The following is a 144,179-nucleotide window of genomic DNA, read 5'->3' as shown; positions in this document are numbered from 1 at the left end:
TCCTGGATGCACTTTAAGAATTCTGCTCCCTCCAAGCCTTTCACACTCTGACTATCCGAATTTATATTGGGGAAGTTGAAATCCCCCACTATTACTACCCTATTATTTTCACACTTTTCTGATATCTGCCTGCATATCTGTTCCTCTATCTCCCCCTGACTGTTTGGGGGCCTATAGTACACTCCCAGCAAGGTGCTTGACCCCTTTTTGTTTTTAAGTTCTACCCATATGGCCTCATTAGAGGAACCCGCTAATATATCATCCCTCCTTACAGCAGTAATAGACTCCTTAATTAATATTGCAACACCCCCTCCCCTTTTACAGCCCCCTCTGTCTCGCCTGAAGATTCTATACCCCAGAATATTTAGCTGCCAGTCCTGACCCTCCCTCAACCATGTCTCCGTGATAGCAACAATATCGTACTCCCATGTGTTCAACAACAACTTCAGTTCATCCACCTTATTTGCAAGACTCCTTGCATTAAAATAAATGCCTTCCAGCCCTGCCATATTCCCTTTTGCCTTCACATCTTTGCTCTGCCTTCCCTGCTGACTTGTTTTTTCCTCCTTATTTGGCTGTACATCACCCCCTACTATAGCTCCACTCTGTATCCCATCCCCCTGCCGAATTAGTTTAAACCCCCCCCAGCAGTGCTAGCAAACCTCCCCGCAAGGATATTGGTTCCCCTCTGGTTCAGGTGTAAACCGTCTGACTTGTACAAGTCCCACCTTTCCCAGAAGCAGACCCAGTGATCCAGGAAACTAAAGCCCTCCCTCCTGCACCATCCCTTTAGCCACGCATTCATCTGTTCTATCCTCCTATTCCTATACTCACTAGCACGTGGCACCGGGAGTAATCCAGAGATTACAACCTTTGAGGTCCTGCTCCTTAATCTTGCCCCTAGCTCCCTAAATTCTTGCTGCAGGACCTCATCCCTCTTTTTACCTATGTCGTTGGTACCAATGTGGACCACGACCTCTGGCTGTTCACCCTCCCCCTCCAGAATGCCCTGCAGCCGCTCAGTGACATCCTTGACCCTGGCACCAGGGAGGCAACAAACCATCCTGGATTCACGTCTACGGCCACAGAAATGCCTATCTGTTCCCCTTACTATAGAATCCCCTACGACTATTGCTCTCCCACTCTTTTTCCTCCCCTCCTGGGCAGCAGGAGCGCCCCCAGTGCCAGGAAGTTAGCTGCTGCTGCCTTCCCCTGGTGAGTCATTCCCCCCAACAGTATCCAAAACGGTATACTTGTTTGAGAGGGGAATGGTCACAGGGGTTTCCTGCACTACCTGCCTACTTCTATTGCTCCCAGAGAGTCCGGCGGAAACGAGTCTCTGTTGTGTCCGTGTGTTGATAGAGACACTGAAGACAGGAGTTGGTTTGATAGGTGTTTACTGAACAAAGTCTGGAGGGGAACTAACTGATACAACACAATATACAGGCTTATATAGCCGAGTGGCCATTACCGGCATTACAGTACGCATGGGGCTCTTAAAGGCACATACACTACAATTCCTCCCCTTTTAGCCAACAAGTACATAATATTTTAAGTAATCATTAATTACATGTTACAAGAAAAATAATCTACACATTGCGGCAGCTAATTAATTATAAGTCAGTCTCTCTGGAGGCTTCCTGACTCGGTCCGGATAACGCCTCGGTGGTGTAGTCATTTCTGGTGTTGAAGTAGGTTCTTTTGGCAAGGCTGATTCGGCTTGAATGCCAGTGTCGGGTTCATCGGGTTCCAGTATCACCGGATCAGAGGTAGATATGGGTATCTCTACTTCATCATTAGGCGTATAGAGTTGTGGTGTAGGTTGTCCCTTTTCGGATGACTCTATGATTTGGTCAGCATGGCACCTTATTATGCTTTCTCCGATGTCTATGGTATACATCAGCGGTTCTAGTCGTGTGCAGATAGTTCCAGGCTGCCATTTCTCGGTACGGTAGTCCCGGGCCAAAACTTGTTGACCTATCTGGAAGGTTCTAGTTGGCCTTTCATCCATGCCTTGAAATTGGCGGTTCTCCACGTCCCTTCTGATGTTTGGCTTGATCAAATCCAGCCGGCATCTTAGGTTTCTATTGAAGAACATCATGGCGGGAGTTTGGTTTGTAACCATATGTGTTGCATTCCTGTATGCAAACAAGAAGTTATCCACCTTGTGCTGAAGTTTTATGTCTTCATTACCCATGGCCTTTATGGCCTTCTTGAAGGTCTGGACAAACCTTTCAGCCAATCCATTGGTGGCGGGATGGTATGGGGCGGACGTGTAGTGCTTAACCCCATTGTTATTTTAAGAACTTCCTGAATTCTTCAGACACAAATTGCGGTCCATTATCAGAACAGATCTCTTCCGGCAGCCCATTCCTGGCAAATATGGTCCTTAATACTGTGATGGTTTTTTCTGTGGTGGTGGAGGACATCTTTATTACCTCCAGCCACTTGGAGTGTGCATCAACCGCGATTAAGAACATTGAGTCCATAAATGGACCAGCAAAGTCAATGTGTACCCTTTGCCAGGGGGATGGGGGCCACTCCCATGGATGTAGAGGGACTTGTGGTGGAGCGTTTTGGACCTTCTGGCATCCTAGGCAGCTCTTGGTCATTTCTTCGATGTCTCCATCGATACCTGGCCACCATACAAACGCCCTGGCTAGGTTCTTCATTTTCACTCCACCCATATGCCCCTCGTGAAGCTCCTTTAGAACTTTATCCTGGAGTTTGGGTGGAATCACCACTCTGGATCCACACATCAAGGTTCCTCGGCACACTGATAGCTGTTCTCTTCTTTGCGAGAATGCTGGCAACAGTGGTTTGCCATGTGCTGGCCATCCCTTCACTGTTAAATCGTAGACTCGTGAGAGAGTCGGGTCATTTCTAGTTTCCCTTTCAATGGCAGAATTTGTTACTGGTAGACATTCGAATATGGTAGAGTGGAAAATCTCCACTGGGTCTATGGTAGGTGCTTCTTCTACCGTTGGCAACGGTAGGCGCGATAACCCGTTAGTATTCTCATGCAGTTTTGATCCTTTGTATTCTATGTTGTATTGGTGTGCCCCTAGAAAAAGGGACCACCTCTGTAGGCTTTGCGCTGTCATAATGGGAACACCCTTTTTAGGGTTGAATATGGAGATGAGTGGTTGATGGTCAGTCAACAAGGTAAATTTTTGTCCGTGTAGGTAATGGTTGAATTTCTTCACTCCCCATACCAGGCTGAGTGCTTCCCTGTCGATTTGGGCATAGTTACGCTCAGCTGAGTTCAATGAACATGATGCAAAAGCTATCGGCCGTTCCGATCCATCAGGGAATTTATGCGATAATACTGCTCCTACGCCATAAGGGGATGCATCGCACGCCAGTCTGATTGGCAGTGATGGGTTGTAATGAGCCAAAACTTCTTTGGACGTGATTAAGTCTTTGCATTTATGGAAGGCACGTTTACAGTCTTTGCTCCATTTCCAAATTACTCCTGTTTGTAGCAGTTCATTAAGAGGGTGTAGAAGAGTTGATAAGTTCGGTAAAAATTTATGATAGTAATTTGTTAATCCCAGGAACGACCTTAATTGTGAAACATTTTCAGGTGCTGGGGCTTTTATGACCGCTTCAATTTTTTCAGGTGACTTATGCAACCCTTCCTTATTAATTATGTGGCCACAATATGATATTTGATTCTGGAAAAATTTGCACTTTGGGCGATTTTCTCGTAGGCCCCGTTCTCTCAGCCTAGTGAGCACCTGCTTCAAATTGGCAAAGTGCTCGTTGTCGTTTTCTCCTGTTACAAGGATGTCGTCTAGGTAGCACTGAGTCCCCGGAATCCCTTGGAGGACTTGCTCCATAGCTCTTTGCCAGATAGCTGGAGCGGATGCTACTCCGAAAACCAGTCGATTGTACTGGTACAGGCCTTTGTGTGTATTTATCGTGAGATAATTTTTAGAGGCCTCTTCAACCTCCATCTGTAGATATGCCTGTGCCAAGTCAACTTTGGTGAAACGTTTCCCTCCGGATAGTGAGGTGAAAGTATCTTCTATCCTCAGAAGAGGATACTGTACCGTGTGAAGGACTGGGTTTACAGTCACCTTGAAGTCTCCACAGATGCGAATTTTTCTCTATTCTTCAGATTTATCATTATTCAATGTTTTCTTCATGACCGGGGCGATGGGTGTTGCCCACTCGCTCCAATCTATTTTGGATAATACGCCTGCCTTTTCCAAATTCTCCAGCTCTGCCTCAACTGCTGGACGAATTGCGTATGGCACCGGTCTTGCTTTAAAAAACTTGGGAATTGCCACATCTTCCACTTTTATTGAGGCAGTGATGCCTTTCAAGGTTCCTAGCTTCTCTTGAAACACTTCCTTGGCGTTGGCCAAGATGTCTTTTAATCGTTCAGGTATGACGTCATCATCATTTTTTTCCTTACTGGTCACCGTCAGTGCCTGAATGGAGTGCCAGTCTAAACGTATTTTCCTGATCCATTCACGTCCCAACAGCGGTGGACCACCATCTTGTAGAATGTATAAATACAACTTCTGTATTTCCTTGCCGTTGTATACAACAGGCACCCTTATTTTTCCTTTGGGGTATACTTTCTGCCCCGTATATGTTTTCAAGATAATGGATGTGTCTTTTAAAGGTATATGCGGAAATAGCCACTCGTAATCCCGTTGATTTATGACTGTTAGAGCTGATCCTGTATCTAGCTCCATTTTAACTGGGGACCCTGCTATTGTGAGGGTAACCCAAATGGTCTGGTAATCTTCTTTGGCAACTACATTATGTAATTTGAGAGAGCTTAGTCTCTTGTTTTCGGAGTCGCTATCACTCTTCTGGTCTTCGGAGCTACTGTCCGTCATCATTTGTACCTTTCTGTGCTTTTCCTTATTGATTTTTTTTCTGTTGGTGGATTTTTTGTTTCCAGATCGGCATACACGTGTAATGTGTCCCATCTTTCCGCATTGCCTGTATGCTTTGTCCTTGAACCAGCAGTCCCTCTGGTCATGGGTGGATCTGCCGCAGCGATAACATCTCTCGAAACCCCGTGTCATTTCATGGGTGCCGAAGTCCTGTGGCTTTTGCTGTATCTCTGCAGCTGCTCTTGCATTGAAAGCCTTGTCCAGTGTCAAATCTTTCTCAGAAAGTAGCCTTTTTTGTGTTCCTCCACTTAGGAGACCGCAGACGAATTTGTCTCGTAGAGAATCTGCCAGTCCTGCCCCGAATTGGCAGTGTAGGGTATCAACAATCTCCTTAAAATTCTTGTCCATCGGTTCAGCTGAGTGATTAAGTTTCGTAATAGCTTGTATGTCTTTGCGCCCATTAGATTTAGAAGTACTGAAGCTTTTTTTTCATCTTCTATTCCATTTGCGGTGCAATATACCTCCACTCTTTCCACATATGTGGTCCAATCCTCTATCTTGTTATCAAAAGCATCAATATTGCCAGACTTAGGCATCCTAGAAATAAAATGGCGCTTCCCGCGCTTTTCTTTCTTTTCTGCAGAAAAGATATGGCGCTTCCCGCGCTTCCCCGCCGCTGCTGCCGATGACAACGCTGTTTCCCGCGGTTTCTGTTCTTTTTATTTATTTATTTACAGTTGGAGACTCGTTCCCGCCGGACTCTCTCTCTAGGTCTGAACGCCGACCTGCTTGCAGCGCCGGCCGTCTCCCGAGTGCTCCCTTCCCGTCTGTTACTGCTTGCCTCTGCTTTCGCTGCTTGGCCTAGCTGCAGAGCCAGCCGCTGGAGCCCCAGCCCGACGCCCAGGAAGGATTATTGCAGTACCTGCCACCAGCTTGGCTAGCTGGTGAAACCACAGCTTTTTCTTTTTCTTGATTTCTTTTCAACTTTGGACGCCAGAGGAATCGATGTCCTTGAGGTGCTGCCGAATTGCAGGTAAGTCCGTTTCCAATTCGTCGCCACTGTTGTGTCCGTGTGTTGATAGAGACACTGAAGACAGGAGTTGGTTTCACAGGTGTTTACTAAACAAAGTCTGGAGGGGAACTAACTGATACAACACAATATACAGGCTTATATAGCCCGAGTGGCCATTACCGGCATTACAGTACACATGAGGCTCTTAAAGGCACATACACTACAGTCTCCGCCTATTAAAAATACCTATGTAAATAAAAACTGTGGAGAACAGCGTTGTCAGAAGCGGCAGCGGTGGGAAAGCGCGGGAGGCACCATTTTTTTTCTGCGGGGAAGAAAGGAAAGCGCGGGAGGCGCCATTTTTTTTTCAGGATGCCTAAGACTGGCAATATTACTGATTTCGATAGCGATATAGAGGATTGGACCACATATGTGGAAAGAGTGGAGATATATTGCACAGCAAATGAAATAGAGGATGATAAAAAGGCATCAGTACTTCTAAATCTAATGGGCGCAAGGACATACGGGCTGTTACGAAACTTAATCACTCCAGCCAAACCGAAGGACAAGAATTTTAAGGAGATTGTTGATACCCTACAGGAGCACTTAAACCCAACACCGCTGCTGATAGCGGAACGATTCAAATTCTTCAGGAGGAATCAGCACAAGAATGAAAGTAACGCTAATTACCTCACCGAATTAAGGAAGCTGTCAAAGCCCTGCCAATTCGGGGCAGGACTGGCAGATTCTCTTTGAGACAAATTCGTCTGCGGTCTCCAAAGTGAAGGAACATAGAAAAGGCTACTTTCTGAGAAAGATTTGACACTGGACAAGGCTTTCAGTGTGGCTGTATCATACGAAGCAGCCGCAAGAGGAGCTGCAGAGATAGAGCAAAAGCCACAGGACTTCGGCACCCATGAAATGACACAGGGTTTTGAGAGATGTTATCACTGCGGCAGATCCACCCATGACCAGAGGGACTGCTGGTTCAAGGACAAAGCATGCAGGCAATGCGGAAAGTTTGGACACATTGCACGTGTATGCTGATCTGGAAACAAAAAATCCACGGACAGGAAAAAAATCAATAAGGAAAAGTACAGAAAGGTACAAATGATGACGGACAGTAGCTCCGAAGACCAGAAGAGCGATAGCAACTCTGGAAACAAGAGACTAAGCTGTCTCAAATTACATAATGTAATTGCCAAAGAAGATTACCAGACCATTTGGGTTACCCTCACGATAGCGGGGTCCCCAGTTAAAATGGAGCTAGATACAGGATCGGCTCTGACCATCATAAGTCGACGGGATTACGAGCGGCTATTTCCGCATATACCTTTGAAAGACACATCCATTATCTTGAAAACATATACGGGGCAGAAAGTATACCCCAAAGGGAAAACAAGGGTGCCTGTTGTATACAACGGCAAGGAAATACAGAAGTTGTATTTATACGTTCTGCAAGATGGTGGTCCACCGCTGTTGGGACGTGAATGGATCAGGAAGATACGTTTAGACTGGCACTCCATTCAGGCACTGACGGTGACCAGTAAGAAAACAAATGATGATGACGTCATACCTGAACGATTAAAAGACATCTTGGCCAACGCCAAGGAAGTGTTTCAACAGGAACTAGGAAACTTGAAAGGCGTCACCGCCTCAATAAAAGTGGAAGATGCGGCAATTCCCAAGTTTTTTAAGGCAAGGCCGGTGCCATATGCAATTCGTCCAGCAGTCGAGGCAGAGCTGGAGAATTTGGAAAAGGCAGGCGTATTATCCAAGATAGATTGGAGCGAGTGGGCTACACCCATCGTCCCGGTCATGAAGAAAACGTTGAATAATGATAAATCTGAAGAACAGAGAAAAATTTGCATCTGTGGGGACTTCAAGGTGACTGTAAACCCGGTCCTTCACACGGTACAGTATCCTCTTCCGAGGATAGAAGATATTTTCGCCTCACTATCCGGAGGGAAACGTTTCACCAAAATTGACTTGGCACAAGCATATCTACAGATGGAGGTTGAAGAGGCCTCTAAAAGGTATCTCACGATAAATACACACAAAGGCCTGTACCAGTACAATCGACTGGTTTTCGGAGTAGCATCCGCTCCAGCTATCTGGCAAAGAGCTATGGAGCAAGTCCTCCAAGGGATTCCGGGGACTCAGTGCTACCTAGACGACATCCTTGTAACAGGAGAAAACGACAACGAGCACCTTGCCAATTTGGAGCAGGTGCTCACTAGGCTGAAAGAACGGGGCCTACGAGCAAATCGCCCCAAGTGCAAATTTTTCCAGAAACAAATTTCATATTGTGGCCACATAATTAATGAGGAAGGGTTGCATAAGTCACCTGAAAAAATTGAAGCGGTCATAAAAGCCCCAGCAACTGAAAATGTCTCACAATTGAGGTCGTTCCTGGGAATGATATATTACTATCATACATTTTTACTGAACTTGTCAACTCTTCTGCACCCTCTTAACGAACTGCTACAAACGGGAATAATTTGGAAATGGAGCGAAGACTGTAAACGTGCTTTCCATAAATGCAAAGGCTTGATCACGTCCAAGGAAGTTTTGGCTCATTACAACCCATCACTGCCAATCAGACTGGCGTGCGATGCATCCCCTTACGGCATAGGAGCGGTATTATCGCATAGATTCCCTGATGGCTCGGAGCGGCCGATAGCTTTTGCGTCACGCTCATTGAACTCAGCTGAGCGTAACTATGCCCTCATCTCCATATTCAACCCTAAAAAGGGTGTTCCCATTATGACAGCGCAAAGGCTACAGAGGTGGTCCCTTTTCCTAGGGGCACACCAATATGACATAGAATACAAAGGATCAAAACAGCATGGGAATGCTAATGGTTTATCACGCCTACCATTGCCAACGGTAGAAGAGGCACCTACAGTGGACCCAGTGGAGATGTTCCACTCAACCATAGTGGAATGTCTACTAGTAACAAATTCTGCCATTGAAAAGGAAACGAGAAATGACCCGACTCTCTCACGAGTCTACGATTTAACGGTGAAGGAATGGCCAGCACATGGCGAACCACTGTTGCCAGCATTCTCGCAAAGAAGAGAACAGCTGTCAGTGTGCCGAGGAACCTTGATGTGTGGATCCAGAGTGGTGATTCCACCCAAACTCCAGGATAAAGTGCTAAAGGAGCTTCACGAGGTGCATCTGGGTGGAGTGAAAATGAAGAACCTAGCCAGAGCGTTTGTGTGGTGGCCAGGTATCGATGGAGACATCGAAAAAATGACCAAGAGCTGCCTAGGATGCCAGAAGGTCCAAAACGCCCCACCACAAGCCCCTCTACATCCATGGGAGTGGCCCTCATCTCCATGGCAAAGGGTACACATCGACTTTGCTGGTCCATTTATGGACTCAATGTTCTTAATCGCGGTTGATGCATAGTCCAAGTGGCCGGAGGTAATAAAGATGTCCTCCACCACCACAGAAAAAACCATCACAGTATTAAGGACCATATTTGCCAGGAATGGGCTGCCTGAACAGATCTGTTCTGATAATGGACCGCAATTTGTGTCCGAAGAATTCAGGAAGTTCTTAAAAAACAATGGGGTTAAGCACTACACGTCCGCCCCATACCATCCCGCCACCAATGGATTGGCTGAAAGGTTTGTCCAGACCTTCAAGAAGCCCATAAAGGCCATGGGTAATGAAGACATAAATCTACAGCATAAGGTAGATAACTTCTTGTTTGCATACAGGAATGCAACACATGTGGTTACAAACCAAACTCCCGCCATGATGTTCTTCAATAGAAGCCTAAGATGCCGGCTGGATTTGATCAAGCCAAACATCAGAAGGGACGTGGAGAACCGGCAATTTCAAGGCATGAATGAAAGGCCAACTAGGATCTTCCAGATAGGTCAACAAGTTTTGGCCCGGGACTACCATACCGAGAAATGGCAGCCTGGAACTATTTGCACATGACTAGGATCGCTGATGTATACCGTGGACATTGGAGAAAGCATATTAAGATGCCATGCTGACCAGATCATAGAGTCATCCAAAAAGGGACAAACTACACCACAACTCTATGGCCTAGACATTCAGTATACCCACGTTTGGGGCGCTACAGCCGGGCGGCCGCTAAAGTTTGCGCCCGGCGCACCTTAGTGCCACCTTCGCCGATATTCAGTTGCATCGCCCCAAGAGGTTGCTGCTGCGCTAAAACAGGCGATGCACGACTATTATTAGGCGCTAAGCCGGCGGTCTGGGGCGATACCCCCGAGGGCAGGTGCAGCGCAGGTGCGGCGAGTTGCTGATTGAAGGCAGACACTCTGGTGCCAGTCAGCTCTTAAAGGTGGAGGGTGGATTTGTTTGGCTGCCACGCCCTGCACACTGCAGCCCTGAAGCAAGGCCTGACCACTGCTGCTTGATCTGTTCAATGCCCAGGATAATGGAGAAGGCCAGGGAGAGAGCGCAGTGCTTCAGCGAGGGTGACCTGAGGGTGCTGGTTGGCGCAGTGGAGCGCAGGCGCCATGTTCTGTTCCCTGAAGGTGGCAGGAGGCCGCTGCCCAGCGCCTATCAGAAAGCCTGGAGGGAGGTGTCAAACAGGGTGACCTCCAACAGCGTGGTTGCCAGGACTCCTGTCCAATGCCGAAAAAAGTTCAACGACCTCACTCGGGTTGTCAGGGTGAGTACTCTTTCCAGTGTCCTCCTCATCCCTGCATGTGCACCTCAGTTTATGGGCAAAGGGACCTGAAAGCCCTAATGCCCAGCCCTCATCCAGCAGCTATGGGACTGTCATGAAAATCACTTGCACATTCAGCACTTTACACACTGTCAGGGCTATTCCACCATGGGAGGCAGTGCAGACAAGATCAGGGCTTCACACTGTCAGGGCTAGTCCACCATGGGAGGCAGTGCAGACAAGATCAGGGCTTCACACCATCAGCGCTGGTCCACCATGGGAGGCAGTGCAGACAAGATCAGGGCTTCACACTGTACTTAGAGGCCGTCCTTTCTCCGGCAGGGCAAGCTGGCACACAACCGAAGGCAGCAGCGTCAGACCGGGGGAGGCCATCCTGACCTCAAACAGCTCTGCGACCTGGAGCAGCATGTGGAGCGCATTATGTCAGGCCGGCTGATTGGCCCCGTCGCCAGTGGAGATGCCGACCCTGTTGTGGGCCCCAATGGTAAGGGCATCACCTTTTTGACCTCTCTCTTTCCACTTGCGCCTCAGAACAGCATCCTTTGCCACTGTCGGACCAATGCAGTGCATAGCAGCACTCATGCCTCCCTCGCTGCCGCCCTGTCCTCACTCTAAAGCAACTCTTGTGCCTCCCTGCTTTCAGATGGTGACTCGCCAGGTGAGGAGGCGGCCCCTCAAGCTGGCACTGTGTCCGAGTCAGACATGGAGGAGGAGGAAGAGGAAGCCAGACCATCAGGGACACCCTCAGCCGAGGCAGCCCATGGCCATGATGGTGACACGTCTTCCCTGGAGGGGAGCAGGGGGGAAGGTTCGGAGGATAGTGAAGCTCCGGGGACCAGCGGGCTGCAGCAACGCGGGAGGGGTGGGGAAGCTCGGCAGCCTTCTCCCCGGAGGGTGAGTGCGGTCTCCAGTCCTGCTATGGTGAGCGCAGAGGAGGTGCGGATCCTAGTGGAAATGGGCAACCAGGCTGAGCGCAGGCACACTGAGCTCATGGCTGCAGTGGCAAGGATGCCTGACTCCATAGAGTCACTGTCAAGGAGTCTGCAACAATTCAGTGCAGCACAGACCAGGAGTCTGCAACAATTCAGTGCAGCACAGGCCAGGAGTCTGCAGGACTTCGCAGCAGCACAGGCTAGGAGTCAGCAGGACTTTGCTGCATCACAGGCGGCTTCTAGCCAAGTGCTCAGTCGTGTCGTGCATTCACTGCCTGGTGTCATGCAGTCACAGACCAGGGCCACACGGGCACTAACTGCTGCCACCCTCGCTGGATCGGCCAGGCATCGCCAGGGCACTCGCCGCGCCGCAGCAGCCCAGCAGTCTGTGCTTCAGCAGATTGCTGCGCATGCTGCAGTTCTGGCCCATGCGAGTGCCAATGTATCAGCCGACCAGGGAGTACCTGTGATCTGTCAGGTTGGCAGCATTCCTGCAGCCAAAACTGTCACTCCTCCATTGCAGCTGCCACCAGACGCTGGACAGACTGCTGCCGGCCAAGCAGAGTTGGAGCAGTCAGCAGCCGGCCCCTCCAGGCCCAGAGCTGGTCCAGGCTGACCCCCAAGGGCATCTGCCATCTCACCATCTGACACTCAGCAGCCTTCCCCCAGCCTTGCTGCAGCCACTGGGGTCCCATTGAGGAGGAGCTGCAGGGCGGGTAGGGGCCAGTCACGGATGCGAAACGCATCACCCTCGCAGGGGAAAAAGTAGAAGGTGTGGCCAAATGTTTTGTTTTACTTGTAAAGGCCGATACTGGTGTATTTGTTTTACTTGTAAAGGCCGAGACTGGTCTATTTGTGTTTTTGGAAAGGCTGAGACTGGTCTTTTTGTTTTACTTGTAAAGGCCGAGACTGGTCTATTTGTTTTACTTGTAAAGGCCGAGACTGGTCTATTTGTTTTACTTGTAAAGGCCGAGACTGGTCTATTTGTGTTTTTGGAAAGGCCGAGACTGGTCTATTTGTGTTTTTGGAAAGGCTGAGACTGGTCTATTTGTGTTTTTGGAAAGGCCGAGACTGGTCTATTTGTTTTACTTGTAAAGGCCGAGACTGGTCTATTTGTGTTTTTGGAAAGGCCGAGACTGGTATATTTGTGTTTTTGGAAAGGCCGAGACTGGTCTATTTGTGTTTTTGGAAAGGCCGAGACTGGTCTATTTGTTTTACTTGTAAAGGCCGAGACTGGTCTATTTGTGTTTTTGGAAAGGCCGAGACTGGTCTATTTGTTTTACTTGTAAAGGCCGAGACTGGTCTATTTGTTTTACTTGTAAAGGCCGAGACTGGTCTATTTGTGTTTTCGGAAAGGCCGAGACTGGTCTATTTGTTTTACTTGTAAAGGCCGAGACTGGTCTATTTGTGTTTTTGGGGGGGGTTTCTCTCCATTAGTTTGTCATGTGGGAAGGGCACAGAGGTATCATAGTAATAAATTTTCTTAAATCGCACTGTCCATGCTTTCTTTTGGAAGTCCTGGTTGCCCTGCTCGGCTGAGGGCTTGTGGAGCGGCTACATTCATCTTCTGCCATTGGCACAAGCCATTCCCTGAGAGGGGGCCTAGAACCGATGTGCAATAAGCCACCGACGGGCAGCCCTTGCACTTTCTGCCTCCCTCCTGTGCTGGTCCTCCTCCTCCTCCTCCTCCTCCTCCTCCTCTGGTGGTCCTCCAATGTCTGCTGGCAGTGGCTGAGTCCTGCGGATAGCCAGGTTGTGAAGCATGCAGCACACGACAACGAAATGGCTCGCTCAGGCGAGTACTGTAGGGCTCCTCCGGAATGATCCAGACAGTGGAACCGTTGCTTCAGGACGCCGATTGTTTGCTCAATGATGTTCCTGGTTGCTTGATGGCTGTCATTGTATCCCTCTTCAGCAGGGGTGCTGGGCGCACGGAGCGGGGTCATCAGCCAGGTGCACAAAGGATAGCCTTTGTCCCCGAGAAGCCATCCTCGTCGGTGAGGCTGGGCCTCGAACATGTCTGCCACAGAAGTCTGGCGCAGGATGAAGGCATCGTGGCTGCTGCCTGGAAAGCGGGCATTGACAGCTAGGATGAGCTGCCTGTGGTCACACACCAACTGCACGTTGAGCGAATGGTAGCCCTTCCGGTTGCGGTAATCCTCGGCATTCTCTAGAGGTGCCCGCAAAGCCACATGCGTGCAGTCAATGGTGCCCTGCACCATGGGGAAGCCCGCTAATGCTGCAAAGCCCATTGCACACTGTTGCTGCTTGTCAACGGTCATGGAGAAGGAGATGAACTGACGTCTCCTTCTGAAAAGGGCATTGGTCACCTGGCGGATGCAGCAATGTACCGCAAACTGGGAGATGTTGGAAATGTCCCCAGTAGCGGATTGGAATGAGCCGGTGGCATAGAAGTTGAGAGACACCATCACCTTCGCTGCCACCGACAGAGACGTCCTGCTCCTCAGCTGTGGCTGCAGATCTCCGCAAAGCAGGTGGCAGATCTCAGTGACCACCACCCTTCTGAATCGCAGCCTCCGAACACACTGCTCCTCAGACATGTTCATATATGAGAACTGCTGGCGGTATACCCTGGGTGGGTAAGGCCTCCTTTGCCGACGCCTGTTGCCCCTTCTCCATCTGGCCATGACTGGCACTCTCTCACGGCATCTCTGAGCCCTTTGAATGCAATGGAGAAGCCCAACATTTCCACCCATTGCAGCCCCCATTATATGTTTCCAATCAATGCTGTGGCTCTGAAGTTAAAGACAAGTGCAAAGCTGTGGCCTGAAGCCACAAGTACCTGTGCGAGTGTTGAGCCAAACCAGAAACCTCTCTACCTTTGTCTCTCTCCAAAGATCCGTCTCTCACAAAGAAGGAGTGGTGCAAAATGGCTGCCATTTATACTGCAGGAGGAGTGCCCTTTAATTAGCACCCCCCCGCGCCCCGCAGTGACTGGGAACCGTTCCCCTCTACCAGTCGCTAGGGGCGACCGGCGCACAATAGGCCAGCACCACTGAATTTCCGGTTTGGGGCGCACAAAGGGTGTTGCACCATGAAATGACGTCAGGATATGCGCGCACAGCTGAGCACGCGCAAAGGCTTTGCGCCGCCGCTAAATCTTAACTGAAGTTCGCGAGAGGTGCAGATCGCGCTGCGCCCGGGCGCTAGCCGCTTAGCACCCCACATCTCCTCCTCCTAAGGCGCTAGCGGCTGGCGCAAACCACTGAATTTCCAGGCCTATGCGTCTAATGATGAAGCAGAGATACCCATAGTATCTACCTCCGATCCGGTGATACTGGAACCAGATGAACCCGACACTGGCATTTAAGCCGAATCGACCTTGCCAAAAGAACCTACTACACCACCAAAAACTACTACACCACCGAGGCGTTATCCAGACCGAGTCAGGAAACCTCCAGAGAGGCTGACTTATAATTGATTAACTGCAGCAAATTTGTAGATTATTGTTCTTGTAACATGTTAATTAATGATTACTTAAAATGTTAAGTACTGGTTGTCTAAAAGGGGAGGAATTGTGGTGTATGTGCCTTTAAGAGCCCCTGTGTACTGTAATGCCGGTAATGGCCACTCGGGCTATATAAGCCTGTATAGTGTCTTGTATCTGTTAGTTCACCTCCAGACTTTGTTCAGTAAACACCTGTGAAACCAACTCCTGCATTCCGTGTCTCCATTAACACACGGATACAACACTCTTGACCAGTTCTAAGTCCTCACAAGCTTTGTCACCCAGTAGTGAATCAAGTCCTTCAGCCACAACAGAAAACATGAGATGATGCACTTTGTCTTTGACTGTTACTTTAAGTTTGCATACACCTAAGCTATCTATTTTCTGTCCATTATAGTTCTTCAGTAGTACTGACTTTTTCAGTATTTTGAGCTTTTCTTTCGTGTTTTTAATGTCACTCATACTGATTAAGTTTGCTTTAGCCCCAGTGTCTAGTTTCAATGTAACTAATGCTCCATTTACCTGCAGTGGGATCATCCATTTGTCCTCTTTTACTGCATTAACGTTATGTTCAGCATTGTCCATTCCTGAGGGCTGCACATTTTCTGTATCCTTTTCTATATTGTCACATGACACCATTCCTACAAAAAATGTCTCACTTAAATCAGTGTTCTCAATCACATTAACTCGTTGCCCTTTCTTTGTTTTTACTTTTGAAAAGCATTGTTTGGCAAAGTGATTCTTTCCATGACATTTTGTGCACATTTTTCCAAACGCTGGGCATTGTTTTAACTGGTGTTTGTAACCACAGCGTTTACAATTAAAAATTTCATCCTCTGATTGCTTTTCATTTCTGTTCTGCCCATGTTTCTTCCCTTTGTAGGACACAGCACTGACAGCAGCACTTACTACAAATGCATCATTATTGATTTCACTGAAAGTCTTCGCATGCTGTCGAGCTAGCTCACTGGCTTGGCATATATTCACAGCATTTTCCAATGTTAGTTCGGTTTCTCTCAACAGACGTTCCCTGACTTTTTTTATCATGAATACCAAACACAATCTGGTCACGAATCATGGATGCTTTGAGCTCAGAGAAATTACACGTCTGTGCTTTCAGTTTCAGATCAGTCACAAAGCTATCAAAAGTCTCATTTTGTTGCTGTGTCCGAGAATGGAAGATGTATCTTTCATAGGTTTCATTCTTTTTGGGAGAACAATGTGTATCAAATTTCTTTAGCACATCGTCTACATTTTCTCTGTTCTCCTCTGGATTAAATAAAAATGTATTAAATACCTCTATCGCCTGTGGGCCTGCAACCGTGAGCAGCAACGCTATCTTCCTTGCGTCTGGCTTCGGACCGAACTCGATGGCTACAATGTAGAGTTCGAATTGTTATTTAAAAATCCGCCAATTGTAGTCGACATTTCCCATGAGATTCAAACCTCCTGGTGGCTTCAAAGACTCCAAGTCACGCTTCACAACGTTTAGCAGATTTTCACAACTCCTCGTACCATATTATGTTCATTAATAGCTAAACATTCTTATTATGAACACAGCTAGCTTCTAAGCTAGTCACTTTATTTAGTATATGAGAACTTCAGTATATCAAGACTTCTACAGCTGCTTTCTAGAGGCTTCCATCTTGACTACTGCCTTCTGGGTAGCCTAGTGCATCGTGGGTAATGTAGTCTTAAACACATACAGCTGGGTAGTGTAGTCTTATATACATACAGCTATATACAGCTCTACACAGCTCCTCAGCTCCACCTAGTGTCCAATATAGAATGACATGTTATTGATCATGACAACAGGGTCAAGTGTAATATAAACAGAGACAGGGTTCAGTGTAATATAAACAGAGACAGGGTCTAGTGTAATATAAACAGAGACATTGTCTAGTATAATATAAACAGAGACAGGGTCTAGTGTAATATAAACAGAGACAGGGTCTAGTGTAATATAAACAGAGACAAGGACTAGTGTAATAGAAACAGAGACAGGGGCTAGTGTAATATAAACAGAGACAGGGTCTAGTGTAATATAAACAGAGACAGAGTCTAGTGTAATTTAAAGAGAGACACGGTCCATTGTAATATAAACAGAGATAGGGTCCAGTTTAATATAAACAGAGACAGGGTCTAGTGTAATATAAACAGAGACAGGGTCCAGTGTAATATAAACAAAGACAGGGTCCAGTGCAATATAAACAGAGACAGGTTCTAGTGTAATATAAAGAGAAACAGGGTCCAGTGTAATATAAACAGGGACAGGTTCCAGTGAAATATAAACAGAGCCAGGGTCTAGTGAAATATAAACAGAGAGAGGGTCCAGTATAATATAAACAGAGCCAGGGTCCAGTGTTATATAAACAGAGCCAGCTTCTAGTGTAATTTAATCAGAGGCAGGGTCCAGTGTAATATAAACAGAGACAGGGCCTAATGTAATATATACAATTACAGGGTCTAGTGTAATATAAACAGGGACAGGTTCCAGTAAAATATAAACAGAGCCAGGGTCCAGTGTAATTTAAAGAGAAAAAGGGTCCAGTGTAATATAAACAGAGACAGGGTCCAGTGTAATTTAAAGAGAAAAAGGGTCTAGTGTAATATAAACAGAGACGGGGTCTATTGTTATATAAACAGAGACAGGGTCCAGTGTAATATAAACAGAGCCAGGGTCTAGTGTAATATAAACAGAGACAGGGTCAAGTGTAATATAAACAGAGACATTGTCTAGTATAATATAAACAGAGACAGGGTCTAGTGTAATATAAACAGAGACAGGGTCTAGTGTAATATAAACAGAGACAAGGACTAGTGTAATAGAAACAGAGACAGGGGCTAGTGTAATATAAACAGAGACAGGGTCTAGTGTAATATAAACAGAGACAGAGTCTAGTGTAATTTAAAGAGAGACACGGTCCATTGTAATATAAACAGAGATAGGGTCCAGTTTAATATAAACAGAGACAGGGTCTAGTGTAATATAAACAGAGACAGGGTCCAGTGTAATATAAACAAAGACAGGGTCCAGTGCAATATAAACAGAGACAGGTTCTAGTGTAATATAAAGAGAAACAGGGTCCAGTGTAATATAAACAGGGACAGGTTCCAGTGAAATATAAACAGAGCCAGGGTCTAGTGAAATATAAACAGAGAGAGGGTCCAGTATAATATAAACAGAGCCAGGGTCCAGTGTTATATAAACAGAGCCAGCTTCTAGTGTAATTTAATCAGAGGCAGGGTCCAGTGTAATATAAACAGAGACAGGGCCTAATGTAATATATACAATTACAGGGTCTAGTGTAATATAAACAGGGACAGGTTCCAGTAAAATATAAACAGAGCCAGGGTCCAGTGTAATTTAAAGAGAAAAAGGGTCCAGTGTAATATAAACAGAGACAGGGTCCAGTGTAATTTAAAGAGAAAAAGGGTCTAGTGTAATATAAACAGAGACGGGGTCTATTGTTATATAAACAGAGACAGGGTCCAGTGTAATATAAACAGAGCCAGGGTCTAGTGTAATATAAACAGAGACAGGGTCAAGTGTAATATAAACAGAGACAGGGTCTAGTGTAATATAAACAGAGGCAGGGTCTATTGTAATATAAACAGAGTCAGGGTCTAGTGTATTAGAAACAGAGACAGGGTCTAGTGTAATATAAACAGAGACAGGGTCTATTGTAATATAAACAGAGTCAGGGTCTAGTGTAATATAAACAGAGACAGGGTCTAGTGTAATATAAACAGAGACAGGGTCTAGTGTAATATAAACAGAGACAGGGTCTAGTGTAATATAAACAGAGACAGGGTCTAGTGTAATATAAACAAAGACAGGGTCTAGTGTAATGTAAACAGAGACAGGGTCTAGTGTAATATAAACAGAGACAGTGTCTAGTGTAATATAAACAGAGACAGGGTCTAGTGTAATATAAACAGTGACAGTGTCTAGTGTAATATAAACAGAGACAGTGTCTAGTGTAATATAAACAGAGACAGGGTCTAGTGTAATATAAACAGAGACAGGGTCTAGTGTAATATAAACAGAGACAGGGTCTAGTGTAATATAAACAGAGACAGGGTCTAGTGTAATATAAACAGAGACAGGGTCTAGTGTAATATAAACAGAGACAGTGTCTAGTGTAATATAAACAGAGACAGGGTCTAGTGTAATATAAACAGAGACAGGGTCTAGTGTAATGTAAACAGAGACAGGGTCTAGTGTAATATAAACAGAGACAGTGTCTAGTGTAATATAAACAGAGACAGGGTCTAGTGTAATATAAACAGAGACAGTGTCTAGTGTAATATAAACAGAGACAGGGTCTAGTGTAATATAAACAGAGACAGTGTCTAGTGTAATATAAACAGAGACAAGGTCTAGTGTAATATAAACAGAGACAGGGTCTAGTGTAATGTAAACAGAGACAGGGTCTAGTGTAATATAAACAGAGACAGGGTCTAGTGTAATATAAACAGAGACAGGGTCTATTGTAATATAAACAGAGACAGGGTCTAGTGTAATATAAACAAAGACAGGGTCTAGTGTAATGTAAACAGAGACAGGGTCTAGTGTAATATAAACAGAGACAGGGTCTAGTGTAATATAAACAGAGACAGGGTCTAGTGTAATATAAACAGAGACAGGGTCTAGTGTAATATAAACAGAGACAGTGTCTAGTGTAATATAAACAGAGACAAGGTCTAGTGTAATATAAACAGAGACAGGGTCTAGTGTAATGTAAACAGAGACAGGGTCTAGTGTAATATAAACAGAGACAGGGTCTAGTGTAATATAAACAGAGACAGTGTCTAGTGTAATATAAACAGAGACAAGGTCTAGTGTAATATAAACAGAGACAGGGTCTAGTGTAATGTAAACAGAGACAGGGTCTAGTGTAATATAAACAGAGACAGGGTCTAGTGTAATATAAACAGAGACAGGGTCTAGTGTAATATAAACAGAGACAGGGTCTAGTGTAATATAAACAAAGACAGGGTCTAGTGTAATGTAAACAGAGACAGGGTCTAGTGTAATATAAACAGAGACAGGGTCTAGTGTAATATAAACAGAGACAGGGTCTAGTGTAATATAAACAGAGACAGTGTCTAGTGTAATATAAACAGAGACAGGGTCTAGTGTAATATAAACAAAGACAGGGTCTAGTGTAATGTAAACAGAGACAGGGTCTAGTGTAATATAAACAGAGACAGGGTCTAGTGTAATATAAACAGAGACAGGGTCCAGTGTAATATAAACAGAGTCAGGGTCTAGTGTAATACAGACAGAGACAGGGTCTAGTGTAATATAAACAGAGACAGGGTCCAGTGTAATATAAACAGAGTCAGGGTCTAGTGTAATATAAACAGAGACAGGGTCTAGTGTAATATAAACAAAGACAGGGTCTAGTGTAATGTAAACAGAGACAGGGTCTAGTGTAATATAAACAGAGACAGGGTCTAGTGTAATATAAACAGAGACAGGGTCTAGTGTAATATAAACAGAGACAGGGTCTAGTGTAATATAAACAGAGTCAGGGTCTAATGTAATACAGACAGAGACAGGGTCTAGTGTAATATAAACAGAGACAGGGTCTAGTGTAATATAAACAGAGTCAGGGTCTAGTGTAATATAAACAGAGACAGGGTCTAGTGTAATACAGACAGAGACAGGGTCTAGTGTAATATAAACAGAGACAGGGTCTAGTGTAATATAAACAGAGACAGGGTCTAGTGTAATATAAACAGAGACAGGGTCTAGTGTAATATAAACAGAGTCAGGGTCTAGTGTAATATAAACAGAGACAGGGTCTAGTGTAATATAAACAAAGACAGGGTCTAGTGTAATATAAACAGAGACAGGGTCTAGTGTAATATAAACAGAGACAGGGTCCAGTGTAATATAAACAGAGTCAGGGTCTAGTGTAATATAAACAGAGACAGGGTCTAGTGTAATGTAAACAGAGACAGGGTCTAGTGTAATATAAACAGAGACAGGGTCTAGTGTAATATAAACAGAGACAGGGTCCAGTGTAATATAAACAGAGACAGGGTCTAGTGTAATATAAACAGAGACAGGGTCCAGTGTAATATAAACAGAGTCAGGGTCTAGTGTAATATAAACAGACACAGGGTCTAGTGCAATATAAACAGAGACAGGGTCTAGTGTAATATAAACAGAGACAGGGTCTAGTGTAATATAAACAGAGACAGGGTCTAGTGTAATGTAAACAGAGACAGGGTCTAGTGTAATATAAACAGAGACAGGGTCTAGTGTAATGTAAACAGAGACAGGGTCTAGTGTAATATAAACAGAGTCAGGGTCTAGTGTAATATAAACAGAGACAGGGTCTAGTGTAATGTAAACAGAGACAGGGTCTAGTGTAATATAAACAGAGACAGGGTCTAGTGTAATGTAAACAGAGACAGGGTCTAGTGTAATATAAACAGAGACAGGGTCTAGTGTAATATAAACAGAGTCAGGGTCTAGTGTAATGTAAACAGAGACAGGGTCTAGTGTAATATAAACAGAGACAGGGTCTAGTGTAATATAAACAGAGTCAGGGTCTAGTGTAATATAAACAGAGACAGGGTCCAGTGTAATATAAACAGAGTCAGGGTCTAGTGTAATATAAACAGAGACAGGGTCTAGTGTAATGTAAACAGAGACAGGGTCTTGTGTAATATAAACAGAGACAGGGTCCAGTGTAATATAAACAGAGACAGGGTCTAGTGTAATGTAAACAGAGACAGGATCTAGTGTAATATAAACAGAGACAGGGTCTAGTGTAATATAAACAGAGACAGGGTCCAGTGTAATATAAACAGAGACAGGGTCTAGTGTAATATAAACAGAGACAGGGTCCAGTGCAATATAAACAGAGTCAGGGTCTAGTGTAATATAAACAGACACAGGGTCTAGTGCAATATAAACAGAGACAGGGTCCAGTGTAATATAAACAGAGACAGGGTCTAGTGTAATGTAAACAGAGACAGGATCTAGTGTAATATAAACAGAGACAGGGTCTAGTGTAATATAAACAGAGACAGGGTCCAGTGTAATATAAACAGAGTCAGGGTCTAGTGTAATATAAACAGAGACAGGGTCTAGTGTAATATAAACAGAGACAGGGTCTCGTGTATTATAAACAGAGACAGGGTCTAGTGTAATATAAACAGAGACAGGGTCTAGTGTAATATAAACAGAGACAGGGTCTAGTGTAATATAAACAGAGACAGGGTCTAGTGTAATATAAACAGAGACAGGGTCTAGTGTAATATAAACAGAGACAGGGTCTAGTGTAATATAAACAGAGACAGGGTCTCGTGTAATATAAACAGAGACAGGGTCTAGTGTAATATAAACAGAGACAGGGTCTAGTGTAATATAAACAGAGACAGGGTCCAGTGTAATATAAACAGAGTCAGGGTCTCGTGTAATATAAACAGTGACAGGGTCTAGTGTAATATAAACAGAGACAGGGTCCAGTGTAATATAAACAGAGTCAGGGTCTAGTGTAATATAAACAGAGTCAGGGTCTAGTGTAATATAAACAGACACAGGGTCTAGTGCAATATAAACAGAGACAGGGTCTAGTGTAATATAAACAGAGACAGGGTCTAGTGTAATATAAACAGAGACAGGGTCTCGTGTATTATAAACAGAGACAGGGTCCAGTGTAATATAAACAGAGTCAGGGTCTAGTGTAATATAAACAGAGACAGGGTCCAGTGTAATATAAACAGAGTCAGGGTCTAGTGTAATATAAACAGAGACAGGGTCTCGTGTATTATAAACAGAGACAGGGTCCAGTGTAATATAAACAGAGTCAGGGTCTAGTGTAATATAAACAGAGACAGGGTCTAGTGTAATGTAAACAGAGACAGGGTCTAGTGTAATATAAACAGAGACAGGGTCTAGTGTAATATAAACAGAGACAGGGTCCAGTGTAATATAAACAGAGTCAGGGTCTAGTGTAATACAGACAGAGACAGGGTCTAGTGTAATATAAACAGAGACAGGGTCCAGTGTAATATAAACAGAGTCAGGGTCTAGTGTAATATAAACAGAGACAGGGTCTAGTGTAATATAAACAAAGACAGGGTCTAGTGTAATGTAAACAGAGACAGGGTCTAGTGTAATATAAACAGAGACAGGGTCTAGTGTAATATAAACAGAGACAGGGTCTAGTGTAATATAAACAGAGACAGGGTCTAGTGTAATATAAACAGAGTCAGGGTCTAATGTAATACAGACAGAGACAGGGTCTAGTGTAATATAAACAGAGACAGGGTCTAGTGTAATATAAACAGAGTCAGGGTCTAGTGTAATATAAACAGAGACAGGGTCTAGTGTAATACAGACAGAGACAGGGTCTAGTGTAATATAAACAGAGACAGGGTCTAGTGTAATATAAACAGAGACAGGGTCTAGTGTAATATAAACAGAGACAGGGTCTAGTGTAATATAAACAGAGTCAGGGTCTAGTGTAATATAAACAGAGACAGGGTCTAGTGTAATATAAACAAAGACAGGGTCTAGTGTAATATAAACAGAGACAGGGTCTAGTGTAATATAAACAGAGACAGGGTCCAGTGTAATATAAACAGAGTCAGGGTCTAGTGTAATATAAACAGAGACAGGGTCTAGTGTAATGTAAACAGAGACAGGGTCTAGTGTAATATAAACAGAGACAGGGTCTAGTGTAATATAAACAGAGACAGGGTCCAGTGTAATATAAACAGAGACAGGGTCTAGTGTAATATAAACAGAGACAGGGTCCAGTGTAATATAAACAGAGTCAGGGTCTAGTGTAATATAAACAGACACAGGGTCTAGTGCAATATAAACAGAGACAGGGTCTAGTGTAATATAAACAGAGACAGGGTCTAGTGTAATATAAACAGAGACAGGGTCTAGTGTAATGTAAACAGAGACAGGGTCTAGTGTAATATAAACAGAGACAGGGTCTAGTGTAATGTAAACAGAGACAGGGTCTAGTGTAATATAAACAGAGTCAGGGTCTAGTGTAATATAAACAGAGACAGGGTCTAGTGTAATGTAAACAGAGACAGGGTCTAGTGTAATATAAACAGAGACAGGGTCTAGTGTAATGTAAACAGAGACAGGGTCTAGTGTAATATAAACAGAGACAGGGTCTAGTGTAATATAAACAGAGTCAGGGTCTAGTGTAATGTAAACAGAGACAGGGTCTAGTGTAATATAAACAGAGACAGGGTCTAGTGTAATATAAACAGAGTCAGGGTCTAGTGTAATATAAACAGAGACAGGGTCCAGTGTAATATAAACAGAGTCAGGGTCTAGTGTAATATAAACAGAGACAGGGTCTAGTGTAATGTAAACAGAGACAGGGTCTTGTGTAATATAAACAGAGACAGGGTCCAGTGTAATATAAACAGAGACAGGGTCTAGTGTAATGTAAACAGAGACAGGATCTAGTGTAATATAAACAGAGACAGGGTCTAGTGTAATATAAACAGAGACAGGGTCCAGTGTAATATAAACAGAGACAGGGTCTAGTGTAATATAAACAGAGACAGGGTCCAGTGCAATATAAACAGAGTCAGGGTCTAGTGTAATATAAACAGACACAGGGTCTAGTGCAATATAAACAGAGACAGGGTCCAGTGTAATATAAACAGAGACAGGGTCTAGTGTAATGTAAACAGAGACAGGATCTAGTGTAATATAAACAGAGACAGGGTCTAGTGTAATATAAACAGAGACAGGGTCCAGTGTAATATAAACAGAGTCAGGGTCTAGTGTAATATAAACAGAGACAGGGTCTAGTGTAATATAAACAGAGACAGGGTCTCGTGTATTATAAACAGAGACAGGGTCTAGTGTAATATAAACAGAGACAGGGTCTAGTGTAATATAAACAGAGACAGGGTCTAGTGTAATATAAACAGAGACAGGGTCTAGTGTAATATAAACAGAGACAGGGTCTAGTGTAATATAAACAGAGACAGGGTCTAGTGTAATATAAACAGAGACAGGGTCTCGTGTAATATAAACAGAGACAGGGTCTAGTGTAATATAAACAGAGACAGGGTCTAGTGTAATATAAACAGAGACAGGGTCCAGTGTAATATAAACAGAGTCAGGGTCTCGTGTAATATAAACAGTGACAGGGTCTAGTGTAATATAAACAGAGACAGGGTCCAGTGTAATATAAACAGAGTCAGGGTCTAGTGTAATATAAACAGAGTCAGGGTCTAGTGTAATATAAACAGACACAGGGTCTAGTGCAATATAAACAGAGACAGGGTCTAGTGTAATATAAACAGAGACAGGGTCTAGTGTAATATAAACAGAGACAGGGTCTCGTGTATTATAAACAGAGACAGGGTCCAGTGTAATATAAACAGAGTCAGGGTCTAGTGTAATATAAACAGAGACAGGGTCCAGTGTAATATAAACAGAGTCAGGGTCTAGTGTAATATAAACAGAGACAGGGTCTCGTGTATTATAAACAGAGACAGGGTCCAGTGTAATATAAACAGAGTCAGGGTCTAGTGTAATATAAACAGAGACAGGGTCTAGTGTAATATAAACAGAGACAGGGTCCAGTGTAATATAAACAGAGTCAGGGTCTAGTGTAATATAAACAGACACAGGGTCTAGTGCAATATAAACAGAGACAGGGTCTAGTGTAATATAAACAGAGACAGGGTCTAGTGTAATATAAACAGAGACAGGGTCTAGTGTAATATAAACAGAGACTGGGTCTAGTGTAATATAAACAGAGTCAGGGTCTAGTGTAATATAAACAGAGACAGGGTCTAGTGTAATATAAACAGAGACAGGGTCTAGTGTAATATAAACAGAGACAGGGTCTAGTGTAATATAAACAGAGACAGGGTCTAGTGTAATATAAACAGGGACAGGGTCTAGTGTAATATAAACAGAGACAGGGTCTAGTGTAATATAAACAGAGACAGGGTCTAGTGTAATATAAACAGAGGCAGGGTCTAGTGTAATATAAACAGAGACAGGGTCTAGTGTAATATAAACAGAGGCAGGGTCTAGTGTAATATAAACAGAGACAGGGTCTAGTGTAATATAAACAGAGACAGGGTCTAGTGTAATATAAACAGAGACAGGGTCTAGTGTAATATAAACAGAGACAGGGTCTAGTGTAATATAAACAGAGACAGGGTCTAGTGTAATATAAACAGAGACATTGGCCTAGAAATTCAGTGGCCTGCACCACCAGTTTGCGCCCAAAGAGGGCTTTTGCGCCACTGTGCAAACCTACCGCGATATTTAGCGGGGCGCTAATGGCGGCGTTAGCCATTAGCGCTGCGCCGCCACCGGTGACGTCATCGGTGTGCGCAGCGCCCCGCTATCACCCCGCTGGCCACATTTGGTTGCTGCCGCCTCGCCCGCGCCGGCCGCAAACAGCGACCGGTACGCGGGGCCTACCTGTGCCGATACTGGGGCGAGTTAAGCTGGAGGTGCGGCCGGCCGCTTTTTCTGCGGCCGCCTGCCCGCACCTCCTTCCCCGGCCTCCTACACCCACACCCCCGCGGCATTGCCGGCTGTTTCCAGAGAGCCCGGCACTTCTCCTTGGTGCCGGGCTCATTTGCCGGCACTCGCGAGCGGGGATCGCGCTGTTGCAGGCACTTCCCCTTAAGACTGAGAGGAAGGCCTGCAGTACCGCAGGCTGCCATGCCGCAGCGGGTGGCGCTGCGGCACATTGCACGCCGATATTCACTTTCAGCGCCCCAAGCGGGGCGCCGAAACCCTTGTTTAGCGGCCGGCTTCCAATTGGGGCGCTGAAAGTGAATTTCGCAGCGGTAATTCCAGCACCCAGGCGAGCTGGGCGCCCCTAACTGAATTTCTAGGCCATTGTCTATTATAATATAAAGAGAAACAGGGTCCAGTGTAATATAAACAGAGACAGGGTCTAGTGTAATATAAACAGAGACAGGGTCTAGTGTAATATAAACAGAGGCAGGGTCTAGTGTAATATAAACAGAGACAGGGTCTAGTGTAATATAAACAGAGGCAGGGTCCACTATAACATAAACAGAGACAGGGTCTTGTGTATTATAAACAGAGACAGGTTCCAGTTAAATATAAACAGAGCCAGGGTCTAGTGTATTATAAACAGAGACACGGACTAGTGTAATGGAAACAGAGACAGGGGCTAGTGTAATATAAACATAGACTGGGTCTAGTTTAATATAAACAGAGACAGGGACTAGTGTAACACAAACAGAGACAGGGTCTAGTGTAATATAAACAGACACAGGGTCTAGTGCAATATAAACAGAGACATGTTCTAGTGTATTAGAAACAGAGACAGGGGCTAGTGTAATATAAACAGAGACAGGGTCTAGTGTAATATAAACAGAGACAGAGTCTAGTGTAATTTAAACAGAGACAGGGTCTAGTGTAATATAAACAGAGACAGAGTCTAGTGTAATATAAACAGAGACAGGGTCCAGTGTAATATAAACAGAGACAGGGTCCAGTGTAATATAAACAGAGACAGGGTCCAGTGTAATCTAAACATAGACAGGTTCTAGTGTAATTGTACTGGCCATGCTAGACGTGCTCCTATCTAGCTATCCAGCAAGTTAAACACTCATTCAAAATAATTCTTCGTGAAGCGGTTGCTGTTTGAAGCTTTTACTTGAACGAATTTGTGAAACTATAAACAAAGACAAAGTATGTTTTGTACATAAACTGAGTACTACACATTCGATATTACACAAGATATAAACATATTTACAACAGTAGAATAGACTAATTGTATAACTAACTAACATTTGAACTAACTTCTGTAACTATTAAATATTAACCTTTTATAAACATAGTATTATCAAAATATTACTCTGACAACGTTGCTATTATGCTAAGAACCAAAGATACTCACAGATATTGCGCTTGGCCTAACATATGAAGTCAGATTACACTGGATTGTAATGGAACCTCTCATAGCAAATTCTCCATTACTCAAGTCAGGTTCTTCCTGGCAAAACTGCTTCCTGGGGTCAACAGGAAGAAAGGTAAGAAGATCAAATGACCCCTCACAGGAAGAAAGGAACAAAGGTCAAATGACCTCACACAGGAAGAAAGGTCAGATGACCTTTCCAGCATACAAACTGTTAACACAATAACCGCCACCAGAGGGTGCTATATGCACACATAAAATGTTCAGAATGTCACATAATGTCCATCGGTCCAGAACACTCCCCGTCTGGGGTCATTAACGACTCCACATAGTTTGAACTCTACTTGTCACTGGAGTCCTCTGGCGACAAAAGAAGAACCACCTCAGAGGTGGGCCGAGAGAAGACCTTCGCTGTTCCTTCTTTGATGACTCTCAAGTCCACCTTTCTCACTCTCCCGTCCTGGCTGGGATGGGAGTTCACGATGATAGCCATAGGCCACTCATTCCTTTTTACCTGATTGTCCCTCATCAAGACAACATCTCCTTCTTTGAGATTCGGCCTCGTGTCCTGCCACTTGCGTCGGCTCTGTAGTGTGTTGAGGTACTCCCTTCGCCACCTGTTCCAAAACGTGTCTGCCAGACTCTGGACTCGTTTCCATTCTTCCTTGAAGAGTTCTCCTTCCCCAAACTCTCCTGGAGGACAAGGGGGAACACCTGTCTTCTGGGTCAAAAGCATGGCCGGAGTGAGGATGAGGGGCGATTCTGGGCCTGAAGATACAGGAATGAGGGGCCTTGCGTTCATCACGGCGGTGACCTCAGCCATCAGTGTGGTCAAGACCTCATGTGTGAGGCACGACGGCCTACCTTGGAGAAACATGCAGTCGAGGATACGGCGGGCAATGCCGATCATGCGCTCCCATGCGCCGCCCATGTGGGATGAGTGAGGTGGGTTGAATACCCAGGTGCATTTCTGCTCTTGGAGATACTTCTCCACACTCTGAGAGCTGGAACTTGATCCATCCATCTTCAGCTCTCTGCAGGCACCAAAAAAGTTTGTGCTGCAATCTGAGCGTATTTGCTTTGCCGGGCCTCTAATTGAGAAAAACCTTCTCAGAGCGTTTATGAAGCTGGAGGCGCTAATTGTTTCTATGACTTCGATGTGTACAGTTCTTGTGGACATACATGAGAACATCACCGCCCACCTCTTGCTATTGGCATGTCCTCCTCTGGTGCGACGTGAGACCACGTCCCATGGTCCGAAGACATCTCCGCCTACGTAGGTGAAAGGTGGTGCTACTTGTAGCCGCTCGGCTGGCAGTTCTGCCATCTGTTGGTGCTCCGTCTTCCCATGGAGTTTCTTGCAGGTGACACATTTCAAAAGCGTGCCGCTGATACATCTCTTAGCTCCAACCAACCAGAGGCCATCTGCTCTGATGGCACCTTCGGTAAAATGTCTGCCCTGGTGCTTCACGGCCTCATGATGGTAACGCACGAGCAGAATGGCCATATGATGACGACCTGGAATGAGGATGGGGTTGGTTGCATTCGTTCTTAGTTGAGACTGCGATATGCGTCCCCCAACTCTGAGAAGGCCGTCGGTGTCGACGATGGGATGTAGCTTCCGTAGACTGCTGTGAGGGGGTAGGTTGTGTTCTGCTGCTATGCACTTCAACTCTTCTGAATAATACTCGTGTTGGACACTCCTTATCACAAGGATTGTGGCTCTTTTGAGCTCCTCTTCAGAGGGACTCTTCCGACAGATGTGCCACTCATGGCAGTTACTCCCTTGCGGAGGCTGGGAGAAGGTATGAACTATATGGGTTAGGCGTGCTACCATCTTTAAGAGAGTGTTCCATTTGGAGAAACGCTCGAAGCATTTGGTGCTCATCAGGTTCTTACAGATTTGAGTAACGTTCGCTGTTACCTGTGGGCGTATCTCGCAGTCAGAAACAGGGTTGAGTAGGTCGAATGACTCGTTGATTTCGGAGAAGTGTGGGAATGGATCCTGAAGAAAAGCAGGTCCTGACAGCTAAGTTGTGCTACTGAGTAGGGACGCTGTTACAGATCTAGACCCATGGTCAGCTGGGTTCAGGTCTGTAGGGACGTACTTCCACTGGTCGAGGGACGTGGACTGTCGAATATGTTGGACCCTGTTGTTCACGTATACGTAAAACTGTCTACTTTGGTAATGGTTGTATCCTAGCACCACTTTGCTGTCTATATAATATGTGATGCTGTCGAACTTCAGATCAATCTCGTCTTCTATGAACTCTGCAATCTCAACTGCTAATACTGCCGCGCACAGTTCCAATCTGGGTATGGTGAGGTCTGGCTGGGGCGCCAACTTGGCCTTTCCAAAGACGAAGCCGATTTTGCTTTGTTCTTCTTGAGTGGTGACCTTCAGATAAGCCACACTTGCAATGGCCTTAGCGGATGCGTCTGCAAAGACACAAAGCTCTTTGAATTGGGCATTTAAGGGAGAGAAAGACGAATAGCAGCGAGGTATTTGGATCTCCTGTAAGTCTTGGAGTGAGTCTCTCCATTTGTCCCACTCTGCTTCCATCTCTTCAGGGAGAGGTGAATCCCACTCTTGAGTGCGTGTGGAGAGTTCCCTGAGGAGCAGCCTGCCTTGTATGGTGACAGGGGCTAAGAAGCCGAGAGGGTCGTATAGGCTGTTGACTGTAGAGAGCACTCCTCTACGTGTGAAGGGTTTCTTGGCGTCTAGGACTTGGAACGTGAACGTGTCTGTTGCTATGTTCCACGACACCCCTAGGCTACGCTGTAGAGGGAGGTCATCAGTGAAGAGGTCTAGGTCCTTGACGTCCTTAGCACGATCTTCAGGGGGGAATGCCTCCATCACTGCTGGTCTGTTAGAGGCTATCTTATGCAGCCTGAGGTTGGATAGTGCAAGTAGTTCCTGGGCTCATCCGAGGGTACTGATGGCCTCTGCTTCGGTCGGGAATGACTTCAGTGCGTCGTCGACATAGAACTCTCGTTCGATGAACCCTCTCACATCACTGCCAAAGTCATCGTCTTCTTCCTTGGCAGCCCTCCTTAGTCCGTATATGGCGACAGCAGGGGATGGGCTATTCCCAAAGACATGGACACGCATTCTGTAGTCCACAATGTCTCTATTAGGGTCATTGTCCCGATACCACAGGAAGCGGAGGAAGTCTCTGTGGTCTTCTCTCACCACGAAGCAATGAAACATGTGCTGGATATCGGCAGTGATGGCGACGGGCTCTTTCCTGAATCTCATGAGCACTCCCAAGAGGCTGTTGTTAAGATCGAGCCCTGTGAGGAGTACGTCATTGAGAGAGATGCCCTGATATGGTGCACTGGAGTCAAACACCACGCGGATCTGTCTACTGCATGGGGTAAGGTAGCTTGGACGACCATTCTCCAAGATGGAAGTCTTGAGTGTGCTCACCTGAGATGGCTTGTTCTCTAGTGTGCGACATCCTACAGGGTACACATTAACGAGGCATATCTTGGAGCACGCTCTTGCGCTCACTCCTTCTCCACACACCTCGGTGCACCTTGATGTAATCTCCGTACCAGCAGCTCCCTCTCTCTCCCCGCCGTGCTCTGATGCGGGAGGAGGCGTTTCTGATTTCCAAGGAGCTGGTCCTGGGTGTAGTGCTGAAACGTGCCGATCACTTTCACATTCAGTGCAGTTTGCATCCACCTTGCAGTTCTTGGCGAGATGGCTCATGGACGAGCAGCACCTGAAACATATAGAGTTCTCTTTAAGATATTGTTTCCGATCTTCCAGGGACATCTCCCTGAAGCCTCTGCACTTCTTTAAAGGGTGGGGCTTGTTGTGGATAGGGCATTGTTTGCTCATATCCTCAGGTTTCTTCTGAATCTTTGTGTGCTCAGTTGAGGACACTTGCATTCTGTGGACAGATATTGGTGTCTTTCCATGTCTGTCGAACTTGTCTCTTCTGGCAAGTGCTGGTTGGGAGGAGAAGAAGTTGAAGCTGGGGTCGTTCCTGGCTTTGGCTTCTTTACGGATGAATTTAACGAACGCCGAGAATGGTGGGAACGCCACGTTGTGCTTTAGCTTGAACTTTGATCCAAACGTTGTCCACTTCTCCTGCAGGTTAAATGGAAGCTTCTCAATGATGGGACTTACCCCTCTGGAAGTGTCTAAGTACGATAGACCGGGTAGGTAGCCGCCCTGCTTTGTGGCTTCGAGTTCCGACAGCAGATCTCCAAGGTCGCGGAGCTTCTGGGGTTCCTTACTTGTCAACCTCGGAAAGTTCGCCAACCTGTCAAAGAGAGCCCCTTTAATGGCTTCGGGCGAGCCGTAGCTTTCTTCCAGCCTCACCCAAGCCTTCTTCAACCCCTCTGGCAGCTGCCCCACATTGGCCGCTTTTATCCTGCAGGCCTGTCCGGCGGACTCTGGGCCGAGCCATTTGATAAGGAGGCCGAGCTCTTCTCCTGCCAACAGGTCTAAGCCCGATATGGCATCGTGGAAGCAGGACTTCCAAGCCTGATAATTCTCTGGCCTGTCATCAAACTTGATTAACCCCGAAGTCACCAGGTGGGTGTGTGCAAGGTATTTGGCGAGGTCGTAGGTGCTGGGACCTGGGCCAGGGTTGCCTTGGCTGGGGGCTCTGTTGGGGGTCTCAAGGGACCGAGAGGGGATTTGCCTCCGACTTTCTCTATTCGGCATCCTATTCCTTTGCACCGTGTCTTCCGTTCTGCTGGGGGAGACTCTGCGGCTTGAGGCACGCCGTCTGCTTTGACCTTGGTTGGCAACTTGTGGCATGTTATACGAAGTGTTTGCGTCTGTAGAGATGTGCGGGCCTCCATCCCTTTCTCCTGTAAACTGTATGTCGGCATGGTCGCTCACGTAATCTATGGTGCGCTGTCGTGGACTCTGCCACGGAACAGGAATTAAAGGTTTGTAAGCTGTCTCGGGATCAGCTCCCTACAAAATTGCCTTGAATACTTGTGTCTCGGCTAATGCAGCATCTATCTCTTTTTGTTGCTGCAGAGCCTCCAATGTGGCTTGGAGATGGGCCTGTTCAGCCTGGCGTTCAACTTGGAGGCGGGCCTGTTCAGCCTGGCGTTCAACTTGGTGTCGGGCCTGTTCCGCTTGGAGTCGGGCCTGTTCTGCTTGGAATCCAGCTTGGAGCCGGGCCTGTTCTGCTTGGAGCCGGGCCTGTTCTGCTTGGGGTTCAGCTTGGAGACGGGCCTGACTTACTTTTATTTCTATTTCACTGTCCATATGCGCAGCTCTGGCTTGAGCTGCTACTAGTTTAGCCCGTGCTCTGGCGAGGGCTATGCTTACTCTAGAACCACCCGATGACCGTGAGCCAACTTGCGATCTGTAGTAACCGGAGCTTATCGACCGATTGCCACGTTCTACAGTTTTGTCTGCCTGTTTAAGGTCTTTTACTTGCTGCAAAGCATTTTCGTTATTATCTTCTGACAGGTTGATGTGAGGTAGATGTGCTGTACGAGGTTAAGGCTTACTCTGGGTTCCTCCTGCTCCACTCTTCACTGCTAGCCGTATTGCTATCTTTTCAATGATATCTTTTCACTGCTAGCCGTATTGCTTTCTTTTCACTGATACCTTTTCACTTGTACTGGCCGCGCTAGACGTGCTCCTATCTAGCTATCCAGCAAGTTAAACACTCATTCAAAATAATTCTTCGTGAAGTGGTTGCTGTTTGAAGCTTTTACTTGAACGAATTTGTGAAACTGTAAACAAAGACAAAGTATGTTTTGTACATAAACTGAGTACTACACATTTGATATTACACAAGACATAAACATAGTTACAACAGTAGAATAGACTAATTGTATAACTAACTAACATTTGAACTAACTTCTGTAACTATTAAATATTAACCTTTTATAAACATAGTATTATCAAAATATTACTCTGACAACGTTGCTATTATGCTACGAACCAAAGATACTCACAGATATTGCGCTTGGCCTAACATATGAAGTCAGATTACACTGGATTGTAATGGAACCTCTCATAGCAAATTCTCCATTACTCAAGTCAGGTTCTTCCTGGCAAAACTGCTTCCTGGGGTCAACAGGAAGAAAGGCAAGAAGGTCAAATGACCCCTCACAGGAAGAAAGGAACAAAGGTCAAATGACCTCACACAGGAAGAAAGGTTAGATGACCTTTCCAGCATACAAACTGTTAACACAATAACCGCCACCAGAGGGTGCTATCTGCACACATAAAATGTTCAGAATGTCACATAATGTCCATCGGTCCAGAACAGTAATATAAAGAGAAACAGGGTCCAGAGTAATATAAACAGAGACAGAGTCTAGTGTAATTTAAAGAGAGACAGGGTCCATTGCAATATAAACAAAGACATTGTCTAGTGTAATACAAACAGAGAGACGACTAGTGTAATTTAAACAGAGACATTGTCCAGTATAATATATACAGCGACAGGGTCCCGTGTAATATAAACAGAGACGGGGTCTAGTATAATATAAACAGAGACTGGTTCCAGTGAAATATAAACAGAGACAGGGTCCAGTGTAATTTAAAGAGAGACAGGGTCCATTGTAATATAAACAGAAACAGGGTCCAGTTTAATATAAACAGAGACAGGGTCCAGTGTAATCTAAACATAGAGAGGTTCTAGTGTAATATAAACAGTTACAGGGTCCAGTGCAATATAAACAGAGACAGGGTCTAGTGTAATATAAAGAGAGACAGGGTCTAGTGTAATATAAACAGAGACATGGTCTAGTGTAATATAAACAGAGACAGGGTCTAGTGTAATATAAAGAGAAACAGGGTCCAGTGTAATATAAACAGTTACAGGGTCCAGTATAATATAAACAGAGCCAGGGTACAGCGTAATATAAACAGAGCCAGGGTCAAGTGTAATATAAACAGAGACAGGGTCTAGTGTAATATAAACAGAGATAGGGTCAAGTGTAATATAAACAGAGGCAGGGTCTAGTGTAATATAAACAGAGATAGGGTCAAGTGTAATATAAACAGAGGCAGGGTCTAGTGTAATATAAACAGAGACACGGTCCAGTGCAATATAAACAGAGACAGGGTCTAGTGTAATATAAACAGAGACATTGTCTATTATAATATAAAGAGAAACAGGGTCCAGTGTAATATAAACAGAGACAGCGTCCAGTATAATATAAACAGAGGCAGGGTCTTGTGTATTATAAACAGAGACAGGTTCCAGTTAAATATAAACAGAGCCAGGGTCTAGTGTATTATTAACAGAGACATGGACTAGAGCAATACAAACAGAGAGACGACTAGTGTAATTTAAACAGAGACAGGGTCTAGTGTAATATAAGCAAAGACAGGGTGTAGTGTAATATAAACAGAGACAGGGTCTAGTGTAATATAAACAGAGACATTGTCCAGTATAATATAAACAGAGACAGGGTCTAGTGTATTATAAACAGAGACACAGACTAGTGTAATAGAAACAGAGACAGGGTCTAGTGTAATTTAAACAGAGACAGGGTCTAGTGTAATTTAAAGAGAGACAGGGTCCATTGTAATATAAACAGAGTCAGGTTCTAGTGTAATATAAACAGAGAAAGGGTCAAGTGTAATCTAAACAGAGACAGGCTCGAGTGTAATATAAAGAGAAAAAGAGTCCAGTGTAATATAAACAGAGACATTGTCAAGTGTAATACAAACAGAGAGACGACTGGTGTAATTTAAATACAGACAGGGTCCAGTGTAATATAAACAGAGACAGGGTCTAGTTTAATATAAAGAGAGACATGGTCTAGTGTAATAGAAACAGAGACAGGGTCTAGTGTAATATAAACAGAGACAGGGTCTAGTATAATATAAACAGAGACAGGGTCTAGTGTAATATAAACAGAGACAGGGTCTAGTGTAATATAAACAGAGACAGAGTCGAGTGTAATATAAACAGAGACAGGGTCTAGTGTAATATAAACAGAGACAGGCTCCAGTATAATATAAACAGAGCCAGGGTCCAGTGTAATATAAAGAGAAAAGGGGTCCAGTGTAATATAAACAGAGACAGGGGTGAGTGTAATATAAAGAGAAACAGGGTTCAGTGTAATATAAACAGAGACAGGGTCTTGTGTAATATAAACAGTTACAGGGTCCAGTATATTATAAACAGAGCCAGGGTCTGGCGTAATATAAACAGAGCCAGGGTCAAGTGTAATATAAACAGAGGCAGGGTCTAGTGTAATATAAACAGAGAAAGGGTCTAGTGTAATCTAAACAGAGACAGTGTCTAGTGTAATATCAACAGAGACAGGGTCTAGTGTAATATAAACAGAGACAGGGTCTGGTGTAATATAAACAGAGACACGGTCCAGTGCAACATAAACAGAGACAGGTTCTAGTGTAATATAAACAGAGAAAGGGTCGAGTGTAATCTAAACAGAGACAGGGTCTAGTGTAATATAAACAGAGACAAGGTCTAGTGTAATATAAACAGAGCCAGGGCCTAGTGTAATATAAACAGAGACAGGGTCCAGTGTAATATAAACAGAGACAGGGTCTAGTGTAATATAAACAGAGACAGGGTCGAGTGCAATATAAACAGAGACAGGGTATAGTGTAATATAAACAGTGACAGGGTCTAGTGTAATATAAACAGAGACAGGGTCTAGTGTAATATAAACAGAGACAGGGTCTAGTGTAATATAAAAAGAGGCAGGGTCGAGTGTAATATGAAGAGAAAAAGAGTCCAGTGTAATATAAACAGAGACATTGTCGAGTGTAATACAAACAGAGACAGGGTCTAGTTTAATATAAACAGACACATGGTCTAGTGTAATATAAACAGACACATGGTCTAGTGTAATATAAACAGAGACAGGGTCTAGTGTAATATAAACAGAGACAGCGTCTAGTGTAATTTAAACAGAGACAGGGTCTAGTGTAATATAAACAGAGACCGGGTCTAGTGTAATATAAAGAGAAACAGGGTCCAGTGTAATATAAACAGAGACAGGGTCTAGTGTAATATAAACAGTTACATGGTCTAGTGTAATATCAACAGGGACAGGTTCCAATGAAATATAAACAGAGCCAGGGCCTAGTGTTATATAAACAGAGCCAGGGCCTGGTGTAATATAAACAGAGACAGGGTCTAGTGTAATATAAACAGAGACAGGGTCTAGTGTTATATAAACAGAGCCAGGGCCTGGTGTAATATAAACAGAGACAGGGTCTAGTGTAATATAAACAGAGACAGGGTATAGTGTAATATAAACAGTGACAGGGTCTAGTGTAATATAAAGAGAAAAAGAGTCCAGTGTAATATAAACAGAGACAGGGTCTAGTGTATTAGAAACAGAGAGACGACTAGTGTAATTTAAATAGTGACAGTGTCTAGTATAATATAAACAGAGATAGGATCCAGTGTAATATAAACAGAGACAGGGTCTAGTGTAATATAAGCAGAGACAGGGTCTAGTGTAATATAAACAGAGATAGGGTCCAGTGTAATATAAACAGAGACAGAGTCGAGTGTAATATAAAAAGAGACAGGGTCGAGTGTAATATAAACAGAGCCAGGGTCTAGTGTAATATAAACAGTGACAGGGTCCAGTGTAATATAAAGAGAAAAGGGGTCCTGTGTAATATAAACAGAGACAGGGTCTAGTGTAATGTAAAGTGAGACAGGGTCCATTGTAATATAAACAGAGACAGGGTCTAGTGTAATATAAACAGAGACAGGGTGAAGTGTAATATAAACAGAGACAGGGTCTAGTGTAATATAAACAGGGGCAGGGTCTAGTGTAATATAAACAGGGGCAGGGTCTAGTGTAATATAAACAGAGTCTGGCTCTGCTGTATTATAAAGTGAGACAGGGTCTGGTGTATTATAAACAGTGACAGAGTCTAGAGTAATATAAAGTGAGACAGAATCTTGTCTAATATAAACAGAGACTGGGTCTAGTGCAATTTAAAAAAACAGGGTCTTGTTTTATATAAAGAGAGACAGGGTCTAGTGTAATATAAACAGAGACAGGGTCGAGTGTAATTTGAACAGAGACAGGGTCTAGTCTATAATAAACAGAGACAGGCTCTAGTTTAACATAAACAGAGACAGGCTCAAGTGTAATATAAGGAGAGACAGCGTCTAGTCGAATATAAACAGAGACAGGGTCTAGTGTAATATAAACAGAGATTGGGTCGAGTGCAATATAAACAGAGATTGGGTCGAGTGTAATATAAACAGAGACAGGGTCTAGTGCAATATAAACAGAGACAGGGTCTAGTGTAATATAAACAGCGACAGGGTCTCGTGTAATATAAACAGAGACAGGGTCTAGTGTAATATAAACAGAGACAGGGTCTAGTGTAATATAATCAGAGACAGGGTCTAGTGTAATATAAACAGAGACAGGGTCTAGTGTAATATATACAGAGACAGGGTCTAGTGTAATATAAAGATAGACAGGGTCTAGTGTAATATAAGCAGAGACACGGTCCAGTGTAATATAAACAGAGACGGGGTCCAGTGTAATATAAAGATAGACAGGGTCTAGTGTAATATAAACAGAGACAGGGTCCAGCGTAATATAAAGATAGACAGGGTCTAGTGTAATATAAAGATAGACAGGGTCTAGTGTAATATAAACAGAGACAGGGTCCAGCGTAATATAAAGATAGACAGGGTCTAGTGTAATATAAACAGAGACAGGGTCCAGCGTAATATAAACAGAGACCGGGTCTAGTGTAATATAAACAGAGACAGGGTCTAGTGTAATATAAACAGAGACAGGGTCTAGTGTAATATAAACAGAGACAGAGTCTAGTGTAATATAAACAGAGACAGGGTCTAGTGTAATATAAACAGAGACAGATTCCAATGTCATATAAACAGAGACAGGGTCTTATATGTAATATATAAACTGAGGCTGGGACTAGTGTAATAATAGCAGAGACCGGGTCTAGTGCAATATAAACAGAGACAGGGGGGAGAAATTCGGTGGGCTGCGCCACCAGTTAATGCCTAAAGAGGGCACTCAGTGGCTTTAGCGCCACTGGCCATTGCTCCTGCGATACTTAGCTGGGGCGCTAATGGCGGCATTAGCCTGGTGTGCTGCGCCGCCACCGATGACATCATCAGTGTGCGCAGTGCCCCGCTGCTGCTCCGATCACGGTATTTGGCAGCGACCGCCTCTGTAGAGCCACTCGCTAATCGCGCCCGGCTCAGGGGTCTACCTGCGACGGCAGTGGTGCAAACTAAGGTGGAGGTGCGGGGCGGCCTTTTTTGTCGGCGGCCGCCTGCCAGCACCTCCATCCCCGGCCTCCTGTTCTCCCCCCACGGCATTGACGGATGTTTTCCGAGAGCCCGGCACTTGTCCTCTGTGCCAGGCTCTTTTGCCGGCACTCGCGATCGCTCATCGCGCTGGTGCAGGCCCCTCCCCCTTAAGAATGGAATGAAGGCCTGCAGTACCGCAGCGCGCCGTGCCGCAGCATGTGGCGCTGCAGCACGTTGTGCTGCGATATTCAGTTTCAATGCCCTAAGAGGGACGCGGAGCACCTCATGCTGTGCCCCGTGTCCCTCTTGGGGTGCTCAAGCTGAATTTCCGGCGATCGCTGCTGTTCCGATCGCAGCACAAAATCTGGCGCCCAGGCGAGATTGGTGCCCCGTTTGCGGCTCCACCCAATTTCTCCCCCAGGGTCTAGTGCAATATAAACAGAGACACGGACTAGTGTAATAGAAACAGAGGCAGGGCATAGCATAATATAAAATGAGACAGGGTCTAGTGTAATGTAAAGAGGGCCACGGACTAGCATAATATAAACAGGGACAGGTCCTAGTGTAAAATAAACAGAGGCAGGGTCTAGTGTAATTTAAACAGAGACAGGGTCTAGTGTAATATAAACAGAAAAAGGGCCCAGTGTAATATAAAGAGCGACCGGGTTTAGTGCAATATAAACAGAAACAGGGTCTAATGTAATTTAAACAGAGACAGGGTCTTGTGTAATATAAACAGAGACAGGGTCTAGTGTAATATAAACAGAGACAGGGTCTAGTGCAATATAAACAGAGACAGGGACTAGTGTAATATAAACAGAGACAGGGTCTAGTGCAATATAAACAGAGACAGGGACTAGTGTAATATAAACAGTTACAGGGTCTAGTGTAAGATAAACAGAGACAGGGTCTAGTGTAATATAAACAGTTACATGGTCTAGTGTAATATCAACAGGGACAGGTTCCAGTGAAATATAAACAGAGCCAGAGTCTAGTGTAATATAAACAGAGACAGGGTCCAGTATATTATAAACAGCGCCAGGGTCTAGTGTAATATAAACAGAGTCAGGGTCTAGTGTAATCTAAACAGAGACAGGGTCTAGTGTAATATAAACAGTGACAGGGTATAGAGTAATAGAAACAGAGACAGGGTCTAGTGTAATATAAAGAGAAAAAGAGTCCAGTGTAACATAAACAGAGACATTGTCGAGTGTAATACAAACAGAGAGACGACTAGTGTAATTTAAATACAGACAGGGTCTAGTGTAATATAAACAGAGACAGGGTCTAGTTTAATATAAACAGACACATGGTCTAGTGTATTAGAAACAGAGACAGAGTCGAGTGTAATATAAAAAGAGACAGGGTCTAGTGTAATATAAACAGAGACAGGGTCTAGTGTAATAGAAACAGAGACAGGGTCTAGTGTAATATAAACAGAGACAGCCTCTAGTGTAATAGAAACAGAGACAGGGTCTAGTGTAATATAAACAGAGACAGCCTCTAGTGTAATAGAAACAGAGACAGGGTCTCGTGTAAAATAAAGAGAGAGTCAGGGTCTAGTGTATTATAAACAGAGACAGGGCCTAGTGTAATATAAAGAGAGCCAGGGTCTAGTGTAATATAAAAAGAGACAGGGTCTAGTGTAATATAAACAGAGACAGGGTCTAATGTAATATAAACAGAGACAGGGTCTAGTATAATATAAACAGAGACAGGGTCTAGTGTAATATAAACAGAGACAGGGTCTAGTGTAAAATAAACAGAGACAGGGTCTAATGTAATATAAACAGAGACAGGGTCTGGTGTAATATAAACAGAGACAGGGTCTAATGTAATATAAACAGAGACAGAGGGGGAGAAATTGGGTATAGCCCCGCTTGGGGCACTAGAATTGGCAGTGCGCAAATTGTATTGCCAGGTGCAACTTATCGCCACCTCCAGCGATATTGGGTTTCATCGCCCCTGAAGGAGATTGCGGCGTAAAATCAGGCGCTGCACGGGACTCCTAAGGCGCTAACCTGGCGGCGCTGCTCAATATCTGGGCAGACGGGCGCAGCGCAGGTGCTGTCAATAATCGATGACCACGAGACATGCTGGCGCTGGCCAGCTCTTAAAGGGGCGGGTCATTTAGGTTCAGCAGCCACACTCATTGCCCTGTAGGCCTCAAAATCGGCGCTGTGCAATCTGAGGCATTACAAACTTTGACCAGATGGAGAGAGTGAGGCAGAGAGCAGAGCGCTTTACCGAATGGGCATTGGATGCTTTGGTTGGCGCAGTGGAGCGCTGGCGAGCAGTGCTGTACCCCGACAATGGCAGGAGGCCTCATCAGAACAAGTACCGCAGAGCTTGGAGGGAAGTTTGTCAAAGAGTCAACTCCAGCAGCGTGGCGCCCAGGACTCCTGTGTAATGCAGGAAGAAGTTCAACGATCTCACTCGGGTCGTTAGGGTGAGTGGCTTGTTGGCAATCTTCTTCATCCCTCCATCTGCACCTGACTTTATGGCCAGAGGGTGTGCGATGCCCCAATGGCCATCTGTCAGCCAGCACCCATGGCCCTTTCTGGGAACGCACACGCACATTCAACTCAGGGCATCATGTAAGGGCTGATCCACCATGCGGGGGCACGAGATGACAACTCAGGGCATAATGTAAGGGCTGATCAACCATCGGGGGGCATGAGATGACAACTCAGGGCAGCATGTTTCATAACTTCCCATCCTTTCTCCTGCAGGGCAAGCTGGCCAGGAACCAGAGGGAACAGATTTGTACTGGAGGGGGCCCTCCTCAGCTGCAGGAACTCACGGACCTGGAGGAAAGAGTCCACCAGATTGTTAGAGGCCGGATGAGTGGTCCTGTCACCACTGGAGCTTCCGACCCCATTGTGCACAGTGATGATAAGGTCATCACCTTTTTGAACGCTCTCCTTCCACTTGTTCCCCCCACCAGCATGCTTCTTCAGTCTGGACCCATGTCAGAGCATTGCCACACTCTTGCATCCCTTGCTGCCACCCTGTCCTTTTGCTAAAGCCACTCTTCAACCTCCCTGCTTTCAGATGCTGCATCACCAGCTTGGGAGCCGGGCCATCAAGCTGCCAGGGACACTGACTCCGGAGGCGACGAGCAGGAGGAAGCCGGACCATCCGTCCCACCCTCAGGCGAGCCAGCCCATCTGCAGACTGGGGATAGTGCTTCCCTGGAAGGAAGCAGGGGGGATGGCTCTGAGGAGGAACCAGTTGCAGGAACCAGCGGCCTCCAGCAGCGCAAGGGGGTAGGGAAGTTCGGGAGCCGTCTCCCCGGAGGGCACGTCAGGCCACGATGACTGCTGCACAGAGAGCAGAAGAGGTGCGTTCCCTCGCAGAAATGAGCACCCAGGCTCGACTCAGGCACACTGAGCTGATGGCTGCAGTTGCAAGGATGCCTGAATCCATCAAGACACTGGCAAGGAGTGTGCAAGACTTCGGGGCAGCACAGGAAAGGAGTGCCCAGGGCTTCGGGGCAGCACAGGAAAAGACTGCCCAGGGCGTCGGTACATCACTGGAAAGGACTGTCCAGGGCTTCACCGAAGCACTGGCACCTGCCACGCAAGTGCTGAGTGCTGCCACGCAGTCCCTCGCTGGCCTCATGCAGAGGCAGCTTGAGGCCACACAAGCACTGACTGCTGCCACCCTCGATGGATCAGGCAGGATTACCCGGGGCCCTTGCAGCACCACAGCAGGCCAGCAATCTGTGGACCAGCCGATTGGTCTGCATGCTGCGGTGCTGCCCCGTCAGAGTGCCAGTGTGTCGGCCCACCACGGAGCAGGTGTCCGCTCTCAGGATGTCAGCATTCCTGATGCCAATGCTGGCACGTCTCCACTGCAGCTGCCATCACCTACAGGACAGACTGCTTCCACCCATGTATTATGTCCGTGTATATTTGAGACACGGACAGCAGGAGTTGATTATAACAAGTCTTTACTGAATGGAGACAATCGGGAACTGAAACTACAGAAGGCTGCTAGCGCCTTTTATACAGGGGTGGTCACTGCCGGTACTGCAGTCTGAGACCAGTTATTCCCTTAAAGGTACATACACAACCATTCCTCCCCTTTTAGATAAACAGTACATAACATTTATTTAACAACTAAATGACAACTAATTACAATCACAATTACGGTTGCTAGATACATTGGTTGAGGTTAAGCAATTATAAGTTCAGACTTTGAGGAGGCTTCCTGATTCTGCCTGGATAACGCCTCTTTGGGGTATCAGGTTCTTCTGGCAAGGTTGAGTCGGGATCAATGTCGTTGATTGGTTCATCTGCTTCCAATATCACCAATTCTGTGGTAGATGCAATTGGTACATCGGTTTCATCGCCAGGTGTATCAGATCGTGGTGTGGAGTTGACGTTTTCCAATGACTCTAGAATCTGGTCAGCATGGCGTCTTACCATGCTCTCTCCAACGTCCACGGTATACATGAGAGGTCCTTGCCATGCATAAATCGTTCCTCGCTGCCATTTCTCTGTGCGGTAGTCCCGGGCCAAAACTGGTTAACCTATCTTAAAACTCCTGGTCGGTCTTTCATGCATATTCTGAAACTGCCTGTTCTCCACATCTCTTCTGATGCTCGGCTTAACCAAATCCAAGTGGCATCGTAGTCTTCGATTGAAGAACATCATGGCAGGAGTTTGGTTGGGAAGTTGTCCACCTTGTGTTGTAGGGGTATATCTTCATTACACATTGCCTTGATAGCCTTCTTGAATGTTTGAACAAACCTCTCGGCCAATCCATTAGTGGCTGGATGATATGGGGCAGATGTGTAATGCTTAACACCATTGTTCTTTAAGAACCTCCGGAACTCTTCAGACACAAACTGTGGTCCATTGTCAGAGCAAATCTGTTCGGGCAGCCCATTCCTGGCGAATATGGTTCGTAAGACTGTAATAGTTTTCTCTGTGGTGGTTGAGGACATTTTTATTACCTCTGGCCACTTTGAATGTGCATCCACCGCAATTAAAAACATCGAGTCCATGAAGGGACCAGCAAAATCAATGTGCACCCTTTGCCATGGAGATGAGGGCCACTCCCATGGATGTAGAGGGGCTTGTGGTGGGGCGTTTTGGACCTTCTGGCATCCTGTACAGCTCTTGGTGATCTCTTCGATTTCTCTATCGATTCCCGGCCACCACACAAACGCTCTGGCTAAGTTCCTCATTTTTACCCCTCCCAGATGACCCTCATGAAGCTCATTGAGCACTCTATCCTTCAATTTGGGTGGAATTACTACTCTGGATCCACACATCAAGGTTCCTCTGCACACTGACAGCTGTTCTCTTCTCGGCGAGAATGCTGGCAGCAGTGGTTCGCCATGTGCTGGCCATCCCTTTACCGTTAAATCATAGACCCGGGATAGTGTCGGGTCATTTCGTGTTTCCTTTTCTATGTTTGCGTTCGTCACAGGGAGACATTCGACTATGGTCGAGTGGAATATCTCCATTGGATCCACTGCAAGTTCTTCTTCCACCATCGGCAACGGTAGGCGCGACAATCCATCAGCATTCCCATGCTGTTTAGTTCCTTTGTACTCGATGTCATATTGGTGTGCCCCTAGAAAAAGGGACCACCTCTGTAGCCGTTCACAGATCACAGAAGATCACAGAAACCCCACAATGCAGATAGAGGCCATTTCAGCCCATCGAGCCTGCACCGACACATATCCCACCCGATCCCCGTAACCTCTACATATCCCACCCTACCCCCGTAACCCCACGTATTTAATCCCCCTAACACTAAGGGTCAATTTATCATAGCCAATCAATCTAACCCGCACATCTTTGGACTGTGGGAGGAAACCGGAGCACCCGGAGAAAACCCACGCAAACACGGGGAGAATGTGCAAACTCCACACAGACAGTCACCCAAGGCCGGAATCGAACCCGGGTCCCTGGCGCTGTGAGGCAACAGTGCTAACCACTATGCCACCGTTGTGCTGTCATTATCGGTATGCCCTTCTGAGGGTTGAAAATGGAGACAAGAGGTTGATGATCAGTTAGTAGAGTAAATTTTTGACCGTGCAGGTAGTGATTGAACTTCTTCACCCCCCACACTAGGCTGAGGGCCTCTCTGTCAATCTGGGCGTAGTTACGCTCGGCTGAAGTTAACGAGCGTGACGCAAAGGCTATCGGCCTCTCTAAACCATCAAGGAATTTATGTGACAGTACCGCCCCAATGCCGTAGGGGGACGCATCACATGCCAGTCTTATCGGTAGTGATGGGTTGTAGTGAGCCAATACTTCTCTTGAAGTGATTAAGTCCTTACTCTTCTGAAAGGCCCGCTTACAGTCATTGCTCCATTTCCAGGCTACTCCCGTTCGTAGTAGGGCGTTCAGTGGGTGCAGAATTGTGGACAAATTCGGTAAGAACTTATGGTAGTAATTCACCAATCCGAGGAATGACCTCAGTTGCGACACATTTTCAGGGGTCTTAACAACCGCTTCAATTTTGTCAGGGGACATATGTAACCCCTCTTCATCAATCACGTGGCCACAATACGATATCTGTTTCTTAAAAAACTCGCACTTGGGGCGGTTGGCTCGTAGCCCATGTTCACGTAGTCTAGTGAGCACCTGTTCTAGGTTGTTAAGGTGTTCACTGTCATCTTCACCTGTCACTAGGATGCCGTCCAAGTAACACTGAGTCCCCGGAATCCCTTGCAGGACTTGTTCCATCGCTCTTTGCCATATTGCCGCAGCTGATGCTACACCGAATATCAATCGATGATACTGGTAAAGACCTTTGTGAGTGTTTATCGTGAGATACTTCCTAGAGGATTCTTCAACCTCCATCTGCAAATACGCTTGTGCTAGGTCAATTTTTGTAAACCGCTTCCCTCCAGATAGTGAGGCGAAAATATCTTCTATCCTTGGAAGAGGATATTGAACTGTGTGAAGGATTGGGTTCACCGTCACCTTGAAGTCCCCACAGATGCGAACCTTCCTTGGCTCCTCAGACTTATTGTTTAACGTTTTCTTCATGACAGGAACGATGGGCGTCGCCCACTCACTCCAGTCCACCTTAGACAACACGCCTGCATTCTCCAGATTCTCCAGCTCTGCCTCGACGGCTGGGCGAATTGCATATGGTACCGGTCTTGCTTTGAAAAACTTTGGAATTGCATTCTCTTCTATTTTTATCGAGGCGGTTACGCCTTTAAGAGTGCCCAGTTCTTGTTGAAATACCTCTTTGGCGTTAGCTAAGATTGTTGACAATTGTCCAGGAGTGACGTCATCATCTTTTTACCAGCCACCGTCATTGCCTGAATGGAGTGCCAGGCTAAGCTTATCTTTCTGATCCATTCACGTCCCAATAACGGTGGTCCACCATCTTGCAGTATGTAGAGATACAATTTCTGTATTTTCTTGCCGTTGTATTCGACAGGCACCCTTATTTTTCCTCTGGGGCATACTCTTTGCCCTGTATATGTCGTCAAGACGATGGATGTCTCTCTCAAGGGTATGTGTGAGAATAGCCGCTCGTAGTCTCGTCGATTCATGACGGTTAGCGCTGATCCTGTATCCAATTCCATTTTAACTTGGGACCCTGCTATCGTGAGGGCGACCCAAATGGTTCGGTGATCCTCTTTTGCGATTACATTGTGAAGTTTGAGACAGCTTAGTCTCTTGTTCCCAGATTCACTATCGCTCATCTGGTCTTCGGAACTACTGTCCGTCATCTTTTGTACTTTCTTGTACGGTTCCTTAGTAGCCTTTTTGTTGTCGTTGGTCTTCTTCCCAGACCTGCAAACTCATGCAAAGTGTCCCATCTTTCCGCATTGCCTGCATATTTTGTCCTTGGACCAGCAGTCCTTCTGGTCATGGGTTGTTCTGCCGCAGCGATAACATTTTGCAAATCCCCGTGTCATTTCGTGGGTGCCGTATTCCTGTGGCTTTTGTTGTATTTCCGCAGCTCCCCTGGCTGCTGCTTCGTACGATGCTGCTACGCTGAAAGCCTTATCTAGCGTCAGCTCTTTCTCTTAGAGTAACTTCTTCTGGGTTCCTTCACTCAGGAGTCCACAGACAAATTTGTCCCGTAGGGTATCTGCCAGTCCTGCTCCGAACTGGCAGTGCTTTGATAGCCTGTGTAGTTCCATAAGGTAATCAGCATTGCTCTCATCAATATGCTGAGTTCTCTTGTGGAATTTAAATCTTTCTGCTATCAGCAGGTTTTAGGTGTTCCTGTAGGATAGCAACAATTTTGTTAAAACTCTTCGCCTTCGGTTTGGCTGGAGTAATCAGGTCCCGCAATAGGCCGTACGTTCTTGCGCCCATTAAGTTTAGCAGTACCGATGCCTTTTTCTCATCGGCTATTTCGTTTGCCTCGCAATATACCTCGACTCTTTCCACATACGTGGTCCAGTCTTCTATTGCATTATCAAAGGCAGTGATATAGCCAGTCTTCGGCATCTTGGAAATCTAAAATGGTGCCTCCCGCGCTTTGCCTTCTTCCCCGCTGGATTAAGATGGCGCCTCCCACGCTTTGCCTTCTTCCCTGCTGTTGCTAGCACTGCTATCCGTGGTTTCCGTGGCAACCTGCAGCTCCTCGCAGCTTTCTGCGCGTTTAATTTTTTTTAAATATTATTTTCCCGTCGTGGAACAACCCTGTGGGACTCTTGCCTCCCTCTTCTCGGGTTTGTACGCTGCCCGGCTTCGTAGCACCGGCCGCGCCCTGTGTGCTCCACCCTCTCTCTCTCTCCTCTTCCCGACAACGCTGCTCGGCCCCGTTGCAAGCCACCCGCTCGAGTTCTAGACCGCCGCAGCCCAGGAAGGATCAGTGTACTACCTGCCACCAGCCCGATTAGCTGAAGCACCGTCGACAGGAACCAAGCCCCGCTCTCGACAGCCTCTCCTGCAATTCTTCAACTCCGCTGACTCAGGGGCGGATGCCCATGGTTGACGCCCGTTTCTACTGCTTCTTTCTTCCTTCTGGCCTCGCCCTCTGCTCACTTCGCTTCAGGAATGGATCCCATGAGGTGGTGCAGACTGTAGGTAAGTTCGTATCTGCTCGTCGCCAATATTATGTCCGTGTATATTTGAGACACGGACAGCAGGAGTTGATTATAACAAGTCTTTACTGAATGGAGACAATCGGGAACTGAAACTACAGAAGGCTGCTAGCGCCTTTTATACAGGGGTGGTCACTGCCGGTACTGCAGTCTGAGACCAGTTATTCCCTCAAAGGTACATACACAGCACCATGCCCATTTGGAGCAGTCAGCATCCGGCCCCTCCAAGCCCAGAGTCCGTCCAGGCCATCCCTCAGGGGCATCTGCGCTTTTGGTCAGTCAGCAGGCGTCCCCCAGCCTTCATGCAGCCACTGGGGTCCCATTACGGAGGAGCTGCAGGGAGGGAAGGGGCCGTTCTCGCAAGAGAAGTAGATCACCATCAAAGGGGAAAGAGTAGAAGGGGCTGCAGAAACGTCCTATTTCTAGAAATCAAGGCCGTGGATGGTGGTCTGAATGTTAGTCATGTTTTGGATAGTCTCCCGGGTGTGCGAGCCACTTTTGTGTTAGTTTGTTAGTTAAGCTTTCTGTTGCCATTGCTTTGTCATGTTGGAAGGAAGCACAGTTTTCAAAATAAACAAAAACATTTATTGTCATTGGCCATGTCTGCTATTTACAATCATTGTGGCCTTCATAGGCTTTGGGTTATCTGAATGATTCCAATCCTGGTCTTTGAATGGCACCAAGCAGTCTGTGAGAGGGGCCTAGAACTGACTCCTTATCAGCCTCAGACGGACGGCCCTTCCAGTTTCTCGGACCCTCCCGTCTTGGTCCTCCTCCTCCTCTTCCTCCTCCTCCTCCTCCTCCTCCTCTTGCTCCTGCTCCTGCTCCTGCTCCTCCTCCTCCTCTGCTGGCCCTTCAATGTCTGCTGGCATTGGCTGGGTGTGCAGTGTGGTGAGGTTATGGAGCATGCAGCAGACAACGACGAAGTGGAAGACTCTCTCTGGTGAGTACTGCAAGGCTCCTCCCGAATGGTCCAAACAGCGGAACCGCTGCTTGAGCACGCCGATTGTGTGCTCCACAATGTTCCTCGTCGCCTGATGGCTGATGTTGTAGTGCTCTTCTGTAGGGGTGCTGGGCGTACGGAGTGAGGTCATCAGCCATGGGCACAGTGGATAGCCCTTGTCGCCGAGAAGCCAGCCTTCTGGGTGAGCCGGGGCCTCGAAAAGGTCAGCGACTGAAGTCTGGTGCAGTATGAATGCGTCGTGGCTGCTGCCTGGGAACTGTGCATTGACCGCCAGGATCAGCTGCCGGTGGTCACATACCAGCTGCACATTCAAGGAATGGAACCCCTTGCGGTTGCAGAACTCCTCAGGATTCTGTACAGGCGCCCGCAAAGGCACGTGCGTGCAGTCAATGGCACCCTGCACCATGGGGAAGTCCGCTATTGCCGCGAAGCCCTCTGCGCACTCCCGCTGCTTCTCTGGTGTCACATTGAAGGATATGTACTGATGCCGCCTTTTAAACAGGGCATCTGTAACCTGCTGGATACAGCTATGCACCGCAAACTGGGATTTTTTTAATTTTTTATTCATTGATTGGATGTGGGCGTCGCTGGCTGGCTAGGCCTGCATTTAGTGCCCATCCCTAATTGCCCTTGAGAAGATGGTGGTGAGCCACCTTCTTGAACCGCTGCAGTCCATATGGTGCAGGTACACTCACAATGCTGTTAGGAAGGGAGTTCCAGGATTTTGGCCCAGCGACAGTGAAGGAACGGCGATACAGGTCCAAGTCAGGATGGTGTGTGGCTTGGAGGGGAACTTGTAGGTGGTGATGTTCCCATGCGTCTGCTGCCCTTGTCCTTCTAAGTGGTAGAGGTCGCGGGTTTGGAAGGTGCTGTTGAAGGAGCTTTGGCGAGTTGCTGCAGTGCATCTTGTAGATGGTACACACTGCAGTCACAGTGCGCCGGTGGTGAAGAGAGTGAATGTTGAAGGTGGATGGAGTGCCAATCAAGCGGGCTGCTTTATCCTGAATGGTGTCGAGCTTCTTGAGTGTTGTTGGAGCTGCACTCATCCAGGCAAGTGGAGAGTATTCCATCACACTCCTGACTTGTGCCTTGTAGATGGTGGGATATGTTGGCAATGTCCCCAGTTGCTGACTGGAAGGAGCCGGTCGCATAGAAATTCAATGCCACTGTTATCTTCACAGCCACCGACAGAGAGGTCCTGCACCTTATCTGCGGCTGCAGATCTTCCTGAAGCAGGTGGCACAGCTCAGTCACCACCTCCTTTTGGAATCGCAGCCTCCTAACACACTGCTCCTCTGACATGTTGAGATCTCTGGCAGCATAAGATCTGGTGTGGCGACGTCTGTTGGCCCTCCTCCATCTGGCCATTCCTGGCCCTCTCTCCCTCCGTCCTGGTGCCCTTTACAGATGGTCGAGCAGCAGGACGCTCCCCTCCAAAGCAGCCCCCATAATAATAGGTCAGCAGAAATTAAATAGGGTGTAAATGCTCACCAGCAGCAGGGTGATGCTATGAAGGCTGAAGGTTTTCTGGCAGCACTGGGTCAGTAGTGAAATGGCTCAGAGTTCAACTTTGCAACTCTGTGTAAATCTCAAATAAGTTGCGCTCCGAAAATGGCTGCCGCTTTTATACCAGTGCAGTCCCCTTTAAAGAGCACCCCCCTAAGCCTGAGAGCGACTGGGGAACATTCCAGGAAGCTGTCCTTATTAGCACCGGTGGGAACAGAGGGGGGCGCCACTGAATTTCCGGTCCGGGGTGCCAAAAAGGCGTTGCACACTGAAATGATGTCATGATCTGCCTGCGCCCGCGAGCGGGCGCTAAGATTCAGCGCCGACGCTAAAAGCCCACTCAATATGGCAAGAGGCCCTGGGTACACTGCGCCCACACGAAAATTGGGTAACGCCCCAATTCTCAGCCTCTTTATGTGCTAATCGCTGGCGCTAACAACCGAATTTCTCCCCCAGAGTCTAGAGTAATCTAAACAGAGACAGGGTCTAGTGTAATCTAAACAGAGACAGAGCCTCGAGTAATATAAACAGAGACAGGGTCTAGTGTAATCTAAACAGACACAGAGCCTCGAGTAATATAAACAGAGACAGGGTCTAGTGTAATCTAAACAGAGACAGAGCCTCGAGTAATATAAACAGAGACAGGGTCTAGTGTAATCTAAACAGAGACAGAGCCTCGAGTAACATAAACAGAGACAGGGTCTAGTGTAATCTAAACAGAGACAGAGCCTCGAGTAATATAAACAGAGACAGGGTCTAGTGTAATCTAAACAGAGACAGGGTCTAGTGTAATCTAAACAGAAACAGGTCTCAGAGTAATATAAACAGGGACAGGGTCTAGTGTAACATAAACAGAGGCAGGGTCTAGTGTAATATAAACAGAGACAGGGTCTAGTGTAACATAAACAGACACAGGGTCTAGTGTAATATAAACAGAGACAGGGTCTAGTGTAACATAAACAGAGACAGGGTCTAGTGTAATATAAACAGAGACAGGGTCTAGTGTAATATAAACAGAGACAGGGTCTAGTGCAATATAAACAGAGACAGGGTCTAGTGTAATATAAACAGAGACAGGGTCTAGTGTAACATAAACAGACACAGGGTCTAGTGTAATATAAACAGAGACAGGGTCTAGTGTAACATAAACAGAGACAGGGTCTAGTGTAATATAAACAGAGAAAGGGTCTAGTGTAATATAAACAGAGACAGGGTCTAGTGTAATATAAACAGAGAAAGGGTCTAGTGTAATATAAACAGAGACAGGATCTAGTGTAATATAAACAGAGACAGGGTCTAGTGTAATCTAAACAGAGACAGAGCCTCGAGTAATATAAACAGAGACAGGGTCTAGTGTAATCTAAACAGAGACAGGGTCTAGTGTAATCTAAACAGAAACAGGTCTCAGAGTAATATAAACAGGGACAGGGTCTAGTGTAACATAAACAGAGGCAGGGTCTAGTGTAATATAAACAGAGACAGAGCCTCGAGTAATATAAACAGAGACAGGGTCTAGTGTAATCTAAACAGAGACAGGGTCTAGTGTAATCTAAACAGAAACAGGTCTCAGAGTAATATAAACAGGGACAGGGTCTAGTGTAACATAAACAGAGGCAGGGTCTAGTGTAATATAAGCAGAGACAGAGCCTCGAGTAATATAAACAGAGACAGGGTCTAGTGTAATATAAACAGAGACAGGATCTAGTGTAATATAAACAGAGACAGGGTCTAGTGTAATATAAACAGAGACAGGATCTAGTGTAATATAAACAGAGACAGGGTCTAGTGTAACATAAACAGAGACAGGGTCTAGTGTAATATAAACAGAGACAGGGTCTAGTGTAATATAAACAGAGAAAGGGTCTAGTGTAATATAAACAGAGACAGGGTCTAGTGTAATATAAACAGAGAAAGGGTCTAGTGTAATATAAAAAGAGACACAGACTAGTGTAATAGAAACAGGGACAGGGTCTAGTGTAATATAAACAGAGACGGGGTCTAGTGTAATATAAACAGAGACAGGGTCTAGTGTAATATAAACAGAGACAGGGTCTAGTGTAATATAAACAGAGACAGGGTCTAGTGTAATATAAACAGAGACAGGGTCTAGTGTAATATAAACAGAGACAGGATCTAGTGTAATATAAACAGAGACAGGGTCTAGTGTAACATAAACAGAGACAGGGTCTAGTGTAATATAAACAGAGACAGGGTCTAGTGTAATATAAACAGAGAAAGGGTCTAGTGTAATATAAACAGAGACAGGGTCTAGTGTAATATAAACAGAGAAAGGGTCTAGTGTAATATAAAAAGAGACACAGACTAGTGTAATAGAAACAGGGACAGGGTCTAGTGTAATATAAACAGAGACGGGGTCTAGTGTAATATAAACAGAGACAGGGTCTAGTGTAATATAAACAGAGACAGGGTCTAGTGTAATATAAACAGAGACAGGGTCCAGTGTAATGTAAACAGTGACAGGGTCTAGTGTAATATAAACAGAGACAGAGACTAGTGTAATATAAACAAAGACAGGGTCTCATGTAATATAAACAGACACAGGGCCTCGAGTAATATAAAAAGAGACAGGGTCTAGTGTAATCTAAACAGAAACAGGGCTCAGAGTATTGGAAACAGAGACAGGGTCTAGTGTAATATAAACAGAGACGCGGACTAGTGCAATATTCGCAGGGACCAGGTCTAGTGTAATAGAAACAGAGACAGGGTCTAATGTAATATAAACAGGGACAGGGTCTAGTGTAATATAAACAGGCACAGGGTCTAATGTAATATAAACAGAGGCAGGGTCTAGTGTAGTATAAACAGAGACAGGGTGTAGTGTAATATAAACAGAGGCAGGGTCTAGTGTAATATAAACAGAGACAGGTTCTGTTGAATCCGTGATTCTTAAAGCATGATGTTTTCCAATAACTACACGGAGGCTGTAACTTAACAATCAACAGGTGTTTACTGGAGGAGGGTAGTTTAAAGACTGACAGTACAGAGGCATGCTCAAGGCTTATATACAGGTGTGGTCACTGCCACTACTACAGTATACAGGAGCTGTAAAAGTAGTTCTCTCTTAAAGGTACATACACTACAATTCCTCCCCTTTTAGATTAGCAGTACCCATAATATTCAAATAACAATTAACACTTTAACATGCACATTTGCACATTCTCCCCGTGTTTGCGTGGGTTTCCTCCGGGTGCTCCGGTTTCCTCCCACAGTCCAAAGATATGCGGGTTAGGTTGATTGGCTATGATAAATTGACCCTTAGTGTTAGGGGGATTAAATATGTGGGGTTACGGGGATAGGGTGGGATGTGTGTTGGTGTAGGGGTTGTGGGGATCAGGTGGGATATGTGTTGGTGCAGGCTCGATGGGCAGAAATGGCCTCTATCTGCACTGTGGGGTTTCTGTGATTCTGTGATTAAACAGAAATAGTCCATTTATAGATTCAGTCTTTGGGGCGGCTTCCTGATCCTTTCTGGATAGTGCCTTTCCTGAGTTTCTTGTTCTTGGTGTGGAGGTGATTCTGGCCCCTTTTCGTCAGTTATTTCATCAGTTTCCACTGCTACTGTTTCTGAGGTAGATGCTACCGGTATGTCGGGTTCATCCCCAGGGACGCGAGACATGGGTTTGACTCGTTCCTGTGATGCTAAGATCTGGTCGACGTGACGTCTCACAATGTTCTCCCCGACATCCACTGTGTACATTAATGGCCCCTGCCGTGTGCATATCGTTCCGGGTTGCCATTTCTCTGTTCGGTAGTCACGGGCCAAGACTGGTTGTCCTACATTAAAGCTCCTTGTCAGCTTCTCATTGATGTGCTTGAATTGTTTATCCTCAACATTACTTCGCACATTTGGCCTGAGCAAATCCAGACGAGATCTCAACCTTCGGTTAAAGAACATCATGGCCGGGGTCTGGTTGGTAACTGCATGTGTCGCATTTCTGTAGGCTAACAGGAAATTGTCCACCTTATGCTGTAGTGGAATTTCATCATCGCACATGGACTTTATTGCCTTTTTAAAGGTTTGTACGAACCTCCCTGCCAATCCATTTGTGGCTGGATGATACGGGGCGGATGTGTAATGCCTTACCCCATTCCTTTTCATAAATTTCTGAAACTCTTCGGACACAAACTGTGGTCCATTATCAGAGCAAATCTGCTCTGGCAAGCTGTTCCTGGCAAATATGGTCCTTAGGACTGCAATCGTTATCTCTGTAGTGGTTGAGGACATTTTTATCACCCCAGGCCATTTCGAGTGAGCATCCACTGCTATTAAGAACATTAAGTCCATGAATGGACCAGCAAAATCAATATGCACCCGTTGCCATGGAGAGGAGGGCCACTCCCATGGGTGTAGAGGGACATGTGGTGGTGCATTTTGGACCTTCTGGCATCCTGAGCAGCTCTTGGTAAGGTCCTCGATTTGTTGATCGATCCCCGGCCACCACACATAAGCCCTAGCAAGGTTTTTCATTTTCACCCCTCCCAGATGACCTTCGTGAAGCTCATTGAGCACTCTCTCCCTTAACTTGGGTGGAATTACCACTCGGGATCCACACATCACTGTCCCCTGGCATACTGACAGCTGTTCTCTTCTGGATGAGAATGCTGGCAACAGTGAGTCGCCAAGTGTTGGCCATCCCCTCACCGTCAAATCATATACTCGAGACAGTGTCGGATCATTGCGGGTCTCCTTCTCTATATTAGCGTTAGTTACTGGCAATCGTTCAATTATTGACGAATAAAATATCTCGATAGGGTCCACTGCTGGTGTGTCCTCCACAGTAGGCAGTGGCAGGCGTGATAGCCCATCAGCGTTTCCATGCTGTTTCGTGCCTTTATATTCTATTTCATATTGGTTCACCCCTAGAAAAAGGGACCATCTTTGTAACCATTGTGCAGTCATCACCGGAACGCCCTTCTATGGATTGAAGATGGAGACAAGTGGTTGGTGGTCAGTCAGCAAGGTGAGCTTCTGCCCATGCAGATAGTGGTTGAATTTTTTTACTCCCCAGACTAGGCTGAGGGCCTCCCTGTCAATCTGGGCGTAGTTGCGCTCGGCTGAGGTTAGTGACCGAGACGCAAAGGCTACAGGCCTCTCCAACCAGTCTGGGAATTTGTGCGACAATACCATAGGGTGATGCATCACATGCCAACCGAATTGGTAGTGCTGGGTTGAAATGGGCCAACACCTCATTTGATGTGATCAATTCTTTGCACTTCTGGAAAGCTCATTTACATTCATCATTCCACTTCCATGGTACCCTCGTTTGCAGTAGGGTGTTCAGTGGGTGTAATATTGTAGGCAAATTTGGTAAGAACTTATGGTAGTAGTTTACCAGCCCGAGGTACGACCTCAGTTGTGACACATTTTCCGGTGCTGGAGTCTTGACTACTGCCTCAATCTTTTCAGGGGACTTATGTAACCCCTCTTCATCAATAACATGGCCACAATACGAGATCTGCTTCTGGAAAACCTCGCACTTGTGGCGATTCGCTCGTAGCCCATATTCCTTTAATCTAGTGAGCACCTTCTCCAGGTTGGTGAGGTGATCACTGTCATTTTCGCCCGTGACCAGGATGTCGTCCAAATAACACTGGGTCCCTGGAATCCCTTACAGGACTTGATCCATTGCCCTTTGCCAAATAGCCGGAGCCGATGCTACCCCGAACACCAGCCGGTTGTACTGGTAGAGACCTTTATGAGTGTTGATCGTGAGGTATTGTTTTGACGCTTCTTCTACCTCCATTTGCAAGTATGCCTGGGCCAGATCAATTTTGGTGAAGCATTTACCTCCAGATAGCGAGGCGAAAATATCCTCAATCCGTGGAAGCGGATATTGTACCGTGTGAAGGATTGGGTTCACTGTCACCTTAACATCCCCACAGATGCGGACCTTCTTTGGTTCCCCAGGCGTATTACTCAACGACATCTTCATTATAGGAATGATGGGTGTCGCCCACTCGCTCCAGTCTACTTTGGACAGTACTCCCGAACGTTCCAAACCTTCCAGCTCTGCTTCGACGGCTGATCCGTTCGCATAAGGCACCGGTCTGGCCTTAAAAACTTTGGGCTTGCATTTTCCTCTATTTTAATCATTGCTGTTATGACTTTCAGTGTTCCAAGTCCCTCCTGGAACACTTCTTGTGCGTCAGTTAGCATTTTTGACAGTCATCCAGGTGTGACGTCGTCATCCTTTTTGGCCTCAACCTTCAGTGCCTGTATGGAATGCCAATCTAATTGTAACTTCCAGATCCATTCACGTCCTAGTAGTGGTGGTCCTCCATCTGGCAATACATATAGGTCCATTTTAGGTATTTCCTGGCCTTTGTATATCACTTTCACCCTTATTTTTCCTTTGGGATAGACTTTTTGCCCCGTGCATGTCTTCAAGACAATCTCTGTAGCTTTCAAGGGTATATGTGAAAATAGCCGCTTGTAGACCCTTTGGTTTATGACTGTTAGGGCTGATCCTGTGTCCAATTCCATTTCCACTTGGACTCCGTCTATCTTGAGTGTGACCCAGATAGTCTGGTGATCCTCCATTTTGGTCACCTTTCAGACAACCCAGCTCCTTGCTTCCGGAGTCTGTATCACTTTTCTGTTCGTCCATCACCTTATGTACCTTTTGTACTTCTCCTGTGGAGATTTCTTGCTGTTGGTTTTCTTCCCTGACCTGCAGACTCTTGCTATGTGTCCTGCTTTTCCACACTGTCTGCACACTTGGTCCTTGAACCAACAATCCTTCTGGTCGTGTGTTGTTCTGCCGCAGCGATAACATTTCCCTGCTCCATATGACATTTCATTGGTGCCATATTCTTGCGGTCTCCGTTGTATCTCTGCAGTGCCCCGTGCGGCTGCTTCGTCTGATACTGCCATGCTGAAAGCCTTGTCCAGCGTAAGATCCTTTTCTGTTAGAAGCCGTTTCTGGGTTCCTACACTTTGAAGTCCACACACAAAGTTGTCCCTTAACGTATCTGCTAGTCCCACTCCAAACTTGCAGTGTTTCGATAGCTTGCGTAGTTCTGTTAAGTACTCAGCATTACTTTCGTCTTTATGCTGGTTCCTTTGGTGGAACTTAAATCTTTCTGCTATCAGCAGAGGTGTGGGGTTTAAGTGGTCCTGTAGGATTTCTACTATGCTTTCGAAATTCTTATCCACGGGCTTCTCTGGGGTTATTAGGTTTCGCAGTAAGACATAGGTTTTTGCACCCATGGAATTTAACAAAACCAGTGCTTCCCTAACATCTGGCACTTCATTCGCCCTGCAGTACACCTCAATGCGTTCCACATATGTCGCCCAATCTTCGACTTCATTGTCGAACGCAGTGATACTGCCACTCTTCGGCATCCCTGGGTGTGATTTAACTGTCTAAAATGGCATCTCCCGCGCTCTCCCTTCTGCTCCGCTGGCACAAAATGGCGTCTCCCATGCTTTCCTTTCTTCCCGCGCTCGCCTTCTTCTCCGCTGCGGCTTCTAAAAATGGCGTCTCCCGCGCTCTCCCTTCTTCTCCGCGGCTCAATGGCATCTCCCTTCTTCTCCCTGCAGACGCTGTTCAGCCCTTGAGCCCTGGCTCTGCTCTGTGCATTCTCCTGTGCGCCTTTCCCGTTGCCGCCACTCGGTCCTGAACCCGGCTGCTGCTTTACCCTCTCTCTCTGTTTTGTTTTTCCTCGATGCCGCTCGGTTTTCAACCCCCGGCTGTGCCCTGTGCGCTTCACCCTCTCTCTTACCCCGTCGACGCTGCTCGGCTTTTTCTCTGCCGTCGGTCGGCTCCAGCCGCCGCTGTCCGGGAAGGGTCTGTGCTGTACCTGTTGCCAGTCTGTTGCTGGATCGTCATGGCTGGGGAACCAAGCCCGGCTCTCAACAGCCTCCCCTGCGATGTTCACTCTCTGCCGGATGACTGGGCGGCTGCTCGTGGTCGACGCCTGTGCTTCTGGCCTCGACTTTCTTCCACCGCCCTCCTGGAGCGAATCCTTGAAGGGAAATGCAGAGTTGCAGGTAGATTAGAATCGACCTCGTCGCCAGTGTTGAATCCGTGATTCTTAAAGTATGATATTTTCCAATAACTACACGGAGGCTGTAACTTAACAATCAACAGGTGTTTACTGGAGGAGGGTAGTCTAAAGACTGACAGTACAGAGGGATGCGCAAGGCTTATATACAGGTGTAGTCACTGCCGGTACTACAGTATACAGGAGCTGTAAAAGTAGTTCTCTCTTAAAGGTACATACACTACAATTACACTAGACCCTGTCTCTGTTTATATTATTCGAGTCCATGTCTCTGTTTATATTACACTAGACCCTGTCTCTGTTTATATTACACTAGACCCTGTCTCTGTTTATATTGCACTAGACCCTGTCTCTGTTTATTTTACACTAGACCCTTACTCTGTTTATATTATTCGAGTTCATGTCTCTGTTTATATTACACTAGACTCTGTCTCTGATTATATTACACTAGTCCCTGTCTCTGTTTATATTACACTAGACCCTGACTCTGTTTATATTACATTAGACCCTGACTCTGTTTATATTACACTAGACCCTGACTCTTTATATTAAACTACACCCTGTCCCTGATTATATTACACTGGACCCTGTCTGTGTTTATATTACACTAGACCCTGTCTCAGTTTATATTACACTAGACTCTGTCTTGGTTTATATTACACTAGTCCGTGTCTCTGTTTATATTACACTAGACCCGGTCTCTGCGAATATTGCACTAGTCCCAGTCTCTGTTTATTTTACACTAGACCCTGTCTTTGTTTATATTACACTAGACCCTGTGGCCTAGAAATTCATTATGGCCACTTTTGGGGCAGTAAAGTCGGGCGGCCGCTAATGTTTGCGCCCGGCGCAAATTCGAGGCCACTTCACCGATATTCATTAGCTTCACCTTAAGAGTTTGCTCGAGCGCTAAAACTGGCGATGCACGGCTCTCTTTAGGCGCTAAGCCGGAGGTGCTGAGCGATACCGCCGAGGCCGGGCGCAGCGCAGGTGCGGCCATTTCTTGATTGACAGCAGACACCCTGGCGCCGGCCAGCTCTTAAGGGGGAAGGGTCGACTTGGTCTGCTGCCACGCCCTGCACAGTGGAGCCCTCCAGCTAGGCCCGAACACGGCTGCTGGACCCATATAGCGCCTCAAAGTATGGAGAAGGCCCGTGAATGAGCGCAGCGCTTCTCAGAGCTTGATCTGAGGGTGCTGGTTAGCGCTGTGTAGAAGAGACGCCATATTTTGTTCCCAGGCAATGGGAGGAAGCCACCGGCCCGCGTCTACCGGAGAGCCTGGAGGCATGTCGCCACCAGGGTGACATCGAACAGTGAGGTCCCCAGGAGCGCGGTACAATGCCGCAAGAAACTAAATGACCTCGCCAGGATTGTCAGGGTGAGTACCCTTTCCAGTGTCCTCCTCATCCTTGCATGTGCACCTCACATTATGGGCAAAGGGACCTGAAAGCCCTAATGGCCAGCCCTCATGCAGCAGCTATGGGTCAGTCATGAACATCAATTGCACATTGTACACTTAACACACTGGCCAGGCTATTCGACCATGGGAGGCAGTGCACACAAGATCAGGGCTACAGACTGGCCAGGCTATTCAACCATGGGAGGCAGTGCACACAAGATCAGGATTACACACTGTACTTAGAGGCCGTCCTTTCTCTTGCAGGCCAAGCTGGCCAATAATAAGAGGAGCCGGACTGTGACCGGGGGAGGCGGTCCCCAGATCCAGCAACTCACCGAGCTGCAACAGTGCATGGAGCGCATCTTGGGTGCCCGGGTGATTGGCCCTGTTGCATCTGGAGATGCCAAACCTGTTCTGGGCACCAATGGTAAGGACATCATTTTTTGGACCTCTCTTGTCCCACTTGCGCATCAGATCTACATCCTTTGCCACTGTCCGACTAATGCGCTGAATGCCACCACTCATGCATCCCTCGCTGACGCCCTCTCCTCACTCTAAAGCTACTCTTGTGCCTTCCTGCTTTCAGATGGTGAGGAGGAGGTCCCTGAAGTTGCCAGTGACAGCCCCTCAGAAGAGGAGGAGGAGGAGGAGCAAGAGGAAGGCGGCCCATCAGGGGAACCCTCAGCCGCGGCAAGCCATGTCACTGTAGGGGAGACGCCTTCCCTGGAGGGGAGCGTGGCGGAAGTGTCAGAGGGGAATGTAGCTCCTGGGACCAGCGGCCTGCAGAAACACGGGAGGGGGGTGGAAGCTCAGCGGCCTTCTCCCCAGAGGGGGGAAGGGTCGGAGGGGAGTCCAATTGCTGGGCCCAGCGGCATCCAGCAACGCAGGAAGGGTCGGCCAGTTCGGCGGCCTTCTCCCCAGAGGGAGAGTCCGGCCTCCAGTCTGGAGACGGTCAACGCCGAGGAGATGCGCCACCTCGAGGACATGTCCGTGGACTCGGAGCGCCAGCACACGGAGCTCATGGGGGTAGTGGGACGGATGCCTGAGGCCATCCAGTCCCTGTCTCGGAGTGTCACCGAATTCGGGGCCTCTCTGGCAGCGACTGGCCAGGTGATCAGTGGTGCCGTGCAGTCACTGGCTGCTCTGATGCGGTCTCAGAACAGGGCAACACGGGCACTCACTGCTGCCACACTCGCTGTGTCAGCCCGGCATTGCCAGGGCAGCCGGCGCGCTGCAGCAGCACAGCGGTCTGTCCCTCGGCAGATTGCTGCGCATGCTGCAGTGCTGTCCCGGCCGAGTGCCAGTGTCTCAGGCAACCAGCGAGCGCCTGCCATCCGCCAGCTTGCCCCCATTCCTCCAGCCGCCACTGCCACTCCCCCAGTGGAGCTGCCACGAGCTGCTGCAGCGACTGATGCTGGCCAGCCACAGCTGCAGCATTCACCAGCCAGCCCCTCGAGGGCCAGACCTCGTCTAGGCCGACCCCCAAGGGCATCTGCCATCACGACATGTGCCCCTCAGGAGCCTTCCCCCAGCCTTGCAGCAGCCACTGGCCTCACTTTGAGGAGGAGCAGCAGGGCGTCCAGGGGCCGGCAAAGTTTGCAGAGTGCATCGCCCTCGCGGGACACAAAGTAGAGGGTGTGTCCAAATGTTGTGTTTTGTGGAATGGTTGTTTTTTGAAGGCCGAGGATGAGGCCATTTTTATTTACTTCTTTGGTTAATCCTCCCCAGGTTGTGGGAGTGACTCATGTGTGTGAGTGTTTTTTGGGGGTTTCGTGTGTTCTTGGTTTTCATGTGGGAAGGGCCCTGAGTTTGTACAATAAACCATTTTATTTATTCACATTGTCCATGTTTGATCTTTGAAGTGTTTGTTGCCTTAACCGGCTGAGGGCTTGTGCAGCGGCTGCAATCATGTTCTTTCATTGGCACAAGCCATTCCCTGACAGGGGGCCTAGAAGTGACGTTCAATAAGCCGCCGACGGGCGGCCCTTGGACCTTCTGCCTCCCTCCTGGGCTGGTACTCCTCGTCCTCCTCCTCCTCATGCTCCTCCTGCTCCTCCTCCTGAGGTGGTGGTCCAACGTGAGGTGGCAGTGCCTGAGTCTGCGGATAGCCAGGTTGTGCAGCATGCAGCAAACGACGACGAATTGGGAGACTCGCTCCTGCGAATACTGGAGGGCTTCCCCGGAGCGATCCAGACAGCGGAACTGTTGCTTCAGGACGCCGATTGTTTGTTCGATGAGGTTCCTGGTCACTTGATGGCTCTCGTTGTATGCCTCTTCAGCAGGGGTCGTGGGCGCGCGGAGCGGGGTCATGAGCCAGGTACACAAAGGATAGCCTTTGTCCCCGATAAGCCATCCTCTTGGGTGAGGCTGTGCCTGGAACATGTCAGCCACAGTTGTCTGTCGCAGGATAAAGGCATCGTGGCTGCTGCCTGGAAAGCGAGCATTGACAGCTAGGATGCGCTGCCTGTGGTCACACACCAGCTGTATGTTGAGGGAATGGTAGCCCTTCCGGTTGCGGTAATCCTCGGCATGCTCCAGAGGTGCCCGCAAAGCCACATGCGTGCAGTCAATGGCGCCCTGCACCATGGGGAAGCCCGCTATTCTTGCAAATCCCACTGCACGCTGCTGCTGCTTGTCCAGGGTCATGGGGAAGGAGATGAATTGACATCTCCTTCTGAAAAGGGCATTGGTCACCTGGCGGATGCAGCAATGCACGGCGAACTGGGAGATGTTAGCGATGTCCCCAGCAGCGGATTGGAAGGAGCCTGTGGCATAGAAGTTGAGAGCCACCGTCACCTTCACTGCCACCGACAGAGACGTCTTGCGCATCAGCTGTGGACGCAGATCTCTGTGAAGCAGCTGGCAGATGTCTGCAACCACCTCCCTTCTGAATCGCAGCCTCCTAACACACTGCGCGGCAGACATGTTGAGATAGGAGAACTGCTGGCGGTATACCCTGGGTGGGTAAGGCCTCACTTGGTGACGCCTGTTGCCCCCTCTGCATCTAGCCAGGGCTGCCACTCTCTCACGGCGTCTGTAAGCCCTTCCGACATAAGGCTGAAACTCAGCGTTGGCACCCAATGCAGCCCCCATAATATGCTGGCAAACACTGAGATCTCAATGAAGGCAAAGAGAATTGCACAGCTCTGGCCTGAAGCCAAAAAGACCTGTCCTGGTGTTGGGCCAAAGCAGTAAGCTCTCTTCCTTGGTCTCTCTCCAAAAATCCGTTGCACAAGAGTGAATGCTGTAAAATGGCTGCCCTTTATAGTGCAGGGTAAGTGCCCTTTAATTTGTGCTCCCCGCGGCCCGCCTCGGCTGTGTACCGTTCCACTTCACAGTCGTTAGGGCCGCCCGGCGCACAATGGGGCGGCGCGAGTGAAGTTCCGGTTCCGGGCGCACAAAGGGCGTTGCACGACGAAATGACGTCATGATCTGCGCGCGCAGCTGAGCGCGCGCAAAGACTTTGCGCCGGCACTAAATGTCTACTGAAGTTGGGGCGAGGCGCAGATCGCGCTGCGCCCGGGCGCTAAGCGCCTAGCGCTCGAGATCTGCTCCTCCTAAGGCGCTAATGCCTGGCGCAGCCAACTGAATTTCTAGGCCTGTGTCTTTTTATATTACACTAGCTGGGGTGAGCCCGGCGTTGCCGAGGCTTTTTCGAGGGCATGTTGTTGTTGGAAGAGAGAGAGAGAGCGACTTGGGGGGTGGGGGGGCGGCAGAGAGAGACTGGGGGGGGGAACAGAGAGAGACTGGGGGGGGGGAACAGAGAGAGACGGGGGGCAACAGAGAGAGACTGGGGGGGGAACAGAGAGAGACTGGGGGGGGAACAGAGAGAGACTGGGGGGAGGGGGGAACAGAGAGAGACGGGGGGGAACAGAGAGAGACTGGGGGGGGAACAGAGAAGCTCTCCCCCGCCGCCGCGATTTCCTGAGGCTCTCCCCCCCCCCCACGATTTCCCGAGGCTCTCTCCCCCCCCCCGCCCCCTGCGATTTCCCGAGGCTCTCCCCCCCGCGATTTCCCGAGGCTCTCCCCCCCCCGCGATTTCCCGAGGCTCTCCCCCACCCGCGATTTCCCGAGGCTCTCCCCCCCCGCGATTTCCCGAGGCTCTCCCCCCGCCGCGATTTCCAGAGGCTCTCCCCCTCCGCGATTTCCCGAGGCTCGCCCCCCCCGCGATCTCCCGAGGCTGTGTGCTGGCGTCACGGGGGCCGTGCGCATGCGTGCCGGCGTCAAGGCGGCTGCGCAACTGGCGGCCTCTTCATTTTTTTAAAACTCATGCGTGCTGGCGTCACGGGGTGGCGGGCCGTGCGCATGCGTGGTTTCAAGACCGCTGGCGTGCCCCGTTGCTGGGGTAACGGGGGCCGTGCGAATGCGTGCCGTCGTCAAGGCGGCCGCGCAACTGGCGGCCTCTTCTTTTTTTTTTAAACTCATCTTTCGCCGAGTAAGAGGAGATTAAATAAATAGAGAGCTGCAAAAGAGGAGGAGAGAGTAGGAGTCGCTCGGTAGGCCCATGCAAGAAGGACGGTAGATGTGAATAGGAGGCAGGGCTCGGCTGCCGGTTAACTAAGTGGCCCCTCGGGTCGGACGCAGGCCTGGTCTCGAACGAGGAGCCAACTGCCCCGCCCATCGCGTGCGCATTTGCTAAACACAAATTAAAACACAAATAAATTGTTATTTAATTCCCTAACACATCATTAAAATATTTACCTTAGTTCCCTAACACACAGAAAGTGTGGGGGAAAAAATCGTGAAAAATCAAGATGGCGGCCACTCACCTCGGTTCAGAAGGATAAGGCCCGCCCACACACGCACCGATTGGTCGACCGGTCAGGTCACCGAAGCGTAGGATTGGTCAATGTCGAGTCACTCGACACTCAACTGTAGGACGGCACGCGCCAGGAACCCGCCGTACGATTGGTCGACCTCGACGTCACACGGTCGCTAATGAGATGCTAATGAGCGGAACGCTGAACGTTTTTTGGATACCGCGGGCGCGGTTTTTGTCCGGCCGAAATGTAAATATGCCTATGACCGGTCCGGAATCGCAAGCTTTCTTTTGAGGCGACGCGCGCGTCGGTACGCTCTGTAACTTTCAAACGTATAGAACACAGACAGACAGGCAGACAGACAGACAGACAGACATCGGGACAGACAGAAGAGCCGCTTTATATATATAGATTAGACCCTGTCTCTGTTTCCATTACTCTGAGCCCTATTTCTGTTTAGATTACACTAGACCCTGTCCCTGTTTATATTACACTAGGCCATGTCTGTTTATATTACACTAGACCCTCTCTCTGTTTATATTACTCGAGACCCTGCCCCTGTTCATATTACTCTAGTTCCTGTCTCTGTTTATATTACACTAGACTCTGTCTCTGTTTATATTACACTAGAACCTGTCTATGTTTATATTACACTAGACCTTGTCTCTGTTTATGTTACACTAGACCCTGTCTCTGTTTATATATATTACACTAGACCCTGTCTCTGTTTATATTACACTAGACCCCATCTCTGTTTATATTACATTGGACCCTGTCTCTGTTTATAATACACTAGACCCTGGCTCTGTTTATATTACACTAGACCCTGACTCTGTTTATATTAAACTAGACCCTGTCCCTGATTATATTACACTGGGCCCTGTCTCTGTTTATATTACACTAGACCCTGTCTCAGTTTATATTACACTAGACTCTGTCTTGGTTTATATTACATTAGACCCTGACTCTGTTTCTATGACACTAGTCCGTGTCTCTGTTTATATTACACCAAACCCGGTCTCTGCGAATATTGCACTAGTCCCAGTCTCTGTTTATATTACACTAGACCCTGTCTCTGTTTATATTACACTAGACCCTGTGTCTTTTTATATTACATTAGACCCTGTCTCTGTTTCCATTACTCTGAGCCCTGTTTCTGTTTAGATTACACTAGACCCTGTCTCTGTTTATATTACTCAAGACCCTGCCCCTGTTCATATTACTCTAGTTCCTGTCTCTGTTTAGATTACACTAGACCCTGTGCCTGTTTGTATTACACTAGACCCTGTCCCTGTTTATATTACACTAGACCCTGTCAGTTTATATTACACTAGACCCTGTCTCTGTTTATATTACACTAGGCCATGTCTCTGTTTATGTTACACTAGACCCTGTCCCTGTTTATGTTACACTAGACCCTGTCCCTGTTTATACTACACTAGTCCGTGTCTCTGTTTATATTACACTAGGCCCTGTCTCTTTTTATTTTACACTAGACCCAGTCTCCGCGAATATTGCACTAGTCCCAGTCTCTGTTTATATTACATATAAGTCCCTGTCTCTGTTTATATTACTCTAGACCTTTTCTCAGTTAAAATTACACTTGACCCTGTTTCAAATTATATTACACTAGGCCCTGTCTCTGTTTTTATTACTCTAGGGCTTGTCTCTGTTTACATTACACTAGACCCTGGTTCTGTTTATAATACACTATACCCTGTCTCTGTTTATATTACACTAGACCCTGTCTCTGTTTATATTACACTAGACCCTGTCTCTGTTTATATTACTTGAGACCCTGGCCTAGAAATTGGGTATAGCCCCGCTTGGGGCGTTAGAATTGGCGCAGTGCAAAGTTTATAGCCAGACGCAACTTATCGCCACCTGGCGCGATTTTGGGTTGCATCGCCCCTAAAGGTGATTGAGGTGCAAATTCAGGCATTACATGCGTCTCCTAAGGTGCTAAACTTCCGGCGCAACCCAATATCGGAGCAGACGGGCGCAGCGCAGGTGCTCTCAATTACTGATGACCACGAGACTTCCAGGCGCCGGCCAGCTCCTAAAGGGGTGGGTCAGTCAGCTTCAGCATCCACACTCTTCACCTTGCAGGCCTCAGAATCGGCGCAGGCCCTTCTCTGGCGCTAAAAACTTGGACCAGATGGAGAAGGTGAGACAGAGAGCAGAGCGCTTCACCAATGAGGCTCTGGAGCAATTGGTGGCCGCAGTGGAGCGCCGGCGAGATGTTCTCTACCCAGACAATGGCAGGAGGCCGAATCATAAGGACTACTGATGAGCTTGGAGGGATGTATGCCAGAGGGTCAACTCCAGCAGCATAGTGACCAGGAGCCCTGTCCAATGCAGAAAGAAGTTCAACGACCTCACTCGGGTCGTGAGGGTGAGTGTTGTTTCTGCAAACTTCTGCATCCCTTCATTTGCACCTGACTTTATGGCTGCAGGGTGGGCTGTGCCCCATTGGCCATCTGCCAGCAAGCACCCATGGCCCTTTCTGGGCACACACATGTACATTTGACTCAAGGCATCATGTAAGGGCTTTTGCACCATGGGGGGCATGAGATGATCACTCAGGGCATCATGTAAGGGATCTTGCACCATGGGGGGCATGAGATGATCACTCAGGGCATCAGGTAACATAACTTCCCCTCCTTTCCCCTGCAGTCCAAGCTGGCGAGGATTCGCAAAGACCAGCTTCGCACTGGTGGAGGACCTCCACAAGTGGTCACTCTCACGGATCTCGAGGAGAGAGTCCACCAGATTCTTGGAGGACGTCTGAGTGGTCCTGTAACCACTGCAGCTGCCGACCCCATTGTCGACAGCGATGGTAAGGTTCTCACCTTTTACAACCGTCTCCTTCCACTTGTTCCCCCCGCCAGCATGCTTTCTAACTGTGGACCCATGTCATAGCCTTGCCGCAATCTGGCATCCCTTGCTGCCAAGCTGTCCTTTTGCTAAAGCCACTCTTCCACCTCCCTGCTGTCAGATGCTGCATCCCCAGCTCGGGAGCCGGGCCCTCAAGCTGCCAGTGCCAGTGCCTCCGAAGGCTCAATGAGAAAATTACTGTCCAACAGAAGGTCAGCAACTCTCTCCAGCAACGATCAGAATGGCCAGGCCAAATGGCTGCAGCTTTTATACTGGTGCAGTCCCCTTTAAATAGCAGCCCCCGAGTCAGAGAATGGCCTGGGAATGCTCCATCCAACTGTCACTAACAGCGCCAGGCGGAAAGGTTGCGGGCGCCAGCGAATATCCGGTCCGGGGTGCCAAAAAGGCGTTGCACACTGAAGTGACGTCATGCACTGCCTGCGCCCGTGGGCGCGCGCGAAATGTTAGCGCCGGCGCTAAAAGGGTACTCATTATGGGAGGTGGCGCTATATTCACTGCGCCCGCCCGAAAATTGGGTAACGCCCCAATTCTTGGGCTCTTTAGGCGCTAATCGCTGGCGCTACCAACCGAATTTCTAGGCATCTCTGTCTGTTTATATTACACGAGACCCTGTCTTTGTTTATATTACACTAGGCTCTGTCTCTGTTTATATTGCATGAGTCCCAGTCTCTGTTTATATTACATAAGTCCCTGTCTCTATTTATATTTCACTAGACCCTGTCTCTGTTTATATTACACTAGACTCTGTCTCTGTTTATATTACACTAGACCCTGTCTCTATTTATATTACACTAGACCCTGTCACTGTTTATATTACACTAGACCCTGTCTCTGTTTATATTACACCGTGCCCTGTCTCTGTTTATATTACACTAGACCCTGTCTCTGTTTATATTACACTTGACCCTGTCACTGTTTATATTACACTAGACCCTGTCACTGTTTATATTACACCGGGCCCTGTCTCTGTTTATTTTACACTAGGCCCTGTCTCTGTTTATTTTACACTGGACCCTGTCTCTGTTTATATTACACTAGACCCTGTCTCTGTTTATATTACACTCGACCCTGTCACTGTTTATATTACACTAGACCCTGTCACTGCTTACATTACACTGGGCCCTGTTTCTGTTTATATTACACTAGGCCCTGTCTCTGTTGATATTGCATGAGACCCTGCCTCTGTTTATATTACACTAGACCCTGTCTCTGTTTATATTACACTAGACCCTGTCTCTGTTTATATTACACTAGACCCTGTCTCTGTTTATTTTGCATGAGAACCTGTCTCTGTTTATATTACATTAGACCCTGTCACTGTTTATATTACACTAGACCCTGTCTCTGTTTATATTACACTAGACCCTGTCACTGTTTATATTACACTAGACCCTGTCTCTGTTTATATTACACTAGACCCTGTCTCTGTTTATATTACACTAGACCCTGTCTCTGTTTATATTACACTAGGCCCTGTCTCTGTTTATATTACACTAGACCCTGTCTCTGTTTATATTACACTAGACCCTGTCTCTGTTTATATTACACTAGACCCTGTCTCTGTTTGTATTACACTAGACCCTGTCTCTTTTTATATTACACTAGTCCCTGTCTCTGTTTATATTACACTAGACCCTGTCTCTGTTTATATTACATGAGTCCCTGTCTCTGTTTATATTACACTAGACCCTGTCTCTGTTTATATTACACCAGGCACTGTCTCTGTTTATATTACATTGGATCCTGTCTCTGTTTATATTACACAAGACCCTGTCTCTGTTTATATTACATTAGACCCTGTCTCTGTTTATATTACACTAGACCCAGTCTCTGTTTATATTACACAAGACCCTGTCTCTGTTTATATTACATTAGACCCTGTCTCTGTTTATATTACACCAGGCACTGTCTCTGTTTATATTACATTAGACCCTGTCTCTGTTTATATTACACTAGTCCCTGTCTCTGTTTATATTACACTAGACCCTGTCTCTGTTTATATTACACTGTACCCTGTCTCTGTTTATATTACACTGTACCCTGTCTCTGTTTATATTACACTAGACCCTGTCTCTGTTTATATTACACTAGATCCTGTCTCTGTTTATATTACACTAGACCCTGTCTCTGTTTATATTGCACTAGACCCTGTCTCTGTTTATATTACACTAGACCCTGTCTCTGTTTATATTACAGTAGACCCTGTCTCTGTTTATATTACACTAGACCCTGTCTCTGTTTATATTACACTAGACCCTGTCTCTGTTTATATTACACGAGACCCTGTCTCTGTTTATATTACACTAGACCCTGTCTCTGTTTATATTACAGTAGACCCTGTCTCTGTTTATATTACACTAGACTCTGTCTCTGTTTATATTACACTAGACTCTGTCTCTGTTAATATTACACTAGACTCTGTCTCTGTTTATATTACTCAAGACACGGTCTCTGTTTATATTACACTTGACCCTGTCTCTGTTTATATTACTCAAGACCGTGTCTCTGTTTATATTACACTAGACCCTGTCTCTGTTTATATTATACTAGACCCTGGCACTGTTTATGTTACAGTAGACCCTGTCTCTGTTTATATTACACTAGACCCTGTCTCTGTTTATATTACACTAGACCCGGGTCCCTGGTGCTGTGGCAGCACGGTGGCATAGTGGTTAGCACTGTTGCCTCACAGCACCAGGGACCCGGGTTTGAATCTGGCCTCGGGTGATTGTCTGTGTGGAGTTTGCACATTGTCCCCGTGTTTGCGTGGGTTTCCTCCGGGTGCTCCGGTTTCCTCCCACAGTCCAAAGACGTGCGGGTTAGGTTGATTGGCTATGCTAAATTGACCCTTAGTGTTCGGGGGATTAAATACGTGGGGTTACGGGGATCGGGTGGGATATGTGTCGGTGCAGGCTCATTGTGCCGAAATGGCCTCTATCTGCACTGTGGGGTTTCTGTGGTTCTGTGGTTTAGACCCTGTCTCTGTTTATATTACACTAGACCCTGTCTTTGCTTATATTACACTAGACCCTGTGTCTGTTTATATTACACTAGACCCTGGCACTGTTTATGTTACATTAGACCCTGTCTCTGTTTATATTGCACTAGACCCTGTCTCTGTTTATATTACACTAGACCCTGTCTCTGTTTATATTACACTGGAACCCGTCTCTGTTTATTTTACACTCGACCCTGTCTCTGTTTATATTACACTAGACCCTGTCTCTGTTTATATTACACTAGAACCCGTCTCTGTTTATTTTACACTCAACCCTGTCTCTGTTTATATTACACTAGACCCTGTCTCTGTTTATATTACACTAGACCCTGTCTCTGTTTATATTACACTAGACCCTGACTCTGTTTATATTACACTAGACCCTGTCTTTGCTTATATTACACTAGACCCTGTCTCTGTTTATATTACACTAGACCCTGTGTCTGTTTATATTACACTAGACCCTGTCTCTGTTTATATAACACTAGAGCCTGTCTCTGTTTCTATTACACTAGAACCCGTCTCTGTTTATATTACACTAGACCCTGTGTCTGTTTATATTACACTCGACCCTGACTCTGTTTATATTACACTAGACCCTGTCTCTGTTTATATTACACGAGACCCTGTCTCTGTTTATATTACACTAGACCCTGTGTCTGTTTATATTACACTCGACCCTGTCTCTGTTTATATTACACTAGACCCTGTCTCTGTTTATATTACACTAGACCCTGTCTCTGTTTATATTACACCAGACAAAGTCTCTGTTTATATTACACTAGACCCTGTCTCTGTTTATATTACACTAGACCCTGGCTCTGTTTATATTACACTAGAGCCTGTCTCTGTTTCTATTACACTAGAACCCGTCTCTGTTTATATTACACTAGACCCTGTGTCTGTTTATATTACACTAGACCCTGTCTCTGTTTATATTACACTAGACCCTGTCTCTGTTTATATTACACTAGACCCTGTCTCTGTTTATATTACACTAGACCCTGACTCTGTTTATATTACACTAGACCCTGTCTTTGCTTATATTACACTAGACCCTGTCTCTGTTTATATTACACTAGACCCTGTGTCTGTTTATATTACACTAGACCCTGTCTCTGTTTATATTACACTAGACCCTGTCTCTGTTTATATTACACTCGACCCTGTGTCTGTTTATATTACACTAGACCCTGTCTCTGTTTATATTACACTAGACCCTGGCTCTGTTTATATTACACTAGAGCCTGTCTCTTTTTATATTACACTAGACCCTGTCTCTGTTTATATAACACTAGAGCCTGTCTCTGTTTCTATTACACTAGAACCCGTCTCTGTTTATATTACACTAGACCCTGTCTCTGTTTATATTACACTAGAACCCGTCTCTGTTTATTTTACACTCGACCCTGTCTCTGTTTATATTACACTAGAGCCTGTCTCTGTTTCTATTACACTAGAACCCGTCTCTGTTTATATTACACTAGACCCTGTGTCTGTTTATATTACACTAGACCCTGTCTCTGTTTATATTACACCAGGCACTGTCTCTGTTTATATTACATTAGACCCTGTCTCTGTTTACATTACACTAGACCCTGTCTCTGTTTATATTACACTGTACCCTGTCTCTGTTTATATTACACTGTACCCTGTCTCTGTTTATATTACACTAGACCCTGTCTCTGTTTATATTACACTAGACCCTGTCTCTGTTTATATTACACTAGACCCTGTCTCTGTTTATATTACACTAGACCCTGTCTCTGTTTATGTTACAGTAGACCCTGTCTCTGTTTATATTACACTACACCCTGTCTCTGTTTATATTACACTAGACCCTGTCTCTGTTTATATTACACTAGACCCTGTCTCTGTTTATATTACACTAGACCCTGTCTCTGTTTATATTACACTAGACCCTGTCTCTGTTTATATTACACTAGACCCTGTGTCTGTTTATATTACACTAGACCCTGACTCTGTTTATATTACACTAGACCCTGTCTCTGTTTATATTACACGAGACCCTGTCTCTGTTTATATTACACTAGACCCTGTGTCTGTTTATATTACACTAGACCCTGTCTCTGTTTATATTACACTAGACCCTGTCTTTGCTTATATTACACTAGACCCTGTCTCAGTTTATAATACACTAGACTATGTCTTGGTTTATATTACATTAGACCGTGACTCTGTTTATATTCCACTGGACCCTGTCTCTGTTTATATTACACTAGACCCTGTCTCTGTTTATATTACACTGGACCCTGTGTCTTATTATATTACACTAGACTCTGTCTCTATTTATATTACACTAGACCCTGTCTCAGTTTATATTACACTAGACCCTGTCTCTGTTTATATTACACTTGACTCTGTCTCTGTTTATATTACACTAGACCCTGTCTCTGTTTATATTACACTAGGCCCTGTCTCTGTTTATATTACACTAGACCTTGTCTCTGTTTTTTATATTACACTAGGCCCTGTCTCTGTTTATATTGCACTAGACCTTGTCTCTGTTTATAATACACTAGACCCTGTCTCTCTTCATATTACACTAGGCCCTGTCTCTGTTTATATTACACTAGACCTTGTCTCTGTTTATATTACACTAGACCCTGGCTCTGTTTATATTACACTAGAGCCTGTCTCTGTTTATATTACACTAGACCCTGTCTCTGTTTATATTACACTAGAGCCTGTCTCTGTTTCTTTTACACTAGAACCCGTCTCTGTTTATATTACACTAGACCCTGTGTCTGTTTATATTACACTAGACCCTGTCTCTGTTTATATTACACTAGACCCTGTCTCTGTTTATATTACACTAGACCCTGTGTCTGTTTATATTACACTGGACCCTGTCTCTGTTTATATTACACTAGACCCTGTCTCTGTTTATATTACACTAGACCCTGTCTCTGTTTATATTACACTAGACCCTGACTCTGTTTATATTACACTAGACCCTGTCTTTGCTTATATTACACTAGACCCTGTCTCTGTTTATATTACACTAGACCCTGTGTCTGTTTATATTACACTAGACCCTGTCTCTGTTTATATTACACGAGACCCTGTCTCTGTTTATATTACATTAGAACCCGTCTCTGTTTATTTTACACTCGACCCTGTCTCTGTTTATATTACACTAGACCCTGTCTCTGTTTATATTACACTAGAACCCGTCTCTGTTTATTTTACACTCGACCCTGTCTCTGTTTATATTACACTAGACCCTGTCTCTGTTTATATTACACTGGACCCCGTCTCTGTTTATTTTACACTAGACCCTGTCTCTGCTTATATTACACTAGACCCTGACTCTGTTTATATTACACTAGACCCTGTCTCTGTTTATATTACACTAGGCCCTGTCTCTGTTTATATTACACTAGACCCTGTGTCTGTTTATATTACACTAGACCCTGACTCTGTTTATATTACACTAGACCCTGTCTTTGCTTATATTACACTAGACCCTGTCTCTGTTTATATTACACTAGACCCTGTGTCTGTTTATATTGCACTAGACCCTGTCTCTGTTTATATTACACTAGACCCTGTCTCTGTTTATATTACACTAGACCCTGTCTCTGTTTATATTACACCAGACACAGTCTCTGTTTATATTACACTAGACCCTGTCTCTGTTTACATTACACTAGACCCTGGCTCTGTTTATATTACACTAGAGCCTGTCTCTGTTTATATTACACTAGACCCTGTCTCTGTTTATATTACACTAGAGCCTGTCTCTGTTTCTATTACACTAGAACCCGTCTCTGTTTATATTACCCTAGACCCTGTGTCTGTTTATATTACACTAGACCCTGTCTCTGTTTATATTACACTGGACCCTGTCTCTGTTTATATTACACTAGACCCTGTGTCTGTTTATATTACACTAGACCCTGTCTCTGTTTATATTACACTAGACCCTGTCTCTGTTTATACTACACTAGACCCTGTCTCTGTTTATATTACACTAGACCCTGACTCTGTTTATATTACACTAGACCCTGTCTTTGCTTATATTACACTAGACCCTGTCTCTGTTTATATTACACTAGACCCTGTGTCTGTTTATATTACACTAGACCCTGTCTCTGTTTATATTACACTAGACCCTGTCTCTGTTTATATTACACTAGACCCTGTGTCTGTTTATATTACACTAGACCCTGTCTCTGTTTATATTACACTAGACCCTGGCTCTGTTTATATTACACTAGAGCCTGTCTCTGTTTATATTACACTAGACCCTGTCTCTGTTTATATAACACTAGAGCCTGTCTCTGTTTCTATTACACTAGAACCCGTTTCTGTTTATATTACACTAGACCCTGTGTCTGTTTATATTACACTAGACCCTGACTCTGTTTATATTACACTAGACCCTGTCTCTGTTTATATTACACGAGACCCTGTCTCTGTTTATATTACACTAGACCCTGTGTCTGTTTATATTACACTAGACCCTGTCTCTGTTTATATTACACTAGACCCTGTCTTTGCTTATATTACACTAGACCCTGTCTCAGTTTATAATACACTAGACTATGTCTTGGTTTATATTACATTAGACCGTGACTCTGTTTATATTCCACTGGACCCTGTCTCTGTTTATATTACAGTAGACCCTGTCTCTGTTTATATTACACTAGACCCTGTGTCTTATTATATTACACTAGACTCTGTCTCTATTTATATTACACTAGACCCTGTCTCAGTTTATATTACACTAGACCCTGTCTCTGTTTATTTTACACTGGACTCTGTCTCTGTTTATATTACACTAGACCCTGTCTCTGTTTATATTACACTAGGCCCTGTCTCTGTTTATATTACACTAGACCTTGTCTCTGTTTTTTACATTACACTAGGCCCTGTCTCTGTTTATATTACACTAGACCTTGTCTCTGTTTATATTACACTAGACCTTGTCTCTGTTTATAATACACTAGACCCTCTCTCTGTTTATGTTTTGTTCACCATTTTAATTAAATTCGGTTAATTTACTGAACTGCCTCGACCTCAGTGATTTAGATAGGAATCCGTTGATTCCTACATTGGTGACCCCGAAGCTTCACGGACAATTTTCGCGGAGGCAAGCTCGAGAACAAGATGGATGTAAATGCAGCGAGTTTGAAGCTCCCTCAATTTTGGGAACAACAGGCAGCCTCCTGGTTCGTTCAAGCGGAGACTCAGTTCCAACTGTGAAACATAGTGCTGGATCAGACCCGTTACCTGTATGTGGTCTCCGCACTGGACAGCTCGACGGCTTCCCGCATTATCAGCCTGCTGGAGACCCCGCCGGTGGAGAACAAGTATGAAACGCTCAAGACGCGCCTCATGGAAGTATTCGGTCTCACAAAGGCGGAGCGCGCACGACGCTTGCTCACACTCCCCAGGTTAGGCGATGCTAAGCCTTTCGAGTTGATGAGCCACATGCTCACCCTCCTCGGGTCTGAGCCGCAGTATTTTATATTTCGTGAACTGTTCCTCAGCCAGCTCCCTGAGCAGATACAAGCAGCCCTGGCCAGGTCGACGGCTACGGACGGTGTGGCGCTCGCGGTTGAAGCCGACACCATTTACGCAGTGATGCAGCATTATTGCACCACCTCGACGCGCCCCGCCTCCAGGAACCCCGCCTCGACACCTCCGCAGACCGGCTTTTGCTACTACCATGCCCGTTTCGGTCAGAAAGCCAGATGCTGCCGACCCCTGTGTAAATTCGTGCCACCAGCACCGAGAAGGCAGCAACACCGATTGTGCAACCGGAAGGGAAGCCCCGAGGTCGGTTTCGCCTCCACAATGACAGTTGGTGGTTCCGGGAAATTATTGTACATCACCGACTCCATTTCGGGCCGGCGTTTCTTATGCAACATGGGCGCTCAGTGCAGCATCCTCCCCGCTTCGGTTCTCGACATCCGATCTGGGCGGCACGGTCCTCCACTACAGGCCGCCAATGGCAGCGCCATCTGTACGTACGGGCAGCGGCGTATCCAATTGTGTCTCGGCGGCCAACTCTTCCACTGGGAGTTTATCACCACCACGATACCACTGGCAATCCTCGGTGCCGATTTTTTCTGCACGCATGACCTACTGGTCACCGTACGTAATCGCCACCTGATCCATGCCGCCTCACGAGCCCCCATCCCTGGTTTTTGGGGCCCCGGCGTGACCCGCGCAGTGGCCCGCACCGAGTCGCCGCCCGATGATTTCGCTCGCCTGCTCAAGGAATTTCCGGAGCTCGCTCGACCCACTTTCTCTGCGACGACCGCCAAACACGGTGTTGAACACCACATCGCGACAACCGGCCCCCCGGTTTACGCCCGGGCTCGGTGATTAGAGGCCAGTAAACTCGAGGCCGCGAAGGCGGAATTCGCCACTATGGAGCGGTTGGGCATTGTTCGCCGATCTGACAGTCCCTGGTCGTCCCCGCTACACATCGTGCCAAAGCCCGGCGGTGGGTGGCGGCCCTGTGGTGATTATCGGCGCCTCAACGAGGTCACAACTCCAGACCGGTACCCAATACCGTATATTCAAGATTTTTCCGCCCATTTGGCCGGCACGTCGTGGTTCTCCAAGATCGACCTCGTCCACGGATACCACCAGGTGCCCGTCCACCCTCAGGACATCCAGAAAACAGCGGTCATTACCCCATTTGGCCTCTTTGAATTTTTACGGATGCCTTTCGGGCTTAAAAATGCGGTGCAGGCGTTCCAACACCTCATGGATTCGGTGCTTTGGGACCTCAAATTCCTTTTCGTATATCTCGATGACATCCTCGTCGCCAGCGTGTCAAAGGAAGAACACCTACGTCACCTGCGTGTCCATTTCCATCGTCTCCAGGAGCACGGCCTTATAGTTAACCCAAACAAGTGCCAATTTGGACTGAGGCAGATCGATTTTCTGGGCCACCGCATCACCGCGGAAGGGGCACTGCCACTCAGGGCGAAAGTGGCAGCCGTCACGGTGTTCCCACGGCCGCAATCCGTCAAGGCGCTCCAAGAATTCCTCGGCATGGTAAACTTTTACCATCGCTTTGTCCCCCGGGCCGCCCAGCTCACACGGCCGCTCTACGAGGCACTCCGAGGGAAACCGGGGAAAGAACCGGTGATCTGGTCGTCGGTCATGGACCGTGCATTTGGAGACACGAAGGAGGCCCTCGCCAATGCGACGATGTTAGCGCACCCGCTGCCCGGCGCCACCATCGCGCTCACGACAGATGCGTCGGACTACGCCGTCGGTGCCGTGCAAGAGCAATGGGTCGACGGGGCATGGCAACGGCTGCCGTTTTTTAGCCGCCAGTTACGTAGTGACGAACGTAGCTATAGCACATTTGACTGATAGCTGTTGGCGTTGTTCCTGGCCATCCGCCGCTTTCGTTTTTTATTAGAAGGACGCCAATTCGTCGCTTTCGTGGATCACAAGCCCCTGACATTTGCCATGGCCAAGACAACTGAGCCGTGGTCGGCCCGACAGCAATGGCAACTCACGTTCATCTCCGAGTTTACCACCGACATCCGTCATGTGACCGGCAAGGACAACGTGGTTGCTGACTGCCTTTCGCGTGCGGCCGTCCAGGCCGTCCAACTGGGTCTCGACTATTCACTAATGGCGGTCGACCAAGCGGCTGACCCGGAGATGCATGCTTTCCGTTCCGATTCGTCCGGCCTGCGGCCAGTGGGCGTACTTTTCCACTCAGCCGGCACATCCTTGCTCTGCGATGTCTCCCTGGGAGACCCACGCCCGATCGTTCCATCATCCTGGCGCAGGAAAGTCTTCGATATCATGCACAACCTCGCCCACCCGGGTGTGCGGGCATCACAGAAGTTGTTAGCATCCAAGTTTGTCTGGAGGGGAATGCGAAAAGATGTGCGTGACTGGGCCAACACCTGTGTCGTGTGCCAGAGAGCGAAGGTGCAGCGCCACGTTAAAGCTCCTGTCGCCATTTTCGAGGTACCGGAGCGGCGATTCGATGATGTTCATATCGACCTCGTGGGCCCACTCCCACCATCACAAGGGTTCACGCATCTGCTGACGATCGTCGACCATACCACCAGATGGCCGGAGGCCATTCCATTAATGTCCACCACCTCCGCGGACGTCGCCAGGGCTTTTCTTTCATCCTGGGTTGCCCGTTTCGGCGTGCCGTCAGACATTTCATTGGACCGCAGGCCGCAGTTCTCCTCTGCTCTGTGGAATGCCGTGGCTTCAGAATTGGGCGCCAAGCTCCATCGCACCACGGCTTACCACCCGCAGGCCAATGGGTTATGCAAATGCTTCCATCGTTCTCTGAAGGCATCGCTGTGGGCCACCCTCCAAGGGACCGCGTGGATGGATAAGTTGCCATGGGTAATGCTCGGGTTGCGCACGGCGCCTAAAGAGGACCTGCAGGCATCAGCCGCCGAACTGGTCTACGGCCAGCCGCTCAGGGTCCCCGGCGAGTTTCTCCCATCGCCGACGCGTCCGTGGTCCGCTACTGAACAGCTGAAGGCTCACCGAGCCGCGGCGCACGCTTTCCGGCCCATTCCGACTTCACAGCATGGACTGCCTGCGTCACATGTTCCGCCAACGCTCATGAGGGCTAAATTCGTTTTTGTATGGCACGATGCCCACCGTAGTCCCCTCATGCCTCCATACACAGGCCCCTTCTGGGTACTGAAGGCGGGCGCCAAGAGTTTTCTGGTAGACATCGGCGGGACGCCCGACTACATTTCCGTGGACTGCCTCAAGGCTGCACACCTGGACCTCGGCCAGCCAGTCGAAACAGCGCAACCGCCGCATTGTGGACAACCGCCCACGGCCGCTACGCCTGGCCCATCGGCCCCGCGGCCCAGCTCCTCTCCTGCACCATCCATTCCTCTCCGGGAATATCGGAGTTGCTCCGACAGGATTGTCCGACCTCCTCTGCGATTGACTTTGATGATTAAAGACACTTCTGAGGGGGTGCATGTGGTAAAACCACCAATGAACTCCTGTACAAATGAATAACTGTCTTTAAAGCAATGTTACAGCACCTATGTCCGTTTGCTGAGTGTAAACAAGCTTTCTGTAAAAACCCTGAAACAACGCGATGACGTCATCACGTTGGTCACGTGGTGCCCCGAGTGGCGGGAAACGTGATGACGTGATGACGCCAGAGGTGGGAGGTTCTGGGTTCAGACCTCGTGTAACAAGTTACTGTGTAGACCTGTTTGCTGTTGCTCCTGCATTTTTTCGTTTTGTTCACCAGTTTAATTAAATTCGGTTAATTTACTGAACTGCCTCAACCTCAGTGATTTAGATAGGAATCCGTTGATTCCTACAATATTACACTAGACCCTGTCTCTGTTTATATTACAGCACAACCTGTCTCTGTTTATATTACACGTGACACTGTCTCTGTTTATATTACACTAGACCCTGTCTCTGTTTCTATTGCACTAGTCCCTGTCTCGGTTTAAATTACACTAGGCCCTGTCTCTGTTTATATTACACAAGGATGCGTCTCTGTTTATGTTACTCTAAACCAGCTTTGCCCAGCATTCTCCTTGCCAATGTTCAATCTCTGGCAAATAAGATTGATGAGTTGAATTGCCGTATCGCCTCACAGCGGGACATTAGGGAGTGCTGTGCCATGTTCCTAACAGAGTCGTGGCTAACCTCCATGAAACCTGACGAGGCGGTGCAGCCCCAGGGATTCCTTCTGTTTCGGGCCGACAGAACAGCTGATTCAACGGGGAAGAACAGAGGTGGGGGTGTCTGCTGCCTGATCAACAACAACTGGTGTACAGATATCCAGGTACTTTCACACCACTGTTCACCTAATTTAGAACTACTAACAATTAAGTGTCGCCCTTTTTATTTACCGAGGGAAATCTCTGCTATTCTCATGGCAGCAGTTTATATCCAGCCACTAGCCGATGCAAACGCTGCACTGAGTGAACTTTACAATGAGGTCAGTAAACTTCAGAACCGGTATCCCAAGGCAGTTCCTATCATTGCGGGGGACTTCAACCATTGTAGTTTAAAGAAAGTATTGCTGAAATACTTTCAACACATCTCCTGTCCGACAAGAAATGGATAAACTCTAGATCATTGCTACACAACAATAAAAAATGCCTACCGTTGTTGTGTATGTACCTTTAAGAGAAGAACTGATTCTATACTGCAGTACTGGCAGTGACCACCCCTGTATATAAAGCCATAGCAGGCTTCTGTATTTCAGTCTTGAATTACTCTCTGTTCAGTAAATACCTGTTTTATTGTTCTCCTGCAGTCTGAGTATTATTGATCCTCGGACATTACACTGGCGACGGGCAGGTTTGAACTCACCTGCAGTACTGCATCACCTCACGGGGATCTTTTCCCTGAAGAGAAGCTTCTTGGAGGTCGAAGTCAGAACGGCGGGCGTCGACCGCGGGCAACCGCCCAGGGATCCATCGGAGAGTTGCAGGGGAGGCTGTGGAGAGCTGGGCCTGGCTCCCCAGTCGAGGTGTTCCAGCAAGTCGTGCTGGTAGCAGGTAGTGCACTGACCCTTCCGGACTGCGGCGGGCTCGGGCTCGATCAAGCGGCTCTGCAAAGGGGCCGTGCAGCGTCGTCAGGAGGAAGAGAGAGAGAGAGGGTGGAGCGCACAGGGCATGGTCGGTGCTCAAGAACAGGGCAGCGTGGAGAGGATAGAATGCGGGGAAGGAAAAGTGAGACGCGCCGAAGCCGTGGGTCGCCGCCATTACCCTGTAGCATGTAGGAGCAGCGTGGCAGCAAGGGGAAGAAGGAAAAGTGCGGGAGGCGCCATTTTATTCCATTGGGGAAGAAGGAAAAGCGCGGGAGGTGCCATTTTACTACATTGGGGAAGAAGAAAAAGCGCGGGAGGCGCCATTTTAAATCACCCAAGATGCCGAAGAGTGGCAGTATCACTGCTTTCGACAACGAGGTAGAAGACTGGACCACGTATGTGGAAAGAATTGAAGTGTACTGCAATGCCAATGAGGTGGCCAATGGAAAGAACGCGTCGGTATTATTAAATTTGATGGGCGCGAGAACGTACGGCCTATTGTGGAATTTAATTACCCAAGCTAAACCAATGGAGAAAAGCTTTGAAGAGATTATTAATATCTTACAGGAACACCTAAACCCTACACCGCTGCTGATAGCAGAAAGATTCAAGTTCCATAAAAGAAACCAGCACAAAGATGAGAACAATGCTGACTATCTTACGGAACTATGCAAGTTATCGAAGCACTGCCAGTTCGGAGCAGGACTGGCAGACACCTTGCGGGATAAGTTTGTCTGCGGGCTCCAGAGTGAAGGAACCCAGAAACGACTACTTTCGGAAAAGGACCTGATGCTAGAACAGGCTTTCAGCGTGGCAGTATCCTACGAAGCAGCAGCACGGGGAGCTGCGGAAATACAACAGAAACCACAGGAATACAGCGCTAATGAAATGGCGTATGGAGCAGAAAAGTGCTATCGCTGTGGCAGAACAACCCATGATCAGAAGGACTGCTGGGTTAAGGACAAAGTATGCAGGCAATGTGGGAAAATGGGACACATAGCAAGAGTCTGCAGGTCGGGAAAGAAAACCAACACTACAAGAACTACTAAGGAAAAGTACAAGAAAGTAAAGAAATTGACAAACAGTAGTTCGGAAGATCAGGAGAGTGATAAGGACTCCGGGAGCAGGAGACTAAGTTGTCTAAAGTTACACAACGTGATCGCAAAGGAGGATCACCGAACCATTTGGGTCACCCTCATGATAGCAGGGTCCGCAGTAAAGATGGAATTGGACATACGATCAGCCCTAACTGTCATGAATCAATGAGACTATGAGCGGCTATTCTCACACATACCCTTGAAGGACACGTCCATTGTATTGAAGACATACACGGGGCAAAAAGTCTACCCCAGAGGAAAAATAAGGGTGCTAGTTGAATACAACGGCAAGGAAACACAGAAACTGTATCTATATATACTACCAGATGGAGGACCACCATTATTGGGACGTGAATGGATCTGAAAAATACAATTGGATTGGCATTCAAGTCAGGCGCTAACTGTGACTGATAAAAAGGATGATGATGTCACACCTGGATGACTGACAAAAATTCTAACTGACGTGAAAGAGGTGCTCCAACAAGGACTTGGGACTCTAAGAGGAGTAACGGCAATGATAAAAATCAAAGATAACGCAAACCCAAAAATTTTTAAGGCCAGACCGGTACCTTACGCGATCCGCCCAGCTGTTGAAGCAGAGCTGGAGAGTCTGGAGCGTTCGGGTTTGCTGTCCAAGGTGGACTGGAGCGAGTGGGCCACACCCATCATTCCTGTAATGAAGGAATCATTGAGCAGCACGCCTGGGGAGCCGAAGAAGGTTCGCATCTGTGGGGACTTCAAGGTAACTGTGAACCCAGTCCTGCACACAGTACAATATCCACTTCCACGGATAGAAGATATTTTCGCCTCACTATCTGGAGGGAAACGCTTTACAAAGATTGATCTGGCCCAAGCGTATCTACAAATGGAGGTGGAAGAAGCGTCTAGGAAATACCTCACGATAAACACTCACAAAGGCCTTTACCAGTACAATCGACTGGTATTCGGGGTAGCATCAGCCCCGGCTATTTGGCAGAGGGCAATGGAACAAGTCCTGCAAGGGATCCCGGGGACCCAGTGTTATTTGGATGACATCCTGGTTACGGGCGAAAATGACAGTGAACACCTTGCCAATCTGGAGCAGGTGCTCACAAGATTACAGGAATATGGGCTACGAGCCAACCGCCCCAAATGTGAGTTCTTCAGGAGAAAAATCTCGTATTGTGGCCACATGATTGATGAGGAAGGGCTGCATAAGTCGCCGGACAAGATTGAGGCTGTAGTCAAGGCTCCAGCACCGGAAAATGTGTCGCAACTGAGGTCGTTCCTCGGGTTGGTGAACTACTACCATAAGTTCTTGCTGAATTTATCCACAATTCTGCACCCACTGAACGCCCTACTGCAAACTGGAGTAACATGGAAATGGAGTGATGAGTGTAAGCGTGCCTTTCAGAAATGTAAATGCCTAATCACTTCAAAAGAACTATTGGCCCACTACAATCCAACACTACCAATTCGGTTAACATGTGATGCGTCTCCCTACGGCACCGGAGCAGTGCTGTCACACAAATTCCCTGACGGTTCAGAGAGGCCAATAGCCTTTGCATCGCACTCGTTAACCTCAGCCGAGCGTAACTACGCCCAGATTGACAGGGAGGCCCTCAGCCTGGTGTGGGGGGTGAAGAAGTTCAATCACTATCTGCACGGGCAGAAATTCACCCTACTGACTGATCATCAGCCCCTGGTCTCCATTTTTAACCCAAAGAAGGGCGTTCCGGTGATGATGGCACAACGGCTGCAAAGATGGTCACTTTTTCTAGGGGCACATCAGTACGACATAGAGTACAAGGGTACGAAACAGCATGGAAACGCTGATGGGCTGTTGCACCTACCGTTGCCTATGGTAGAGGAAGCACCTGCAGTGGACCCTGTTGAGATATTCCATGTGACCATAGTCGAATGTCCACCTGTTGCAAACCCAAGTATAGAGAAGGAAACCCTAAATGACCCGACACTCTCTCGGGTCTATGATTTGACGGTGAAGGGATGGCCAGCACATGGCGACTCACTGTTGCCAGCATTCTCGCCAAGGAGAGAACAGCTGTCAGTGTGCTGGGGGACCTTGATGTGTGGATCCCGAGTGGTAATTCTACCCAAGTTGAGAGATAGAGTGCTCAATGAGCTTCATGAGGGTCATCTGGGAGGGGTAAAAATGAAGAGCCTAGCCAGGGCGTTTGTGTGGTGGCTGGGAATCGATACAGAAATTGAGGATATGACCATGGGATGCACAGGATGCCAGAAGGTCCAAAACGCTCCACCACAGGCCCCGCTGCATCCATGGGAGTGGCCCTCATCTCCATGGCAATGGGTACACATTGATTTTGCTGGTCCATTTATGGACTCAATGTTCCTAATCGCTGTGGACGCCCATTCGAAATGGCCAGAGGTCATCAAAATGTCCTCCACCACCACGGAGAAAACTATTGCAGTCCTACGGACCATCTTCGCCAGGAATGGCTTGCCAGAACAGATTTGCTCTGACAATGGGCCACAGTTTGTGTCAGAGGATTTCCGGAGGTTTCTGAGGAATAATGGGGTGAAGCATTACACATCTGCCCCATATCATCCAGCCACAAATGGATTGGCTGAGAGGTTTGTTCAGACCTTTAAAAAGGCCATAAAGGCAATGCATAATGACGACATACCACTACAACACAAGGTGGATAATTTCTTTTTTGCTTACCGGAATGCGACACATGCAGTCACCAACCAAGCTCCAGCCATAATGTTCTTCAACCGAAGGCTAAGATGTCGCCTGGATTTGCTCAAACCAAACATAAGACGAGATGTTGAGGATAAGCAATTCCAGCAGATAAATGAGAAGCCAACCAGGAGCTTCAAGATAGGGCAACCAGTCTTGGCCCGCGACTACCGAACAGAAAAATGGCAGCCAGGAACGATATGCACACAGCAGGGACCACTAATGTATACAGTGGACGTTGGAGAGAGCATTGTGAGACGCCATGCTGACCAGATTTTAGAGTCACAGGAACAAGCCAAACCCATACCAAGAGCAGGTGCACCTGGTAATCAACCCGAAGTACAGATTGCGTCTACCTCAGAAGCAGTGGTATTGGAAGCTGACGAACCAACCAATGACAATGAGCCAGAATCAACTCCGCCGCAAGAACAGGATTCTCGAGAAAGGCGCTATCCAGTCAGGATCAGGAAACCTCCTCAAAGACTGAACTTATAAATGATTATTTCAGTTGATGTATATAGTACAGAGAAAATTGTAATTGTAATTAGTTATTATTTAGTTGTTAAATGAATGTTATGTACTGTTTATCTAAAAGGGGAGGAATTGTTGTGTATGTGCCTTTAAGAGAAGAACTGATTCTATACTGCAGTACCGGCAGTGACCACCCCTGTATATAAAGCCATAGCAGGCTTCTGTATTTCAGTCTTGAATTGCTCTCTGTTCAGTAAATACCTGTTTTATTGTTCTCCTGCAGTCTGAGTATTATTGATCCTCGGACATTACAACCGTGCCATTGCTCGGCCGGGCTTCGGCAAATCAGACCACGTCTCCATGCTCCTACTTCCTGTTTACAAACAGAAGTTAAAGAGCACACCCACAACAGTGAAAACGGTGCGAAGCTGGACAGCGGACACAGAACTACAACTGCAGGGCGGGCTGGAAATAACGGACTGGAGTGTTTTCAAGAACCCAGACCTGGATGTGTACGCAGGCCACGTTACTGGATACATTAACAGACTGGTGGATGAATGCATTCCTACCAAGACTGTCAGTTTATTTCCGAACTGCAAACCATGGATGAACTCAGACATCCGCAACAAACTAAGAGAATGGTGTACCGCTTTCAAATCAGGGGACACCGAACTCTACAAGAAGGCCAAGTATGACCTCAGAAAGGCTATCAAAACAGCAAAAAGAGACTATAAGAACAAACTAGAGTCTCAGTACAGCAAGGACTCCGATGCCAGATGCATATGGCAGGGACTAAGGGCCATCACCAATTACAAGGGGAGCTCAGCGGGAGTCACCAACACCGATCCCTCCCTACCAGACGAACTGAATACTTTTTATGCTCACTTTGAGAGGGAGAACACTGAGCCGGCCATCAAAACCCCCAGCCACCCAGAGGATTACACATTATAGCTGACTGAATCCGAGGTCCGGAGAACCTTCAGGAGGGTGAAAGCACGGAAGGCAGCCGGCCCAGACGGGGTTTCACCCCGTGTCTTCAAGACCTGCACAGACCAGCTGGCTCCTGTGTTCACGGACATTTTTAACATCTCATTGCAGCAGTCTGTTGTACCAGTGTGCTTCAAGGAGACAACCATTGTGCCGTTACCTAAGAAGACCAAGGTAACAGGCCTCAATGACTATCGTCCCGTGGCTCTAACATCCATAGCCATGAAGTGCCTGGAAAAGCTGGTCATGACACACATAAGCAGCATCATATCCGATTCCTTGGACCCGTTCCAGTTCGCATACAGGGCGAACAGGTCTGTAGACGATGCCATCTCCCTAACACTACACACCGCCCTGGAACACCTAGACAGGAGGGACACGTACATCAGACTGTTGTTCATTGACTACAGCTCTGCATTTAATACTATTATTCCCTCCAAGCTGGTCCTGAAACTGAGGGTCCTAGGCCTGGGCACCCCCACCTGCAATTGGATTCTGGATTTCCTGACTGGTAGGCCTCAAGTGGTGAAAATAGGGAACAACACCTCATCCACTCTGGTCCTCAACACCGGAGCGCCACAAGGCTGCTGCCTCAGTCCTTGGCTGTACTCTCTGTTTACACATGACTGTACAGCCATACACAGCAACAACCGGATTATCAAGTTTGCCGACGACACCACAGTAATTGGCCTGATAAGCAGCGATGACGAGATGGAGTACAGAGATTAATTGGGATAGTCAGGGTGTGAAAGGCTTAGAGGGTGCAGAATTCTTAAAGTGCATCCAGGAGAGCTTTTTGAGCCAACATGTAGAAAGTCCTACAAGAGAGGGGGCGGTACTGGACCTAATTCTAGGGAATGTAGCCGGGCAAGTGGTGGAAGTGTCAGTAGGAGAGCATTTTGGCGACAGTGACCATAATTCGGTGAGATTTAAGGTGGTCATGGAAAAAGACAATGACGGCCCGGAAATAAGGGTTCTAAATTGGGGGATGGCCGATTTTAATATGATAAGGCAGGATCTGGCCAAAGTGGACTGGGAGCAGCTACTTATAGGAAAATCCACATCAAAGCAGTGGGAGGCTTTCAGAAGGGAAATAGAGAGAGTACAACGCCAACATGTTCCTGTAAAGGTCAAGGGTGGGGCCAACAAGCAAAGGGAACCTTGGATGACAAGGGATATACAAAAATGCATTAGGAAAAAAGGGGGGCTTTTGGCAGTTACAAAAGACTAAAGACGGAGGAAGCCCTAGAGGAGTATAAAAAGTGCAGGGGCATACTTAAAAAAGAAATTAGGAGGGCGAGGAGGGGCCATGAAATAACACTGGCGAGCAAAATAAAGGAAAATCCTAAGATATTTTATAAGTATATTAAGGGCAAGAGGATAACCAGGGAAAGGGTAGGGCCCATTAGGGACCAAAGTGGCAATCTGTGTGTAGAGCCAGATGATGTAGGCAGGGTTTTAAATGAATTTTTTGCATCTGTGTTCACTATGGAGAAAGATAATGTAGACATAGAAATCGGGCAAGGGGACTGTGACATACTTGAACATATTAGCATCGAGAGGGAGGAGGTACTAGCGGCTTTAGCAGGCCAAAAAGTGGATAAATCCCCAGGCCCGGACGAGATGTATCCCAGGCTGTTGTGTGAGGCAAGGGAGGAGATTGCAGGGGCTCTGACACAAATTTTCAGAACCTCTCTGGCCACAGGGGATGTACCAGAGGACTGGAGAACAGCTATCGTAGTATCATTATTCAAGAAGGGTAGCAGGGATAAACCAGGGAATTATAGGCCAGTGAGCCTAACATCTGTGGTAGGGAAATTATTGGAAAAAATTCTGAGGGACAAAATTAGTCTCCACTTGGAGAGGCAAGGATTAATCGGGGATAGTCAGCATGGCTTTGTCAAGGGTAAATCATGTCTGACAAATCTGATTGAATTTTTCGAGGGGGTGACTAGGCGTGTGGATGAGGGAAATGTTGTGGATGTGGTTTACATGGACTTCAGTAAAGCTTTTGACAAAGTCCCGCATAGGAGACTGGTCAAGAAGGTAAGAGCCCATGGGATCCAGGGTGCCTTGGCGCGTTGGATCCTAAACTGGCTGAGTGGCAGGAGGCAGAGGGTGATGGTCGAAGGTTGCTTTTGTGACTGGAAGCCTGTGTCTAGTGGGGTACCTCAGGGAACGGTGCTGGGTCCCTTGCTGTTTGTGATCTACATAAATGATTTGGATGAGAATGTAAAAGGTATGATCAGTAAGTTCGCAGATGACACGAAAATTGGTGGGGTGGTAAATTGTGAGGAGAAAAGCCTCAGGCTACAGGAAGATATAAACGAGTTGGTCAGATGGGCGGAAAAGTGGCAAATGGAATTTAACCCTGAAAAGTGCGAGGTGATGCATTTTGGACGGACAAATAAGGCAAGGGAGTACACAATGAGTGGTAGGACCCTCGGAAGTACAGAGGGTCAGAGGGACCTTGGTGTGCATGTACATAGATCCCTGAAGGCAGCGGAACAGGTAGATAAGGTGGTTAAAAAGGCATATGGGATACTTGCCTTCATTAGCCGAGGCATAGAATATAAGAGCAGGGAGGTTATGATGGAGCTGTACAAAACGCTGGTGAGGCCACAGCTGGAGTACTGTGTGCAGTTCTGGTCGCCTCACTATAGGAAGGATGTGATTGCTTTAGAGAGGGTGCAGAGAAGATTCACCAGGATGTTACCTGGGATGGAGCGCCTCAGCTATGAAGAAAGGCTAAACAGGCTGGGGTTGTTTTCATTGGAGCAAAGAAGGCTGAGGGGGGACCTGATTGAGGTGTACAAAATGATGAGGGGCATAGATAGGGTAGATAAAGAGGAACTTTTCCCCTTAGTAGGGGGGTCAATAACAAGGGGGCATAGATTCAAGGTAAGGGGCAGGAGATTTAGAGGGGATTTGAGGAGGAACTTTTTCACCCAGAGGGTGGTTGGAATCTGGAACTCTCTGCCTGAAAGGGTGGTAGAGGCAGGAACCCTCACAACATTCAAGAAGCATTTGGATGAGCACTTGAAATGCCATTGCATACAAGGCTATGGACCAAATGCTGGAAAATGGGATTAGACTGGACAGGGATTGATGGACGGCGCAGACACGATGGGCCGAAGGGCCTCTTTCTGTGCTGTAAAACTCTATGACTCTATGAGATAGTCCAGCTGATGAGATGGTGCAATGACAACAACCTTGCCCTGAACGTTGGCAAGACTAAGGAGCTCATCGTGGACTTCAGAAGCCACTGAGGGAACAATCGCCCCATCAGCATAGACGGGACACCAGTGGAAGTCATCAGTTGCTTCCGATTCCTGGGACTGCAGATCTCTGATGACCTGGCCTGGAACCATAATACTGAGGCTATGCTGAAGAAGGCACACCAGCGCCTCTACCCTCTACGGTGCCTGAGGAAATGCGGCATAAGCACACAGTGGCTTGTGAACTTTTACCGCGGCACCATAGAGAGTGTCTTGACGAGTGGTGTCAATGTGTGGTATGGTAACACCACTGCACAGGACAGGAAAGCCATCCAGAGAGTGGTGAATATGGCAGAAAAGATCATCGGGTGTGCACTTCCGTCCATCGAGGAGATCTTCCAGACCAGGTGCCGGAACAAGGCCTGCTCCATCATCCAGGACCCCAATCACCCTGGGCACAAACTGTTCTCCCTCCTGCGGCCCAGACGTCGGGACCGCACCATCCGAACCAGGACCAGCAGGTTTAAGAACAGTTTCTATCCACAGGCAGTGCGCCTACTGAACTGCTAACCGCACTGCCCCACATATTATAGTTATATGTTTATGTAAATATATATATTATATTTATATTACCATATATTTATCATGTTACATTACTATTATTTCCAGTGGTAATTGAGGCTTTTTTGCACTATTCATCATATCCTGCAACTTGGACTGTTATTGCTATACTTTCTGCTTATTTGCTTATTGTTCTTATTTATACTTGTTTTTACTTTTTGCTTTTATATATATACTTATATTGTGGGAGTGAGTGGGGAGTAGGCATTCCATTGCACTAGTTACGTATGGTAAAATGATCTTGAATCTTGAATCTTGAACCTTGAAGCCTCGTCTCTGTTTATATTACACTAGACCCTGTCACTGTTTATATTACACTGGGCCCTTTTTCTGTTTATATTACACTAGACCAATTCTCTGTTTATATTACTCTAGACCCTGTCACTGTTTACATTACACTGGGCCCTTTTTCTGTTTATATTACACTAGACCAATTCTCTGTTTATATTACTCTAGACCCTGTCACTGTTTATATTACACGAGACTCTGTCTCTGTTTAAATTACACTAGACCCTGTCTCTGTTTATATTACACTAGACCCTGTCTCTGTTTATATTACACTAGACCCTGTCTCTGTTTATATTACACTAGACCCTGTCTCTGTTTATATTACACTAGATCCTGTCTCTGTTTATATTACACTAGACCCTGTCTCTGTTTAGATTACACTAGACCCTGTCTCTGTTTATATTACACTAGACCCTGTCTCTGTTTATATTACACTAGATCCTGTCTCTGTTTATATTACACTAGACCCTGTCTCTGTTTATATTACATTAGACCCTGTCTCTGTTGGTATTACACTAGACCCTGTCTCTGTTTATATTACACTCGACCCTGTCTCTGTTTATATTACACTAGACCCTGTCTCTGTTCATATTACACTAGACCCTGATGCTGTTTATATTACACTAGACCCTGTCTCTGTTTAGATTACACTAGACCCTCTCTCTGTTTATATTACACTAGACCCTGTCTCTGTTTACATTACACTAGACCCTGTCTCTGTTTTTATTACACTAGACGCTGTCTCTGTTTATATTACACAAGAAACTGTCTCAGTTTATATTACACCAGACCTTGTCCATGTTTATATTACATTAGACCCTTTCGCTGTTTATATTACTCGAGCCTCTGTCTCTGTTTATATTACACTAGACACTTTCACTGTTTATATTACACGTGACGCTGTCTCAGTTTATATTACACTAGACCCTGTCTCTGTTAATATTACACTAGACCCTGTCTCTCTTTATATTACACTAGATCCTGTCTCTGTTTATATTACACTAGACCCTGGCTCTGTTTATATTACACTAGACCCTTTCTCTCTTTATATTACACTAGACCCTGTCTCTGTTTATATTACACTAGACCTTGTCTCTGATGATATTACACTCGACCCTGTCTCTGTTTATATTACACTAGACCCTGTCTCTGTTTATATTACACTAGACCCTGTCTCTGTTTATATTACACTAGACCCTGTCTCTGTTTATATTACACTAGACACTGTCTCTGTTTATATTACACTGGACCCTGTTTCTGTTTATATTACACTAGACCCTGTCTCTGTTTATATTACACTAGACCCTGTCTCTCTTTATATTACACTAGACCCTGTTTCTGTTTATATTACACTAGATCCTGTCTTTATTTATATTTGACTAGACCCTGTCTCTGTTTATATTACATTGGACCCTGTCACTGTTTATATTACACTAGACCCTGTCTCTGTTTATATTAGACTAGACCCTGTCTCTGTTTATGTTACACTAGACCCTGTCTTTGTTTATATTAGACTAGACCCTGTCTCTGATTATATTACACTAGATCCTGTCTCTGTTTATATTACAGTAGACACTTTCTCCATTTCTATTACACTAGACCTTGTCTCTGTTTACACTACACTAGACCCTGTCTCTGTTTATATTACAGTAGACACTGTCTCCATTTATATTACACTAGTCCGTGTCTCTGTTTATATTACACTAGACCCTGTCTCATTTTATATTACACTAGAACCTGTCTCTGTTTATATTACACTAGAACCTGTCTCTCTTTAAATTACACTAGACCCTGTCCCTGTTTATATTACACTAGATCCTGTCTCTATTTATATTACACTAGTCCGCGTCTCTGTTTATATTACACTAGACCCTGTCTCTGTTTATATTACTCTAGACCCTGTCACTGTTTACATTACACTGGGCCCTTTTTCTGTTTATATTACACTCGACCAATTCTCTGTATATATTACTCTAGACCCTGTCACTGTTTATATTACACGTAACGCTGTCTCTGTTTATATGAAATTAGACCCTGTCTCTGTTTATATTACTCAAGACCCTGTCTCAGTTTATATAACACTGGACCCTGTCTCTGTTTATATTACACTAGACTCTGTCTCTGTTTAGATTACACTAGACCCTGTCTCTGTTTTTATTACACTAGACCCTGTCTCTGTTTATATTACACTAGACCCTGTCTCTGTTCATATTACACTAGACCCTGATGCTGTTTATATTACACTAGACCCTGTCTCTGTTTATATTACACTAGACCCTGTCTCTGTTTATGTTACACAAGACCCTGTCTCTGTCTTTATTACACTAGACGCTGTCTCTGTTTATATTACACAAGACCCTGTCTCAGTTTATATTACACCAGACCTTGTCCATGTTTATATTATATTTCACCCTTTCGCTGTTTATAGTACTCGAGCCTCTGTCTCGGTTTATATTACACTAGACCCTTTCACTGTTTATATTACACGTGACGCTGTCTCAGTTTATATTACACTAGACCCTGTCTCTGTTAATATTACACTAGACCCTGTCTCTCTTTATATTACACTAGACCCTGTCTCTGTTTATATTACACTAGATCCTGTCTCTGTTTATATTACACTAGACCCTGGCTCTGTTTATATTACACTAGACCCTTTCTCTCTTTATATTACACTAGGCCCTGTCTCTGTTTATATTACACTAGACCTTGTCTCTGATGATATTACACTAGACCCTGTCTCTGTTTATATTACACTGGGCCATTTTCTGTTTATATTACACTAGAACCTGTCTCTGTTTATATTACACTAGACCCTGTCTCTGTTTATATTACACTAGACCCTGTCTCTGTTTATATTACACTAGACCCTGTCTCAGTTTATATTACACTAGACACTGTCTCTGTTTATATTACACTGGACCCTGTCTCTCTTTATATTACACTAGACCCTGTCTCTGTTTATATTACACTAGATCCTGTCTCTGTTTATATTACACTAGACCCTGTCTCAGTTTATATTACACTAGACACTGTCTCTGTTTATATTACACTGGACCCTGTCTCTCTTTATATTACACTAGACCCTGTCTCTGTTTATATTACACTAGACCCTGTCTCTGTTAATATTACACTAGACCCTGTCTCTCTTTATATTACACTAGACCCTGTCTCTGTTTATATTACACTAGATCCTGTCTCTGTTTATATTACACTAGACCCTGGCTCTGTTTAAATTACACTAGACCCTTTCTCTCTTTATATTACACTAGGCCCTGTCTCTGTTTATATTACACTAGACCTTGTCTCTGATGATATTACACTAGACCCTGTCTCTGTTTATATTACACTAGACCCTGTCTCTGTTTATATTACACTGGGCCATTTTCTGTTTATATTACACTAGACCCTGTCTCTGTTTATATTACACTAGACCCTGTCTCTGTTTATATTACACTAGACACTGTCTCTGTTTATATTACACTAGACCCTGTCTCTGTTTATATTACAGTGGACCCTGTTTCTGTTTATATTACACTAGACCCTGTCTCTGTTTATATTACACTAGACACTGTCTCTGTTTATATTACACTAGACCCTGTCTCTGTTTATATTACACTGGACCCTGTCTCTGTTTATATTACACTAGACACTGTCTCTGTTTATATTACACTAGACCCTGTCTCTGTTTATATTACACTAGACACTGTCTCTGTTTATATTACACTGGACCCTGTTTCTGTTTATATTACACTAGACCCTGTCTCTGTTTATATTACACTAGACCCTGTCTCTGTTTATATTACACTAGACCCTGTCTCTGTTTATATTACATTGGACCCTGTCACTGTTTATATTACACTAGACCCTGCCTCTGTTTGTATTAGACTAGACCCTGTCTCTGTTTATGTTACACTAGACCCTGTCTTTGTTTATATTACACTAGACCCTGTCTCTGTTTATATTACACTGGGCCATTTTCTGTTTATATTAAACTAGACCCTGTCTCTGTTTATATTACACTAGACCCTGTCTCTGTTTATATTACACTAGACACTGTCTCTGTTTATATTACACTAGACCCTGTCTCTGTTTATATTACACTGGACCCTGTTTCTGTTTATATTACACTAGACCCTGTCTCTGTTTATATTACACTAGACACTGTCTCTGTTTATATTACACTAGACCCTGTCTCTGTTTATATTACACTGGACCCTGTTTCTGTTTATATTACACTAGACCCTGTCTCTGTTTATATTACACTAGACACTGTCTCTGTTTATATTACACTAGACCCTGTCTCTGTTTATATTACACTAGACCCTGTCTCTGTTTATATTACACTAGACCCTGTCTCTGTTTATATTACACTAGACCCTGTCTCTGTTTATATTACATTGGACCCTGTCACTGTTTATATTACACTAGACCCTGTCTCTGTTTATATTACACTAGCCCCTGTCCCTGTTTATATTACACTGGACCATGTCTCTGTTTATATTACACTAGACCCGGTCTCTGTTTATATTACACTAGACCCTGTCTCTGTTTATATTACATTAGACCCTGTCTATTTTTATATTACACTAGACCCTGTCTCTGTTTATATTACACTAGACCCTGTCTCTGTTTATATTACACTAGACCCTGTCTCTGTTTATATTACACGAGACCCTTTCGCTCTTTATATTACACTGGGCCCTTTTTCTGTTTATAGTGCACTAGACCCTGTCTCTGTTTATATTACAGCAGAGCCTGTCTCTCTTTATATTACACTGGACCCTGTCTCTTTTTATATTACACTAGACCCTTTCGCTCTTTATATTACAGTAGACCCTGACGCTGTTTATATTACACTAGACCCTGTGTTTGTTTATATTACACTAGACCCAGATTCTGTTTATTTTACACTAGAGCCTGTATCTGTTTATATTACACTAGACCCTTTCACTCTTTATATTACACTGGACCCTGACGCTGTTTATATTACATTAGACCCTGTCTCTCTTTAGATTGCACTAGGCCCTGTCTCTGTTTATATTACACCAGACGCTGTCTTTGTGTATATTACATAAGACCCTGTCTCTGTTTATATTTCACTGGACCCTGTCTCTGTTTATATTACAATAGATCCTGTCTCACTTTATATTACAGCAGAGCCTGTCTCTCTTTATATTACACTAGACCCTGTCTTTGTTTATATTACACTAGACACTGATTCTGTTTATATTACACTAGACCCTGTCTCTTTTTATATTACACTGGACCCTGTCTCTGTTTATATTACACTAGACCCTGACTCTGTTTATATTACACTAGACCCTGCCCCTGTTTATATTACACTAGCCCCTGTCTCTGTTTATATTACACAAGTCTGTGTCCTTCTTTATATTACAATATAACCTGTGTCTATTTATATTACATGAGACTGTGGCGGAGCCACCAAGGGTCTCAGAACAATTGGTAATAACCCCTTTAACTACAGTGTAGTGCAACCACGGACTGCACCTTTAAACTGTACTGTATTGTGTTTTCCTGCACTCCACGTGATGACATCATGACGCCGATCACGTGACCACCAGTGGCGCGAAGAACGTGATGACATCATGACATCAGCTTCCAGAATCTTCCAGCAGTCGTCGAGTGCCCAGCAAGATGTATAGACCTGTGTACCGTTTCTCCTGTAGTTTCCCTGTTAACTTTGTTGTTCATTAAAACCTGTTTATTTAATTCATCGAGTTGAATACCTTATTCAGATAGGAACCTCCGTTCCTACATTGGTGACCCCGATCTCACCGGACAACTTTCGTCGAGGATGAACACGAATGCCATCGCCCTTAAACTGCCGCAGTTCTGGGAACAGCAGCCAGCAGCATGGTTTTTCCAGGCAGAAGCACAGTTCGCTCTCCGGGAGGTCACAGTGGATGCGACCCGTTATTACTACGTGGTTGCCGCTCTCGACAGTGCCACGGCCTCGCGGGTCGTCAGCATCCTTGGAAGCCCACCGGAGGAGGGTAAGTACGAAGCGCTTAAAGCCCGTTTGCTACAGGTATTTGATCTTAATAAGTCGGAGCGGGCACGCAAGCTTATTTCCATGCCCGGCCTCGGGGACTCAAAACCGTCAGAGCTGATGAGTCAAATGCTCACGCTGTTGTGCGCGGAACCCCAATGCTTTTATTCCGTGAGCTTTTCCTCTGCCAGCTACCCGAACCGGTGCAGGCGGCCTTGGCCAACACTGCCATCACAGATGGTGCTGAACTCGCTGCAGAGGCAGACAAGATATTTACTGTTGCTCAGCAATGTTGTGCAGCTACGAGGCGCTTTTCCCCCACGCGAGCGAAGCCCAGCCCTTCCCCAGCAGGATGGTGTGCGTACCACGCCCGTTTTGGTGCCAAAGCTCGATGCTGCCGGCCTCCTTGCAGTTTCCCCCAAGAAAAAAAAACTCCAACAAGCCCGCGTCCTACCGGACGGACGACAAGGTCTAGAAAGCACAGTAAGTTAGCTATGGCGGCGGGCTCAGCGGGCAAACTCATTTACGTTACGGATTCCGTTACGGGCCGACGATTCCTGTGCGACACTGGTTCCCAGTGCAGCATCCTCCCTGCTTCAAAGCTGGACCTACTATCCGGCGGCCAGGAGCCTTCCCTCGTGGCAGTAAATGGCGCTGCCATGCGTACGTTCGGGAAACGGACGGTAAACTTAACCTTTGCCGGTCAGCGTTTTGTCTGCGACTTCATTACAGCTAAGGTCTCACAGGCCATCCTGGGTGCCGATTTTTTCTGTGCAAACAGTCTGCTGGTCGACGTCCAACACTGACGACTCATTAATGCGTCCACGTTCCACGCAGTGCCCTGCCACTGCAGCACCGCCGTGTCCTGGTCGGTGGCCTGTGCGGTTCCATCACAAGATGGGTTTACGCGCCTGCTCAGCGAATTCCCGGAGCTCATCAGGCCTACTTTTTCGGCTGCAAGCACACGGCACGGGGTGGAGCACCATATCTCCATGACCGGAGCACCCGTTTACGCTCGGGCGCGGCGATTAGAAGCCGGCAAGCTGGCAGCCGCAACAGCTGAGTTCCAGACCATGGAGCGCCTCGGGATCATCCGGCGTTTGGACAGCCCTTGGTCCTCCCCACTGCATATTGTACCCAAACCAGGTGGCGGATGGCGACCGTGCGGGGATTACAGATGCTTAAACGACGCCACGACACCGGACAGGTATCCTATTCCCCACATCCAAGATTTTTCGGCACATCTGGCTGGCAACGCTATATTTCCTAAAGTGGATCTCGTTCGTGGATATCATCAAGTTCCGGTGCACCCTCCAGACGTCCCCAAAACGGCAGTCATCACTCCGTTCGGCCTTTTCTAGTTCCTCCGCATGCCATTCGGTCTAAAAAATGCAGCGCAAGCATCCCAGCGGTTGATGGACTCTGTCTTACGGGACCTGCCCTTCATTTTTGTATATTTGGACGACATCCTAATAGCCAGCAAGGATACGACAGCTCACATGGCCCATTTACATACACTTTTCGCCCGACTCAGCCAACACGGCCTTATTGTCAATCCGGCTAAATGCACATTTGGAGTATCCAGCATTGATTTCCTGGGACACAGGATTACCCCAGAAGGCGCCATCCCGCTAGCCACCAAGGTAGAGGCAGTTACCGCATTCCCGCAGCCTCACACGGTCAAACCCCTACAAGAGTTCTTGGGGATGGTAAATTTTTATCATCGTTTTGTCCCCAAGGCGGCCCGGTTAATGCAACCTCTGTACGAAGCACTAAAAGGGAAGTCGGGCAAGGATGTTCTCACTTGGACACCGCTAATGGACCAGGCATTCCGCGATACCAAGGCGGCATTGGCGGATGCAACTATGCTAGCACACCCACTCCCGGGCGCGACTGTTGCCCTCACTACGGAGGCCTCCGACTACGCCATCGGCGCGGTTCAAGAGCAGTGGGTCGACGGGGGTTGGCAGCCGTTAGCCTTTTTCAGCCGCCAACTGCGCAAGAATGAGTGAAAGTATAGCACTTTTGACAGAGAGTTGCTAGCCCTGTTTTTGGCCATCCGGCATTTCCGTTTCCTGCTAGAAGGCTGTCCGTTCACTGCATTCATGGACCACAAGCCGCTCACCTTTGCCATGGCCAAAACAGAAGAACCTTGGTCAGCTCGGCAGCAGTGCCACCTCACGTTTATATCCGAATTCACAACGGATTTGCGGCACGTGTCAGGCAAGGATAATCTCGTGGCAGATTGCCTTTCCCGGGTTCCAGTCCAGGCAGTCCACCTGGGTATCGATTTCGTCGGACTGGCAGAGGATCAACTGGCAGACCCAGAGGTACAAGCGTTTAGGACCACGCCTTCCAGTTGGCAGGTTGCAGATGTGCCGTTTCAAGCGGCAGGAACCACGCTCTTGTGCAACACATCCATGGGAGTACCCCGGCACATTGTGCCGGTCGAATGGCGCAAGAAGGTATTCCAGGCAATCCACAGGTTATCTCACCCGGGGATGCGGGCTTCTCAATGGCTACTGTCCCGCAAATTCGTTTGGAAAGGCATGCATTTGGACTTCCGGGACTGGACAAACAATTGCGTCGATTGCCAAAAATCCAAAGTCAACCGTCATGTCAAGGCTCCGGTGGCCAACTTCCCGGTGCCTGAGCGCCGTTTTGACCACGTTCACGTGGATTTAGTAGGTCCCCTTCCCGGGTTGCATGGATTCACACACCTCCTGACGGTGGTAGACCGGACCACCAGGTGGCCAGAGGCGATTCCCTTGGCCGCTACCACCGCAGCAGACGTCGCCAGGGCATTTCTTTCGTCGTGGGTGGCTCAGTTCGGGGTGCCATCGGACATCTCCTCGGACCGTGGTCCGCAATTCACATCGGAGCTGTGGAACGCAGTGGCACAAGGCCTGGGAACCAAGCTGCACCGTACCACCGCGTACCACCCGCAGGCGAATGGCCTGTGCGAAAGGTTCCATCGGTCTCTCAAAGCGTCCCTCCGTGCCAGCTTGAGGGGACCCAACTGGGTGGACAGGCTCCCATGGGTGTTGCTAGGCCTCCGGACAGCACCAAAGGAGGATCTTCAGTCTTTATCAGCTGAGCTGGTTTATGGCCAGACACTCAGAGTACCAGGTGACTTTCTCCCTCCACACAACGAACCATGGTCTGCAGCTCAACAGCTCCTGCTACATCAGGAGGCGGCTAGGAATATCCTGCCCATCATAGCTCGCACCAGGACCTACAGAGGCCTCACGTCCCGGCAGAGCTCATGAGTTCGGACTTTGTTTTTATTCGACAAGACGGTCACAGAGACCCACTCAAGCCACCGTATACCGGACCTTTTCATGTCATTGCACCAGGGGAAAAGTTTTTCACAGTCGAAGTCGGTGGAAAGTCTGATACCGTCTCTATCGACCGGCTCAAACCAGCCCACATGGATCGGAGTGAGCCTGTCATGGCTGCCCAACCGCCCCGCCGCGGTCGACTGCCGTTAGTCGCCAGACCAGCCGTGCACCAGCCCACCGTCGAACAACCCGATTCGGCCTCTGACGCACCTGCACCTCTGACTACCGTTTCTGCCTCGCCCGAGACGCCGCTTCTGCCGCAATCCGGCACTGGTCCTTCCACTAATACCCCGTTTCCGCTGCCTGAATTTCGTCGGCGTTCAGCCAGGATCATTAAGCCTCCTACTCGGTTGACAATGTCCGTTAAAGTGGATTCGGGGGGGGCGCCTGTGGCGGAGCCACCAAGGGTCTCAGAACAATTGGTAATAATCCCTTTAACTGCAGTGTAGTGCAACCGCGGAGTGCACCTTTAAACTGTACTGTATTGTGTTTTCCTGCACTCCACGTGACGATGTCATGACGCCAATCACGTGACCAACAGTGGCGCAAAGAACGCTATGACGTCATGACGTCAGCTTCCAGAATCTTCCAGTAGTCGTCGAGTGCCCAGCAAGCTGCATAGACCTGTGTACCATTTCTCCTGTAGTTTCCCTGTTAACTTCGTTGTTCATTAAAACCTGTTGATTTGATTCATCGAGTCGAATACCTTATTCAGATAGGAACCTCCGTGCCTACAAGACCCTGTTTCTGTTTATATTAAATGAGACCCTGTCTTTGTTTATGTTACACGAGACCCTGTCCCTGTTCATATTACACTAGACCCTCTCTCTGTTTATATTACACTAGACCCTGACTCTGTTTATATTACACTAGACCCTGTCCCTGTTTATATTACACTAGGCCATGTCACTGTTTATATTACACTAGGCCCTGTCTCTATTTATATTACATCAGACCCTTTTTCTCTTTATATTACATGAGGCTCTGTCTTTGTTTATATTACACTAGACCCTGTCTCTGTTTATATTACACTGGACCCTATCACTGTTTATATTACACTAGACCCTGTCTCTGTTTATATTAGACTAGACCCTGTCTCTTTTTATATTACACTAGACACTGTCTCTGTTTATATTACAATAGACCCTGTCTCTGTTTATATTAGACAAGACCCTGTCTCTTTATATATTACACTGACCCTGTCTCTGTTTATATTACACTAGACTCTGTCTCTGTTTATATTACACTAGACCCTGTCTCTGTTTGTATTGCACTCGACCCTGTCTCTGTTTATATTACACTAGACACTGTCTCTGTTTATATTACACTAGCCCCTGTCTTTCTTTATATTACACTAGACCCTGTCTCTGTTTATATTACACTAGACCCGGTCACTGTTTATATTACACTAGACCCTGCCTCTGTTTATATTACACTAGACCCTGTCTCTGTTTATATTGCACTAGACCCGGTCTCTGTTTATATTACACGAGACCCGGTCTCTGTTTATATTACACTAGACCCTGTCTCTCTTTTTATTACACTAGACCCTGTCTCTGTTTATATTACACTAGACCCGGTCACTGTTTATATTACACTAGACCCTGCCTCTGTTTATATTACACTAGACCCTGTCTCTGTTTATATTACACGAGACCCTGTCTCTGTTTATATTACACTAGACCCTGTCTCTGTTTATATTACACTGGGCCCTGTCTCTGTTTATATTACACTAGACCCTGTCTCTGTTTATATTACACTAGACCCTGTCTCTGTTTATATTACACTAGACCCTGTCTCTGTTTATATTACACTAGACCCTGTCTCTGTTTATATTACACTAGACCCTGTCTCTGTTTATATTACACTAGACCCTGTCTCTGTTTATATTACACTAGACCCTGTCTCTGTTTATATTACACTAGAATCTGACGCTGTTTATATTACACTAGACCCTGTCTCTGTTTATATTACACTAGACCCTGTGTCTACTTATATTACATCAGACCCTTTTTCTCTTTATATTACATGAGACCCTGTCTCTGTTTATATTACACTAGACCCTGCCTCTGTTTATATTACACTAGACACTGTCTCTGTTTATATTACACTAGACCCTGTCTCTGTTTATATTACACTAGACCCTGTCTCTGTTTATATTACACTAGACCCTGTCTCTGTTTATATTACACTAGACCCTGTCTCTGCTTATATTACACTAGCCCCTGTCTCTGTTTATATTACACTAGACACTGTCTCTGTTTATATTACACTAGACCCTTTCTCTGTTTATATTGCACTAGACCCTGATTCTGTTTATATTACACTAGGCCCTGTCACTGTTTACATTACACTGGGCCCTGTTTCTGTTTAGAGTACACTAGACCCTGTCTCTGTTTATATTACACTAGGCCCTGTCACTGTTTACATTACACTGGGCCCTGTTTCTGTTTAGAGTACACTAGACCCTGTCTTTGTTTATATTACTCTAGTTCGCATCTCTGTTTATATTACACTAGACCCTGTGGCCTAGAAATTCAGTTGCGTTCGCCAGCCGTTAACGCCATAAGAGGGGTAGATTTCCAGCACGAGGCACTTAGCGCCCGGGCACAGGCCGGTCTGCGCCAACGCCCAACTTCAGTTGACATTTAGCGCCGGCGCAAAGTGTTTGCGCCCGCCCAGCTGCGCGCGCAGCTTATGACGTCATTTCGTCGTGCAACGCTGTTTGTGCACCCCAAACCGGAAATTCAGTGGTGCCCGCCCAATGTGGGTGTGGCGCTGTTAAGAACTGTGAAGTGGAACACAGCAGAGGCCCTGCGGGCCTCGGGGAGTGCTAATTAAAGGGCACTTACACTGAACTATAAAGGCCAGCCATTTTGCAGCAATGACTTTAGTGCTTTGGATTTCTGGACGGAGACCAAGGAACAGACCTTACTGATTTGGGACAACATAGGAGAGGTATTTTTGGCTTCTGGCCAGAGCTTGGAAATTTGACTCTTTGTGATTTCACTGTTTGCAAGTATATTATGGGGGCTGCATGGGGTTCCAACCCTCAGTTCCAGCATTATGTGCGAAGGGCTCGCAGACGCTGTGTGAGAGGGCCAGCCATGCCTAGACGCAGAGGGGCCATCAGGCGTCGGCAACGTAGGCCTTACCCACTCAGGGAATACCGGCAGCAGGTGTCCTATCTCACCATGACTGCCGCGCATTGTGTTAAGAGGCTGCGCTTCAGAAGGGAGGTGGTTGCAGAGATCTGCCAGCTGCTTCACAGAGATCTGCGTCCACAGCTGATGTGCAGGACGTCTCTGTCGGTGGAAGTGAAGGTCACGGTGGCTCTGAACTTTTATGCAAGCGGCTCCTTCCAAGCCGCTGCTGGGGACATAGCGAACATCTCCCAGTTCGCCGTGCATCGCTGCATCCGGCAGGTCACCGATGCCCTTTTCGCAAGGAGACACCAATTCATCTCCTTCCCCATGACCCTAGAGAGGCAGGAGCAGCGTGCAGTCGGATTTGCCAGGATCGCCGACTTCCCCATGGTGCAGGGCGCCATTGACTGCACGCATGTGGCTATGCGGGCACCTATCGACAATGCCGAGGATTACCGCAACTGGAAGGGCTACCATTCCCTCAATGTACAGCTGGTGTGTGACCACAGGCAGCGCATCCTAGCTGTCAATGCCCGCTTTCCAGGAAGCAGCCACGATGCATTTATCCTGCGCCAGACTACTGTGGCTGACATGTTCGAGGCACAGCCTCCACCAAGGGGATGGCTTATTGGGGACAAGGGCTACCCTTTGTGCACATGGCTCATGATCCCGCTCCGCGCGCCCAGGACCCCTGCGGAGGAGGCATACAATGAAAGCCATCAAGCCACAAGGAACATCATAGAGCAAACGATTGGCGTCCTGAAGCAACGGTTCCGCTGCCTGGATCGATCCGGCGGATCTCTACAGTATTCGCCGGATAGAGTCTCCCAGTTCGTCGTCGTTTGCTGCATGCTGCACAACCTGGCTATCCGCAGGACTCAGGCACTGCCACCTCACGTTGGGCCACCACCTCAGGAGGACGAGCAGGAGGACCATGAGGAGGAGGAGGAGGAGGAGGAAGAGTACCAGCCCAGAAGGGAGCCACAAGGTCCAAGGGCCGTCCGCCGGCGGCTTATTGAATGACACTTCTAGGCCCCCTGTCAGGGAATGGCTTGTGGCAATGAACGCACCTGAATGCAGCCGCTCCGCAAGCCCTCAGCCGGTTAACGCAACAACCACTTGAAACATGACACCTGGACAAGCTGAATAAATAAAAAGCTTTATTTAACAAACTCAGGGCCCTTCCCACATGAAACAGAAAAACAGACAAGACCCCCAAAAAACAGTGACAAACATATCTCACTCCCACAACCTGGGGAGGAATAACAAAACTTGTCAATCCAATTGGCCTTCATCTTCGGCCTTTCCAAAATAAGCCCCCCGCCTCCAGAACACAAACACCCCCATATAAAAAAAACAGTTGCCGACACCCTCTACTTGGTGTGCCGAGAGGGCGAGTCCTTGTGCAGGCTTCTCCGGCCCCTGCCCGACCTGTTGCTCTGCCTCAACCTGGGCCCTGTGGGTGTTGGAAGGCTGGGGGAAGGCTCCTGAGGACCACAATGCGTAACGGCAGATGCCCTTGGGGGTCGGCCTAGACGAGGTCCGGCCCTGGAGGGTCCGGCTGCTGACTGCTGCAGCTGTGGCTGGGCAGCATCAGTCTCTGCAGCAGCTCGTCGCACCTTGGCTGGGGGAGTGGCAGTGGCGGCTGCAGCAATGGGGGCAAGCTGGCTGATGCCAGGCGCTCGCTGGTCGCCAGAGACATTGGCACTCGGCCGGGCTGGCACTGCAGCAAGCGCAGCAATCTGGTGGAGGCCAGACCGCTGTGCTGCAGCAGGGCAGCGGGTGCCCTGTCGATGCTTCCGTGACACAGCGAGTGTGGCAGAAGTGAGTGCCCGAACTGCCCTGTTCTGTGCCCGCATCAGATCAGCCAGTGTCTGCACGGCACCACTCATGAACTCGCAACTCGCGTCCTGTGCTGCCGCGAGTTGGTCGACACCCCTGGCCTGTGCTGCCACGAGTTGCTCGACACCCCTGGCCTGTGAGTCCCCGAAAGCGGCCACACTATGAGCCAGGGACTCAATGGCCTGAGGCAACTGTCCCACAACCCCCATGAACTCGTTGTGGCGCCGCTCGGAGGCCGCGGACATTTCATCAAGGAGGCGCATCTCCTGGGCGAGGACCGTCTCCGGACTGGAGGGCGGACTCGCCATCTGGGGAGAAGGCCGCCGAGCTGCCCGACCCTTCCCGCGTGCCTGGACGCCACTGGGCCCAGGAGCTACACCCCCCTGCAACACTTCCCCCCTCTGGGGAGAAGGCAGCCGTGCTGCCCGACCCTTCCCGCCTGCCTGGACGCCACTGGGCCCAGGAGCTGCACCCCCCTGCAACACTTCCCCCTGGCTCTCCTCCAGGCAAGACGTGTCCCCTCCATTGCCATCCCCTGGCGCGGATGAGGGTTCCCCCGATGTACCGCCTTCCTCTTGGTCCTCGTCGTCCTCCTCTTCCGAGGGACTGGCACTCTCAGCTTCATGGACCTCCTCCTCACCAGCTGAAAGCAGGAAGGCACAAGAGTAGCTTTAGAGTGAGGACAGGGCATCAGCGAGGGAGGCATGAGTGGTGGCATTATGCGCATTGGTCGGACAGTGGCAAAGGATGTAGATCTGAAGCGCAAGGGGAATGAGAGAGGTCCAAACGGTCATGTCCTTACCATTGGGGCCCAGCACAGGGTCGGCATCTCCAATAGCAACGGGGCCAACCACCCGGCCACGCATGAGTTGAGCCACGTGCTCCTCCAGGTCACTGAGCTCCTGGAACTGGCCACGGCCTCCCCCGGTGACATTCCGGCTCTTCATATTCTTGGCCAGCTTGGCCTGCAAGAGAAAGGACGGCCTCTAAGTAGAGTGTGTTGCCCTGTTGTTGTCTGCACTGCCTCCCATGGTCGAATAGCATGGCCAGTGTGGTGCCCTGTTGTTGTGTGCACTGCCTCCCATGGTCGAATAGCTTGGCCAGTATGTAAAGTGCAGAAAGTGCTATTGATGATCATGCCAGTGCCATAGCTGCGGGAGGAGGGATGGCCATTAGGCCTTTGAGGTCCCTTTGCCCATAATGTGAGGTGCACATGCAAGGATGAGGAGGACACTGGAAAGGGTACTCACCCTGACCAACCGAGTGAGGTCGTTGTACTTCTTGCGGCATTGGACACCAGTCCTGGGGACATCGCTGGTGGATGACACCCTGTGGGCGATTTCCCTCCAGGCTCTCCTGTACTGCCTCCTGGGAGCCTTCTTGCCACTGTCCGGGCACAAGATCTCTCTTCTCTTTTCAAAAGCCTTAAGCAGCACCCTCAAAGCATGCTCTGAGAAGCGCTGCGCTCGTTCACGGGCCTTCTGCATGGCTTCAGGCGCTATTTGGGTCCACCAGCAGTGTTCAGGCCTAGCTGCAGGGCTCCACTATCCAGGGCATGGCAGCAGACAAAGTCGACCCTTCCCCCTTTAAGAGCTGGCCGGCGTCAGGGTGTCTGCGGTCAATCAAAACATGACCGCACCTGCGCTGCGCCCGGCCTCGGCGTTATCAGTCCGCACCGCCGGCTTAGCGCCTAAAGATAGGAGTGCAACGCCAGTTTCAGCGCTCGCCCAAACTCCTTGGCCAAATCTACTGAATTTCGGCGAAGTGGCCTACACTTTCCGGCGGGCGCTAACTTTAGCGCCCGCCCGACTTTAGCGCCCCAGAAGTGGCGCGACTGAATTTCTAGGCCTGTCTCTGTTAATATTACACTAGACCCTGTCCCTGTTTATATTACAATAGAGCCTGTCTCTGTTTATATTACACTAGACCCTGTCTCTGTTTATATTACACTAGACCCTGTCCCTGTTTATATTACACTAGACCCTGTCTCTGTTTATATTACACTAGACCCTGTCTCTGTTTATATTACACTAGACCCTGTCTCTGTTTATATTACACTAGACCCTGTCTCTGTTTATATTACACTAGACCCTGTCACTCTTTAAATTACACTTGACCCTGTCTCTGTTTATATTACACTGGACCCTGTCTCTGTTTATATTACACTAGAACCTGGCACTCTTTAAATTACACTTGACCCTGTCTCTGCATATATTACACTAGACTCTGTCTCTGTTTATATTACACGAGACCCTGTCTCTGTTAATATTACACTAGACACTGTCTCTGTTTATATTACACTAGAGACTGTCTCTGTTAATATTACACTAGACCCTGTCCCTGTTTATATTACACTAGACCCTGTGTCTATTTATATTACATCAGACCCTTTTTCTCTTTATATTACATGAGACCCTGTCTCTGTTTATATTACACCAGACCCTGTCTCTGTTTATATTACACAAGACCCTGTCTCTGTTAACATTACACTAGACCCTGTCCCTGTTTATATTACACTGGGCCCTGTCTCTGTTAATATTACACCAGACCCTGTCTCTGTTTAGATTACACTAGACCTTGTCCCTGTTTATATTACACTATTCCATTTCTCTGTTAATATTACACTAGACCCTGTCCCTGTTCATATTACTCTAGTTCCTGTCTCTGTTTAGATAACACTAGACCCTATCTCTATTTATGTTACACAAGTCTGTGTCCCTTTTTATATTACGCTAGACCCTGTCCAGGTTTCTGTTATACTAGTCCATGTCTCTCTTTCTATTACACTAGGCCCTGTCTCTGTTTATATTACACGAGACCCTGAGTCTGTTTATTTTACATCAGACCCTGACTCTGTTTATATTACACGAGACCCTGTCTTTGTTTATATTACACGAGACCCTGTCTTTGTTTATATTACGCTAGGCTCTGTCTCTGTTTATATTATTTGAGACCCTGTCTCTGTTTATATTACACTATACTCTGTATCTCTTTATATTACATTAGACCCTGACTCTGTTTATATTACACTGGAACCTGTAGTGTATGTACCTTTAAGAGAGGACTACTTTTACAGCTCCTGTATACTGTAGTACCGGCAGTGACCACACCTGTATATAAGCCTTGAGCATGCCCTTGTACTGTCAGTCTTTAGACTACCCTCCTCCAGTAAACACCTGTTGATTGTTAAGTTACAGCCTCCGTGTAGTTATTGGAAAACATCATACTTTAAGAATCACGGATTCAACAGTGGCGACGAGGTCGATTCGAATCTGTCTGCAACTCTGCATTTCCCTTCAAGGATTCGCTCCGGGGGGCGGTGGAAGAAAGTCGAGGCCAGAAGCACGGGCGTCGACCACGAGCAGCCGCCCAGTCATCCGGCAGAGAGTGAACATCGCAGGGGAGGCTGTTGAGAGCCGGGCCTGGTTCCCCAGCCATGACGATCCAGCAACAGACTGGCAACAGGTACAGCGCAGACCCTTCCCGGACAGCGGCGGCTGGAGCCGACCGACGGCAGAGAAAATGCCGAGCAGCGTCGACGGGGTAAGAGAGAGGGTGAAGCACACAGGGCGCAGCCGGGGGTTGAAAACTGAGCGGCGTTGAGGAAAAACCAAACAGAGAGAGAGGGTAAAGCAGCAGCCGGGTTCAGGACCAAGCGGCGGCAACGGGAAAGGCGCACAGGAGAACGCGCAGAGCACAGCCAGGGCTCAAGGGCTGAACAGCGTCCACGGGGAGAAGAAGGGAGAGCGCGGGATACGCCATTAAGCCGTGGAGAAGAAGGGAGAGCGCGGGAGATGCCATTTTTAGAAGCCTCAGCGGAGAAGAAGGGCGAGCACGGGAAGAAAGGAAAGCACGGGAGACGCCAGTTTGTGCCAGCGGAGAAGGGAGAGTGTGGGAGATGCCATTTTAGACAGTTAAATCACACCCAGGGATGCCGAAGTGTGGCAGTACCACTGCGTTCAACAATGAAGTTGAAGATTGGGCGACATATGTGGAACGCATTGAGGTGTACTGCAGGACGAATGAAGTGCCAGATGCTAGGAAAGCACTGGTTTTGTTAAATTCCATGGGTGCAAAAACTTATGGCTTACTGCGAAACCTAATAACCCCAGAGAAGCCCGTGGATAAGAATTTCGAAAGCATAGTAGAAATCCTACATGACCACTTAAACCCACACTGCTGCTGATAGAAGAAAGCTTTAAGTTCCACAAAAGGAACCAGCATAAAGACGAAATTAATGCTGAGTACTTAACGGAACTGCGCAAGCTATCGAAACACTGCAAGTTTGGAGTGGGACTAGCAGATATGTTAAGGGACAAATTTGTGTGTGGGCTTCAAAGTGAAGGAACCCAGAAACGGCTTCTATCAGAAAAATATCTTATGCTGGACAAGGCTTTCAGCATGGCAGTATCAGACGAAGCAGCCGCACGGGGCGCTGCTGAGATACAACGGAGACCGCAAGAATATGGCACCAATGAAATGTCAAATGGAGCAGGGAAGTGTTATCGCTGCAGCAGAACAACACACGACCAGAAGGATTGTTGGTTCAAGGACCATGTGTGCAGACAGTGTGGAAAAGCAGGACACATAGCAAGAGTCTGCAGGTCAGGGAAGAAAACCAACAGCAAGAAATCTCCACAGGAGAAGTACAAAAAGGTACATAAGCTGATGGACAGTAGTTCAGACGAACAGAAAAGTGATACAGACTCCGGAAGCAAGGAGCTGGGTTGTCTGAAGCTACATAAGGTAACCAAAATGGAGGATCACCAGACTATCTGGGTCACACTCAAGATAGACGGAGTCCAAGTGAAAATGGAATTGGACACAGGATCAGCCCTAACAGTCATAAACCAAAGGGACTACAAGCGGCTATTTTCACATATACCCTTGAAAGCTACAGAGATTGTCTTGAAGACGTACACGGGGCAAAAAAGTCTACCCCAAAGGAAAAATAAAGGTGAAAGTGATATACAAAGGCCAGGAAATACCTAAAATGGACCTATATGTATTGCCAGATGGAGGACCACCACTACTAGGACGTGAATGGATCCGGAAGATACAATTAGATTGGCATTCCATACAAGCACTGAAGGTTGAGGCCAAAAAGGATGACGACGTCACACCTGGACGACTGTCAAAAATGCTAACTGACGCAAAAGAAGTGTTCCAGGAGGGACTCGGAACACTAAAAGGCATAACAGCAACGATTTAAATAGAGGAAAATGCAAGCCCAAAGTTTCTTAAGGCCAGATCGGTGCCTTATGCGATCCGACCAGCCGTCAAAGCAGAGCTGGAAGGGTTGGAGCATTCAGGAGTACTGTCCAAAGTAGACTGGAGCGAGTGGGCTACACCCACCATTCCTGTAATGAAGAGGTCGTTGAGTAATACGCCTGGGGAACCAAAGAAGGTCCGCATCTGTCAGGCTTTTAAGGTGACAGTGAACCCAGTCTTTCACATGGTACAATATCTGCTTCCACGGATTGAGGATATTTTTGCCTCGCTATCTGGAGGTAAACGCTTCACCAAAATTGATCTGGCACAGGCGTACATGCAAATGGAGGTAGAAGAAGCCTCGAAACAATACCTCATGATCAACACTCATAAAGGTCTCTACCAATACAATCGGCTGGTGTTCGGGCTAACATCGGCTCCGGCTATTTGGCAAAGGGCAATGGAACAAGTCCTGCAAGGGATTCCAGGGAACCAGTGTTATTTGGACAACATCCTGGTCACGGGCAAAAATGACAGTGATCACCTCGCCAACCTGGAGAAGGTGCTCACTAGATTAAAGGAATATGGGCTACGAGCTAATCGCCACAAGTGTGAGTTTTTCCAGAAGCAGATCTCGTATTGTGGCCATATTATTGATGAAGAGGGGTTACATAAGTCCCCTGAAAAGATTGAGGCAGTAGTCAAGGCTCCAGCACCGGAAAATGTGTCACAACTGAGGTCGTTCCTCGGGCTGGTAAACTACTACCATAAGTTCTTACCAAATTTGTCTACAGTATTACACCCACTGAACACCCTACTGCAAACGGGGGTACCATGGAAGTGGAATGACGAATGTAAACGAGCTTTCCAAAAGTGCAAAGAATTGATCACATCAAAAGAGGTGTTGGCCCATTTCAGCGCAGCACTACCAATTCGGTTGGCATGTGATGCATCACCCTATGGTATTGGAGCGGTGCTGTCGCACAAATTCCCAGACGGGTTGGAGAGGCCAGTAGCCTTTGCGTCTCGGTCACTAAACTCAGCCGAGCGCAACTACGCCCAGATTGACAGGGAGGCCCTCAGCCTAGTATGGGGAGTAAAAAAATTCAACCACTATCTGCATGGGCAGAAGTTCACTTTGCTGACTGACCACCAACCACTTGTCTCCATCTTCAATCCAAAGAAGAGCGTTCCGGTGATGACTGCACAACGGTTACAAAGATGGTCCCTTTTTCTAGGGGCGAACCAATATGAAATAGAATATAAAGGCACGAAACAGCATGGAAACACTGATGGGCTATCACGCCTGCCACTGCCTACTGTGGAGGAAGCACCAGCAGTGGACCCTATCGAGATATTTTATTCGTCAATAATTGAATGATTGCCAGTAATTAACGCGGATATAGAGAAGGAGACCCGCAATGATCCGACACTGTCTCGGGAATATGATTTGACTGTGAGGGGATGGCCAACACATGGCGACTCACTGTTGCCAGCATTCTCATCCAGAAGAGAACAGCTGTCAGTATGCCAGGGGACAGTGATGTGTGGATCCCGAGTGGTATTTCCACCCAAGTTAAGGGAGAGAGTGCTCAATGAGCTTCACAAAGGCCATCTGGGAGGGGTGAAAATGAAAAGCCTTGCTAGGGCTTATGTGTGGTGGCCGGGGATCGATCAACAAATCGAGGACCTAACCAAGAGCTGCTCAGGATGCCAGAAGGTCCAAAATGCACCACCACATGCCCCTATACACCCATGGGAGTGGCCCTCCTCTCCATGGCAACGGGTGCATATTGATTTTGCTGGTCCATTCATGGACTCAATGTTCTTAATAGCAGTGGATGCTCACTCGAAATGGCCTGAGGTGATAAAAATGTCCTCAACCACTACAGAGAAAACAATTGCAGTCCTACGGACCATATTTGCCAGGAACAGCTTCCCAGAGCAGATTTGCTCTGATAATGGACCACAGTTTGTGTCCGAAGAGTTTCAGAAATTTATGAGAAGGAATGGGGTAAGGCATTACACATCCGCCCCATATCATCCAGCCACAAATGGATTGGCTGAGAGGTTGGTACAAACCTTTAAAAAGGCGATAAAGGCCATGTGCGATGAGGAAATTCCACTACAGCATAAGGTGGACAATTTACTGTTAACCTACAGAAATGCGACACATGCAGTTACCAACCAGACCTCGGCCATGATGGTCTTTAACCGAAGGTTGAGATCTCGTCTGGATTTGCTCAGACCAAATATGCGAAGAAATGTTGAGGATAAACAATTCCAGCACATCAATGAGAAGCCGACAAGGAGCTTCAATGTAGGACAACCAGTCTTGGCCCGTGACTACCGAACAGAGAAATGGCAACCCGGAACAATATGCACACGGTAGGGGCCATTAATGTACACAGTGGATGTCGGGGAGAACATTGTGAGGCACCACGTCGACCAGATCTTAGCGTCACAGGAACGAGTCAACCCCATGTCTCGCGTCCCTGGGGATGAACCCAACATACCGGTAGCATCTACCTCAGAAACAGTAGCAGTGGAAACTGATGAAATAACCGACGAAAAGGGGCCAGAATCGCCTCCGCACCAAGAACAAGAACCTCAGGAAAGGCGCTATCCAGAAAGGATCAGGAAGCCACCCCAAAGACTGAATCTATAAATGGACTATTTCAGTTTAATGTGCATGTTAAAGTGTTAATTGTTATTTGAACATTATGGGTACTGCTAATCTAAAAGGGGAGGAATTGTAGTGTATGTACCTTTAAGAGAGAACTACTTTTACAGCTCCTGTATACTGTAGTACCGGCAGTGACCACACCTGTATATAAGCCTTGACCATGCCTCTGTACTGTCGGTCTTTAGGCTACCCTCCGCCAGTAAACACCAGTTGATTGTTAAATTACAGCCTCCGTGTAGTTATTGGAAAACATCATACTTTAAGAATCACAGATTCAACAGTAATATAAACAGAGACGGGGCCTAGTATAATATAGAGAGAGACAGGGCCTAATGTATGATAAACAGAGATAAGGTCTACTGTAATATAAACAGACACAGGGTCAAGTGTAATATAAACAGAGACAGGGTCTGGTGTAATATAAACAGACTCGGGCTCTAATGTGATATAAACAGAGACAGGGTCTTGTGTAATATAAACAGAGACAGAGTCTAGTGTAATATAAACAAAGACTGGGACTCGTTAAGTCTGTGTGTTCTAGTTATTGTTAATAAGAATCACTGCACACAGACCACAAGAATAAATTCAACAGGTCTTTACTAGTCGAAGGTCAGGCTGAACTGCCCAATAAATCATTACACAGCACTTATATACCGGTGTGGTCACCACCGGTATTACAGTATACAGCAGTCAAGATAAAGTAGTGCATCTCTTAAAATAGTTCTCTTAAAGGTGGAACGGTTACATACACCACAATCCTCCCTTTTTAGCTTAACAGTATATATTCCCCATTTAACATAACATAATAACATATATACACAACTTCATGTAAAAACAGTTCACAGATTCAGTCTCTGAGGAGGCCTCCTGATCCGAGACGGATAACGCCTTTCAGGGGTCTCTGGTTCTCGTTGCTGGGGTGACTTATCTAGTTGATCCCCTATGGATAGGACATCATCATCAGGTATATTCACTTCTGAGGTAGATGCTTCAGGTTCACTAACTTCCTCCACGGTTGTCTCTGTCGTAACCATGGGCTCGACCCTTGTTCTCGATCCCACCAGTTGGTCAGCATGACGTCGCATTACATTTTCACCAACATCTACCATGTACATCAGGGGTCCTTGTCTGGCCCGAATTGTTCCAGATTGCCATTTCTCGTTTTTATAGTCCCTGGCTAACACCGGTTGTCCTATTTCAAAACTCCGAGTGGGCTTGTTATTGATATGCTGGAACTGTTTGTTTTCGACTTCCCTCCGCACATTTGGTTTTAACAAGTCCAACCTGGACCGCAACCTCCTGTTATAGAACATCATGGCAGGACTTTGGTTTGTTGTTGCATGGGTGGCGTTTCGATATGCCAGTAGGAAATTGTCCACCTTGTGTTGCAGTGGAATCTGATCTTCGCTCATGGCCTTTATTGCCTTTTTGAACGTCTGTACAAACCTCTCAGCCAGCCCATTCATAGCTGGATGATATGGGGCAGAGGTATAATGTTTCACCCCATTCTTCTTCAGGAATTTCTGGAATTCCTCTGACATGAACTGTGGTCCGTTGTCTGAACATATTTGCTCTGGCAATCCATTTCTTGCAAATATCGCTCTTAGCACCGTGATCGTCTTCTCCGAGGTAGTGGTAGTCATTTTAATCACTTCTGGCCATTTAGAATGTGCATCCACCGCAATTAAAAACATGGAGTCCATGAATGGACCAGCAAAGTCAATATGTACACGTTGCCATGGGGTTGAAGGCCATTCCCATGGATGCAGCGGTGCAATTGAAGGTGCATTTTGGACTTTTTGGCACCCTGATGCTAGCGGAACGATTTAAATTTTACAGCAGAAGGCAGCTGAAGGATGAAAGCAATGCTGAATATTTAATGGAATTGCGTAAGCTAGCAAAATACTGTCAGTTTGGAACGGGACTGACAGAAGCGCTAAGAGATAAATTTGTGTGTGGATTATTAAAAGAAGATACACAAAAGCGACTGCTCGAGGAGAATGAGCTGACGCTTGAGAAAGCGGTCACTATGGCAGCAGCACACGAAGCCGCAGCGAGAGGCACGGCAGTAATGCAGCTACGGTCACCGGAACTCAGTACAAATAAATTGGGTTTGAGTACTGTAAAATGTTATCGTTGTGGAAAGACAACACACGATCAGAACCAGTGTTGGTTTAAAAACCAAGAATGCAGAACGTGTGGCAGGCTTGGCCACATAGCTAAAGTATGTCGGTCAGGAAAGAAGACCAGCAACAAAAAGTCACCGCAAGGAAAATACATAAAGGTGCACAAGGTGACAAAGACCAGTTCGAACGAACAGAAGTCAGATTCAGACACTAGCAGTAATGAACTGGGTAGCTTAAGAGTACACAACGTTGGTAAGGATGCAGATCTCCAGACAATTTGGGTCACTCTTCAGATAGCAGGAGTCCAAGTAAAGATGGAATTGGACACTGGATCGGCATTGACGGTCATGAATAAGAAAGATTACAAAAGGTTATTCCAACATATTCCCCTACGGGATACGGAGATTATATTGAAAACATACACGGGGCAAAGAGTGTACCCCATCGGAAAGATAGAGGTAAAAGTGGTCCACAAGGGCGAAGAAAGCCAAGTAATGGACTTATATGTGCTACCTGAAGGAGGTCCACCACTACTGGGATGGGAGTGGATTAGGAAAATGAATATGGACTGGCACTCCTTAAAAGCACTAACGGTAGATTCCAGGGAAACAGATGTCAAACCTAAACGATTGTCCAAAATATTGGATGATGCTAAAGAGGTGCTCCAGCAAGGACTGGGAACACTGAAAGGAATTACGGCAAACATCAAGATTGATGAACATGCACAACCAAAATTTTTCAAAGCCAGACCGGTACCCTATGCAATACGACCTACTGTAGAAGCGGAACTGGAAGCGCTAGAACGTTCAGGTGTACTGTCTAAGGTAGATTGGAGTGAGTGGGCTATGCCCATTGTTCCCGTTATGAAACGTCCTTCGAGCAACAAGCCAGGAGAACCAGGGAAGGTTCGCATCTGTGGAGATTTCAAGATAACCGTTAATCCGATGCTTCACACAGTGCAGTATCCGCTTCCGCGGATTGAGGATATTTTTGCTTCGTTGTCTGGCGGGAAACACTTCACCAAGATAGACCTGGCGCAGGCGTACTTGCAGATGGAGGTTGAAGAAGAGTCACACCAGTACCTCACGATCAACACGCATAGAGGTTTGTACCGGTATAATAGGCTGGTTTTTGGAGTGGCATCGGCTCCGGCAATTTGGCAGAGGGCCATGGAGCAGGTATTACGGGGAATTCCAGGCACACAATGTTACCTGGACGATATTCTGATTACAGGTGATGGTGATGAAGAACACCTCGCAAACTTGGAACTGGTGCTCAACAGACTGAAAGAGTATGGACTTAGAGTTAATCGGCAGAAATGTGAGTTCTTTCAGAAGCGGATCTCATACTGTGGTCATGTCATTGACCGGGAGGGGCTTCATAAGCCTCCTGACAAGATAGAGGCAGTTGTAAAGGCTCCCGCTCCGGATAATGTCTCTCAGTTGAGGTCATTTCTGGGATTGATTAACTATTACCATAAGTTTCTACCGAATCTATCCATGGTACTGCACCCGCTGAACGCTCTTTTACAGAAGGGGGTACCATGGGAATGGAGCAAAAACTGTAAGAAGGCATTTCGCAAAAGCAAAGAATTGATCACCTCAGAGGAAGTGTTGGCTCACTTCAACCCGACACTGCCTATTCGGTTGGCTTGTGATGCTTCTCCATATGGCATTGGGGCAGCACTCTCACACAAGTTGCCAAATGGCACGGAAAGGCCAGTTGCGTTTGCATCCAGATCATTGACCTCCGCTGAGCGCAACTATGCGCAGATCGATAGGGAGGCTCTCAGCCTTGTATGGGGAGTGAAGAAGTTTAATCATTACCTGCAGGGCCAAAAATTCACACTTCTGACAGACCATCAGCCGTTGGTATCCATTTTTAACCCTAAGAAGGGTGTTTCGGTGATGACAGCACAGCAACTCCAGAGATGGTCCCTTTTCCTAGGGGCACATCAATATCAAATAGAATTCAAAGGTACAAAGCAGCATGGCAATGCTGATGGGCTGTCGCGCCTGCCACTACCTGAAGCAGAAGAGACGACGAAAGTTGACCCTGTTGAGTTATTTCATTCGACCATCATCGAGTGTTTGCCAGTCACCAATGCAAGTATTGAAAGAGAAACCAGCAACGACCCGACACTGTCCCGAGTTTACGAGGTGACAGTGAAAGGATGGCCAACACATGGTGATCCTCTGTTACCGGCATTCTCGGCAAGGTGAGACCAGCTGTCCGTCTGCCATGGTACTTTGATGTACGGACAAGAGTGATTATTCCTCCCAAGTTACGGGAAAGAATTCTAAAGGAACTGCATGAAAGTCATCTGGGGGGAGTTACGATGAAAAGTCTTGCTAGGGCTTATGTATGGTGGCCGGGCATTGACCAACAGATAGAGGAGTTGACAAAAAGCTGCGCTGGGTGCCAAAAAGTGCAAAATGCACCTCCGATCGCACCGCTACACCCATGGGAATGGCCTTCAGCCCCATGGCAACGCGTACATATTGACTTTGCTGGTCCATTCATGGACTCCATGTTCCTAATTGCGGTGGACACACATTCCAAATGGCCAGAAGTGATCAAGATGAATACCACTACTTCAGAAAAGACAACTGCGGTGTTAAGAACAATATTCGCAAGGAACGGATTGCCAGAACAGATATGTTCGGACAACGGACCACAGTTCGTGTTGGAAGAATTCCAAAAATTCTTATAGAAGAATGGGGTGAAACATTATACCTCTGCCCCATATCATCCGGCGACAAACGGGTTGGCCGAGAGATTTGTCCAAACATTCAAAAAGGCAATAAAGGCCATGAACGATGATCAGATTCCGTTACAACACAAGGTGGACAATTTCCTAATGGCATATCGAAACGCCGCTCATGCAGTGACTAACCAAAGTCCTGCCATGATTTTTTATAACAGGAGGTTGCGGTCCAGGTTGGACTTGTTAAAACCAAATGTGCGGAGGGAAGTGGAAAACAAACAGTTCCGGCATATTAATAACAAGTCCACTCGAAGTTTCGACATAGGACAACCAGTGTTGGCAAGGGGCTATGGAAACGAAAAATGGCAGTCCGGAACAATTCGGGCCAGACAAGGGCCTCTGATGTACACAGTAGATATTGGTAACAATGTGATAAGGCGTCATGCGGATCAACTGGTAGAATCAAGAGCAAGGGTCGAACCCATGGTTGCGACAGAGACAACTGTGGAAGACGTTAATGAACCTGAAGCATCTACGTCGGCAGGGACTGTACCTGATGATAATGTCCAATACATAGGAAACCAACAAGAAGAGTCACCTCAGCAACAAGAATCAGAGACCACTGAAAGGCGTTATCCAAACCGAATCAGAAGGCCTCCTGAGAGACTGAACCTATGAACTGTTTATACCTGAAGTTATATATGTATATATGTTATTATGTTATGTTAAATGGGGATATGACTGTTAAGCTAAAAAGGGAGGATTGTGGTGTATGTAACCTGTTCCACCTTAAGAGAACTTAAGCCTGTTCCACATTAAGAGATGTACTACTTTCTCTGGCTGCTGTATACGTAATACCGGTGGTGACCACCGGTATATAAGTACTGTGTAGTGATATTGTATTTAGTATAGTCCTGACCTCCAACTAGTAAAGACCTGTTGAACTTTATTCTTGTAGTCTGTGTCAGTAATTAATCTTAATACAACTGGAACACACAGACTTAACACAGGGTCTAGTGTAATATAAACAAAGACTGGGGCTAGTGCAATATAAACAGGGACAGGGTCTAGTGTAATATAAACAGGCACAGGGTCTAGTGTAATCTAAACAGAGACAGGAACTAGAGCAATATGAACAGGGGCAGGGTCTCGAGTAATATAAACAGAGACAGGGTCTAGTGTACTATAATTTGAGACAGGGTCTAGTGTGATATAAACAGAGACAAGGCCGAGAGTAATAAACACAGAGACAGGGCCTAGTGCAATATAATTTGAGACAGGGTCTTGTGTAATACAAACAGAGAAAGGGTCTAGTGTAATATAAACAGAGACAGGGACTTATGTAATATAAACAGAGGCTGGGACTAGTGCAATATTCGCAAGTCCAGGTCTAGTGTAATATAAAGAGAGGCATGGCCTAGTGTAATATAAACAGGGACAGGGTCTAGTGTAATATAAACAGAGACATGGCCTAGTGTAATATAAACAGAGACAGGGTCTTGTGTAATATAAACAGAGACATGGCCTAGTGTAATATAAACAGGGACAGGGTCTAGTGTAATCTAAACAGAGACAGGGTCAGATGTAATATAAATAGAGACAGGGACCAGTGTAATGTAAACAGAGGCAGGGTCTAGTGTAATATAAACAGAGGCAGGGTCTAGTGTAATATAAACAGAGACAGGGTCTAGTGTAATATAAACAGAGACAGGGTCTAGTGTAATATAAACAGAGACAGGGTCTAGTGTAACATAAACAGAGACAGGGTCTAGTGTAATATAAACAGAGACAGGGTCTAGTGTAATATAAACAGAGACAGTGTCTAGTGTAATATAAAAATAGACAGAGTCTAGTGTAATATAAAAAGAGAGAGGGTCTAGTGTAATATAAACAGAGACAGAGTCTAGTGTAATATAAACAGAGAGAGGGGCTAGTGTAATATAAACAGAGACAGAGTCTCATGTAATATAAACAGATACCGAGTCTAGTATCTATATATATAAAGCGGCTCTTCTGTCTATCCTGATGTCTGTCTGTCTGTCTGTCTGTCCGTGTTCTATACGTTTGAAAGTTACAGAGTGTACCGACGCGCGCGTCACCTCAAAAGAAAGCTTGCGATTCCGGACCGGTCATAGGCATATTTACGTTTCGGCCGGACAAAAATCGCGCCCGCGGTATCCGAAAAACGTTCAGCGTTCCGCTCATTAGCATCTCATTAGCGACCGTGTGACGTCGAGGTCAACCAATCGTACGGCGGGTTCCTGGCGCGTGCCATCCTACAGTTGAGTGTCGAGTGACTCGACGATTGACCAATCCTACGCTTCGGTGACCTGACCGGTCGACCAATCGGTGCAATGTGGGCGGGCCTTATCCTTCTGAACCGAGGTGAGTGGCCGCCAACTTGATTTTTCATGATTTTTTTCCCACACTTTCAGTGTGTTAGGGAACTAAGGTAAATATTTGAATTATGTGTTAGGGAATTAATTAACAATTTATTTGAGTTTTATATTGTGTTTAGCAACCCCCCCCCCACTCCTCCTCACCCTCGCGCAGGGGGTCTCGGGGCTGCTCTCCCGGCCCGCTGCAGGCAGGCCTGAAACTCCAAAAATTTCTCTCTCTCTCTTTCTCCCCCCCACAGTCACTCTCTCCCCCCCACAGTCGCACTCTCGCCCCCCCACAGTCACTCTCTCTCCCCCCCACAGTCGCTCTCTCTCCCCCCCACAGTCGCTCTCTCTCCCCCCCACAGTCGCTCTCTCTCCCCCACAGTCGCTCTCTCCCCCCCACAGTCGCTCTCTCCCCCCCACAGTCACTCTCTCTCCCCCCTAGTCGCTCTCTCTCCCCCCAGTCGCTCTCTCTCCCCCCCAGTCGCTCTCTCCCCCCAGTCGCTCTCTCTCCCCCCCAGTTGCTCTCTCTCCCCCCCAGTCGCTCTCTCTCCCCCCCAGTCGCTCTCTCTCTCTCCCCCCCAGTCGCTCTCTCTCCCCCCCAGTCGCTCTCTCTCCCCCCCAGTCGCTCTCTCTCCCCCCCACAGTCGCCCTCTCTCCCCCCCAGTCGCTCTCTCTCCCCCCCAGTCGCTCTCTCTCCCCCCAAGTCGCTCTCTCTCCCCCCCAGTCGCTCTCTCGCTCTCTCTCTCTCTGTCTCCCAGTCTCTCTATCTCTCTCTCTCCCCAGTCTCTCTCTCCCTTCCCCTGTCTCTCTCCCCCAGTCTCTCTCTCTCTCTCTCTCCCGTCTCTCTCCCCCAGTCTCTCTCTCTCCCCCAGTCTCTCTCACTCTCTCTTTCTCTCCCCATCTCTTTCTCTCTCCCCCAGTCTCCCTCTCTCCCCCAGTCTCCCTCTCTCCCCCAGTCTCCCTCTCTCCCCCTCAGTCGCTCTCTCTCTCCCCCCTCAGTCTCTCTCTCTCTCCCCCCTCAGTCTCTCTCTCTCTATCTCCCCAGTCTCTCCCTCTCTCTCCACATCTCTCTCTCTCACCCCTCAGTCGCTCTCTCTCTCCCCCTCAGTCTCTCTCTCTCTCCCCCTCAGTCTCTCTCTCTCTCCCCCTCAGTCTCTCTATCTCCCCATTCTCTCTCTCTCTCCCCAGTCTCTCTCCTCTCTCTCCCCCCAATCTCTCTCTCTCACACTCCCAATCTCTCTCTCACACTCCCAATCTCTCTCTCTCTCTCTCTCACTCCCAATCTCTCTCTCTCTCTCACACTCCCAATCTCTCTCTCTCACAGTCCGAATCTCTCTCTCTCTCACACTCCCAATCTCTCTCACTCACGCTCCCAATCTCTCTCTCTCTCACACACTCCCAATCTCTCTCTCTCACACTCCCAGTCTCTCTCTCTCACACACTCCCAATCTCTCTCTCTCACACACTCCCAATCTCTCTCTCTCTCACACTCCCAATCTCTCTCTCTCTCTCACACTCCCAATCTCTCTCTCTCACACTCCCAGTCTCTCTCTCTCACACACTCCCAATCTCTCTCTCTCACACACTCCCAATCTTTCTCTCTCTCACACTCCCAATCTCTCTCTCTCACACTCCCAATCTCTCTCTCACACACTCCCAATCTCTCTCAATTCAATTCAATTCAATTCAATTCAAATCGCTTTATTGGCATGATAAGGTACATCTTATGTTGCCAAAGCATCAAAATACATTTATGGTTGAACACATAAACGCAGTTCTATTCATACAGTGTATAAACAGTTATATCCCTGAGTGTATAAATATACATTTGCATTATTTATATATACTCTTTTCTTAGGTTTACCGATTGTCCCTCTGTTCATGGCAAGCTGTAACATAGTGTGCCGCCAGTGCTACACAGCTTCTCTCCTCCCCCAGTAGGTATGGGAGTTTTTGGTTGTTCAAATTTCTGAATTCAGGGCATATTTGTGAGAATTTTTGGTAGCAATTCTCCCTGATGCCCTGATATTTTCCACAGGCTGTGAGGAAGTGCATCTCTGTCTCCACTACTCCCTGACTGCAGTGAGAGCATATCCTGTCCTCTCTTGGCAGCCTGGTCTGCCTGTGTCAGCTTTTTTCGATCGCTAGGCTATGTTCGCTAAGTCTGTACCTTGTCAAGGTTTTTCTCAGTTTGTTATCCTTTACCATGGTCAGGTACTCAGCCATGTTGTATTGTCTGTTTAGGGCCAAGTAGCAATTGAGTTTGCTTTGGGTTTTTGTTGTTTCTGCCCAATATGACAGGTATTTTTCCTTTTGTTTAGTGACAATTGTGTTGGGTCGAATTCTCTGTGCTACGATGTCACTGTCCTGGGGCTGGTTATTGTTAGTAGTGTTAGTGGTTGCTTCACTGAAACACTCCCAATCTCTCTCTCTCACACTCCCAATCTCTCTCTCTCTCTCACTCCCAATCTCTCTCTCTGACACTCCCAATCTCTCTCTCTCTCACACTCCCAGTCTCTCTCTCACACTCCCAATCTCTCTCTCTCTCTCACTCCCAATCTCTCTCTCTCACACTCCCAATCTCTCTCTCTCTCACACTCCCAATCTCTCTCTCTCACACTCCCAATCTCTCTCTCTCACACTCCCATTCTCTCTCTCTCTCACACTCCCAATCTCTCTCTCTCTCTCACACTCCCAATCTCTCTCTCTCTCTCACATTCCCAAGCTCTCTCTCTCACACTCCCAATCTCTCTCACACTCCCAATCTCTCTCTCTCTCACACTCCCAATCTCTCTCTCTCACACTCCCAATCTCTCTCACACTCCCAATCTCTCTCTCTCTCACACTCCCAATCTCTCTTTCTCACACACTCCCAGTCTCTCTCTCTCTCTCACATTCCCAATCTCTCTCTCTCTCACTCCCAATCTCTCTCTCTCACACTTCCAATCTCTCTCTCTCACACTCCCAATCTCTCTCTCTCACACTCCCAATCTCTCTCTGTCTCTCTCCTTCCCTCTCTCTCTCTCTCTCCTTCCCTCTCTCTCCTTCCCTCTCTCTCTCTGTCTCTCTCTCCTTCCCTCTTTCTCTCTCCTTCCCTCTCGCTCCTTCCCTCTCTCTCTCTCCTTCCATCTCTCTCTCTCTTTCCTTCCATCTCTCTCTCTCTCTCCTTCCCCCTCTCTCTCTCTCTCTCTCCTTCCCTCTCTCTCTCTCCTTCCCTCTCTCTCTCTCCGTCCCTCTCTCTCTCTCTCTCCTTCCCTCTCTCTCATTCCCTCTCTCTCTCTCTCTCCTTCCCTCTCTCTCTTCCCCCCAGTCGCTCCCTCTCTCTCTTCCAACAACAACATGCCCTCAAAAAGCCTCGGCACCGCCGGGCTCCCCCAGCTAGTCTATATATATAAAGCGGCTCTTCTGTCTGTCCTGATGTCTGTCTGTCTGTCTGTCTGTCTGTCCGTGTTTCTATATATATAAAGCGGCTCTTCTGTCTGTCCTGATGTCTGTCTGTCTGTCTGTCTGTCCGTGTTCTATACGTTTGAATGTTACAAAGCGTACCGATGCGCGCGTCGCCTCAAAAGAAAGCTTGCGATTCCGGACCAATCGTACGGCGGGTTCCTGGCGCGTGCCGTCCTACAGTTGAGTGTCGAGTGACTCGACGATTGACCAATCCTACGCTTCGGTGACCTGACCGGTCGACCAATCGGTGCATGTGTGGGCGGGCCTTATCCTTCTGATCCGAGGTGAGTGGCCGCCATCTTGATTTTTCACGATTTTTTCCCCCACACTTTCTGTGTGTTAGGGAACTAAGGTAAATATTTTAATGATGTGTTAGGGAATTAAATAACAATTTATTTGTGTTTTAAATTGTGTTTAGCAAATGCGCACGCGGTGGGTGGGGCAGTTGGCTCCTCGTTTGACACCAGGCCTGCGTCCGACCCGAGGGGCCACTTAGTTAACCGGCAGCCGAGCCCTGCCTCCTATTCACATCTACCGTCCTTCTTGCATGGGCCTACCGAGCGACTCCTACTCCCTCCTCCTCTTTTGCTGCTCTCTATTTATTTAATCTCCTCTTACTCGGCGAAAGATGAGTTTTAAAAAAAAAGAAGAGGCCGCCAGTTGCGCGGCCACCTTGACGACGGCACGCATTCGCACGGCCCCCGTTACCCCGGCAACGGGGCACGCCGGCAGTCTTGAAACCACGCATGCGCACGGCCCGCCACCCCGTGACGCCAGCACGCATGAGTTAAAAAAAAATGAAGAGGCCGCCATTTGCGCAGCCGCCTTGACGCCGGCACGCATGCACACGGCCCCCGTGACGCCAGCACACAGCCTCGGGAGATCGCGGGGGGGGCGAGCCTCGGGAAATCGCGGGGGGGGAGAGCCTCGGGAAATCGCGGGGGGGGGGAGAGCCTCGGGAAATCACGGGGGGGGAGAGCCTCGGGAAATCGCCGGGGGGGGAGAGCCTCGGGAAATCGCGGGGGGGTGAGAGCCTCGGGAAATCGCGGGGGGGAGACCCTCGGGAAATCGCGGGGGGGAGAGCCTCGGGAAATCGCGGGGGAGGAGAGAGCCTCGGGAAATCGCGGGGGGGGAGAGCCTCGGGAAATCGCGGGGGGTGGGGGGGAGCTTCTCTGTTCCCCCCCCAGTCTCTCTCTGTTCCCCCCCCATCTCTCTCTGTTCCCCCCTCCCCCCAGTCTCTCTCTGTTCCCCCCCGTCTCTCTCTGCTCCCCCCCCAGTCTCGCTCTGTTCCCCCCCCCAGTCTCTCTCTGTTCCCCCCCCCCAGTCTCTCTCTGTTCCCCCCCCAGTCTCTCTCTGCCGCCCCCCCCCCACCCCCCCAGTCACTCTCTCTCTCTCTTCCAACAACAACATGCCCTCAAAAAAGCCTCGGCAACGCCGGGCTCACCCCAGCTAGTGTAATATAAACAGAGACAGGGACTAGTGTAATATAAACAGAGGCAGGGTCTAGTGTAATATAAACAGAGACAGGGTCAAGTGTAATATAAACAGAGACAGGGTCTAGTGTAATATAATCAGAGACAGGGTCGAGTGTAATATAAACAGAGACAGAGTCTAGTGTAATATAAACAGAGACAGGGTCTAGTGTAATATAAAGAGAGACAGGGACTAGTGTAATATAAACAGAGACAGGGTCTAGTGTAATATAAACAGAGGCAGAGTCTAGTGTAATATAAACAGAGACAGTGTCTAGTGTAATATAAACAGAGACAGTGTCTAGTGTGATATAAACAGAGGCAGAGTCTAGTGTAATATAAACAGAGAGAGGGTCTAGTGTAATATAAACAGAGACAGAATCTCATGTAATATAAACAGTGACAGGGTCTAGTGTAATATAAACTGAGACAGGGTCTACTGTAATATAAAGAGAGACAGGGCCCAGTGTAATTTAAAGAGTGAGAGGGTCTAGTGTAATATAAACAGAGACAGGGTCTAGTGTAATATAAACAGTGACAGAGTCTAGTGTAATATAAACAGAGACAGTGTCTCGTGTAATATAAACAGTGACAGAGTCTAGAGTAATATAAACAGAGAGAGGGTCTCGTGTAATATACACAGAGACAGGGTCTAGTGTAATATAAACAGAGACAGGGTCTAGTGTAATATAAACAGAGACAGTGTCTAGTGTAATATAAACAGTGACAGAGTCTAGAGTAATATAAACAGAGACAGGGTCCATTGTAATATAAACAGAGACAGGATCTAGTGTTGGTGTAAAACTATCCAGGAGGGGTGTGTTTAAGACAACCGGAAATGGAAGCTGGTTTAGTTATTACATAGGGAAGTGATAACAACAGAAGCGAGGTTGAGTGTAAAGATTAAGGCCTAGAAATTGGGTTTTGGCGCAGCGACGGCTTTAGCGCCGGAAGTTAGTGCCGGAGCTAAGTCGCGCTGGGCGGGCCAAAAATTCACTACTTCTGCGCCCAAACGGCTGCCGGCGCTGCTGAAAGCTGTTAGCGCCTGAAAACTGGCGCTATGCGCTGAATTTCAGCGCTATTCCGGCGCTGCGGCGCCCGCTGCGGTGCGGCAGGTTCGGGAAGTGCAGGCCTCCTCCTTCCCTTAAGGAGGAGCTGCCTGCACCCGGCCGCGGCCCGCGATAATCTTTTTAAAAATGAGCCCGGCACCTCGGACAAGTGCCGGGCTTGCTTCTGTTCCGGGGGGGGGGGGTGGGGAAGTCCGGGGAGGGAGCTGCGGCCAGGCGGGCGGCGGGAAAGCGGCCGGGCGCCGCGGGGCCTTTAATGCGCCGGCGCAACGTTCTGTAAGGCACCTCTGCCAGAACGTTGCTTGCGGCTGCCACGGGCGAGGCGGCCGCAACTCAATTTCCGAGTTCGGGCGGGTCACCATGGCAACCGGGACGCTGCGCACACCGATGACGTCATCGGTGCCGGCGCAGCGCTACCGGCCTAACGCCGATTTAGGGCCCCTGTCAATTTCAAAACTGGCAATAACATCGCCGCTAGGCCCTCTAGCGCCTCAAAAGCGGCGCTAAGGCCAGTGAATTTCTAGGCCTAAGTTTTGGGAGAGGATTGAAAGCTGAAACTTGCCGTGAGTCGTGAGCCCCGTTGAGATCTTAAGGAAGAGCCTTTACCAGATTAGAGGTGATGGATCCTGGGATGAAAATGACTCCCAAGCTTTTTAGTGTCACCGCAACAAAGGGAGGGACTTGTGCCAAAATAGCCGGTTGATTACCTTCTCCAGAAGGGACAGAGGCTCTACTGGGAGAAAATACCAGTTTATTCTGTCCACTATTTCCATACTAAAGCAAGGCCATTATTACTGAAGCTTCATAAATCACAGGGGAGGCCCCAGCTGCAGCATTCTGTCCAATGTTGTAGTCTAAGCTTTTATTTATGATGTTCAGAAAGACTGAGAAAGACTGAAATAAAGAGACAAAGAGACTTAAAAAGAGGAGATACAAAGTGGTGAGAGATCAAAGCTGAGAAATAAAATTGCCGACTGAAACAGCACAGGGGGAGGCCATTCAGCCCATCGTGCCTGTGCCGGCTCTTTGAAAGTGCTCGCCAATTAGTCCCACTGCCCTGCGCTCTCCCCAGAGCCCTGTTATTTAATTTTCAATAAAGTATGTATTCAATTCTGTTCTGAAAGTTACTATAGAATTCGTTTCCACCACGCTCCAAGGCAGATTATATGTCCTCATATAAACTGAAAGGGAGCAAACTGCCAGCTCCAGCTTCAGAGAGCACAGGGAGCTCAGTGACTGACCCACAGACACCGCCAGTCCTGTCCGGGAATGGAGAACCTGAGCACAAACAACACGCTCATTTGCAAATGTCACCGCAATGTGATCTGTGAGGCTGTGCACCGACTCTGGGGCCAAATAGAAGCCGCCTTGTCAGATGTTTCCACCAGATTGTGAGCCCTGGATTTATTTTCTGCTCAGGAGTGAGATGTGTGGTTTGGAGCCGGCAGCAGAGAAACAGGAAGTTGTGTTGCTTGAAAATGAAATCGAAGGTGTCAGTGTGATGTTATTGTAGTGTATGTAACCGTTCCACCTTTAAGAGAGCTATTTTAAGGGTTGCACTACTTTATCTTGGCTGCTGTATACTGTAATACCGGTGGTGACCACACCGGTATATAAGTGCTGTGTAATGATTTATTGGGCAGTTCCGCCCTGACCTTCGACTAGTAAAGACCTGTTAAAATGTACTCTTGTGGTCTGTGTAATAATTCTCATTATAACACACAAACTTAACCGTGGCGACGAGTACGATCTTACCCTGCGGCAGAGATACATCCAAGGCAGTTTAACGGGCGTCGAGAAGAGGCATCCGCCCTCGTCATTCTGCTGAGAAAAGACTCGGGTCTGCAGAGCAAAGGAAGAATTCTGACACGAAGCCTTCCATCAGCAACAGGCAGTGATCATCCCTTCTATCACGGTGGTGGGTAAGCCGATCAGCGACGAGCAGCAAGTCGGCCACGTTGGCTGTGAAGTAGGGGAGGGAAAAACGGAGGATATAAGGGCGGAGAACTCGACCACGGCCGGGGAAAAGAGCCGGACAGAAGTCGGGGCCAGAGGCGCTGAGACTGGGGCAGCGTAAGGCACGGGAGCCGCGGTGAATGCAAACGCAGCCGGTGCGAAACACCGGGCTGCAAGCGGGCTGGGAGACGCAACAGCGTCGAGAGAGAGCTCGACCGCGACCGGTGAAAAAGGCCGGGCAGCTACCGAGGCCACGAGGCGCAGCGACCGGGACAGCGTAAGGCGCGGGAGAAAATAGCGGGCTGGGAGACGCAACAGCGTCGAGAGAGAGCTCGACCGCAACCGGTGAAAAAGGCCGGGCAGCTACCGAGGCCACGAGGCGCAGCGACCGGGACAGCGTAAGGCGCGGGAGGAAATTAAAAAAAACGCGGAGAACTCCGCCGCAGCCGGGGGGGAAGGACCGGACTGCAAGAGGGGCTGGGAGGCACGATTCGAGAACCGCTGGGGAGGGCGAACGCAGCAATACGGCAATCGCCATTACAGCCAGCGGGGGAGAAAGGCAAACGCGGGAAGCCGCCATTTTCGTAGGCGGGGGAAGAAGACAAGCGCGGGAAACCGCCATTTTGTAAAAGGAAAAAAAAAAAAAATTCTTTTTGTTTCTCAAGAAGATTGCGAGGATGCCTAAGCATGGTAACATCAACGATTTCGATCCCGATGTTGAAGATTGGGCCACGTATGTAGAACGCATAGAGATCTATCGTAAGGCAAATAAAATATCAAATCAAGATAAAGCACTAACCTTACTAAACTCAATGGGTGCGAAGACATACGGGCTATTGAAGCATCTTCTATCGCCAGCTAAACCGGCGGATCAGACTTTCGCTAATATTGTTGCTGTCCTGAGAAATCATTTGAACCCCACACCGCTGATGTTAGCGGAACGATTTAAATTTTATGTGAGAACGCAACGGGAAGAGGAAAGCAACGCGGAGTATTTAATTGAACTGCGTAAGCTAGCGAAATACTGTCAGTTTGGGGAAAGACTGACAGAGGCACTGAGAGACAAATTCGTGTGTGGATTGTTGAAAGAAGGAACACAAAAGCGGCTGCTTGAAGAGAATGATCTTACACTTGATAAGGCTGTCACTATTGCAGCATCGCACGAAGCCGCAGCGAGAGGCACTGCGGAAATGCAGCTGAAGGCAGCGGTACTCAGCGTAGATCAAATGGCTTTGGGTACAACGAAATGTTATCGTTGTGGAAAGACAACACACGATCAGAACCAATGCTGTTTTAAAAACCAGGAATGTAGAAAATGTGGCAAGCTTGGTCACATAGCTAAAGTATGCCGGTCAGGAAAGAAGACCAGCAACAAAAAGTCACCGCAGGAAAAGTGCAGAAAGCTACATAAGGTGGCTGAGAAGAGTTCGGATGAACAGAATTCGGATTCAGACTCCAACAGCAAGGAACTGGGTAGTCTGAGAATTCACAATGTGAGTAAGGAAGCTGACCGACAAACTATCTGGGCCACACTGCAGATAGCGGGAGTCCAAGTGAAGATGGAATTGGACACCGGATCGGCGTTGACGGTCATGAATAAGCAAGATTACAAAAGGTTATTCACACATATTCCCCTATGGGATACGGAGATAGTATTAAAGACATACACGGGGCAAAGAGTATACCCCATCGGAAAGATAAAAGTCAAGGTGGTACACAAGGGCAAAGAACACCAAGGAATGGACATATATGTACTACCTGAGGGAGGTCCACCACTTCTGGGACGGGAGTGGATCAGGAAAATAAATATGGACTGGCACTCCCTAAAAGCAATAACAGTAGATTCCGGAAAGAAAAAAAATGTCAAACCTGCACGATTGTCCAGAATATTGGATGAGGGCATATGCAGCAGTGACAGTGACAAAGCAGAGAGTGAGAACTCGGTGAAGACAATCAGCTCAGACTCTGGAACTGATGATGGTAAGACCAGCCCATGTGCCAAAGACAAGTCTAAAATGGACTTGCAGACTAATGATGGAAAAATGAAGGAGTGCATAAATGCTTCAGAAGAGAACAAAGTATCAGAACAGAATTCCACTGAACAACAACAACATAGTTTGACAGAGAATTCTGAGTCTGTCCAGTCTACAGACATGCACATTTCTGAGGAACACCGGGCTCAAACTCAATTCAATTTCAAACTACAACAGCAATTAGAACAAATGATTCGCCGTTTTGAGCAAGAGATGAATGCAAAGAAAAAGTTCTTTGACACAGAGTGGGAGAATCTGGAAAGACAGCAGAAGCAGCTGATTGAGAAAATGGAACAGGAACACACAAACCGTCTGCGCGATGAGGCCAAACGAATCAAAGCTGAGCAAGAAAGGGAATATGTCAAATTCATCGATCAGTTGAAAGCTAAGAAGAAAGAGCACCCTTTTGTGAGCAGTGTCAGCAGTAATAAGCCACTCAGGGAATTGGTGGCAGAGGCATAAGCTGAAGTGATGGAGGAAATAGAAGACAATAGAGAGGAAGCAGAAGATGATGACTCATCTGAACCATTATCACCCCTACCAGGTCACGCACGTGGTCCCTCCGAACTGAGCCAAATCAGTCTGGAAGCAGAAAAACTTCCCAAGGTACTCGAGCCTTTAGAAGTCAACAATGCTGGTTCTGAAGTTACGAAAGTTCAAGCTGTTAAGTCCAGTGAAGGACTATTAGATGAGTCACCCCAGCAACAAGAACCTACTACACCACCGAAAACTACTACACCACCGAGGCGTTATCCGGACCGAGTCAGGAAGCCTCCAGAGAGACTGAATCTGTGAACTGTTTTTACATGAAGTTGTGTATATATGTTATGATGTTATGTTTAATGGGGAATATATACTGTTAAGCTAAAAAGGGAGGATTGTAGTGTATGTAACCGTTCCACCTTTAAGAGAACTATTTTAAGGGTTGCACTACTTTATCTTGGCTGCTGTATACTGTAATACCGGTGGTGACCACACCAGCATATAAGTGCTGTGTAATGATTTATTGGGCAGTTCCGCCCTGACCTTCGACTAGTAAAGACCTGTTAAAATTTACTCTTGTGGTCTGTGTAATAATTCTCATTATAACACACAGACTTAACAGTTATCACCATGAACAGGCTTCCTGTCTGTGGGGACGACCTCACTCTGACAGCACCAAGAACTCATCGTCTCAACATTACCCTCGCCCCAATTCACATTGTAAAGAATAAAAGGGTTTAACACGATCAATAAAGAGCGAGATTGACTGAGGGTCATTTACTGGGAGAAATGAGGGGAAGGAAATTATCATTTCTCCCAAAGAGGGTTATTAGAAAATTAATGAGTTAGGTGCGGTTTGAGAGAGAGACAGAGAGAGAGATAGAGAGAGAGAGAGGATAGAGAGAGAGGAGAGACGTTGAGTGACTTCGGTGCTGTCTGAGAGAGACAGAGAGAGAGAGAGAGAGGAGAAAGAGAGAGGAGAGAGGTTGAGTGAGTTCGGTGCTGTCTGAGACCGAGAGACAGAGAGAGAGAGAGGAGAGAGAGAGAGGAGAGAGGTTGAGTGAGTTCGGTGCTGTCTGAGACAGAGAGACAGAGAGAGAGGAGAGAGGAGAGAGAGAGAAGAGAGAGATTAAGTGAGTTCGGTGCTGTCTGAGACAGAGAGAGAGAGAGAGGAGAGAGGAGAGAGAGAGAGGAGAGAGATTAAGTGAGTTTGGTGCTGTCTGAGACAGAGAGAGAGAGACGAGAGAGGTTAAGTGAGTTCGGTGCTGTCTGAGACAGAGACAGAGAGAGGTTAAGTGAGTTCGGTGCTGTCTGAGACAGAGACAGAGAGAGGAGAGAGGTTAAGAGGGAGGAGCTACAGGGAGGGAGGTCACACAAAAGTTGAGCTGCTGAGTTTTAATGTTTTTTAGTGTTTAAAGGGGGAAAAAAAGTTACATTTCAAGTTTTAAGAGGTGTAAATTTTAGCTAAGTTAGTTCAGTTTAGTTTAGTTTAATCTAGTTTAAGGTTAGTTTAACTTAGTTTAAGCACAGAAAGAAAAGAAGAAAAAGCCCGCAAAAAAAAAAAGAGCGCCAAAGACGGGACCCGGAAAAAAAAAAACCAGAGGAAAGTAGAAAACAGAAAGAAAAGCCAAAGCAAAAAGACAGAATGAGAGGAATATACAGACCAAGGAAGAATCCGAACGGAGGCCGCACGGGGCCAAAACAACAACCGGAGCGTGAGGTCTGAACAGCGGCCGCACGGGGCCAGAACATCAACCGGAGCGCGAGGTCTGAACAGCGGCCGTACGGGGCCAGGACATCAACCGGAGCGCGAGGTCTGAACAGCGGCCGCACGGGGCCAGAACATCAACCGGAGCGCGAGGTCTGAACAGCGGCCGCACGGGGCCAGAACATCAACCGGAGCGCGACTCCCCAACGGAGGCCGCACGGGGCCAAAACATCAACCGGAGCACGACTCCCCAACGGAGGCCGCACAGGGCCAGAACAGCAGCCGGAGCGCAACTCCCCAACGGAGGCCGCATGGGGCCAGAACAGCAGCCGGAGCGCGACTCCCCAACGGAGGCCGCACGGGGCCAGAACATCAGCCGGAGCGCGACTCCTCAACGGAGGCCGCACGGGGCCAGAACGGAGGTCGGAGCGCGACTCCTCAACGGCGGCCGGAACACAGGACCATAAATCAGGGAAAGGCCAGAGGAGCCAGGCCGAGACAGAGGCCTGGAGACCTCTGAGGGAGAGGGGAGCAGCCCGAAGGCACCGTGAGGCAGCGGCTCCCAGACGCAGACAGTGAGTACAGGTCCTGGGGAGGGAGCCTGAAGCCAGGGAAAGGCCCGAGGAGCCGGGCCAAGACAGAGGCTCAGAGACCGCTGAGTGGGAGGGGAGCAGCTGGGAGACACCGGGAAACAGCAAATCCCAGACGCAGACCAGGACAGTGAGTACGGGGCCTGGGGAGGGCCTGGAGAGCGAGCGAGTCTGAGACCTGGGAAAGTTCGCGAGCCGGGAGAGGGAAACACCAAACCCGGGGCCCCAGAAAAGCCTATTCTAAGGTCAACAACAATTTCTACCTCAACAATACTAAAAATGAGCGAATCGGAGGAGCCACAGCAGCTCCCGAGGCACACTGAGAGCAACCTCTTCCAGATTCCCCCCAACACCAAAAAAAATGCTAAAAAATCGCTCAAGCAAGAGCAGCTGAGAGCAAAACCAGAAACTATTTTTGCTGACTGGTACAGCACTGGGAAAAAGTGTAATCTCATTTTTTACTCAGATCAGTCAGCGGCTTGGATCACAGCAATAAAATCACACTATACCAGGGTTAAGCAGGAAAGAACCGCTAATGGGTCCAAACTGAAAATTAAGAAACCAGGGGACCCGGACAGTGCAACCACGACTGTCAACATGTACGATAACGGAACAATATTGGTGCAAGGCAACCTCGACGACTTTGAAACGGCCTTCAAGACACTGAAAGAAATAATTGAGAGGGGAAGGAACAGCCCCAGAGTGGCTAACAGGGGAAAAGCGACTCGCACTCCCCCCACCATTGACAACTCACCAGGAGTAAATCAGCCTGGTCAGGAGGTGAACAAGCCACACAGTTCTAACCAGACACTCACCCCGGGGCCCCACAGCCACATGGTACAGCCGACCAACCCCAGCGTAATTACCAGGGAGGAAGCCACACATACTCCCCCTACCACTTCCAGCTCACCAAGAGAAGAGCAGCCTAGCCAGGAAGTGAGTGAGCCCTCCAGCGCCGACCGGACACACACCCCGGGATCACACAGCCAGATACAACTAAAGGATAAATTTAACCAGTTGGAGACAGAGCTGGTTAAACTTAGAGAGGAGGTCCTTAAACTGAAACATGAACAAAAGCAAGAGAGGGAGAGATACAGGAGAGAGCTGAATCTACTTGGGAATCAGGTGAAAGAGCTGCAGAAAAACAAAGAGAGCCATAGAGGAGAGATAGCACCATTAGACCAGCAGCCAGAGGCTAGAGATAAGACAATACAGAGCCCGACTGAACAGCTGCACTCCCACACTGAACAACAGCAGCAGACACACAATACAGGGGGTGCCACACAGACCGACCAGCATACTGAAACTCAGTCTTCCCCCACCACTGTGGAACCACAAGCGAGCCGCTCACAAGAGGAGCGCACACACCAGACACGACCACCCCAGTCCAACACACACCCTATGAGTCCAGGCGAAAGCCACCAAACAGTAAACACCAACAAGGCTGACATCGTAATACTCATAGACTCAAATGGGAAATTTCTATGGGAGAAAAAGCTCTTCTCTAGACATATTGTAAAAAAGATCCAGTGCCCAACAACAGACAGAGCCCTGGAATGGCTGACCAAAACCCGATTAGGCTCCCCCCAACACATAATAATACACACTGGCACAAATGACCTAAAGGCCCAGCAGAAAGGGGAAGCAACATCGCTCAGAGTAGTGATTGAGAAGGCAAGCAATACATTCCCAAACACTAGAATCACTGTTTCCACAATATTGCCGAGAACAGACTTTAACAACAAAACAATTCGTGAGATAAATGCCAGCATAGCAAGAGACTGTGAATTAAAACACAACGTGCACCTGGCCCAACACCCCACCCTCGATGTGGAATGTCTTCACGACCACGTCCATATCCACAGGAAACTAATATCGATCTTTGCTAAAGCCCTGAAGGACGTCGCTTTTAACCGGGTCCATACCCAGACTCCAAGAGGACCCCCCCCCCCCCCCGACCACCAGAGCTCAGCGGGGTACATACCAGGACAACTACAGAGACCACCACCACACCAACCGGGACCAGAGAGGATCCCCATGTACAACAACAATATCAGACCTGCACCACTCCTGTCCTACAGGGGAACAGGACCGCCCCCAGCCAGACAGAGGGAGAGATGCACAGGGCGTACGCAATACCTCAGGCAGAGACAATCCATTAAGAGACACTAGGCAGACGTGCAGCAGCATCTACTTCCACCTTATGGATCAGAAAATAAAAAAATAAAAAAATTAAGGACTAATTACTAGAAAGAGTTGTAACCAAATAGTATTAGCATTTATAGACAATTGAGATGATCTTTTTTTCCCCATTTAGACACAACAAACACATATCATTCTTTAACCTATCATAGTAAAAGATCAAACTTAACATGAAATCCTTATATATTTCGACCTGGAATATCCAAGGTCTACGCTCTTCGGTGCTCGACGTGAAGAGTAGGACCCCAGAGTTCATAGATGAAACTAAAGATCTGGATATTATCATTTTACAGGAAACTTGGCATAGAGGAGAAGGACACACTGGCCGTCCCCAAGGGTACACAGAGCTGGTGGTCCCCTCCAATAAATTGCCAGGAGTAACCCAAGGCAGAGACTCTGGAGCCATACTGATTTGGTTTAAAATAGAGCTTAAGAATTGCATCAAATTTATAAAAAAGGGCGAAAACCACATCTGGCTCAAAATTGAGGGGGGGATTATCTCTAACACTCAAGATGTTTTCATTTGCACACTCTATATCCCCCCAATGGAATCCCCGTACTTTAAAGAGGACACCTTCTCCAACATGGAGAGGGAGATTATCCAATTCCAGGCCCAGGGGAACGTGTTGATCTGTGGTGACCTCAATTCAAGAACTGGTGAAGAACCAGACTTCACCAATAATCAGGGAAACAATTACATATTCGGGAATAACCACTTCGATATCCCTTCCCATCCATACAGGCATAACTGTGACAAACAGACAAATATTAACGGAAAACAGCTCCTGCAGCTCTGTCGAAGCCTGGGTCTGTACATTGTCAATGGTAGGTTCATGGGAGACCTCCTAGGAAGATTGACCTATTGCTCACCTCTTGGCTGTAGCACCGTAGACTATATGATTACGGATTTGGACCCATCCTCTTTCAGAGCATTCACAGTCAAACCACAAACAACACTGTCAGACCACAGTCAAATTACTGTGTATCTTAAAAAGACAGAAACAACCAACACAGAAACACAACCCAGTAAGCTGCACAACACCAAAAAATCGTACAGATGGGCCAAAAACAGCACGGAAAAATACCAGAAAGCAATTAGCAATCAATCAACTCAAGCTCTCTTGGACACCTTTCTGGATAACATATACACTCACAATAAAGAAGGCGTAAACCGGGCAGTGAATAACCTAAATAATATTTTTGATAATTTGGCAACAAGGTCAAACTTGAAAGCTCGCAAGAACAAACCCAAAACAAAAAACTATGAAAAATGGTTTGACCCAGATTGCCATAACATGAGGAAAAAACTTAGAAAAATATCAAACCAAAAACACAGACAGCCAGAAAACGAGGAATTACGCCTTACTTATTGTCAGACACTAACACAATACAGAAACACACTCAGAACCAAAAAAGAGCAGTATATTAAGAATACACTCAGCTCCATTGAGGAATCCATTGATTCAAATTGTTTCTGGGACAACTGGAATACACTACACAAAAAACAACATGACGAATTGGCCATTCAAAATGGAGACACATGGGAAAAACACTTTGAAAAATTATACCAGAAAAACACACTAAGGCCAGAGCAACACCAAATATGCAAAAAACTGGAAAAGCTCGAAATGGCCATAAAAGATAACCAAAACCCGCTAGACTCCATAATAACAGAGAAAGAGCTATTTGAAAAACTCAACGACCTGCGACCAGGAAAAGCTTGCGGTGCAGACGGCATACTAAGCGAGATGATTAAACACACAGACGATAAAATGAAACTGGCTATCCTAAAACTCTTCAACTTGGTTCTGAGTGTCGGTTACTTCCCTGATATCTGGAACAAAGGACTCATAATGCCCATATACAAAAGTGGGGACAAAGTCGACCCAAATAACTATCGAGGCATCTGTGTAAACAGTAACCTGGGGAAGGTATTCTGTAGTATCATAAACAAAAGACTTATAAACTTCCTTGAGGAGCACAATGTCTTGAGTAAAAGCCAAATTGGATTCCTACCAAACTATAGAACATCAGATCATATCTTCACCCTACAGACCCTAATTGACAAACATGTTCATGAAAACAAAAGCAAAATCTACGCATGCTTTATAGATTTCCAGAAGGCTTTCGATTCCATCTGGCATGACGGTCTATTACTGAAACTTATCGAATACGGGGTAGGGGGAAAAACATATGATGTAATTAAATCAATGTATACAAACAACAAATGTGCAGTTAAAATTGGAGACAAACAATAAAAATACTTCCCACAGGGGCAGGGAGTGACGCAGGGCTTGCCCATCTCACCGACACTCTTTAATATTTACATAAATGAATTGGCAAAACTACTTGAACAATCTACAGCACCCGGCCTCACCCTATATGAATCCAAGGTTAAATTCCTCCTCTATGCAGATGACCTGGTTCTGCTGTCACCAACTAAGGAGGGTCTACAGCAGAACCTGGATCTGCTGGAGTCGTTCTGCCAGACCTGGGCCCTGACAATAAATCCCCAAAAAACCAAAGTCCTTGTGTTCCAGCAAAGATCCAGACATCAGGGACACAAAATAAATTTCACACTAGGAACAACCAAAATTGAACAAACCACTAACTACACATATTTGGGCTTAAAAATCAGTTCTATGGGAAATTTTCATCTGGCTGTGAATGAACTGAAAGAGAAAGCAAGAAGGGCTTTCTATGCCATTAAAAAATCAATCCAAATAGAAATCCCAATTAGCATTTGGCTCAAAATTTTTAAATCAGTAATTGAACCAATTGCACTCTATGGCAGTGAGGTGTGGGGACCGCTAACACAACAAGAATTTGCAAAATGGGACAAACACCCAATTGAGATCCTACATGCAGAATTCTGTAAAAGTATCCTCCGGACTCAAAGGAAAACTGTAAACAATGCATGCAGGGCAGAACTAGGCCAATATCCATTAATAATCACTATCCAAAAAAGAGCCACCAAATTTTGGAAACACCTAAAAATGAGCAACCCCCACTGCTATCATTACGAAGCCCTGAAATGCCAAGAGAGGACCATAAAGAAGAACACCCTCAGTCAACTAGTCCTGGGACTCAGTGAAGTAACTACTAACACTACCAACAATAACCAGCCCCAGGACAGTGACAGCGTAACACAACGAATTTGACCCAACACAAACGTCACTTAGCAAAAGGAAAAATATCTGTCATATTGGGCAGAAACAACAAAAACCCAAAACAAACTCAATTGCTACTTGTCCCTAAACAGACAATACAGCATGGCTGATTACCTGACCATGGTAAAGGATAGCAAACTGAGAAAAACCTTGACAATGTACAGACTTAGTGAACATAGCCTGGCGATCGAAAAAGGTAGACACAGGCAGACCCGGCTACCAAGAGAGGACAGGATATGCTCTCACTGCAGTCAGGGAGTGCTGGAGACAGAGATGCACTTCCTCACAGCTTGTAGAAAATATCAGGGCATAAGGGAGAATTTCTACCCAAAATTCACAAAAATATGCCCGGAATTCAGAAATTTGAATGACGACCAAAAACTCCCATACCTACTAGGGGAAGAGAGAAATTGTGTAACCTTAGCGGCACACTATGTTACAGCTTGCCATAAACAGAGGGACAACCACTAAATATAAGAAAAGAGTATATACAAATTATATGAATGTATATTTATACACTCAGGGATATATCTGTTTATACACTGTTTATACATCTGTGTTTTTTGTGTACAAACATGAATGTTTTTCGATGCTTATCAACATAAGATGTACCTTGTCATGCCAATAAAGCGATTTGAATTGAATTGAAATTGAATTGATGCTGTCAGAGAGAGAGAGAGAGAGGGAGGAGGGAGGATAAGTGAGTTCGGTGCTGTCTCAGACAAAGACAGAGAGAGAGGAAAGAGGTTAAGAGAGTTCGGTGCTGTCTGAGACAGAGACAGAGAGAGAGGAGAGAGGTTAAGAGAGTTCGGTGCTGTCTCAAACAGAGAGAGACAGAGAGGAGAGAGGATAAGTGAATTGTGTGCTGTCTGAGAGAGACAGAGAGAGGAGAGAGGTTAAGGGAGTTCGGTGCTGTCTCAGACAGAGAGAGACAGAGAGGAGAGAGGTTAAGAGAGTTCGGTGCTGTCTCAGACAGAGAGAGACAGAGAGGAGAGAGGAGAAGAGAGTTCGGTGCTGTCTCAGACAGAGAGAGACAGAGAGGAGAGAGGTTAAGAGAGTTCGGTGCTGTCTCAGACAGAGAGAGACAGAGAGGAGAGAGGATAAGTGAATTGTGTGCTGTCTGAGAGAGACAGAGAGAGAGGAGAGAGGTTAAGAGAGTTCAGTGCTGTCTGAGACAGAGACAGAGAGAGAGGAGAGAGGTTAAGAGAGGTGGGGCTGTCTCAACAAGCTAAGCCAAACAACCCCAGATTTCAAGGAATTGGATGATCTGTCAAAATTGAGATTAGTCCTAGGAGAAGGAGACAGACCATACCTTGGGGCTAAATATGTAACAACATGTCACAACCTGAGGACTGTTTAAAAGTAAGACTGTTTAAAATTAATATTGAACGTACCAAATGAAGTAGAAAGACTGTTTAAAATTAATATTGTTTAAAAGTAATATTGTATATACCCAACAAATGTCAAATCGATTGACACCTACAGAATGTTGGAAAACTGTACCTTTTTGCTATGTAAGCTTTGGCAATATGGTTCTCTGTAAACTTTCATGCCAATAAAGCATTTGAACTGAACTGAACTGAACTGACAGAGAGGAGAGAGGTTAAGAGAGTTCAGTGCTGTCTGAGAGAGACAGAGAGGGAGGAGAGAGGTTAAATGAGTTCGGTGCTGTCTGACACAGCGAGAGAGAGGAGAGTCGTTAAGTGAGTTAAGTGCTTTCTGAGAAAGAGAGAGAATGGAGCGAGGTTGTGATTAAATATGCCTTCATCAGACCTGCTTGTATTTTACCTGCTTGTATTGTGTGAACCGCACCCTTTTGTTCCTATTGTGTGTATTGGCTATGCCCCTGTCTTTTGCCACATAAAGGTCTCAGGAGCTGCATGAGTCACTCACTACCAGACGAAGCCGATGTGGGAAGACCTGCTATGCTGCTATGTTCTTAGTGATTAAAAGCCTTCAGTTGAATCCTTGTCTTTGAGTCATTGATGGCATATCAGAGGTTAAGTGAGTTCGATGCTGTCTGAGACAGAGACAGAGAGAGGAGAGAGGATAAGTGAGTACAGAGAGAGAGAAATTATTAATATTGTTATTTATCATTATCATTATTGTTATCTTATCAGTATTATTACTATTATTAGATAGATATATGTGCATGCCTCATGAAATTTATACTAAATCATCACTTAGCATTATAGAAAATAGTGTTTCCACACTCATCCCACAAAATAGGTCCATTTTATTTCGTTTTATTGAACTATATAAATGCGTTCTTTCCACATAAGCTGCTGGAATATCCAGGGCCTCCGCTCCTCAACTTTTGGGATGAAGAGTACAGACCCTGAATTCCTAAAAGCTATAAAAGACATTGATATAATTGTGTTAACAGAAACATGGTGCCAAAAGGACATGCCGACCCACTGTCCTCCAATGTACCATGAAATCATTGTGCCCTCAGTAAAGAACACTAAAACACGCAAGGGCAGAACCTCCGGGGGAATATTGGTGTGGTATAAGGGAGAACTGGACAAACACATCTCACCGGTAAAACAGGGGAAATCACACGTATGGCTAAAACTAGATAAAAATATAGGAATAGCAAAAAAAGATGTTTACTTATGTGCGATCTACATACCTCCAATAGATTCGCCATATTTCAAAGAGGAGTTATTTGATACTCTCCACATGGAAATCAGCCATTTCCAGGCCCAAGGAAAGGTGATAATATGTGGGGACCTAAATGCAAGGACTGGTTGTGAACCTGACTTCATAGACCCACAGGGAAACAACCATGTGTTTGGCCAGACCCCTTTAGATGTCACACCAGCCATCGCAAATCGGAACAACCTTGATCGTGAAATAAATAAAAGCGGTAGGGAGGTAGTGCAACTCTGCCGAGCCTTAGGCCTGTACATAGTTAATGGTAGGTTCAGAGGGGACTCCCTAGGGAGACTCACATACTCCTCAACTCTTGGGTCTAGTGTGGTGGACTATACAATCACTGACCTGGACCCCTGCGATATCAACGCATTCACTGTCAGGCAGCAATCCCCCCTCTCAGACCATAACCAAATAAATGTGTACCTTAAACTTTCTGCCCAAACTACAGACACAAAAAAAGAACACAGTAAGCTACATAAAATAAACCAGACATACAGATGGGCCCCAGACAGTGGAGATAAATTCATCACAGCACTAAATTCACCTGATCTCTCAAGTAAAATTTCAAAATTTAAAGAAAATCTATATGAGATCACCAGAGATGGTGTAAACACGGCCATAGAGGATATAAATATGATCTTCCATGAGGCAGCTGTAAAAGCCGACCTCGTGAAACAGAAGAGGAAGCATCACAAAAGACAAAATAAAAATATGAAATGGTTTGACCACGAATGCAAAAATGCCAGAAAAGACCTGAGAAAAATATCAAACCAAAAGCATCGGCAACCAAACAACCCGGACCTACGTACTAGATACAACGAAACCCTCAAAAGATATAAACACACCATTAGGAACAAAACACAAAACTATACCCACAAAATACTCGAAGAAATTGAAAACTCCACCAATCCAAAACAATTCTGGGAAATGTGGAATAACCTGAGTACAACACAATTGCAAGCATTACCAATCCAAGATGGCGACATCTGGAGAACACATTTTGAAAACCTCTACAAAGACATCCCAAAAAACAAAACAAACACAAGTCAACATCAGGTCACAGAAAAACTCCACACATTAGAAGCAAACAATTAAAGACAACCAAAACCCTCTAGACTCCCCAATCACACGAAAGAACTGGCCACAAAAACAAAATCTCTCCACCTAAAGAAAGCCTGTGGCCCAGACAACATCAAAAATGAAATGCTAAAGTTCAGCAATATGGAGATGCAGGGTGCGATACTCAAACTATTCAACATCATATTACGCTCAGGCTGTTTTCCCGATATCTGGTGCCAAGGACTAATCTCCCCCATATATAAAAGTGGAAACAAATCAGACCCAAATACTACCGCGGCATCTGTGTCAACAGTTGTCTAGGGAAGTTATTCTGCAGTATTCTAAATAGTAGATTACTTGATTTTCTTAACAAACATAATATCCTCAGAAAAACCAAATAGGCTTTCTTCCAAAACACCGCACCGCCGACCATATCTATACCCTTCACACCCTCATTGAAAAACATAAACACCAAACAAAAAATGGGAAAATATTCGCCTGTTTCATCGACTTCAAGAAAGCCTTTGACTCTATATGCACGAAGGGCTCTATTATAAACTTCTTCAGTGTGGAATAGGGGGCAAAGTCTATGACCTTATTAAATCAATGTATCTGAAAAACAAATGCGGGGTCAAAATTGGAGACAACGCACCGATTTCTTCACCCAGAGAAGAGGCGTCCGGCAGGGCTGCAATTTGAGCCCGACCCTGTTCAACATATACATAAATGAATTAGCAGACATGCTGGAGCAAAGCGAGTCACCAGGTCTCCGTCTCCTGGATGGAGAAGTGAAGTCCCTGTTCTATGCGGACGACCTGGTTCTGCTGTCTCCCACAGAACAGGGATTACAGCAACAACTAGACCTACTCGACAAATACTGCCAAAATTGGGCTCTAACAGTAAATCTAAAGAAAACCAACATCATGATTTTTCAGAAAAGACCCAGATGTCAGGAAAACAAATACCAGTTTACCCTCAGTGATACCACTATAGGACACACTATGAGCTACACCTACCTTGGTCTAACTATTACAGCATCAGGGAGCTTCAGCATAGCAGTGAATGCACTAAAAGAAAAAGCCCGAAGAGCCCTATATGCAATAAAAAGAAAATTCTACAACATCAAATCCCAATCAAAATCTGGCTCAAAATTTTTGACAGCATAATCCTGCCCATTGCACTGTACGGTAGTGAAGTATGGGGCCCGCTAAATCACCAAAGCTACACTAAATGGGAAAAACACACAATAGAAGCCCTACATGCAGAATTCTGCCGAAGCATCCTTCGCACCCAAAGAAAAACGCCAACAAATGCATGCAGAGCCGAACTAGGCAGATACCCACTGATAATAAACATCCAAAAAACGAGCACTAAACTTCCTAAATCACCTCAAATCTAGCTCCCCAGACACCCTTCATTTCAAAGCCTTTCAGACCCAAGAGCTAAACCCAGAAAAGAGTCCCCTGAGTCAGCTGCTACTGAAATTAAGTACTCAGCCGGACCCTGACCAGCCCCAGACCAACACAGCCGTCCAAACACCAATCCGAGTGAACCAAATCATTAAAAAATGCAAAGAAACCTACCTGGAACATTGGAACAAAATAACCGAAAGCCAAAGCAGATTAGAAAGAATGTTACCGGGCCCTAAAAAGAGAATATAAACTGGCAGACTACCTCACGACCATCAGAGACACAAAACAGAGACAGACCCTCACCAGGTACAGACTAAGCGACCACCAACTGGAAATTGAAAAAGGCAGATACAAGAAATCCTGGCAGCCTAGAGAGAATAGAATATGCGATCAATGTCTGGCTGGCGAGGTTGAAACAGAAATGCATTTCCTCCTAAAATGCGAAAAATTCAACACATCAAGAAACATATTATTCAACAAGCTAAGCCAAACAACCCCAGATTTCAAGGAATTGGATGATCTGTCAAAATTGAGATTAGTCCTAGGAGAAGGAGACAGACCATACCTTGGGGCTAAATATGTAACAACATGTCACAACCTGAGGACTGTTTAAAAGTAAGACTGTTTAAAATTAATATTGAACGTACCAAATGAAGTAGAAAGACTGTTTAAAATTAATATTGTTTAAAAGTAATATTGTATATACCCAACAAATGTCAAATCGATTGACACCTACAGAATGTTGGAAAACTGTACCTTTTTGCAATGTAAGCTTTGGCAATATGGTTCTCTGTAAACTTTCATGCCAATAAAGCATTT

This window comes from Somniosus microcephalus, chromosome 4 (genome assembly GCF_052327205.1).
Source record: "Somniosus microcephalus isolate GS21.2 chromosome 4, FLI_Smic_1.0, whole genome shotgun sequence".
Taxonomy (NCBI): Eukaryota; Metazoa; Chordata; class Chondrichthyes; order Squaliformes; family Somniosidae; genus Somniosus; species Somniosus microcephalus.
Note: the sequence above shows the minus strand (reverse complement) of the source record.